The 136,699-nt window shown below is 36.9% G+C and overlaps 1 protein-coding gene and 1 long non-coding RNA gene across 2 annotated transcripts; one reads left to right on the top strand and one right to left on the bottom strand.

Moving 5' to 3' along the window:
• Positions 1 to 6,897: 6,897 nt before the first annotated feature.
• LOC143666295 (uncharacterized) lies at positions 6,898 to 10,076 on the bottom strand. The gene is made up of 3 exons (XR_013167510.1): positions 9,580 to 10,076; positions 8,209 to 8,283; positions 6,898 to 7,081 (listed from the first exon to the last, which is right to left on the bottom strand). It is a non-coding gene; the product is annotated as an uncharacterized LOC143666295 (long non-coding RNA).
• On the top strand, positions 9,814 to 105,538 carry MGAT4D (MGAT4 family member D). Its single transcript, XM_077139975.1, has 11 exons — positions 9,814 to 9,951; positions 33,110 to 33,268; positions 51,456 to 51,593; positions 53,397 to 53,530; positions 56,111 to 56,157; positions 72,901 to 73,011; positions 75,379 to 75,454; positions 83,085 to 83,199; positions 101,897 to 102,027; positions 103,823 to 103,930; positions 105,390 to 105,538. The coding sequence occupies exons 1-11, from the start codon at positions 9,858 to 9,860 to the stop codon at positions 105,402 to 105,404; spliced, it is 1,128 nt and encodes a 375-aa protein (XP_076996090.1). The 5' UTR covers positions 9,814 to 9,857; the 3' UTR covers positions 105,405 to 105,538.
• Positions 105,539 to 136,699: the final 31,161 nt, after the last annotated feature.

Raw genomic sequence — 136,699 nt, forward strand, 5'->3', positions numbered from 1 at the left:
CCTTCTTGGCCAAAATGGGGAAGAAAAATGAAGTAAGGTAAGATTTCAGTGACTAAGAGATTTCAAATAGAGTCGGAAGGTCATTCTGGAGGTTGTTCTTATGCATTATATGGATATCCCCTTTTAGTTTTTAGTGTATGAGAATAGATAGAAGGAAATTCCTGAAAATGTTGAACTTTGATTCAGTAGCTTTGCTTCTTGAAGATGATTGTATAACTATATATCTTTTATGGTGTGACCATGTGATTGTGAAAATTTTGTGACTGACACCCCCATTATCCAGTTTATGGACAGATGAGTTAGAAAATAAAGAAAAAGGGCGGGCCGCGGTGGCTCAGCGGGCAAAGTGCTTGCCTGCTATGCCGGAGGACCTCGGTTCGATTCCCGGCCCCAGCCCATGTAACAAATACGGAGAAACAGAATACAATAAAAACAAGAAAATGTTTAAAGATGTTTCCCTTTCTTCCTTCCTTCCTTCCTTCTATCCTTCCTTCCTTCTCTCTGTCTTTCCTTTAAAAAAAAAAAAAAAAAAGAAAATAAAGAAAAAATAAATAAATAATAAGGGGGGTATGGAGGTGTTCTAGTTTGCTAGCTGCCGGAATGCAATATACCAGAATCAGAATGGCTTTTAAAAAGGGGAATTTAATAAGTTGCTAGTTTACAGTTCTAAGGCCAAGAAAATGTCCCAATTACAACAAGTCTATAGAAATGTCCAATCAAAGGCATCCAGGGAAAGACACCTTGGTTCAAGAAGGCCGATGATATTCAGGGTTTCTCTCTCATCTGGAAAGGCACATGGCGAACATAGTCACAGTTTCTCTCTCAGCTGGAAGGGCACATGGCGAGCAAGGAGTCATCTGCTACTTTCTCTCCTGGCTTCCTGTTTCATGAAGCTTTCCAGGAGGCATTTTCCTTCTTCATCTCCAAAGGACACTGGCTTGTGGGCTCTCTGCTTCTCAAGGCTACATCGTCCTTCTCTGCTCTCTCTGAATCTCCTTCTTTCTCCAAAATGTTTCCTCTTTTAGGGGACTTCAGAAACTAATCAAGACCCACCCAAATGGGTGGAGACAAGTCATCATCTAATCCAATTTAACAACTATTCCCAATTACATCACATCTCCAGGGAGATGATCTAATTACAGTTTCAGACATACAATGCTGAATAGGGATTAGAAGAAAGACTGCCTTTACAAAATGGGATTAAGATTAAAACATGGCTTTTCTAGGGTCTGTATATCATTGCAAACCAGCACAGGAGGTATGGTATGTTTTGGGTGTTCTTTCTTATTTTTATTTTATTCTTATTTTAATTTTTTTTGAGTAAAGAAAACATTCAAACATTGATTGTGGTGATGAATGCACTACTATACGATGATGCTGTGAACCACTGATCATATACTTTGGATGATTATACACTGTGTGAATAATATCTCAATAAAATTGCACTAACAGGAACACCAACAAAAACTTTGGAACAAGGTGTTTTTGTTTTTGTTTTTGTTTTTAACCTTGCAAACATGGTATTGAGTGACTTTGACCAGAGAAGAAATTTTGAGTACTAAAGTAGAAGTATATGCCTGAGAAGGTAGAATGGAACCAGATTGTATGAAATAGTGGATTCTAGGCTAGCACTTCATAATTTTTAACAATCGAAGGATTCTTGAGTAAGCGGTCTGCTATAGGAAAAGTAATAATTAGAATCAGTGAGAAAAGAAGCTTTGGTTTTGTTGAGCAACAATAGAAAAGGGACCAAGATTTATTGAGTACTTACATTATGATAGGAAATATGCTAAGTGTTTTGAATGTTATTTAATATACATAGCGACTTTGGAAATGCATTATATATCCAATTTTATTGATGAGGAACCCAACACTTCACTGCCAGTTAACTGTGATGTTGTTGGCTTTCAAATACAGTGTAAAAAGTAGTTACATACTTTTTGGTGATTTAATCATGCCCCCCACAAAAGGCCTGTTCAGGTCCTAATACTGGACCTTTGGGTGTGACCCTATTTGTAAATAAGAACTTTTTCAAAATGTTATTTGTAAAAATGTGCCCAAACTGAATGAAGATGGGCCTTAATACAATATGGCTGAAGTTCTTATAAGCAAAGGAACTTGGACACAAAAGAGAAGCCACAGGGAGCAGCCAGAACTTGGAAGTCAACGGAACCCAGAAGAGAAAGGAGAAAGAAGGAGAAGCTACCACGTGCAATGCCAGATGACAGAGAAACCAAGAAACCCCAGAGATTGCCGGCCAGTCAGAAAATACCAACCACCAGAGGAAGCAAACCTTCTAGCCTCTGAATTTCTGCTATTAAATCAACCTTTGTATGGTATTTGTTTTAGCAGTTAGGAAACAGAAACAATACTTAACATGGATCTTATATGTTCCTTTCTACTAATACTGTACTACTTTTTAATTAACCTAATTTCCAGAATCCAGAGACTGATGATCCGTTTGTTTCGGGGTAGTGGATGGGGCTTTACATGTTTTGAGAAATATTATCATTTCTATTTTGCTAAGTTAACATGGCAGAGTTGAGTAGCTGACCACTGAAAAGTTTCATTCTTCTTCCATGGACAGAGATGTTGCTGGCAAGCAGCTGCCCAGCCAGGGATTAACTTTCCAGCTAGGTCTTACCAACGGAATTTGAGCAGAATTAAGGCACACCAATTTTGGTTCAAATTCAAATTCCTCTTCTGCAACTTTTCTTCAGACTCCCAGCAGAAGACAGAAGAGTTAAAACCCTAGAAGAGATGGAGCAACAGGATGGAAAGAGTCCAGCACACTGATTGATCAAATGGAAAACTGTCAGCCAATCAGAAACTCTGCTGCTGGACATTTGGACATTAACTGAGCAAGAAATAAACCTCTATAGTATTAAGCCATGGGAATTTAGGGGTTTAACATATCCCTGCAGCTGATATTATTTTCATTAATCAGGTGATATATTTAAATCAAAGTTATGAGGCAAGTAAATAGCAAATATAAAGAAAATGCATTTATTTGGATTCGTGACTTGGATTATTTAATGATAAAGGTTTGGCTTATAATGACCTATAGTTTATAGTCAAATGTCAAAAGCATAAGCTTTCCTCTTCTCCCTTTGGATCTAAAAGTTTTGATACTCTTACACAGTGTCTCTGCGTTCAAGGAGTTTGCCACTTAAAGCCTAAGTCTTATGAGTCAATTAATTATTCTCTGCACTTAGCATTGTGGTCTTTGAATTTCCCAACAGAGATGATCTATGTGGATAAATTAAAGCTCTAGCTGTTCTTTCACTAGATCTATTTACACTGAGATTTTTCTTTATATATATTTAATGGCCTTGTAAATTAGCAAAGATAATTAAGTCTACCAAGATGATGTTTGGCTCTCATTTTACTGACCCTACCCACAAGGTTTACGTGCACAAGATTGTTTAAATAATGCATTGTTATTTGGAGGAATTTGGTATTTAAGCAGCTTTTCCTCCACTGTTTTCCATGGTCCCTTCTGGAAACAGTCTCTCCAGCTTCAGCAGGGCCAGGTATAGGGGCCCGAATAAAGACATTCCATTGAGTATGAGAACACAAGAAAAGCGAGGGGCTTGCTAGGTAGGTTGCAGTAACATTTCAAGGTTCCCAAGAACATGCAGGGCGTACATTGACCATCCACACATTCTTTCCTCCCTAGAGAGGCTGGCTAAACTTTAACTGCCCAAGGTCAGTGCTCAAGATTCACAGAACGTTAGGGAAATACCAGGGCCCTGGGCTCCCACCATCCACCCCCATGCAGGCGTCTGCTGCATAGGACAGGGCACTGCAGCTGTCTGCTGCATCTGACCACAGGACAGGCATTGCATCCACAGTTCACAGCAACAGAACAAAAGGCCACAGCTGAGAACAGACCAGCACGCAAAGACAGTAGTCCTATTAATAAGTGATGCCATGGCCAGGACAGAGAATTAAACCATTTTGACAGAGGATTATCAGACAAATGTTCAGTATTTTGTATTTGATTTTGCATATGATTTAAAATTTGCAAGACTTTTTGATTTATCAGGTTTATATATACAACACTGGATATTTATTAAAGCACAAATGCTACCTTGGGCAGCGGTGAGGATATTTAGAGCCATTCTATTTTGCAAGACCACCTTTCTAAGTTGTGTAGTTTCTTCATTTAGCAGTGATATAGCTAATTTTGATTCATTAAGCCCATGAGCAGTGTGATTGGCTAAAGGAGCAGCATGTTTTTCAGTTATGATGGCAGCTTTTTCTGGAACAAATATGGCTAAAGGCTAGTGCCGCCAGACGGTCTGCTTTATTCTATATCTGTTTTTTACCATTTTTCAAATTACTAGGATTGTGTGGAGAAAGTTATAAATAGTAGTTGGCATATAAGACTGTCCCCACGTGCGTCATCCAATCCAGTTATAGGGCAAGTAGAACCAGCCATTTTGCCTAGAAGTTCAAAGCCACCCCTTCGGAGAAGGTACACTCCATTTTTACTAGTAATATTTTGCCACAGAAAGTGGCTGCCGTTCTGCAAGTGGAAGGTTAAATTGTAGAGTTCAGGGGCCAACCAAGTAAAGGCCAGGACTTATTAACTATTCCCAAACTAAATAATAGATGTATGGATATGTTACAATCTTAGAAGGCAGAGATTGGGTGATGAGGAGAAAGAGAAAGTTATTCCACATTTGTTGTTGGCTGGTGTTTTGCTACATCAGCATCACATCCCACCTCGTAGCATCACATCCCTTCTGTTTCTATTAGTAGACAGAAGGGTTCCCATAAAGGGGGTGTATTGAGTGGGTTTCAGATACCATACTTGTCTCCCCCCACTGCAATTGCAGGGAGTCAAATGTCAATTTAGGCATAATGAGTGTCCCTAAGGTTATGCACACAGTTCTGGGGTGGGGGTGGGGGGAGGGTGTTCTGGGTTGGTGATTTGAACTTTAGTATATTTACTTATTTATAAACTGTGGTCTAAATACTTAACTTTGAGTAACCCCGATACCTCAGGGGCTTAAGACTCCTAACCAGCATGGCTGCATTGGACAGGAGCACAACCAATCAACCTTATTTCCCCCAATTTTTAATGCTTGTGGTCCAAGGGTAGTTATTATCATTACCTTGCTGTGGCTGTAGGATTTTACCTGTATTCATAACTCCTGCATGGGCCCCACAGTGACTAAGTCAACAGGAGTGGGAGCAGCAACTCGGGGCCTTAAGTTGAACCTGGTGAAAGTTGGATATAACTAACAGGTCCACTGCTGCAAAGACTGTTTATCATCATTTAATTATTCTTTTAAAAGCATGTTCATTCTTTTAATTAATCCCACTGCTGTGGGGTTATAAGGTCATTGAAATGTCCATAAGATGTCATGTGCAGTGGCCTAGGCGGGGGTAACTGTCCAGGAAAGGGGGCACCTCTATTATTGCCCACATGCATGGGGACCCCAAAGAAAGCATCGAGTTTTCTAGACTATGTATCATAACTCTTTGATTCGCCTTTCCCATTGGGAAAGTTAGTGATAATTCAGTGGCTGTGTCCACAGCTATAAAGGCATATATTGCACTCTCACATAAGGGGAGGGGTCCAATATAATCTGCCTGTCACCAAAGACCAGAACTCGTCTGTGGCGAATGTGGCAGAGCTGATAGGGAGCATCTATGGGTGTCATAACAAACAGGTGGGGCTGGCATCCACAACATCTTCTAGCTGTTGTCTCATGATGGGCAGCTGGAATTGCTATGCCAGTCTCCACAGAGTCTGATATTCTTGGTGTCCTGTTTTTCTATGTAATTATTCAGCAGCTTCATGTGATTTTGGCTTTAGTCTACAAATATTTGTTAAAGTGTTTGCTTCAAGGTTACCGGGTGTTATGGGCAGAGAGGTGTACACAGTAACCTTTCACTTGTGGCAGGCTGTCCAGATGTCTTCCCATATTTTTTTCTCCATAAGGGGGAGTATACAACAGTCCATTGTCCTTGCTTCCATGTGGCCATCCATACAATCAAGCTTTAGTATACCACCTAATTATATATACAAATAGTTAATGCATCTCCTGGTTCATGAACAATGACTAATTCATACAGCCCTTAATTCAGCCCACTGGCTACTTTGCATGGTTCGTTTCTACTAGATTATGTCTGTACTAGGCTACCTAGGCTACTGCCATCAGGTGGTGGGCTGCCCATGTGCTAATCCATCAGTATATCAGGCAAATTCAAGTAAACTGCCACATTCTTCACTGGTGAGCTCAGAGACAGCTACCTCAGGAGGATCAGCAGGGAGGGACGAATGTTGTTCTTTCTCATAGGAAACTGGTCCCAGAATAACATGCATTTATGCACTTAAGGGGCTGTTACTGAAAACACTGTGTCGCAGTAGATAGGCTTTGAACTTGGTTAAAGTGCTAAGCTGAGCACTCCCTGGAGTTTAGTAGTGGCATCACTTACCCACCCCTGAATGGGGAGGGTAGTCTATAATGTTATAGGGCACTTTTGGGTTACTCCTTTAACTTGTAATAAGGCCTTATAGGCAGCACGCAGCTGTGTTTTTCTTAAGGAGCTACATCACAGTTTGGATCCATTCTAAAGTTGAGACTGAAAGCCAATGGGAACTTGCTTTGCTTCTTGCCTTTGCCACCGCCCCATCCAAAGCCAATATTGGTACTAGCCACATCTAATTCATAAGGCACATCTGGGTCCACTCCCCTTAGAGTTTGAGCCTGTGTGATAGCTCATTTAGGATTTTCAAGGCAGCCTTCTGAGGAATATCCCATTCCTATGTTTTTCCTTTCCTACTTAGAGTATACAAAGATTTCAGGATTTGTACTAGATGGCGTATAAATGGTCTCCAGTAACTCAATAAACAAAGGAAAGCCATTACTTCTATAGGAATATGTGAGATAGGGTAATTTTGCACTTTATTATCAACAGCTGAGGGAAGTAGTGTTAGTCTTATCCTACCAGACAATACCTAAAAATTTGACAGAGCATCCAGGCATTTGTAATTTGTTCCAATTTGCTGAGCATCCTTGGCTTCCAATGTGAGCCACTGTAGTTTTAGCAGTAGTTTTCAATTCTGCAAGAGAGTTAATGGTTAGCATAACATCATCAATATGATAAAAAGAGTGACTCTACTAGATGTTTTCACATTTCTTGAATCTTGGGCTACAAACCATGGCAAAGAGTGGGACTATGAAGATATCCTTGTGATAGCACAGTAGATTTCTACTGTTGTCCTTCCCACATGATGGCGAATGCATGCTGGTTGGAAGAAATTAAAGAAATACTGAAAAAGGCATTAGCAAGGTCTAACACAAAATGAAATTGACCTCATTGAGTGTATATCTTTAACAGGGTAGCTATATTTGATACAGTTGCAAACAAAGGAGGAATTACTTTGTTGAGTTCTCTGTAATCAAATAGTCATTCACCAGGTACCATCAGGTTTCTTCGCTAGCCAGATTGGGCTATCCAGATTGGGCTATTAAATGCACTGTGAGTGGGGATTAAAATGTCCACTCTTTTAAATTTTTTGATGGTGGCACTAATTTCTTGATGGTCCCCTGGTAACTTATATTGACACACTCGCACATGCATCTGGGGGGAGGGTACCTTTACCGGTGACCACTCAGCATGTCCTCTTTGGGCAGTTTTGACCACTTGGCCCAGAGACAGAATTCACTTACAGTAGTTCTCAAAGTGATACTTTGCAAAATATCAATTCTCAATATATATTCAGTAACAGTATATACTATGCACACTGTATACCTTTGCACACTGTATACCTTTGGGGTGGCAGTTGGTCAATTTGCATTAGTAGATGTTTCTGTGTTGCTTTAATACTTTGGCCTCTGTACCTGCCAATGGTTAATGCAGGCTCTTCAGCTCGTGGATATTTCCCAAATATTAGAGTCATTCCACCCAGTCTCCACGAGTGCCAAAACCTTATGCTCATTAGTCAGGGACCCAAAAATAGTTAACTTAATACTCAGTCTCCGATCCTCAGGGTCCCTTTATATAGTTCTTATTTGGGGATTTTGACCTGACCCTATGTGAGGGGGAAAAGGGCTTTCCAAGCCTCCTTAATAGGAGGCACAGAGGACTCTGTATATTGTAAGGGCTAGATTTTTTGGCCTGAATTCATCTCCCCATCCAGTGGTCTGGTTTCAAGTTTAGTGTACCTCTGTTCTTTGGGTAACTTACTTCACAATCTCATTAATACAGTGTTCTCATGTCCTCTTGGGTACTGGAGTAGTAGACAGCAACAGAAACCAAAGTCTGGAAATGAGACATTTCAAAGGAGGACTGCTAAGCTTTTAGAAATGATGCAATATAGTGAAGGAGAGTTGGGTTGATCAGAACTATGGTGCCACTGATTTAAAAAAAAAAAAGGTGGGGGGCGGTTTTGTGAAGCTACGTAGCTTATTGGGAAAGTCCAGACTTGAGTTTGATGTGGGATTTCCAAGCAGAAGGTCTCAGAAGGCAGTTGGAAAAGTGAAGTTGGAGTTCAAGTAAGAAGGTAACAAAATATTGACTTTGGAGGTATCTCTGTTTGCTGGACAGCTCTCTCCTCTGCCCTCCCTGACCTTTCCATATCATTTTCCACCATTCTTCAGGTTCCAGGAGGAACGTTTTATGACTTAGTACATTGAACTGAATTTCCTTGCATTCTGGTTTCCAATGGGGCCTAGCCAATGGGAAGTACTTTGAAGAGCCGGAAGGAAAATCTGTGAGATATTTGCCCCCCAGCAACTTCTTTTTGGGTGGAGGAGCTCTGGCTGCTTCCCACACATGAAAAATGCTTAAGGCCTATAATAAGTTTGCATCAGACTGGCATGTCTTCAAATCTCTCTCCCCTCTGAAGGATCCGGATGATTGGGCAGTGCTGGTTTGAAACAGAAACTTTATTACTAGTGATATAGAAACTTTATTGCCAAAGAGTCTGAATAAGATAAGTGAGCAGAGAAGAAGGAGCAAACAGAAAACCACCATGTAAGGAGTCCAAGGAGAACCCGGTCCAAAGGATGTTCTAATGTGTCCCTATGTTGGGTAAAGGCCTGATAATTTGTTACCTTCAAGTTGGTACAAGTCAGCTAGTGTTTCCCTTATATTGTTGCTCACTGTACACATAACTGTTTTCTTTTACAGAAAATTCCACTCCCTCTCCCTTCTCCTGAGGTGGGTGGGGAAGGAAGCCACCCAATAAAAAAATAAACTACATGAATTACGCTCAAGGCCTGGGATTGGTCACTTCCCGACACAAAAATTTAAATCGAGCTCTAAATCAATGAGGCATTTGGTGGCTACCACTTAAGGCTAATAATAAAAGATACCTATTCTCTTCAGGAACTTCTTTCATATGTACAAAGTTTGTAAAGGAACCACTTGCAGCTGCGTAACTGGCAGAGAATTCCTCATTTTCTCATGGTTCAGTTTGTTGATCCATAAAATTAATATAATAATAGCATCTACCTGATAAGGATATTGTTAAGATTTAACGAAATAATATATGCAAACTTTTTAGCTCAGAGTCTGGCATAAAGAGTTATTTCCTACACAGGAAAATAAACCTACCACGTGCCAGGCAGGAGGGCGTTTTCCCACCGTTTGCCCTTATAACCTTCCGCGGCCCCGGCAGGTGGTTCAATATTATAAGGGAATGCTGAACCGTGGGATGGGAAGCCAGGGGTGCAGAAGCTCTGTGGGGATGAACTGAACTCCCTGAGGGCGGAGTGCGAGGTGCCTGAGGGACCTGAGTGGTGGGCGGGGGCGCAGGGCACGTGCCCAGGAACCCGCGCTGCCCCGCACGCGCCCCGCCTTGGCCGCCAGCGCTTTCCCGTCCCGCCGGCAGCATGAGGCCCAAGCAAGTCAACGCGCTGCTTGCGGTCACTGCCTTCCTGCTCTTCAGCTTCTCCTGCTTCTGCATCTCCAGGATGTCCCAGACCAGTAAGCGGCAGCTGGTTTCGCCCACCTTCGGGCCGGGTCGGAGGGCAGTGGGGCGCCACGGGGACCTGGCGGCGGTCGCCGTCCCTCGTCCTAGGACCGCGGGGCCGAGGCTGTGCAGACGTAGCCCTGGTCCCGCCCGCGGGCGGTTGAGCCATAACCGCCCCTAGGACACTGCGGGGAGGCCCGGGTTCCCGCCCCGGCGCGCGCCCGCTAACGGATTTGGCCCGAGGTGCCTCCCGCATCTTGCCTTGCATCACAGGTCCTTCTTGTGCCCCTTTCCTCTCTAAAGGCTCAAGGGCACAATCTGTGTCCCGCTTTCTCTGGGTTCTTCCGCCTCATCTTTTCAGGAACGTCTGAATGTCTGACTCTAAGGACTCCTCAAACAGCCAACATCCTTCCTCTCCCGTGGTCCTGGCTGCGTATTCAGGGCACACTTCAGCATCCCTAAAGTGGTTTTGCGAAGCCAGAAGGGCGGTGGGAGGATGGAGAGAGAGGGAGACGTCATTGACAATTTAGAGCCCTGGTTTGGCACCTGAATTTTCTCACAATGGGCCATGCCACTTGAATTGCCATTTTGAAACACACCAAGGCCTTGCTTTATTTTTGACCACAGAGTTGCCACCTTAGCAAATGAAAAGACAAGTTGCCCAGTTAAATTTGAATTTTGGACAAATAGTATTATTTTTTTTTGGTATAAAAATATGGGGCATATTTATACTAAAAAATAATTAATTACTTATTTGAAATTTAAATTTAACTCGGCAACCTGTATTTTACCTGGCAACTTTAATTGTCCATAGTATGAAATTTTAGCGTTCATATAGTTGAATTTGTGAATTTAAGATTAAGGTATTCTGTAAATACATTAACACAGCCTTCCAAGAGTGTTTTTAGGTTAAGTTGAATTTTTTTTTGTTAAACATATTTATGTTTAAGGATGCATACAAACTAATCTTTATAGTTGTGTTGAGGTTCATTTTTTTTTTCCTTTTCACATGGGCAGACACCGGGAATCGAACCCTGTCTCCGGCATGGCAGACGAGAACTCTGCCACTGTGCCACCATCACCAGCCCGGAAGTGGCTTCATTTTAATACTAAGTTTTTCAGGTGCACAAAATATCCACATTCTACCCGATTTGTTTCAAAGATTAGAAAAGTATATTAATTCATGTGATTTATAAGATTTCTACTAATCTTTGATCATGTTATATACTTTCCCTTTTATTCATTTTCTAGAGGGACCATTATTCGAATATGTATTTATTTATTTTAGAATAAACTATAAGCAATATTACAACAAAAAGGGTTTCTCATAATTAAAAAGCAAAATGTAAACTTTTTAAATAGTGATTTTCGAGGGTAACTTAGAAGGGTGACCTCAAGTTTTAATACAGTTAATAAGTTATAATGAAACTGTAGACTTTGAGATAAATACAGTCGTTTGGGTCTGTTTTCTAATCATGACCAGAAGAACGTTTTGTTCCTCACAGCATTTATATTCTCATCATCCTTATGTTCTTAGTGTTCTTGAAAATGAAGCCATCTTAAAATGGCAAATAAGACAAATTTGTCATTTCCATGTGCCTATTTATGCATGTCTGTGGAACCTAGCTCTAAAATAATTAGGAAATCAGTCCTGCAGCTGAAATTCTTATCATTGAAACTTTCAGAATGTTTATTATGATAGCCACAACTCAATGCTTTATTCTTTCCCCTTATTAAAAATAATGTATTTGTTTATTTTTATGAGTAAATAACCATTTTACTTCTATAAGCTCATAATACTGACAATTCATTCAGTAAGTTGTTCAGCAAATACATATACTCCAAGAGGACACCACTTTTTTTTCTATAGTAGCCTATTTGGGTTACTGCTGTATCATCAGCACCCAGAACAAGACCTGGCACATAATAGGCATGCTGAATATTTGTTGAATGAGTGGTTGAATGAATGAGTGAATTTAACAAGTACCTATTTATGTTGTCCACATTAGATCAACAAAGTAAAAAAAAAAAAAAAAAAACCTTTCCAGGACCTTACATTCTGGTTAGGGAAGACAAACAATAAACAAATGATATAATTAATGTATGATGTCAGGGAGGAAAGGCTATTTTAGATAGGGTTATTGGAGAAGGATTCTCTCCAAAGGATGTATTTGGGAAGATTCTTGAAGAAAGTGAGGAATGATTACATGGGAATATCTAGGGGAAGGGCTTTCCAGGCAAAGGGAAAAACAAGTGCAATGACACTGAGGTGGAATGAACTTGGTATGTTTGAGAAACACCAGGAAGCTGATGTGAACAGGAGCGGGGAGGCCAAGAGGATCAATTTTATTTTGAGCAAGCTAGGAAGACATTGAAGAGTTCTGTGCAGAGGACTGCATGATCTCACATATACGTATTTAAATGATTATTGGTTATGGGGGGGTGAAAGAGAGAGAAGAATCATGGAATGCTCCAAGAGTTTTTGTTTTAAATCAACATTTCTCAACTGCTGCACTATTGACATTTTGGCCCAGATAACTCTTTGTGTGTGTCGGTCATCTTCTACATCATAGGATGTTTAGCATCCTTTAGATCTCTTCCATTGGATGCATTAGCACACTCACCTAACTTTGACAATCAAAAATGTTTCCAGATTGCCAAATGTCCCCTGGAGTCAAAAGTCCAGACAATTATTGAAATGCAGGCTGGTGGAGGAGCAGATGTGGGGAGGTAAAATCAGTATTTCAGTTAAGTATGAGGTTCCTATTAGACATCTCAGTGAAAGTGTTAACTGGGCAGTTGTATACATGAGCCTAGGTCAGGGTTGGAGATAAAGCCATAGTCTGGATGAGATCATTTAGGAAGTGGCTACAGATAGAGAAGTTTGAAGGATTGAGCCTTGGGGAATGCTGATATCTCAAAGTGAAGGAAAAACTAGGAAACTGAGAGAAAGCTAAATCAAGAGAGTGTTTTAAAGAGTGTGAGTATAACAGTGCCGCATAATGCTGATAGGTAGAGGAAAGTTCTCCAGTGCAGTAATAAAAAGCCATTCCACCCGACAATCCTTGCAGTCACCATTCCACCTTAAAATTGAATCTCAGCAGTCACTTCATCTTCATCACAGTCAACCACCGGTGATAAATTTAGATAACTTGTTTTTGCCATCGCATACCATGGACTACCAGTATTCCATTTTCCCCTGGCAGTGAGGTAGGGCAGTGCTGCTTCAAGCCCATGTGGGGCAGATAACCAATCCTAGATTCCTTTCATTAAGAGTGTGTTTCCTGAGGACTGCTGCCACTCCAGGGGCCCCTACTCATCTGTCGTCTCCCTGCCTTGAAGGAACAAGCACTTTCCTCTCACAACCACTGACAATACTGGATCACCAGCTGGGCTGATGCTGCTACTGGAACATCTGACACTCGTGCAGGAACTGGCAGTTAGGCAGGGCTCCACCCAAGGCGGGTTCTGCTTTTTATCCACCCTCTAATCTTACACAACTGCTCCCCATTTATGTTGGTTTGAAAAGATGTACGTTCCCTAGAAAAGCCATGTTTTAATCAAAATCCCATTTTGTAACAGCAGAATAATCCCTATTCAATACTGTGTTTGACTCTGTAATTAGATCATCTCCCTGGAGATGTGATTTAATCAAGAGTGATCGTTAAACTGGATTAGGTGACGACATGTCTCCACCCATTTCGGTGGGTCTTGATTAGTTTCTGGAGTCCTATAAAAGAGGAAACATTTTGGAGTATGGGAGATTCAGAGAGAGCAGAGCAGAATGACATAGCCACGAGAAGCAGAATCCACCAGCCAGTGACCTTTGGAGATGAAGAAGGAAAATGCCTCTGGGGAGCTTCATGAAACAGGAAGCCAGGAGAAGAAGCTAGCAGATGATGCCACATTCACCATGTGCCCTTCCAGATGAGAGAGGAACCCTGACTGTGTTCACCATGTGCCTTTCCAGATGAGAGAGAAACTCTGTGTTCCCTATGTGCCTTCTCACTTGAGAGAGAAACCCTGAACTTCATCGGCCTTCTTGAACCAAGGTATCTTTCCCTGGATGTCTTTGATTGGATATTTCTACAGACTTGTAATTGGGACATTTTTGTGGCCTTAGAACTGTAAACTAGCAACTTGTTAAATTCCCCTTTTTAAAAGTCATTCCGTTTCTGGTATATTGCATTCCAGCAGCTAGCAAATTAGAACACCATTGGTAAAATATAATGGGAACACTGGTGGCAAAGGAGTATGGGAAATGGAATAGATTTTTAAAAGAGAATAAAGAAGGGTATATGAAGACTGAGTGGCAACCGATACAGTTGTTAGAAAGTTCAGGAACAAGCACAATTAGAAAGCATATTATATAGGGATACATAAAAATGTGATAAAAGTTATGTATTTAAGAAAGCAAGATAAGTAATAAACAGATACTTTAGGATATTAGTTATATCAGTGATGATGGGGTAGGAAAGGAATAATGTACCAGTGGAAATAAAGGCATTAGGTAATGTTCTAGTTATTTGCTTGGGTAATGGGTTACTTGTAAAAAAGTCGTTTTACATTGTGCTGTACTGCTCCCCTATATATTACATACTGTCTTTTATATGTATGAAATTTGAAAAATTTAAAAAATTTGGACAGTGGGGATAAAGAATAGGAAAATGGAAATGACAGGAGGCATACAGTACTGAATTCAGTTGAAGCGATCCAAATGCGTTTCTATAAAACTTATAGCACTCGATTTTGTATATATATATTTTTTATTTATTAAAGAATTTTAAATTCTTTGGATATAAACATGAATACTTTTTATTTTTCCAATAATTGCCATATGTAGTCAATGAACTTCCTTTTCTGCTTAGCTGTAGAAGTTGATAGTTAAGTTGCAGACTTATTCTATATCTTTTTGGTCATTTTTGGTTATTCTAACAATCTCATTCTGGTTTTTAAAGACCCTGTACTATTCTTTAAAATTTTTCGATCTCATAAGCAAAGCTTTCTTTTCCTTTTCCTACTGGGTAGGCTGGACTTGTGGTTCTAGGGAAATGGAATGGTAGAAGGGAAAAATGGTCTGCTCTCAGACATTTCCTCCTTGCTTGTGGTAAAAGTTAACGGTTTAAAACCTCAACGGATTGCAGTGATCATTAGCTTAACTTTTGATTTAGTAATCAGGAATTGGAACCGCTCAGCTGGGCAGTTTTTCTGTGATTCTCAAGAGCGTCAGCTGGGGCAGCAGGAGCTGCAGAACCTATTTCTAAGAAATATTTTTCAATGACCTGTTTGGCATCGCTGTTTCTGCTCTCTCCATGTGTTGTCTCATTCTCCAAGGACTCTCTACATGCTTGGGCTTCTCACAGCAGGGTGGTCTTAGCAGTCGTACTTTTTACAAAACAACTACCTTCCCACAGGTAGGAAGTGGAAATTATCAGGCCAGCTAAGGGCTGCACACAACTGATACTGCTATATTTAACTATGTTAAAGAACATCCCTTCCACCAGTTATATCCTAGAGAAACTCTTGAAGATGTTTACTAGGAGACATGTACCAAAATATTCTTGGTAACAATTCTTGTAATAATTTGTTCATCAACAATAGAAGAGATAAAGCATATTATATAGGGATACATAAAAATGTGATAAAAATTATGTATTTAAGAAAGCAAGATAAATAATAAACAGATACTTTAGGATATTAGTTATATCAGTGATGATGGGGTAGGAAAGGAATAATGTACCAGTGGAAATAAAGGCATTAGGTAATGTTGGTAATTAGGTAATATATGTTGGTATATTAGGTAATATATGTTGGTATATTCAATATAGTGTTACATTTTACAGCAATAAAAATGAAAGAAACTATAACCTGACTTCATCAATATGGATGAATCTCAAGAACATAAATTGAGTTCAGCAATGTGGCAGGATACAAGAACAACATGCAAAATCACTAGTGTTTCTATACACTAGTAATGAGCAATCTGAGGAGGAAATCAAGAAAAGAATTCCATTTACAATGGCAACTAAAAGAATCAAAACTCTAGGAATAAATTTAACCAAGGATGTAAAAGTCCTGTATATAGAAAATTACAAAATATTGCCAAAAGAAGACCTAAATAAGTGGAAGGACATTACGTGTTCATGGATTGGAAGACTATATGCCATTAAGATGTCAATTCTATCCAAATTGATCTACAGATTCAATGCAATCCCAATCAAAATTCCAAACAGCCTACTTTGTAGAAATAGAAAAGCCAATTATCAAATTTATTTGGAAGGCAAAGGAACCGGATTAGCCAAAAACATCTTGAGAAGGAAGATGGAAGTTGGAAGCTGTACTTTCTGACTTTAAAGCAGTGGTCAAAACATCATGGTACTGGCATAAAGACATGTATTGATCAATGAAATTGAATTGAGAGTTCAGGAATAGACCCTCACATCTTTGGTCAATTGATTTTTGACAAGACTGCCAAATTCGCTCAACACATAGATGGGTAATACAGTTAAAGTATTCTGCCAATACTTTAGCTTCATGCCTTTTTCCTTTCTTTGTACCCGCCTGAGTAAGTTACTTGCTTTCCCCTGAGTATCCCTCACCATTTCATACTCTGTGCATTCATTTTGCTGTTTCCTCAGTCTGGAATGCCCTTCCATGCCCTTTGCTGTGTGGCAAAATTCTGTATGTTCTTCAAGTTCTCTAATAACTCCTCTTCTCTCAAATCTTTCCCACCTCCCTCCTCTGCTCCTCAGTCCTCTTAAGAATGAATTAGAGTCAGAATGTGCATTTTATCAAGATTCCCAGGTTTAAGTTTGGGGAGCTCTTCCCTAGATGATTTGGAGACCACAGCTGTATAGGATCTTGAAAAATATCTCCTTGCCTTTGTGAAGCTTGGTAGTGTGCCTTCCTGCATTTTCATGAATTCTGGTCATATTGCCATCTTTTTCCTACATGTATTCCCGTAATAGTTCCTCCACTCCCTATGATATGCAACCCCCAAGCTGTTTAAGACATTTCAACGTAACTGCTAAAATTTAGCATCTCAATTGAGATGCACCATAAGTGTAAAATACACACAGGATTACAAATATTTAATAGAAAAAAAGAGGATATAGAATACCCCATTGATTATTTTTATGTTGATTACGTTTTGCAATGATAATATTTTGGATTTATTGAATTAAATAAAATGTATTATTTAAAATTACTTTCACTTGTTTCTTTTTAGTTTTTAAAAACGTGGCTACTAGAAAAATAGAAAATTACAAACGTGGCTTGCATTTTATTTCTACTGAGAGCCTCTCCTTGGGACTCTTGGCTGTGAGTAGCAAGAGTCACTGGTACTTAGGATCTCACCTGGAGACTTTTTTATGGGTGAATATCACACTGGCCCATTGCACACATGGACTGGTATTTGTTTTCTACAATTTCACCACAGAGATGTTGCATTGACTCAAAGCATCTACTTATCCTTTATTTCAAATCTTTGTAAAATGGTTTTATATCATTTCATGCTCACAAAATACCTGAATGACTATGCAAATAATATAAATTTTAAAATAAAATATTGGTAAACTGAATTATCAGGCAAGAGTGTACAAGAAGCAGATCCAAGATTAGACATTAAGTCCTACAGCATTTCTGTATGATTGTTTCTGTAAATACCACTTCCTCTAGAGAGAACTTTTTCTACCAAATTGATTCCTTGGGGGCTTAGCTACATTGTGTAAACCCAGATACATTGCATCACCCATGATATATGAACTCTAAGCATATGATCCATTTTGCAAAGAGAGTTAAAGTGAGCTGTGTTTCCATAAGATATATCACCTTGGGAACCCTAATAACTTGGAGATATACTGGTGAAATAATGTCCACCTCTAAAATTTATAAGCATCTTCAAATAGTACTTACTGTGTGAGTGTGCAAGGTTTATCTTGGATAGTTGCAGTTCTCTGGATCAAAATATGATTCAGTTTAAGAATCACTAAAATCATTCTCTATGCTGAAAGTTCCATTAATTCATTAAACTTATTCACTGCTCATTTATTCAGTATATATTTGTATAGAAGTTGCAGGGCAGTCACTCTTTTAGACATTGGGAATTTAATAGTAAAGAAAATAAAATTCTTGCAGTCCTGAAGCTTAAATTCTAGAGTGCTCTGGAGAAAGACATAAAAACGGTAAACATACAATATCAAGCTAGGTAATAATAAGAGATCTGATTAAAAAAAAAAAAGGATGAGGGGAGAGGAAAGGGTATGTTATTTTACATAGGATGGCAGACAGGCTTCTCTGAGCAGGTGACATTTTAGGAGAAAGTTGAATGAAATTAGGAAGCTGCTAGCCACATTAGTACCTGAGGGGAGAGGATTGTGTGCTGAGAAAATCACCGGACTTTACGCCCTTAAGTGGGAGAGTGCTCAGTTTGTGTGAGGGACATCCAGGAGGCCAGTATGGACGGAGCTAGGCTCCTCTAGAATAGGTAGAAAACATAGGAAACAGGGTCAGAGAGGTAGCCATGGACCAGATCTGTAGAGCCTTGTAGGTCACAGGGAGGACTTTGGGGTTTTTCTCTAACTGTGATAGTAAATCTTTGGAGGGTTCGGGGCAGAGAAGTGGCATTATCTGATTCTTGCCACAGGCTATACGCCTATGTGCTCTTGCTCACAAAAGAGCAGATGAATGAAAAATATTGTTTCAATCCAAATATGTCACAATTACTTTGGTAGCTTTATATCTTACCTTAATTTTTAAATGTGTGTATCTGGGGTGGGCCCAGTGGCTCAGTGGCAGAGTTCTTGCCTGCCATGCCGGAGACCCAGGTTCGATTCCTGGTGCCTGCCTGTACAAAAAAAAAAAAAAGTGTTTATCTGGAATGTATTGTTTTGCAAACTGTGAATTTATCTTTTGTTCCATCCAAATGCTTAGCCAGTTTCTGTGCTTTTCCTAATTGAACTACCATTTTTTCATATTCTTCCATCTCTACTGCTTTTTAAAATGTATTTTGATATTTGACTATTTGACACACAGAGTTGTTTGGTTTTCATCATAGATTATGCCTTCTTCAGTAGTAAATGAGCTACTTTATTTGGCTTATTATTATTATTATTATTATTATTATTATTATTTGCCTGCATTGTTGTATCTGACATTTATATAGTAAAGTGGGATAGTAGAACCATGTAAAACAAACATCAAAACATTAATAGTGGCTAAGAGATTTCAAATAGAGTTGAGAGGTCATTCTGGAGGTTACTCTTATGCAAACTTAGGCCAGCTATTTCAAACTACGCCCACAATATGCCATGCTCCAACCAACAGTGTTCCTGAAAACCCTACAGAGTGCCCTGGGCTCTATCTAAATCTCTATAAAGGTTTTTCTCAGTCTGGAAAGATGGTAGAATAGAACAGGTCAAGTTCACCCCTGCTGCAAGGAACAGCTAGAGAAGGGCCAAGAAGGCAACTGAGATGGCGATTCCAGGGTGTAAGTCCTGGGAGGGTCTTCTACACCACAAAGGAAGGCCCTGGTTGCAAAGTCTGAAGAATTGAGACAGAGAAAACAGAGACCATCAGCTGGTGCAAACAGCCTAACATGCCCTTTTCCAAATGGAAGCCTGGAGCCCTCAGGAGTGCGAGGACTGGGATTTGGGGACTAAGAAGTAAGCCAAGCCACGTGCCATGAACACACTGCTCTCTCCAGCACAGCCCCAGGACCCATGACTCACGCCACGACCCATGACTCACCCCACACCACATGTACCTACCTCCCGTCATCCACCCCCCGCCGACCACGTTCCAAATGCCCCCGCCCTACCACACTTCCCCTCCGCATGTACCTGCCCCCACCCCAAGCATACCCATACCTGCCCCAGTCCAACCCACCTCTCCTGTGCAAGCGCAGTCTCTCCCGCCTCTCCCTGGGACCCCCTCCCTGCCCCCTGCAGGTGGTCACCAACACATAAAGGCTGTGGGTGCTTACCTCCATACCAAGGCTGCACCCACCCCCAGCCCATACAGTCGTGCAACCCCACATCACCCCCCTGAGCTCTGTGCACATGTACCTCAGTTTTACAGCCCCCACCCCAGATCTGCGCACGGGTATATCCCCAGTCACACCCCCTAGCACTAGGCAACCGCTGACCTGCATAGCTGAGTTACACCCACCCCCCCAGTCCACGCAGATGCAATCTGACCCATGGCCCCTGAGCTCTGTGAACAAACACACAAGGGCCCCATCCCTAGAGCAGTGCACACAAGGGTTCTGTCCCCCAGACCTGAGCACCCATACAACCACATCCTCCCACTCTGGGTGCCCACGCATTCATGCACTGACTTCTTCACCTCAACACATCACCGCACCGTTGCGCCCCACTCCATGCCCCACATCCTGCCCCTCCTCCATCCCTCAAATACAAAGCTTTTGACTACTGAAGGAAATCAACTTCCAAAGCAAACCAAGATATTTACATGTTGGAAAGACAACAGAAAAATCACTAAGCATATCATGATGCAGACAGATAGAGCCTAGCCTAATGACCAAATTAAAACACCAGAGGAGACATAGACTTCAGAATAACTAATCAAAGATGTCCATATAACTCTACTAAATAAAATAAATGGGATGGCTAATGACATAAAGGAGATCAAAAAGACATTAGAATAGCATAAAGAGGAATTTGAAAGAATAAATAGAAAAATAACAAATATCACAGAGATCAAAGATGGTGTAGACAGGTAAAAAAACAAACGCGAAACACACAACAGCAGATTTGAAGAGGCAGAAGAAAGAATAAGTGAACTAGAGGACAGGACAACTGATTTCGAACACTCAAAACAGCAAATAGCAGCAAAGATGGAAAAATTTGAATTAAATCTCAGAGAAATGATAAACAAAACAAAGCACACAAATATAAAAATCATTGGTGTCACTGAAGGAGAGGAGAAGAATAATGAGCTAGGAAGATTAGTTGAGGATATAATGGGGGGAAACTTTCCAACCCTTATAAAGGACATAAATATAAAAATCAAAGAAACCAACGAACTTCAAACAGAATAAATCCAAATAGGCTTTCCCCAAGACACATACTAATCAGTCTGTCAAATGTTGAAAAGAAGCAAAAAATCCTGAAAGCAGCAAGAACAAAACGATCTACTACATCCAAGGGTAACCACATAAGACTGAGTTCAGACTACCCAGCTGGTACTATGGAGGCAAAAAAGGCAGTGGTGTGATATATTTAAGATGCTGAAAGAGAAAGACTTCCAGCCAAGAATTCTGTACCCCGCCAATTTGTCCTTCAAAACTGAGGGAGAGATTAAAATTTTCATAGACAAACAAATCCTGAAAGAATCTGTCAACAAAAGCCTGGCCCTACAAGAAATACTAAAGCGAGTTCTGCCAGTTGAAAAATAAAGACAGGAGAGGGAGGTCTGGAGGAGGGCACAGAATTGAAGAGTATCAGTAAAGGTTACTTAAAGGATAGAAAGAGAAAGAGGGAAAATAATATATAGATCTGACAAATAAAAGTTGTTCTTAGTAAGTTTATTATTATTTTTCTTTAGAAACTTGAGGCCTCCAGATTGATCCCAGGCCAGATAAGTCCTGAAACCGAGAGGTACCAGTCTCTCCAAGAATAACAGCCAGGTTCATTCCTCTACCCTTCAGATCAACAGCACTCTCCTGCACAAAGAAGTTAGAATAGTCAGTACCCAGATATCCCTGAAGACTGAGAGAAAAATCAAATGAGAGGGAGAAGTGTAATTGAGAAATTAAGATTTAGCAAATACTGACCCATTATATAGATATTACAGAAGCATATATATATATATATATATATATATATATATATATATATATGAATACTACACTGTCTTAGTTAACCCACCTCTATTGTAAGTCTTAAAATGAGGTAGCTTGATTGCAATACTAGTGGTCAATAAGAGGGAGGGGTAAGGGGTACAGGATGTATGGGCTTTTTTTCTTTTTTCTTTTTATTTCTTTTTCTGGAGTAATGCAAATGTAGAAAACAGTCATGGTGATGAATACACAACTATGTGATGATGTTGTGATCAATTATTGTATACTTTAGATGGATTGTATGGTATGTGAAGAATCTCAAAAATACATTTAAAACATTAATAGTGGTTATCTATAAGCACTGGGATTACAAGTGATTTTTTTTTCTTTGCTGTGCCTTTTTTATTTTCTAAATTAATATATATTGCTCTATAATCAAATGTTTAAAGATTTTAAGAAAGTGAGATAGGCCAGAGAATGCTCCGTGCCTTATTTTCTCTGGGCCACATCGTAGTTCCTCTGTATCATTATACTGAAAGTTCAGATTAATTGACAGGTACCCCAAACGACAATGGCTTCAATGAAATACTGGCTGGTGTGGTGATTCTCCTCCCTAACCTCATTGGAGGTTTGGGTTCCTTCTGTCTTCTTGCTCTGCATCTCTAGGGCACTGTCTTCATTTGCGTGATGTGGGATGGGCCACCAGTGTCTACATTCCACGAGAAGGAAGGGCAAAAAGAGGAAGAGAAACACACACTCCTTTCCTGGATCCTTTAAGAACTGGCTCTACAAGGCGCACACAACAACTTCTATTCACATTGCATTGGGTGAAACTTAATGACGTGATCCAATCAAAGCAAGAGACTCTGAGAAATATCATCTTTAACCATTTGCCCACTGAAAATTCTACTCTGGGTGGTGCGATGGTGGCTCAGTAGCAGAATTCTCGCCTGCTATGCCAGAGACGTGGGTTCACTTCCTGGTACCTGCCCCCTATTAAAAAAGAAAATTCTACTGCTATTAAAAGGGAGAACAGGTATTATGGGATAACTGCAATGGTTGCTAGAGCCTTTTAGGTGTAGAGGTTTCAGTCAGGTAAGAATATTTCCTAAGTTCTGTCTTACTGTGGAAACTGCATGGAGAAGGAATGATGGAAAAAGAGAGAAGTGTAAAGACAGAAGTGAGTCACATAAAAATGATTAAAGAGAACAGTTGTCCCTCTAGCTCTCTAGTGTTATTTTTTTTTCTAATTTTTTAAACTAGAGATTGTAGGTTTACAGAAAAATCATGCAGAAAGTACAGAGTTCTCATATACCCCAATCACAGTTTTCCCTATTATAAACATTTTGCATTATTGTGGTAATTTTGTTATAATTGATGAAACAAATATTAATATAATTATACTATTAACTGTAGTCCAGAGTATGCTTTGGGATTCATTCCAAATTTCTATGGATTTTTATATTTTTATTCTGGTAAAATATATGCAACCTAAAATTTCCCATTTTTTAAACTATATTCAAATATACAATTCAGTGTTAATTCACAATGTTGTGCTGTCATCACCACCATCCATTACCAAAACTTTTCCATGACCCCGGGCTCTGTACCAATTAAGCATTAACTCCCTGTGCCAATTTGAAAGGATTATGTACCCTAGAAAAGCCATGTTTTAATTGTGATCCTACTCAGCACTGTAGGTTGGGAGCTTTATTAGTTATCTCCATAGAAACGTGACTCACCCAATTGTGGATATCAACCTTAATTAGATGGAGATGTGCCAATTCCAGGTGGGTGTTGATGAGTTTACTGGAATCCTTTAAAATAGGAAGCATTTTGAGGAGAGATACAGAATCTACCGGCCAGCAACCTTTGCAAATGAAGGAGAACGCCCCCAGAGAGCTTCATGAAACAAGAAGCCTGGAGAGAAAGTTGGCAGATATCACCATGTTCTCCATGTGACTTTCCAGTTGAGAGAGAAACCCTGAAATTCATCGGCCTTTCTCGAGTGAAGGTAACCTCTTGTTGGTGCCTTGATGTGAACATTTTTATAGACTGGCTTTAAATGAGACATTTTCTCAGCCTTAAAACTGTAAACTAGAATTTAATAAAAATAAAATAAATAAAAAATTTAATACGTTTCCTAAATTCTGCTTTTTAGAAGTCATTTCGTTTCTGATATATTGCATTCCGACAGCTAGCAAACTAGAACCACTCCCCTCACTATCCCCACCCTGACCCGTGGAAACTTGGATTCTAGTTTCTGACTCTATGAATTTGCATATTTTAGTTATTTCATATAAGTGAGATCATATCATATTTGTCCTTGTTGTGTCTGGCTTATTCAATCAATGTAATGTCCCCAAGGTCCGTCTACATTGTAGCATGTATCAGAACTTCATTTTTTTTACAGCTGAATAATATTCCATTATATGCATATACCATATTTTGTTTATCCATCTATTAATGAACATTTGGGTGGTTTCTGTCTTTTAGCAATCGTCAATAAGGCTACTATGAACACTGTAAATAAATATCTGTTCAATTCTCTGCTTTCAATTATTTTGGGTATAAGCCTAGAATTGGGATTGCTGAGTTATATGCTAATTCTTCTATACTTAACATTCTGAGAAACTGCCAAACTCTTTTCTATAGTGGCTGTACCATTTTGCATTCCACCAACTATGAGAGAGTGTTCCTGTTTTTCTGCATCTTCACCAATACTTGTTATTTTCGATTCTGTTTGTTTTTTAAATAGTAGTCATTTTAGTGAGTGTGAAATGGTCATTCTAGTGAATATGAAATGGTATCTCATTGTGGTTTTAATTTACGTTTCCCTAATGGCTAGTAACATTGAACTTTTCTTCAGGTGCTTTTGGCCATTTGTATATTTCTTTGGAGAAAGGTCTAAATTTTGGCCCATTTTTATATTGAATTGTTTATCTTTTTGTTGTTGAAATGTGTAGGATTGTTTTATATATTTTGGATTTTAAAACTTTAGTAAATTATCTTTTACTTTATCATAAAGTCCTCTGATGCATAAAAGTTTTTATTTTGATGAAAACGCATTTTTCTGCTTTTTTATTTTGCAATTGGTGCTTTTGGTGTAAAGTCTAAGAAACCGTTGCCTAACAGAAAGTCCTGAAGATGCTTCCTTATAGTTTCTTTTAGGAGTTTTAGTCCTGGTTCTTATACATAGGTCTTTGATCTGTTTTGGATTAATGTTCTTTTAGTTCTGGTTCTTATACTTAGATCTTTAATCGATTTTGAATGATGTTCGTGTAAGGTGTGCATCATAGCAGTTCCTAGGGCATCGTCTCCTCTCTTTCACATCCAAGATCCCAGATCCAATCTGTCAGCAAATCCTATTTTCTCTAGCTTCAAAAATATCCAGAATTAAATTAAATTACTTCTCATCACTTTACAACCTAAGACACAAACTTCTCTCTCCTGGTCTCTCTTTGTCTTTCTTCTACAGTCTATTCTACAGTCTGTTCTTCATAGCATCCAAATGATCTTGTTGAAATCTAAGTCAGATCATGTCACTCTGTGCTCATAATTATCCTTTGGCTCCCCATTTTGCCAAGGTAGGGCTAAATTTCCTACAAAAACTTTCTAACTTTGTCTCCTATTCCTCTTCCCCTCATTCTGGCTTCCATGCAGTTTTTGGAAATAATGAGCACGCTCCTGCCCCAGGGCCTTTGCGCTTGATGCTCTCTTTATCTGAAACATTCTTTCCCCAGTTAATTGCAATAGTCCCTTTTTCACTCTGTTCTTGTCTTTGTTCAAATGGTATCTTCTCAGAAAAGCCTTCTCTTTTAAAAATTAAGACCTCTCCTTTCCACCATTAACACTCCGTGTCATTTTGCTTTTGCATATTTTTCTTGCAATTTGCTATTTTATTTTTGTTGTCTGTCTCCATCCTGTAGAGTGTAACTTCGAAGAGGGAAGAGAATTTTGTCTGTTTTGTTTACTGTTGGATCTTCATCACCTGTAATGGTACTACACTTAATAAGCATTTGCTGAGTGAATGAATGGTGCATTTCCATGGCCATGTGTGACAGTTCTGGCTAGTGAAATGTAGGTGGAAGTGTCTGAGAAGACCATCCTTTCCCACTTGGGCTTTATTGCATTTGTATATGAAGAATGAACACTCTGGATTCACTGTGCTTCAAGGAAATATCTTTACGCTCAACTTTCTATCAAGGTCAAATGGTTGCTGATCTCTCACCCAACTTTCTATCAAGGTCAAATGGTTGCTGATCTCTCTGCTGTAGTCAGGTCCTTCCCTCTGTAGAGAATATGCAAAATTCCTGCTACTGCACTGTGAGGACAATAGTGACCACCGCAGATCGCCAGCAGTCCCTGGAAGTGCTGGTGTGCATCACTGCGGTTACTAGGTGCTTTGGTGGCTGTTTTGGCTGAGTCACTTGGCTCTGGGGCCCAAATTAGGAGGCCTTCAGGGAGCTGCTGAGAAAAAATTAAAACCCAGAGGAGTGAAGTCTCCATCTTTTTTCTAACGGGATGGATTTTCTAAATGAATGATTTGTTCATGAAGCTTCAAGTGTGGCTTGGATCTAGCAGTGCCTTTTCACTGCTGTCATTGTCTCTTCCATGTAGGTGGATTGAGAAAGGAAAACAATTCTCCTGTGCCACCTCCTCTTTCACTGGTGAGGACTACAGAGAGCGAGCACTGGGGATGTTTGTTGGACCATCGTAGGTCAGGGCTCTTGTGCATGGACATGGTTCTGCAACCGGTGCTGAAAAACAGCCTGAACTCTCCATCTCTGTGGCAATTAGCTTGTCAGTTGAGTCTTTCCCTAAACCTCCACTGCCCTGTTTCAGCAAGCCAAACTATCCATAATACCCACATTTACTTCTCCGTGTGTGGACCTTATTAGTGGAAGTGCCTGTGGGCAGCGTGAAACGTCCATTGTGACATTGTGTTGCATTTGGTGATTAAGTGGGTGACTGGGACAGTGAAGGGCCCTCGAACCCAGGGAAGGAAGAAAAAATAACTCATTAAACTATAAGAAGTGTCAGATTTAATTTTCTGCTGCTGTGTGTTGATCTGGATGGTCTGATGAAGCTTGGTAGAGAAAAGTCAGGATATTACAGTTAATTGGCTAATTCCTATATTCAGTAATTTAGCTCAGGTAAGACACAAGCTTTGTTTTGTGCTGGACTGTCTGAAAGTCAAAAGGGATCCCCAGGATGGATATATAATTCTGCCAAGACGAGTCATTTCTTCCTATGGCCAGCAATTTAACCTCTAAGAACCTGGCATTAAGGCACCATGTTGGATTTCAAAGGCTGAATTGTCTGCCCTAGGCTAAGGTTTGTATGATTCAAGGTAAGGATGAAGGAAAACTGCAAAAGAGGAGACAGGGATTAGTATTTTTATCACTACTTTGTTTCCCTCCATTTTATAATTGAATCCCAAGGCTTTTGCTCAAAAAGCCCTAATCCCAGACCTAATCTAATCATGAATTTCAGATTTATAAAGCCAAATGTCTTTATGTTGTGCAAAATAAACCAGAAACATGTCATAAGTACTTGGAATCTCAGGTAGCACATGAGATTTTGTTGGTTTGTCCAGAGTGATCCCCCGATGAATCCCAGAATGATTTGATCAGTGACTGGAAAAGTATTTGCAAGCCCCCTTCGGGGAATGGTGAGAGTGGGGAGAAATTCAACTTCCCCAAGTTGAATTCTTCATATTCTCTCAAGCAGTGTGGACAACCAAAACTATAGGCTGAGCCCCCAGTCTTGGGGTTTGTTCACATGAAACTTAACCCCACAAAGGATGGGTCAAGTCTACTTAAAATTTAGGCCTAAGAGTCACCCCCAAGAGATCCTCTTTTGTTGCTCAGATGTGGCCTCTCTCTCCAGCCAACGTGACGAGCAGTCTCACTACCCTCCCCCTCTCTGCGTGGGACATGACTCCCAGGGGTGTGGACCTTCCTGGCAACGTGGGACAAAGATCCTGGAATGAGCTGAGACTCAGCATCAAAGGACTGAGAAAACCCTAGAATGAGCTGAGAATTAATATCAAGGAATTGAGAGAAACTTCTTGACCAAAAGGGGGAAGAGTAAAATGAGACAAAGTGTCAATGGCTGAGAGATTCCAAACAGAGTCGAGAGGTTATCCTGGAGGTTATTCTTACGCATTAAGTAGATATCACCTTGTTGTTCAAGATGTAGTGAAGAGGCTGGAGGGAATCGCCTGAAAATGTAGAGCTGTGTTCCAGTAGCCGTGTTTCTTGATGATGATTGAACAATGATATAGCTTTCACAATGAGACTCTGTGAATGTGAAAACCGTATGTTTGATGCTCCTTCTAGCTACTATATCAACAGAAAAGTAGAACATATGGAATAAAAATAAATAATAGGGGGAACAAATGTTAAAATAAATTCAGTTTGAAATAGTGGTAAATGAAAGCGAGGGGTAAGGGGTATGGTACGTATAGTCTTTTTTTCTCTATTATCATTTTATTTCTTTTTCTGTTGTCCTTTTATTTCTTTTTCTAAATCAATGAAAATGTACTAAGAAATGATAAATATGCAACTATGTGATGATATTAAGAATTACTGATTGTATATGTAGAATGGAATGATATCTAAATGTTTTGTTTGTTAATTTTTTTAATTAATAAAAAATAAATCAGAAACAAAAGGACAAATACTATATGGTTTCTTTTAGAAAATACTTATAAGAAAATTCGGACCTGAATTGTAAGGTCTTATAGCAGTCACATTTATTCATGAGCTTTAAGTGTTATTTCTGGATTCTGAGCTGCTGTACTATGTATGTATTACCTGATATTTACCTGGAACTTTGGGTACCTGTGTGACACCTAAGATTCAGAGTTGGAGTTTTGTAGCTTTGCAAGTTGGCATTGCTACATACAACTGTTAAGAAACTGAAAAATAGATCAACCTTCAATTAAAGACAAAATCAAAGCTGATCTGGTTGGGACTAACGTAAATCAGAATACAGGGTAAAGAATGACAGTGTCTCTATTTTACAACTTCACCTACTGTATGAGACCAAAGGAAGAGAGCTTTATGTTGTCCAAAACCTAAAGTTTCTGTAGCACACAATCTAACTCAACCTGTCTAGATAGTTCATTTGAAAATACATGGAACCCAGAATGGGAATGAAGTCTTATAATTCTGTATAGCTTAATGTAATACCAGGATACATCCCAGAGTATGTTGGGCAGATAATTAAAAAGTATTGGCAATGTGCAACATGACAGGCAGGGATGGGTCTGGCCCTTGCACCATGAGATTGGCAATGCCTTCCTGACCAGAAGAGGGAAAATAAATGTAACAAAATAAGGTATTGGTAGCTGAGAAAGAGTTCACATGGAGTAAAGAGGCTATTTTGGAGGCTACTCTTATGCAAGCTTCAGCTAGATATTGCTAAAGAACATACAGAGCTCTGTCTGAAATCCTACAAAAGTGGAACACACTAAATTTACTTTTCAGAAACCTAAAACCTTCAGATGGATTGCTAGGCCAAATAAATCCTTGTTCTAGTTTGCAAGCTGCTGGAATGGACTGTATCAGAAACAGAACAGCTTTTATAAGGGGGAATTTATTAAGTTGTAAGTTTACAGTTCTAAGGCTGTGAAAATGTCCCAGTTAAAAAAGTCTATAGAGGGTGGGCCATGGTGGCTCAGTAGGCAAGAATGCTTGCCTGCCATGCCAGAGGACCCGGGTTCGATTCCATGTAAAAAAATTTTTTTAAAAGTCTATAGAAATGTCCAATCTAAGGCATCCAGGGAAAGAAACCTTCGTCCAAGAAGGCCGATGACACTCAGGGTCTCTCTCAACTGGAAAGGCATGTGGTGAACATGGCAGCATTTGCTAGCTTTCTCTCCAGGCTTCTTGTTTCATGAAGCTCCCCCTGAGGCATTTTCCTTCTTCATCTCCAAAGGTCTCTGGCTGCATGGGCTCTCATGGTTATTATGGTTCTATTGTTCTCAAGCTCTTTCCAAAATGTTTCCTCTTTAAAGGATTCCATAAAACTAATCAAGACCAACCTGGAATTGGTAGAGTCACCTCCCCATCTAATCAAAGGTTAATCCACAACTGGTTGAGTCACATCTCCATGGAGATAATCTAATCAAGTTTCCAACCTACAGTACTGAATAGGGTTTAAAAGAAACGTCTGCCTCCACAAGATGGATCAGGATTAAAACATGGCTTTTCTACAGTACATAATCCTTTCAAACCAGCACATTCTTGAAACCCAGAGGTGCCAGTCTCTCCAAGAATACCAACTGGTTCCATCCCCCTCTCCTATATTATCAACACTCTTTTTCAACATGACACAAGTTAGAATGGGCATAACACAAATATCCCTAAAGATTGGGAGAAGGATCAAAGGAGAATTTATAGCATAGAAATTAGGATTTAACATATGAGCATGACTGCTGAATCATTGAATTGATATTTCTTTTTAGTCTTCAGTGTCTTGCAGCAGCTACAAGAAAAAACATAAAACTGCGGAACTATAATCCATACCAAACTTTGAAGCCTGTTCTATACTAATTGTTAAACTGTATTTGAAAAAATGTACTTTGAAATGTACTGCTTTTTTTGTATATCTTATATCTCATAATAAAAAATGTTTAAAAAAAAAAGGCCAAATGTCTGCTACATATTGGGGTGTTCCATGAACACCATAGTCATGCCTGGTTTTACTCTTTCTGTGTGTTTTCCCAGTCCAGACTGGGCACCAAGGTAAAAAATCTAGTAGTCATGTAAGTATCCTATAGAGATTCTAGTCTACTTTCTCTCCATCAGATACTAATTCTGATCCAAGCATGTAAATATTTCTCAGATTCATCACCTATTTCCTAATATTTTCTGTCCTGGTTTAGTCTTTTATCATGTTTCACTAGAAAACTATTATTTTTAATAGATTCAGAAACACTAATTTCTCAGGACTTAAGGCAGTTTTGCCTTTCTCCAATAACATTCGATTCTGCCACCAGAATGGTCTTTCTGAAGCACAGCTCTGACCATGCTGTAACTAACAGTCTTCAGCTAGGTTTTACAGTCAGAATGCCTTTTCCCATGGTGGTCTACAGGGTTTTCAAAGATAGAAAGAAAGTCACTGGAAAAGCAAAATATGTTTGAAAGGGGTGGATGGATGCCATTATTTTTATATTAAAACAAATATGTACTGCGGAATGAACTATAAAATTTGCACACATTTTAAAGAAATTTCATGACCGTGTGGCTATTTCAGGTTACGCCTCTACCTGCATTCCTTTCATTCAAACTCACCACCAGAAAACATTGTTTAGCAGAAAAGTCTGGGGAGCCCCCATTCACAGGGGTAAACCTCAAACTTCTTATCATAGAGGGTCAAAAAGAGCAGTATAACCAGACTCTTCTTCTAACTTCATCTCTGATTTTTTCCCTAGGCTATACCTGAAACACAGAGCTGCTGATTTCTTGGCTCAGAGACCATATGTTTTTAATGCCTCTTTGCTTTTTCCACACTGTGTTCTAAGTAGAATGCTTTTCCTTGCTCTCCTTGACTATCTCATACCTCATGCTCCTTCAAGAGATAGCTCGGGCATCCCATGCTCCAGAATCCTCCAGTGTCCCCTCCTCTTCCCTCCCAGCCTGTCTAGGTTTCTCTCCTAGATGTATACTGTTATCGTTACAAGCCATGCGTGAAGCCTTATTCTCCCGTGCTCACATTTCCTTAAAGAGGGCATCTTCGCTTTGCTTTCCTTTAGAAGGCATTTTAGGTGAACATTTGGGGTTTCTCCCACTGCTCATTTACCTCTCTCAGAAGCAGAAAGTCATTAGCTGGTGAGATTGGTCTGTCCTGACTTCCATAGGGCCATATTAACCGTACGGACAGAACCACTTCCTTGAAAAGGCAGCTTGGGCCATCTCTGGCTCTTTCTCTTGTGCTTTGTCTCTTATGTACGCTCTGGAAAAAGGGCTCCCTCTTTACTTCTTCCTGCAGATTAGTAAATATATATGGCAAGACATCCCCTTTGTGGTTGTGGTCTCACTGCTCTCCACCTTTTCTTTCAGTAATGGGATGGGGGTAGGGGTACGTTCAACCTGAGTAAGGTGAGTGGGACATTCCACTGCACTCAGCAATATACCCACCATCAAGGAGCCCCAAATAAAGCTGACAGACAGCCCCATTTGGGGACTGGCACTACCTATGTCCATTTTTAATTAGTTAAAACCCAAGGGGAAGGGTATCTGTAACATCAGATGTATCACATTGTTTTAAGTTATCAATTAAAGTTCCTTCCATCAATTAGCCTATAAGCTTCCCAAAGGCAGGAACTGACTAATCTTTTTAACTGTTGTATTTCCATTAATGCAGAGTACTTGACAAATAAAAAGTATTTAATTTTTGTTACTTCTTTTTCTGATTACAGAAACAATGAAACATTATTTTAGAGACAAAGAAATTTTGCAAAAATAGGAAATAAAAGTCACTTAATTCCACAAACCAAAGATTATATAGTAACAAAATATAAACTTGTACATTTACTCTTTTTTGCATTTTATATATGTACTTTCTTTTGCAAAATGAAATTACTTTATACATAATTTTGTTTTAATAAATAGTTGCTTTTACAGTATTACTTATTCTTCTACAAGATGGTTCTTCATAGCTGTATAGTAGTTCAATGACAAATAAAAAGAATAGCCCTCTGATAAATAACAAATATTTATTAGACACTTGTCAAAGCATTTTCCATGTGCTTTCCCAAGTGGTTTGCATTACATCTTCACAACAACTCTTGAGGTAGGTATTCTTAATTATCCATTTATAGATGAAAAAACAGAGGCTAATAGAAATTAAATAGCTTACCGAAGGTCACATAAATATTAAGTGACAAAACTGGGATTCAGTTATATGTCATTTGAACCAAAGCCACCAGAACCGTTAAAAGGATATTCTGTCATTTATTTAGCAAATTCCCTATTGTGGACCCTTGGATTGTTTCCATTATTTATTCTTTTTAACTATCATCAATAATACTGTCTCTGTTGAAGATCCTTCAATGTGAAATTTTTGGGTCAGTGGGGTTTTCCCCTCTAATTACTTATCTATACACAAAATGGAAAATTTTGAGTATAGAGAAAAACACAAAGTAATAAAGCAAAACGCATTGACAGTCCTATCTTCCAGATACTATTATTTTAAATATTTTATTGTTTATCTTTCCAGGCTTTGTATATTTATATTCACACTGTATGTATAAAGTACTTATATATACATGTGCATATATAATACTATATGTATTTAGAAATCTTTATGATACCGTTGCCATATGTATAAACATATCTACATATATGTTTTCTTTATAGGTAATCAATTATTTAGTTGTAGAAGCCATATGTTGGAGTTTAAGGAAAATATGCTACGTTTAAAAAACAAAACTGATGAAAATCGTCAGGAGCTAATGAAAGCCTTGGATAAAATGAAGAATGAAATTACAGAGAGAGAAAATCAATCAAGAAGCTTAGGTTTGTGTTGCTTTTGTTTTTGTGTATAGTGGTTTGTTAGCTTGTTTCATATTTTGCTTTTGGAAATTCAAATTTTATGTGTTCTCATTTTAGGGCCATTTCTCCCCAATAAACATAACTACATCATTATTGGTTCTATTATTGTGAGACATGCAAAAGTGAGGAAAGAGACATCACTGATAATACTTCCTCTTATCTCTACTTAAAAATTGATCTTGTGTCAATTCTATCTCTGAGAATTTCAGCACCATCCACAGTCCATGCAATGGACACAGCCAGAATACTGAGCAGTACCTCTGACCCTCCTTCTCTCTCTTCTATACTGCTCTGTCAGTCACTGGCAATCTTGTTGCCTCGACATCCTCTCTCTTTTTAAATATATCACAAATCTGTCCATGTCTTTCTATCTCCAGTAACCTAGTCAGGTCACCTCCACACTTCCTCTTAATGACTGCTCACAGTTTCCTAATATTTCTCTCTGTCACTAACCTTGTCCCCGCCTATCTATTCTCACTGTAGCTGAAATGAAGGCTACACTATCAGTGGCTCCCATTTTTCCGGAAGCCTCTTTGTCTTCAGACATCCCCCTTAACTCTTAACTCCTGGCAACCACTCATCAGTTCTCTGTTCCTATAGTTTTACCTTTTCTGGACGCCATATAAATGGAATCAAACAGTGTGTGACCAGCTGGGACTAGCTTCCTCCACTTAGCATAATGCATTTGAGATTCAGCCAAGTTGCTGAATGACCAATTGTTCATTTTTATTGCTGAATAGTATTCCATTGTATGGAGGTACAATAGATGCAATGCGTTAAACATTCACCAGTTGAGGGACATTTGGGTTGTTCTCAGTTTGGGGTAATTAAAAATCATTTTGCTTGCCTTCCATGTGGGAGACCTGGGTTCGATTCCTGGACCATGTACCCCCCCCAAACAAAATAATTTTGCTGTAAACATCCATGTACAGATTTTTGCATGAAAAGTTTTCATTTCTGTAGAATAAAAACCTAGAAGTAGTACTTAGTATTGATGGGATGTTTAACTTTATTAAAAAAAAAACCCTGCTTAACTGTTTCCCAGAGTGCCTGGACCATTTTGCATCCTGCCAACAATGTGTCCTATTTATTTTATCCATTCTAATGTCATGGTATCTCATAGTTTTAAATTGTATTTCCCTGATCACTAATGATGTTGAACATTTTTATCTGCTTATTTGTTATCCATATATTTTCTTTGGTAAAATGTTTGTCCATATCTTTTGTTACTTTTATTTATTTTTTAGTTTGTTTCCTTGTTGTTGAGTCTTGAGAGTTCTATGAATATTCTGAATACATATTATATGAAAATGTGATTTGGAGATATTTTCTTCTATTCTGTGGCTTTGGCTTGTCTTTTTCACTTTCTTTATGAAAACTTAAACTTGGAAATCATTGAAACCTTAACTATTGTTCTAGTTTGCTGCTGCCAGAATGCAATATACCAGAAACAGAATGGAAATTAATAAGTTGCTAGTTTACAGTTCTAAGGCCGAGAAGATGTCCCAATTAAAACAAATCTATAGAAATGTCAAATTTAAGGCATCCAGGGAAAGATACCTTGGTTCAAGAAGGCCAACGACGTTCAACGTTTCTCTCTCAGCTGAAAGGGCACATTGTGAACATGGTGGCATCTGCTGGCCTTTTCGTGGCTCTACCAAAAAAGGGACTCTCTCCAAAATGTTTCTTCTTTTAAAGGATTTTAGCAAGCAACTCCACCCTCAATGAGTGGAGACACACCTCCATGGAAATCATCTAATCAAAAGTTACCACCCACAGTTGGGTGGGTCACATCTCCATGGGAACAATCAAAATGCTCCCACCCAGCAATATTGAATGAGGATTAAAGGACATGGCTTTTCTGGGGTCCACCACAGATTCAGACCAGCACAACTATATTGATTCTTTTAATCCAGGAACACCGCATGTCCCTTGTGGTATTTAGATTCAGTTGTCAACTTGGCCAGGTGAACGTACCTAGTTTTGTTGCTGCAGACATGAGCCAATGGTAAGTGAACCTCATCTGTTGCTAATTACATCTGCAGTTGGTTAGGAGGCGTGCCTGCTGCAATGAATGACATTTGACTTAATTGGCTGGTGTTTAAATGAGAGAGCACAACGTAGCACAGCTCAAGCAGCTCAGCATTCCTCATCTCAGCACTCGCAGCTCAGCCCAGGCCTTTGGAGATGCAGAAAGAAGTCACCCTGGTGAAAGTTGTTGGAACCCAGGGGCCTGGAGAGAAGGCCAGCAGAGACCATCCTGTGCCTTCCCACGTAAGAAAGAACTTCAGTGGAAAGTTAGCTGCCTTTCCTCTGAAGAACTAACAAAATAAATCCCCTTTTATTAAAAGCCAATCTGTCTCTGGTGTGTTGCATTCCAGTAGCTAGCAAACTAGAATATCCCTCCATTTATCTCTTCTTCAGTTTCTTTCAGCAGCATTTCATATTTTTTAATATACAGATCCTTCACATATATATCTTAGCTTTGTACCTAAATAGTTCATTTTGGGTGGTTATTGTAAATAGTACTACTTTTCACATGGTTTTCAGTGTTTGATTGATCGTTGCTGGTGTATTCACATGCAGTTGAATTTTATATGCTGACCTTGTACCCTACAATCTCACTAAACTAACATATTAGCTCAAAGAGCTTTTTTGTCTATTTCTTGGGATTTTCTACCTAGACAATCCTGTCATTTACAAAGAGGAAGAGTTTTATTTCTTCCTTTCCAGTATGAATGCCTTTTATTTATTTCTCTTACTTTATGTGCTTGCAAGGATTCCCAGTAAAACATTGAGTAGGGGTGGTGAGAGCAGACATTCTTTAATAGTTCTCGAAATTAAAGGGAATATTTGCAGTCTTTCATAATTCAATATAATATTAGCTGTAGGTTTTTTTTGTAAATGCTGTTTATCAGATTGAGGAAATTCAGTTTTATTTCTAGTGTGATGAGAGTTTTTAACATGAATGAATGTTGAATTTCTTTTTTTATTAATTAAAAAAAATTAACTAACACAACATTTAGAAATCATTCCATTCTACATATGCAATCAGTAATTCTTAATATCATCACATAGATGTATGATCATCATTTCTTAGTACATATGCATCGATTTAGAAAAAGAAATAGCAAGACAACAGAAAAAGAAATAAAATGATAATATAGAGAAAAAATAAAAATAAAAATAAAAAATACAAAAATATATAATAAAAATAAAAAAAAAACAAAAAACTATAGCCCAGATGCAGCTTCATTCAGTGTTTTAACATAATTACATTACAATTAGGTAGTATTGTGCTGTCCATTTTTTTTTTTTTTTTAGAAATCATACCATTCTACATATGCAATCAGTAATTCTTAACATCATCACATAGATGCATGATCATCGTTTCTTAGTACATTTGCATAGGTTTAGAAGAACTAGCAACACAGCAGAAAAAGATATAGAATGTTAATATAGAGAAAAGAAATAAAAGTAATAATAATAGTAAAAAACAAAACAAAACAAAACAAAACAAAAACCTATAACTCAGATGCAGCTTCATTCAGTGTTTTAACATGATTACTTTACAATTAGGTATTATTGTGCTGTCCATTTTTGAGTTTTTGTATCTAGTCCTGTTGCACAGTCTGTATCCCATCAGCTCCAATTACCCATTATCTTACCCTGTTTCTAACTCCTGCTGAACTCTGTTACCAATGAAATATTCCAAGTTTATTCTTGAGTGTCGATTCACATCATTGGGACCATACAGTATTTGTCTTTTAGTTTTTGGCTAGACTCACTCAGCATAATGTTCTCTAGGTCCATCCATGTTATTACATGCTTCATAAGTTTATCCTGCCTTAAAGCTGCATAATATTCCATCGTATGTATATACCACAGTTTGTTTAGCCACTTGTCTGTTGATGGACATTTTGGCTGTTTCCATCTCTTTGCAATTGTAAATAACGCTGCTATAAACATTGGTGTGCAAATGTCCGTTTGAGTTTTTGCCCTTAATTCCTTTGAGTAGATTCCCAGCAATGGTATTGCTGGGTCGTATGGCAATTCTATATTCAGCTTTTTGAGGAACCGCCAAACTGCCTTCCACAGTGGTTGCACCCTTTGACATTCCCACCAACAGTGGATAAGTGTGCCTCTTTCTCCGCATCCTCTCCAGCACTTGTCATTTTCTGTTTTGTTGATAATGGCCATTCTGGTGGGTGTGAGATGATATCTCATTGTGGTTTTGATTTGCATTTCTCTAATGGCCAGGGAAATTGAGCATCTCTTCATGTGCCTTTTGGCCATTTGTATTTCCTCCTCTGAGAGGTGTCTATTCAAGTCTTTTTCCCATTTTGTAATTGGGTTGGCTGTGTTTTTGTTGTTGAGATGAACAATCTCTTTATAAATTCTGGATACTAGACCTTTATCTGATATGTCGTTTCCAAATATTGATTCCCATTGTGTAGGCTGTTTTTCTACTTTCTTGATGAAGTTCTTTGATGCACAAAAGTGTTTAATTTTGAGGAGTTCCCATTTATTTATTTCCTTCTTCAGTGCTCTTGCTTTAGGTTTAAGGTCCATAAAACTGCCTCCAATTGTAAGATTCATAAGATATCTCCCTACATTTTCCTCTGTTTTATGGTCTTAGACCTAATGTTTAGATCTTTGATCTATTTTGAGTTAACTTTTGTGTAGGGTGTGAGATATGGGTCTTCTTTCATTCTTTTGCATATGGATATCCAGTTCTCTAGGCACCATTTATTGAAGAGACTGTTCTGTCCCAGGTGAGTTGGCTTGACTGCCTTATCAAAGATCAAATGTCCATAGATGAGAGGGTCTATATCTGAGCACTCTATTCAATACCATTGGTCGATATATCTATCTTTATGCCAATACCATGCTGTTTTGACCACTGTGGCTTCATAATATGCCTTAAAGTCAGGCAGTGCAAGACCTCCAGCTTCGTTTTTTTTCCTCAAGATGTTTTTAGCAATTCGGGGCACCCTGCCCTTCCAGATAAATTTGCTTATTGGTTTTTCTACTTCTGAAAAATAAGTTGTTGGGATTTTGATTGGTATTGCATTGAATCTGTAAATCAATTTAGGTAGGATTGACATGTTAACTGTATTTAGTCTTCCAATCCATGAACATGGTATGCCCTTCCATCTATTTAGGTCTTCTGTGATTTCTTTTAACAGTTTTTTGTAGTTTTCTTTATATAGTTTTTTTGTCTCTTTAGTTAAATTTATTCATAGGTATTTTATTCTTTTAGTTGCAATTGCAAATGGGATTCGTTTCTTGATTTCCCCCTCAGCTTGTTCATTGCTAGTGTATAGAAATGCTACAGATTTTTGAATGTTGATCTTGTAACCTGCTACTTTGCTGTACTCATTTATTAGCCCTAGTAGTTTTGTTGTGGAATTTTCCGGGTTTTCGATGTATAGTATCATATCGTCTGCAAACAGTGATAGTTTTATTTCTTCCTTTCCTATTTTGATGCCTTGTATTTCTTTTTCTTGTCTAATTGCTCTGGCTAGAACCTCCAACACAATGTTGAATAATAGTGGTGATAGTGGACATCCTTGTCTTGTTCCTGATCTTAGGGGGAAAGTTTTCAATTTTTCCCCATTGAGGATGATATTAGCTGTGCGTTTTTCATATATTCCCTCTATCATTTTAAGGAAGTTCCCTTGTATTCCTATCCTTTGAAGTGTTTTCAACAGGAAAGGATGTTGAATCTTGTCAAATGCCTTCTCTGCATCAATTGAGATGATCATGTGATTTTTCTGCTTTGATTTGTTGATATGGTGTATTACATTAATTGATTTTCTTATGTTGAACCATCCTTGCATACCTGGGATGAATCCTACTTGATCATGATGTATAATTCTTTTAATGTGTTGTTGGATACGATTTGCTAGAATTTTATTGAGGATTTTTGCATCTATATTCATTAGAGAGATTGGCCTGTAGTTTTCTTTTTTTGTAATATCTTTGCCTGGTTTTGGTATGAGGGTGATGTTGGCTTCATAGAATGAATTAGGTAGGTTTCCCTCCACTTCGATTTTTTTGAAGAGTTTGAGGAGAGTTGGTACTAATTCTTTCTGGAATGTTTGATAGAATTCAGATGTGAAGCCGTCTGGTCCTAGACTTTTCTTTTTAGGAAGCTTTTGAATGACTGATTCAATTTCTTTACTTGTGATTGGTTTGTTGAGGTCATCTATGTCTTCTTGAGTCAAAGTTGGTTGTTCATGTCTTTCCAGGAACCCGTCCATTTCCTCTAAATTGTTGTATTTATTAGCATAAAGTTGTTCATAGTATCCTGTTATTACCTCCTTTATTTCTGTGAGGTCAGTAGTTATGTCTCCTCTTCCATTTCTGATCTTATTTATTTGCATCCTCTCTCTTCTTCTTTTTGTCAATCTTGCTAAGGGCCCATCAATCTTATTGATTTTCTCATAGAACCAACTTCTGGCCTTATTGATTTTCTCTATTGTTTTCATGTTCTCAATTTCATTTATTTCTGCTCTAATCTTTGTTATTTCTTTCCTTTTGCTTGCTTTGGGATTAGTTTGCTGTTCTTTCTCCAGTTCTTCCCAATGGATAGTTAATTCCTGAATTTTTGCCTTTTCTTCTTTTCTGATATAGGCATTTAGGGCAATAAATTTCCCTCTTAACACTGCCCTTGCTGCGTCCCATAAGTTTTGATATGTTGTGTTTTCATTTTCATTCGCCTCGAGGTATTTGCTAATTTCCCTTGCAATTTCTTCTTTGACCCACTCGTTGTTTAGGAGTGTATTGTTGAGCCTCCACGTATTTGTGAATTTTCTGGCACTCCGCCTATTATTGATTTCCAACTTTATTCCTTTATGATCCGAGAAAGTGTTGTGTATGATTTCTGTCTTTTTAAATTTGTTAAGACTTGCTTTGTGACCCAGCATATGGTCTATCTTTGAGAATGATCCATGAGCACTTGAGAAAAAGGTGTATCCTGCTGTTGTGGGATGTAATGTCCTATAAATGTCTGTTAAGTCTAGCTCATTTATAGTAATATTCAGATTCTCTATTTCTTTATTGATCCTCTGTCTAGATGTTCTGTCCATTGATGAGAGTGGTGAATTGAAGTCTCCAACTATTATGGTATATGAGTCTATTTCCCTTTTCAGTGTTTGCAGTGTATTCCTCACGTATTTTGGGGCATTCTGGTTCGGTGCGTAAATATTTATGATTGTTATGTCTTCTTGTTTAATTGTTCCTTTTATTAGTATATAGTGTCCTTCTTTGTCTCTTTTAACTGCTTTACATTTGAAGTCTAATTTGTTGGATATTAGTGTAGCCACTCCTGCTCTTTTCTGGTTGTTATTTGCATGAAATATCTTTTCCCAACCTCTCACTTTCAACCTATGTTTATCTTTGGGTCTAAGATGTGTTTCCTGTAGACAGCATATAGAAGGATCCCGTTTTTTAATCCATTCTGCCAATCTATGTCTTTTGATTGGGGAATTCAGTCCATTGACATTTAGTGTTATTACTGTTTGGATAATATTTTCCTCTACCATTTTGCCTTTTGTATTATGGACATCATATCTGATTTTCCTTCTTTCTACACTCTTCTCCATACCTCTCTCTTCTGTCTTTTCATATCTGACTCTAGTGCTGCCTTTAGTATTTCTTGCAGAGCTGGTCTCTTGGTCACAAATTCTCTCAGTGACTTTTTGTCTGAGAATGTTTTAATTTCTCCCTCATTTTTGAAGGATAATTTTGCTGGATATAGGAGTCTTGGTTGACAGTTTTTCTCTTTTAGTAATTTAAATATATCATTCCACTGTCTTCTAGCTTCCATGGTTTCTGCTGAGAAATCTACACATAGTCTTATTGGGTTTCCCTTGTATGTGATGGATTGTTTTTCTCTTGCTGCTTTCAAGATCCTCTCTTTCTCTTTGACCTCTGACATTCTAACTAGTAAGTGTCTTGGAGAACGTCTATTTGGGTCTAATCTCTTTGGGGTGTACTGTACTTCTTGGATCTGTAATTTTAGGTCTTTCATAAGAGTTGGGAAATTTTCAGTGATAATTTCTTCCATTAGTTTTTCTCCTCCTTTTCCCTTCTCTTCTCCTTCTGGGACACCCACAACACGTATATTTGTGCGGTTCATATTGTCCTTGAGTTCCCTGATACCCTGTTCAAATTTTTCCATTCTTTTCCCGATAGTTTCTGTTTCTTTTTGGAATTCAGATGTTCCATCCTCCAAATCACTAATTCTATCTTCTGTCTCTTTAAATCTATCATTGTAGGTATCCATTGTTTTTTCCATCTTTTCTACTTTATCCTTCACTTCCATAAGTTCTGTGATTTGTTTTTTCAGTTTTTCTATTTCTTCTTTATGTTCAGCCCATGTCCTCTTCATGTCCTCCCTCAATTTATCGATTTCATTTTTGAAGAGGTTTTCCATTTCTGTTCGTATATTCAGCATTAGTTGTCTCAGCTCTTGTATCTCATTTGAACTATTGGTTCGTTCCTTTGACTGGGCCATATTCTCAATCTTCTGAGCGTGGACAGTTATCTTCTGCTGCTGGCATCTGGGCATTTAGTCAGATTTCCCTGGGTGTCGGACCCAACAAGGTTGTAAGATTTTTCTGTGAAATCTCTGGGTTCTGTTTTTCTTATCCTGCCCAGTAGGTGGCGCTCGTGGCACACGTTTGTCTGCGGGTCCCACCAGTAAAAGGTGCTGTGGGTCCTTTAACTTTGGAAAACTCTCGCCATCCGGGAGGTTCGCTAGCCGAAGCGGCTTGGAAGAGTGCCAGCCGGCCCGGGGTCCGAACGCGGGGAGGGTCGCTGGCTGCCGCAGCCCGGGAAAGTGCCCGTCCGAATTTCCTAGTCGGCCCGGGGCGCCAAGTGTGGCGGGAGGGCGCCAGCCGCAGCGGCTTGCCCAGGCGAGTGCACCGTTCCCGGGGAGTCACGGGTTTGGAAGGGCCCCCCCCCCGTCACCATTCTCCGCGGCCTGCAGATTTCCGATCCAATTCTCTCAGTTGGTCTGGGGGGCTGCGCGTGGTGTGGGCACCAGCCGCCGCAGTTTCAGGGGACCGCCTGTCCAATTCTCCCAGCCGGCCCGGGAAGGGGGAAGGGAGTGACTCCGGCCACTTGCCGCCCCGCCCGGTGAAGCCCGCGCCCCTCGGCGATCTCACCAGAGCGGTTTCTCTCAGCCAGCCAGCCGTGCCAGGATGGGGTACGCTGTCTTTTTTATCTCTGTCGTGGCTTTGGGAGCTATTCTGTATCGTTTCTACTACCCTAGTAGCTGTCCTGGAGGAGAAACTAAGATCCACGCGTCTTACTAAGCCGCCATCTTCTCCGGAAGTCCTGAAAGTTGAATTTTGTCAAATGCCTTTTCTGTCTCCATCAATAAAATCATGTGGGGTTTTATTTGTTCAGTCTGTTAATATAATGAATTTCCTTTTTTTATTCAGACCACATATAATTAAACATTTTAAAGTGAACAATTCATTGGCATTTAGTATATTAACATTGTTGTACAACCAATGCCTTTATCTAATTCAAAAATGTTCTCATCACACCAAAAGGAAACCCTATACCCAGTAAGTAACTGCTTCCCAGTCTTCTTTGCCCCCAGCTCTGGCATCCATCAATCTGCGTTTTGTCTCTGCAGATTTGCCTACTGTTTATTTTTCATATAAATAGAACTATACAATGCGGAACCTTCTGTCTGGCTTATTACACTTAGCAAATATTTTTGAAATTTATCCATGGTGTGGCATGTGTATTTCATTCCTTTTTATGACTGAATAATATTCTATTGGGTGGATTCACCACAATTTTTTTATCCATTCATTCATTCATGAATATTTGGGCTGTTTCCACATTTTGACTATTGTCAATTGTGCTGCTTTGAACATTTGTACACATGTATTTGCTTGAGTCCTGTTTTCAGTTCTTTGGGGTACATAACTAGGAGTAGAATTGCTGGGTCATATGGTAATTCTGTGTTTAACTTTTTGTGAAACTGCCAAACTGTTTTCCACAGTGGCTCAACCATGTTTTATTCCCACCACCAATGTGTGAGGATTCCAATGTATCTACCTCCTTGTCAACACTTATCTTCCTTTTTCTTGATAACAGCCATACAAGTGGGTATGAGATTATACCTCATTGTAGTTTAATTTGCATTTCCCTAATGGCTCATGATGTTGAGCATCTCATGTGCACATAAGTCATTTTTTATCTTCTTTGGAGAAATATCTCTTCAAGTCTGTTGCTTTGCCCATTTTTTAATTGGGTTGTTTGACTTTTGGTTGTTGAGTTTTAAGAGTTCTTTATTAGGTCTTCTATCAGATATACCATTTGCAAATATTTTCTCCCATTCTGTAGGTTGTCTTTTTAATTTCTTAGTGATATCCTTTGATACCCAAAAGTTTTAACTTTGCTGAAGACCACTTTATTTTTTGTTGCTCTTGTTGATTGACTTAATTTTTTTATATTAAGGATATTCTAGTTTTACAGAAAGATCATGCAGAAAATAATGTCTCCATACACCTGCTGCTATTTTTAGCAATTTGCATTAGTATGATACCTTTGTTAAAAGAGATGAGAGAACATTATTGTAATTTTACTATTAACTATAATTACATTAGGAGTCACTGTTTGCGTTGTACAGTCCTGCTGATTGTTGGCTTTTTTGCCATTATATATATATATATATATATATGCATAGGTGTATATGTGTATACTAGAGAAGCTGCATATTTACAGAAAAGTCATGCGTAAAGTACAGAGTTCCCATATACCACCCTATTATTAACACTTTGCATTAGGGTGGTAAATCTGTTACAACTGATGAGAGAACATTTGTGTAATTGTAATGTTTACAGTAGTACCATTGTATATATTTTTATTTTTATCTTAGTAGCATATACATGACCTAAACTCCCCCTTTAACCACATTCTGATATATAACTCAGTGGCATTGATTACACTGACAATGTTGCCTAATTATCGCCACCCTCCAGTAGAACTTTTCTATCACCCTCAACAGAAATTCTGTACCAATTAAGTTGTAACTTTCCCTTTCCCTAGCCCTCACCAGCCCCTGTAATTTATATTCTAGTTTCTGATTCTAAGAATTTGCTTATTCTTAGTTTCATATAAGTGAGATCATACAAGACTTGTCCTTTTGTGTTTAGCTTATCTCACTCAACATGAGAGCTTCAAGATTTATCCATGTTGTCGTATGCATCACAACCTCATTCCTTTTCATGGCTGCATAATATTTCATTTACGAACATGCCACATTTTTCTTTTCTGTTTTTCTGTTGATGGACACCAGGGTTACCTCCATCTTTTGGGAGTTGCATAAAAATATCGGTTCGAGTTCCTGCTTTCAATTCCTGTTGGTATATAAGTAGTAATGAGGTTGCTGTGTCATATTGTGATTCTATATTAACTTTCTGTGGACCTGCCAAAGTGTGTTCCACAGTGGCTGCACCATTTACCTTTTCATCTCCAAAAAATGATGTTCCTGTTTCTCCACATCCTCCCCAACACTTGTCAGTTTTTCTATTTTTTTATTTTTTGATAGTAGCTATTCTAGTAGGTGTAAAGTGGTATTTAATTGTGATTTTAGTTTGCATTTTCCTGATGGCTAGTGATATCGAACATCTTTTCATGTGTTTTTTGGCCATTTGTATATATTCTTTGGAGGGATGTCTGTTCAACTCTTTCAAGTACGTTTTATATTTGTATCAAATATGTAGTTTACAAATATTTCTCCCATTAGTGGGCTGCCTTTTTATTTTCTTGACAAAATCCTTTGAAGTGCAGAAGTATTCAGTTTTGAGGAAATTCCATCTATCTAGTTCTTCTTTCATTGCTTGTGCTTTGGGTGTAAGGTCTAAGAAACCACCTTGCACCGTAAGATCTTTAAGATGCTTCCCTACATTTTCTTCTCTTCTAGGAATTTTATAGTCTTTAATCCATTTTGAGTTGACTTTTGTATATGGTGTTTTTTTGCAGTCCCTCATCATTCTTTTGCATATGAACATCCAGTACTCTCAGCACCATTTGTTGATGAGACTGTTCTTTCCTAATTGAGTCGCACCCTTGTCAAAAATCAACTGGCTATAGCTGTCAAGGTGTATTTTTGAACTCTCAGTTTCATTGGTCTATATATCTATCCTTGTGCCTGCACCATTGTTTTGACCACTGTAACCTTGTAATAAGTTTTAAAGTTGAGTCATGAGAGTCCTCCAACTTCTAACTTCTTTTTCAAGATTGTTTTGGCTATTTGTGGTCCCTTACCATTCCAAAAACAAATTCAATTTCCATTTCTACAAAGTAGGCTGTTAGAATATTGATTGGGAGTGCATTAAATCTGTAAAACACTGGCTAGAATTGATCTCTCGACAATATTTAGTCTTCTATTTTGTGAGTGTAGAATGTCTTTCCTTTTATTTAGGTCTTTAAAAATTTCTTTTGCAATGTTTTATAGTTTTCGGTGTATATATCCTTTACTTCCTTGGTTAAATTTTATTCTAGATATTTGGTTCTTTTAACCAAATGGATTTTTTTCTTGATATTCTCAAGTTGTTCAATACTAGTGTGTAGAAATATTATTGATTTTTGTGTGTTGATCTTATATCCTGCAACCTTGCTGAATTCATGTATTAACTTTACTTGTACGGTTACTGATTTTTTGTGACTTTCTATGTATAGAATCATGTCATCTGCAAATAGTGAAAGTTCTACTTCTTCCTTTCTATTCTCGATGCTTTTTGTTTCTTTTTCTCACCTAATTGCTCCAGCTAGAATTTCCAGTGTAATGGTGAATGACAGTGGTGACAGTGGGCATCCTTGTCTTATTCCAGATCTTAAAGGGAAAGCTTTTAGTCTTTCACCATTGAATATGATTTAAGCTCCGGGTTTTTCATATATGCCCTTTGTCTTGTTGAGGAAGTTTCCTTCTATTTCTAGTCTTCTAAGTGTTTTCATCAAGAAAGAGTGCTGGATTTTGTCAAATGCCCTTTCTGCATCAATTCTGATGATTATATGGCGTTCCCCCCGTGCTCTTCTAATGTAATATATTGCATTAATTGATTTTCTTATGTTGAACCACCCTTACATTCCTGGGATAAATCTCACTTAATCATGGTGTATAATTCTTTTAATGTGCTGCTGTATTCATTTGCAAGTATTTTGTTGAGGAATTTTGCATCTATATTTGTAATGGATATTGGTCTGTCATTTTCTTTTCTTGTGAATGTTTGTCTAGCTTTCATACCCAGGGGATTTTTGCCTCATGGAATAAGTTAGGGAGTGTTCCTTTCGCTTCAATTTTTTGGGAGTGTTTGAGAAAAATCTGTATTAACGCTGCTTGAAATATTTGATAGAATTTCCCCGTGAAGTTTCTGGTCTTGGACTTTTCTTTGTTGGGATTAACTATGAATTTGATTTCTTCAATAGATAAAGTAGTATTCAGGTTACCTATTTCTTCTTGGATGAATTTTGGTAGTTTGTGTCTTTCAAGAATTTGTCTCATTTCATCTAAGTTGTTAAAGTTATGTGCATAAAATTATTCATATAATTTTATTATTAACCTTTTAATGTCCATGAGATTGCTGGTGATAACTCCTCCTTTGTTTTTTCATATTAATAATTTGTGTCATATTTCTTTTACTCTTGGTTAATATGGTAGGTTTTATTAATTTTATCAAACTTTTTGCCAACGACCCATTTTTGGTTTCATTTATTTTCCACATTATTTTTGTTTTCCATTTTATGGGTTTCTGCTCTTATTTCTATTTTTTTCCTTTTGCTATCTTTAGGTTTATTTTACTCCTTTTCTAATTTTTTAAGGTGGAAGCTAAAACTATTTATTAGAGACATTTCTTTTTTCTAACATAGGCATTTAATGCTAAAAATATTCCTTTAAGAAATTGTTAGTCTCCTACACATTTTTTAATGTTTTATTTTCATTTTCTATCAGTTCAAAATATTTTCTAATTTTCCTTGAGATTTCCTTTTTGACCCAATGATTATCTAGTAGTGGGCTGTTTGGTTTCCAAATATTTGGGGAATTTTTTTCCAGATATGTTTCTGTTATTGAATTCTAGCACAATTCCATTACATTCAGAGATTATAGTTTGAATAATTGTAACTCTTTAAAATTCAATGAGGCTTTGTGATCCAAAATGTGGTCTATGTTTGTGAAAAGTATGTGCATATAACTTCATACCTGAAAGTATTCAGGTCAACCTCAACTCACTAGCTAGGATTTTTATAAATGATAAAATTGCCTTAGACTTCATCCTACAGGCCAAGGTAAAAATCTGAACAATCACAAATACATTCAGTTGTACCTGGATTAATGCTTCATTGGAAGTGGAAAGAGCAACATAGAAACTTAAGGAGAAAGCAACCTAGCTTTCTAAGGTAGACTCTGTTGATTTATGAGGTATGTTCAGCTTATTGGTCCAGGATCCTCGGAGGTGTGGTTGAGGTTATTTGTTTCTTCCTGCTACTTGGAATTGTATTGATAATTGCTTAAATTAAATGGTACTGTGAAGGAAAATTGAGTGGATTTGGTCCTATCTATTTTTGGTCATATTAACCATTGGGGTCAAGGGAGTGGTATACACATGGGAAACTCTGCCTGAAGCCAAGACAGTAGAAACTAGGGGTGGATTTGTTGGGAGACAATTCTCCTTGGTTTGCTTATTTTCAGCATATCTTCAGGGGTGAGACACTCTGATTTTTGTCCTGGACTGGTTTTTTTTCCAAATACATTTTGGTAGCAAACAGCCTTGGAAGATAGAGATGAAGTTCCCTCTGGTGCAAAAGTTAGGGAAGTTTGCTTGCAGCTAATCGGGAAAGATTTGGATCCCCTAAGCTCAGGGTTCATCAGCTGCAGCACTACCCCACTGCGTGTGTAGCTTCCACATGGTTTCTTCTTCATGGCCCCTGTGGGATCTGGAGGGCAAGAACCATCACAAGCATGAAGATCATGTTACTTTCTGTGCTGTGAGTAATAAAATCGTTTGTTTCTGACCCAGGGACCTCATGTCTTCTGGCAGCATCCATAAAACTTGAAGTCTAACTTACCAGCTTGCAAGTAGGATTAAATCTTAGATTCTTCACAGTTCTTGACACCAGTTGGTATTCTGGCCTTACATAACATTCCAGTATATCCACTTCCTTCAGCCTCTTTACTTCTTCCATTCCCATTTGACAAGGCAACCCAGACATTTCTACTTCACTAAGCATTGGCTCTTGCTTTTTCTAGAGGTCTGAGAGCAACCCCTTGCAGTGAGTGTGCTATATATCCTAGGACAACTTCTTCCTGTGTCAATGAATTTGGCTTACATAATCTTTCATACAAGCCTCTTAATCAAGAAACCGCAAAATCCAATCTTAGGAATACTCCCCTGGCTCTTTCCAGTTCATGTTAGCCTAGTCTTGCAACATTTTTGTGTATAGTCCGTTTTCTTCCGTATCAGACCCAGTACTTTCTTATCCATGTTTTACTGGGATTTCACCCTAGTTATTAGTCTGGGAGCCAGGGGGGTTGTGAGGAGCAGTTCCTAATGGGGTCACCTACTGTCTTGTCTCAATGTGGACTCTGTAGCATCTTCCTTCATAGCAACCAGCTCTTACTGAGAATGGTTAGGCCATCTTTACATACCAAAAGGTTTAGGGTGGTTGGTAAAGCCTATGTCCCTGGACTAGCCATCTACATATCCCCTTCTCATTTTTCAGAATCCCTTGTTTTTGCCACCAGGGCCTTGATATTAGCATAACAAGTCTACTTTGACTAAGCATTCAAACTCTCTGGATCCTTATGACTGTAGCAATTAGATCTTGCCTGGCATTTGGCTGTGTCTGTTCTTCCACTGCAGGAGATAAGGGCTTCTTTGTACATTCCCCAAGAGACTTCTGACTTTCATATTTACCCAATGACTAATTGCTAATGGCCCTCAGACGCTCATTATCTCTTTACAGGTTGTCAATGCATTTTAGCTGTAACCAACTTTAGAGTTTGGGGCAGTCCAAAAAACCACCCTCACTGAGGTCCACCAAGACCACTCTCTAGAGTCTTCACTAGAAGGACTCACTGAAAGATGTTATGCTTGCAGATACAGTTTATTGCAATGAAAGGATACAAACTGAAATGAGTCCATGGAAAGATGCATGGGACGGAGTCCGTGAGAATTCTAAATGCAGAACTTCTAATTGTCCTCTCCCAGTGGAGACATGAAAAGTAATAATTCCTCTCAGTAACTTTGTGCGATGACATGCATAAAGCATTGGCAGTCAGGAACCCTCATGCTCACATGGATGACCTCACTCTCTTGCCCTTCCAGAGGTCGAGCTGATACTGTGTGACCCACAGACCCTACCATAAATCACATTGCTAGACCATCTGGCACAGCTCAAGGCCCCAGGTAAACAAAGACACTTTTATCAGGCAGAACATTCTAAAGCTTAGAAATTACCTCCCAGGAACCAAGGGAAAGACCAGGCCTCTCTTTGGGCAAGGTTAAGTTTTTTACTACACACCAGCAATTCCGCTCTCTTTGTAGTCTTTGTTCTCCCCATATCTTTTAAATGCCTAAAGAATCACACTTTTCACAGCCTTCCCCTATGCCAGACCACTGTCAGTGAAACCTTTAGCAATTGAGATGCCACTTTATGCCAAGGACTATTAGGACTATCTGTGCCTCACTTATGATTTGGAACAGTTTTCTCTTTGCCTGTCAGGTGGTAAAGGAGCTAGTCCCAAATTCCCAATGTATCACTTGATATTAAAATATTAGAATAAGCAAATTCATAGAGTTGGAATCTAGAATATAGGTTACCAGATAATAGCATGGAGGTAGGGAATAGGGAGTTAAGGCTTCAAATGTACAAAGTTTCTACCTGGGATGATGGAGAAGTTTTGGTAACGGATGGTGGTGATGGCAGCACAATATTGTGAATATAACCAACAATACTGAATTATATATTTGAATGTGATTAAAAGGGGAAATTTTTGGTTGTATATATGTTACTAGAATAAAAAGTAAGAAAATCCATGGAATTGAATAACACAAATAGTGAATTCTAAGTTAAACTGTGGACTATAATTTATAGTACAATTATAAAAATGTGCTTTCACCAATTATAACAACTGTACCACACCAGTGCATGGTGTTAATAATAGGATAGTATATGGGAATCTTGTATTTTATGCATGATCATTTTGTAAACCCACAATTTCTCCCACAACAGCAACAAAAATGAAGGAAAAAAAAACACACCACTAAGTAATATAAGAGGACACTGAAAAAGATACCACTGATGGGAATCATGCAGTCATACTTATTTTGCATCCCCTAGTACTTTCACATTAAATATTTTTATAGTATACTCTTCCTTCATCTGCAGCTCTATGTAATCTCCAGAGCATATCCAAAGTTTCAGTATTAATTGTTATATATTCATATAGTCCCCCCTTTTAAAACACCTGATCTAGGGTATTGAAATGTCATGACCATATCCCCCAGGCAGGTAAATGCTGGTCAGCCCTCTACTGCCATTGATATAAACCAGGAGAACACATTTATCAGAGTACAATGACTGATATTCTGAAGAGAGGAGAGAGAAAACTATTACATATGTATTCTAAGAACTGTAATTTAATTGGTATGCTTTCATGAAATGACTTACCAGCCCTTGCAAAATAATTAAACAGCAATTTCTAATTAATGGTACAAGTAGATTTATTATATGTCGAGGAGCTGTGAAATGAAGTTATGAAGACACAAACTAGTGAAATAATTTGAATCAAAATAGCAGAGCAGGCTGATTATAGCATGTTGTAGTTATACCTGCTTCATTAGGAACTTATGGTTCTATTAGCCTCTACTTTGTATAATTCTTTAGGCTAGGCTTAAATTAAATATGCATTTTTAAATAAAAGATGAATCAATAATTTTTGAGCTACATTTTGTGGCTTCTATTTTTGGTCATCACATTGACAGAGTATTTCTTTTTTATTGAATACTAAATTAATCTGTAAATTAATTAATTAACCTTAACTTTAAAAAAATTATACTAGAAGGAGAAATATCCACATAGTTGGAAACTCAAAAGCCTTATTTTTTCTTTCTTTCAGTTGAGAAGAAAGTGGATACCTTGGGTACAGATGAAACAGAATATAATACATTTGAAGAGTTAAAGTTATTTTTCCCTCATCTGAGGAAAGCAGGAAGAGTTTATCCTGATGTAATCATTGGCAAAGGGAAAACAGGAGGTCAGAAAACTTGGATTGGAAAATACAATACAGATATTTTCATCTTTGTGACATTCTTTGAAGTTTGAAAATGTAATCCATTTTTATGATGCACATGGATTTATGAACTACATATCTATCTGACATTGATATGGACTAGAAACTAGTAGGCTATTTGGCAGAAAGTAATTCAATAAATATTTGGTGAATTGAGTTCGAATTCAAGTTTAATACAGATAATAAGAAAATAAGTCAGTATAAGTCAAACATGCATTAAGCATCTGCTGAATGCTTTATAACTCTTTGTTATAAATCTATTCATATCTGATTATCCCTTATTTTCCTTGGTCACCAAAAGCTCTACAGAAGAGGTAATAACTGAGATAAGTTTTGAAGATTGAGTTAAAGTCTCCCAGTATACAAGAGGAGAAAGGCATTTTAGCTAGAAGGAGGTATCTTGGAGATGAGAGAGTGGTATTGGTCAATTTGAGCAGGCAAAAGACATTAAATACGGCTGATTTAAAGGTGGCAGTTGAATCAGAAGAGATAGCAAGGGACAAGGTTGCTAAGGGCCCTGTAGACTCTTGTAAATATATTCTTTATCCTCAGGGCAGGGGAGCCATTCCAGGGATTGCATTGTATAGTGAACGACTCTGTTTGAAACTTAATTCCTGCCTCACATCATCCATAGAAATAAAATTTTCAGGTATATTTTAGGTCTAAATATGAAAGGCAAATAATAAATGACCTAGGAGAAAATTTAGGAGATTATGTCCAGAGATAAGCTAAGATTTTTCAGCAGGACTCAAAAGCACGGACTATAAAGGAATTAACTGATTCACTGGACAACATTAAATTTAAGAATTTCTTTTCTTAAAACAGGAGGTATAAAACATTGAAAAGGGATTCTAGAGTGGGAGGTGATATTTACAGCACATATAGCTAACGTAGTAGAAAATGGGTAAGAGCTTAATCAGGGATTTCACAAAAGATATCCAAAAGGCCAATAAACATGGAAAAATGCCCAAACTCTTCTTATGAAAGTTCATTCATTTATCTTGATTGAATACTTCTTAGTTTGTTGTAGTCCAGAGCCCTGAAATATTTGTTTTTGGTAACTTTTTATAGATTTACAGAAAGAGAATTTTCTGGCTTCCTCTCACAGCCATTCTAGAAGTCTTTTATCCCCCTTTCAAAGCTGGAATAATGCAGGATGGAGAGGAGGCATATCCTGTCCAAGCTCGCACAACTAGAGGGTGGTGCAGCCACAGTTGAGTTTGGGAGACTTCATTGACTGAATTTTAATTATTATTTAAGATGACATCTTCCCAGTGCTTAAGTCATTACTAGGTAATAAAAGTCACTTAGGGGCATGGACTCATTCCATCAAATCATTTGCAAACTACTTAATACTTAGTTTTTTCACAGCTGAAAGTATTTCACAGTATTTTCCTATTTTGAGGTTCCAGCTTCTCTTTAGGAAGAAGAGTTATACAATCAGCCAATGTGTAACGTTTTGCAATTAGATGATAGCTATGGTGGAAAGTAGATAGTTTTATTTTTCACTACACTGAGATCCTCCAAAATGACCACATCTTGGAGTCTATTTAATGCACTTAGTAACACTCACCTGCAAAGTTTTCTCAAACTGAAAATGAAATGTGTGATAAAAAATTAACAGTAGCTCGGATCAATTTTGTGAGTTTCAAGCACTCTTTTGGCAATCATAGAACTAACCCAAACATAGAAATAAACGTAGGTATTAATGCTAAATGTATTTTCTCTGTGGTTTAAAATGATGACACCATATCCCTCTGTTTGCAGTTTCTTTTGCGCTGGGTATTCCCACTATGAACAGAGGAAATTATAGTTACCTGAAGCAAACACTGACCTCTGTTGTCTCCAGGATGACTCTTTCAGAAGAAAAGGACTCTGTGGTGATTGTTGCTATTGCAGATGTAAGTGTAAAAAATTAATATCCTCCCCTGCTCCCAATCTACATAGTCTCCAAATTCCATTCTTCAAGGGTAATCACTCTATTGCTTTGAAAAATATATAGCTAAAAATAGCAATTCATAAACACCTTTATTGAATAGAAGACAAAAATAAATATTTCAGTCTACAAAGAAAATATAATGATTAACTATGGAGAAATAAAATTGCCGAGTTTGATTTGCATTTAACATAGGAGTCCTGCATATTGCATGGTACAGAAATTACATTTACTGTAGAGCATTGAAATTGATAATATAGTAATAAAATTTGCTAAGCCCAATACACAGGTAGTATATAATTAAAAGATAATATATACTAAGTAATAATAACTATCATTTATTCAGGATCACCTATATCTGAGGAACTGTCAAATATATTTTATATACATTATTTAAAATTTGCATATCATCCCTGCAGCGTAGATATTATTATCCTGATTTTACAGTTGAAGAAACTGGAACTTAAAGAAAGTGAGCAACTTGCCCAATAATACATAGAACCAAATTCAAAACCAGATCATCTGGATGGTGCTAAACTATTCAATCTTGCCTTCAACACATGTAAAACTATAAAGTACTGTATAAATATCAACACCATAGAACTTTTGGGAAGAAAATTTGGCATCAGGTATCACATTTTAAATGTATGTGTCTTTTGTCTCAGATACCCTAATTCTGGGGACTCATCCTAAGGAGATAATCAGTCAAGTGTTTTGAAATAATAAAAGTATGACTGCATAGTAGGGTATTTAAAACACAGACTCTGATTCTAGACTGCCAAAGAACAGCTTCTCTGCCTTCTAGCTGGTAAACTTGAGCATGTTATTTAAATTCTGTATGCTTCACTTTTTTTTTATCTGTAAAATAGTGATGATAATATTACCTATGGCTTAGGGTTGTTTAAGGGATTAAATGAACTAAGATGTACTAGTTGCATGACCCATAGTAAGTGTTCAATAAATAATTATTTCAAGAATGTTCAGTGTAGTATTGCTTCGTTGAAGCATAATATTGGTAACAATCAAAATATCTATCAATGAGGCTGATTAAAAACATATGCATCTCTACAATGCAATACTCTGTAGTCATTGAAAGGAGAACAGTTGTCTATATTCACTAATAAAAAGTGATGTCCCTATCATTTTGCTGAGTGAGAAAAATTGCAAAGCATCACATGTAACATAAAATTACTGTATAAAATTAGAGATAGAAAAAAAGGAGGGAAGGAGAAAGGCAGGAAAAACATGTATTTAAGAAGATGAAATGTATAAAGAAAAAAGGGAGTGAGTAATCTTAGTAAGTTGGTTTCTAAAATATAAATAATTGTTATCTCTGAGTACTGGGTGTTAAAGGGGTCTTTGTTTGCCTTTCTTTATTGTTTGAATTTTCTATGGTAATTAAATATTTGAATTCAGAAAAAAACTCTCAAATAAACAAGCAATAGCAGAACCGATAAGAAAATATAAATAAAAGATTAAGCAATCATTCTCTCAAATTTTAATTTCTGAAGATTGGAAGAATACATATAACTTCCAAAATCTTCTATCACATTTCCTTATTTTATATATTGCAATCTTAAATTCTTTGTTGTTGACACAGTACACTTCTGCCTGAAATTTTTAGGTCAATAAGAAAATATTGAGCAGCAAACTTAAAAACGGAATATAGAATATTTAAGAAATATAACTTTAGTGCTATGTATAAAATACACCTTTCAACATGTGACAGATAGCTGGTGGTTAAATTTATGGCTATCTTAAGAACCATAAGAAGTACAATAGAACTATTTACATCATGATAGATATTTTTAGACAAACAACTTGACCATATACCTTTCACAGGACTCAGATTTGACGTAAAACTGTCATTGTTGAAACTATTTTCAGAATTTTATGTAGGAAATACTTATGGGCCCTGAAGCCACATCTTATAAATGTTATCAGTTATTTTACACACAAAAAAAATCATTCTGAGAGGATAGGCCATGAAGAGCTATTTACAGTGAGTCTGGCATCTATTCTACTAGAGTGTTCAATGAAGACTCGGTGCACAAAATTTGTTGATTGAAGGAACTTTGATAATCGAACTGAATAATATTGCCTGGTAAAATGTGGTGTAATTTTGAAGTAAGCTTATTGTCATATAAATACTCATAAAAGGAAGACATTATTAAAAAAGAGTGGTTCTTTGAAATAAGCCATCCCAAGATGACCATTTTTAGAAAGAAACTTTCTAAGACAAAGATTATTGTATACTAATTTTTAAAATGTACATAATTTGTAATAATACTTGATATCCTGAAAAAAAAGGAGAAGGAAGAAATACTTACTGTATTCAAGTAAGATTTTTTAAACACATGGATACTTTAAATACTTTTATGGAAACTAAAAACACTAATAATGACATTCCATATATAAATTCTATTTATATGTAGCAAAAAAATGCAGTATTAGTAAAACAATAAAGTAGTCTAAATTTCAGTAACATATTTTTTCTCATTTTTAGAGTAATGAAGATTATATTAATTATGTTTCTCATTTTTAGAGTAATGAAGATTATATTAATTATGTTGTTAACATGATTAAAAAAAAGTAAGTACCGTCTGATAACTTTTAAAGCTATCTTTTTTTGTTTTCCTATCCTAGTTTTTTCCATCTAGTTGTATTATTTCACTAGTAATCATATTCTTTTTAATGTGTGACTGTGAAAAAGAACCTTTAGTTCTTTCTAAGCTTTGATAGAGCGCAGTTTATGATTTCCCTAATTTGGCAGGTTATCTACCTGTTAGATTCCATGTTTTTCATGCCATTGTATATATATATATATAATTATCCTCCATGAAATCATTTGCGTCTGAGAGAGGTGAAATGCAGACACATATTCATAAAGCAATATGAAATTATTTATTTATCAAGATGCTGAGATACATACAGAACCCGGCCACCCAAAGCCTTATGTTCAAGATACGGAACAGACCTGTCATTCCAAATCCTTGTGTTCAAGTGAGTGACACAACTTTTTTTTTTTTAATTTTTTATTAATTAAAAAAAATTACAAGAAGCACAAACATTCCCAACACATACACTCAGCAATTCACAATATCATCACATAGTTGCGTATTCATCATCATGATCATTTCCCATACATTTGCCTCAATTCAGAAAAAGACATAAAAAGACAACAGAAAAATAAAACAAAAACAGGAAAAAAAATTTTACATACCATACCCCTTATCCCTCGCTTTCATTGATCACTAGCATTTCAAACTAAATTTATTTTAACATTTGTTCCCCCTATTATTTATTTTTATTCCATATGTTCTACTCGTTTGTTGACAAAGTAGATAAAAGAAGCATCAGACACAAGGTTTTCACAATCACACAGTCACATTGTGAAAGCTTTATCATTGTACAATCATCATCAAGAAATATGGCTACTAGAACACAGCTCTACATTTTCCAGCAGTTCCCTCCAGCCTCTCCATTACATCTTGAATAACAAGATGATGTTTACTTGATGCATAAGAATAACCTCCGGGATAACCTCTCAACTCTGTTTGGAATCTCTCAGCCATTGACACTTTGTCTCATTTCTCTCTTCCCCCTTTTGGTCGAGAAGGTTTTCTCAATCCCTTAATGCTAAGTCTCAGCTCATTCTAGGGTTTTTCTCAATCCCTTGATGCTGAATCTCCACTCATTCCAAGATCTCTGTCCCACGTTGCCAGGAAGGTCCACACCCCTGGGAGTTATGTCCCACGTAGGCAGGGGCAGGGTGGTGAGACTGCTCGTTGTGTTGGCTGGAGAGAGGGGCCACATCTGAGCAACAAAAGAGGCTCTCTTGAGGGTGACTCTTGGGCCTAAATTTTAAGTAGGCTTGACCTATCCTTTGTGGGGTTAAGTTTCATATGAACAAACCCCAAGACTGGGGGCTCTGCCTATAGCTTTGGTTGTCCACACTGCTTGTGAGAATATCAAGAATTCAACTTGGGGAAGTTGAATTTCTCCCTGTTCTCACCACTCCCCAAAGGGGGCTTTGCAGATACTTTTCCACTCACTGATCGAATCACTCTGGGATTCATCGGGGCATCACTCTGGACAAACCAACAAAATCTCATGTCCTACCTGAGATTCCAAGTACTTATGACGTTCAATCAAACTATCTACATAAGTTATATTAGGAAATGCACTAGTCAAAATATTAATTTTGTAACAGATAAACATTTTTTGCTTTAGTCTCACACAGAAGGTGACATTTTAAAGTATTAATTACCATCTATTTTCAGTACCCTGCAATAATGACATTCCTTTGTTCTTCCTCATGCAAAAACATTTTTAAAATTGTACCTTGTACATTTCACTGTTATTATACACTCTAGGCACTCCTAGATTATACCATCTCAATCTTTAACATATATCTTTCTGATCTCAATATGTCCCCAGCCCTCCTCCCTCTATCATTCTCACATGCAGCTTCATTCAGTGTTTTAACATAATTATATTACAGTTAGGTAGTATTGTGCTGTCCATTTCTGAGTTTTTGTATCCAGTCCTGTTGCACAGTCTGTATCCCTTCAGTTCCAATTACCCAATATATTACCCTATTTCTGTCTCTTGATGGTCTCTGTTATGAGCAAAATATTCCAAGTTTATTCACTAATGTCAGTTCATATCAATGAGACCATACAGTATTTGTCCTTTAGTTTTTGGCTAGTCTCACTCAGCATAATGTTCTCTAGGTCCATCCATGTTATTACATGCTTCATAAGTTTATTCTGTCTTAAAGCTGCATAATATTCCATCATATGTATATGCCACAGTTTGTTTAGCCACTCGTCTGTTGATGGACATTTTGGCTGTTTCCATCTCCTTGCAATTGTAAATAATGCTGCTATAAACATAGGTGTGCAAATGTCCGTTTGTGTCTTTGCCCTTATGTCCTCAGAGTAGATACCTAGCAATGGTATTGCTGGGTCATATGGCAATTCTATATTCAGCTTTTTGAGGAACCGCCAAACTGCCTTCCACAGTGGTTGCACCATTTGACATTCCCACCAACAGTGAATAAATGTGCCTCTTTCTCCACATCCTCTCCAGCACTTGTCATTTTCTGTTTTGTTGATAATGGCCTTTCTGGTGGGTGTGAAATGATATCTCATTGTGGTTTCGATTTGCATTTCTCTAATGGCCAGGGGCGTTGAGCATCTCTTCATGTGCCTTTTGGCCATTTGTATTTCCTCTTCTGAGAAGTGAGTGACACAACTTTTAAAAGACCAAATCACAACAAGGAGGCACTAGTATCATAGTGTTATGAGTAAAGCACTATGAAAGCATATAGAAGAGGAAGTACATAACTGCTCACAGATATCAACAAGAACTTTCTGAAGATGGTAGTATTTGAGATGAGTCTAAAATTAGAAGGAGTCATTGATCAGGGAGATCAGGATATGCTAGACAAATAGAATTGCTTGGGAACAAAGAGAGACAAAAAAAAAGGAGTGCAATTCACTGAATGGTGGCCCCCTAAAATGACATTTTAATATCCCTGGAACCCAGGAGTCTTACCATATTTGGAAAAATAATCTTTGCAGATGTAATTAAGTTAAGGATCTTGAGATGAGTAGATCATCCTGTGTTCTGGTTTGTAAGCTGCCAGAATGTAATACACCAGCAATGGAATGGCTTTATTTTCTCTTTTTTTTTTGCATGGGCAGTCACCAGGAACAGAGCCTGAGTCTGTGGCATGGCAGGTGAGAACTCTACCTGCTGAGCCACTGTGCCCTTGAATGGCTTTTAAAAAGGGAAATTTATTAAGTTGCAAATTTTCATGTTCTAAGGCTGTGAAAATGTCCAAATTAAAGCAAGGCTATTGAAATGTCCAATCTAAGGCATCCAGTGAAAGACACCTTGGTTCAAAAAGGCCAATGATGTTCAGGTTTCTCTGTCAACTGGAAAACGTATGGCGACCTCTGTTAGCTTTCTCTCCAGGCTTCTTGTTTCATGAAGCTCCCCTGGTGGCATTTTCCTTCTTCATCTCTAAAGGTGTCTGGCTGCATGGGCTCTAAAGCTTTTTCCAAAATGATTCCCTCTTAAAGGGCTCCAGTAGGCAACCCCACCTTGAATAGGTGGAGATGCATCTCCATGGAAACCATCTAATCAAAAGTTACCATTCACAATTGGTTGGGTCACATCTCCATGGACACAATCTAAAAGCTCCCATCCAACAATATTGAATGAAGATTAAAGGGCTTGGCTTTTCTGGAGTCCACCACTGATTCAAATCAGCATTTCCCGTATTATCAGGGTGGGCCGAAAGCCCAATGACAAGTCAACTTATAAGAGACACACAGGGGAGATTTGCCTGGTGGAAGAGGAGGAGGCAGTGTGACCATGGAGGCAGAAATCGGAGTGATGAATGCAGCCACAATTCAAGGAATTCTGACAATCACCAGAAGCTGGAAGGGGCAAAAGAGTGAATTCTTCTCGCAGAGCCCCCAGAAGGACATCCCTGCTGCATTTCAGGCTTCTAGCTTCCAGAACCATGTGAACATAAATTTCTGTTTTTTTTAAGCTGTCACATTCATGGTAATTTGTAATAGCAGTCTCAGAAAGCTGATACAGATTTGATGACAAGAGTGGGATGCTGCTGCAACAAATATTGAAAATACCACACAGCGGCTTAAATAATGGAGTTTATTGTCACGCAGTTTTGGCTGCCTGAAGACTTGCTTCCTCCCGGAGTTGTTAGTGGACTGGATTGTCAGTAACCCTTGGGTTCCTTGGGTTTCCCATCACGCAGTGATGACTTCTCACTTCTCATCTGAGTTCTGTTGACTTCTGGCGTTTGGTTCCTCTCTGTGGCTTTCTCAGACTGTGTCTGAATTTCTTCTGCTTATAGAGGACTCCAGTGACTGGGATTGAGCCCCACCCTCATTCATTGGGACCACGCTTAACTAAAACCACGTCTTGAAGAGGTCTGGTTTACAGAGGGTCCACACCCACACGAGTGCGGGCCAAGACCGAGAACATGTGTGAACTGAGCTACATGATCCAGTCCACCACAGGAGTGAAAACGAGGGCGGCAGTGTATGTAAAGGCAGAGGGAGTTGGCCAAGATTGAATAAAACACCATCTGTAAGTCTAGTTTCCTTAAAATCTCCTCATATGACGGGATGTCCTTTCAGCTGCTTTATTTTTTATTTTTATTTTTTTTATTATTTTTTTTATTTTTTATTTTTTTATTAACGGAAAGAAAGAAAAAAAGAAAAAATAAATAAAAATAAAAAAAAGAAATTAACACAACATTTAGAAATCATACCGTTCTACATATGCACTCAGTAATTCTTAACATCATCACATAGATGCATGATCATCGTTTCTTAGTACATTTGCATTGGTTTAGAGGAACTAGCAACACAACAGAAAAAGATATAAAATGTTAATATAGAGAAAAGAAATAAAAGTAGTAATGATAGTAAAAAACAACAACAACAAAAAACCCTATAGCTCAGATGCAGCTTCATTCAGTGTTTTAACATGATTACTTTACAATTAGGTGTTATTGTGCTGTCCATTTTTGAGTTTTTGTATTTAGTCCTGTTGCACAGTCTGTATCCCTTCCACTCCAATTACCCATTATCTTACCCTGTTTCTAACTCCTGCTGGACTCTGTTACCAATGACATATTTCAAGTTTATTCTCGAATGTCCATTCACATCAGTGGGACCATACAGTATTTGTCCTTTAGTTTTTGGCTGGACTCACTCAGCATAATATTCTCTAGGTCCATCCATGTTATTACATGCCTCATAAGTTTATCTTGTCTTAATGCTGCATAATATTCCATCGTACGTATATACCACAGTTTATTTAGCCATTCTTCTGTTGATGGACATTTTGGCTGTTTCCATCTCTTTGCAATTGTAAATAACGCTGCCATAAACATTGGTGTGCAAATGTCCGTTTGTGTCTTTGCCCTTAAGTCCTTTGAGTAGATACCTAGCAATGGTATTGCTGGGTCGTATGGCAATTCTATATTCAGCTTTTTGAGGAACCGCCAAACTGCCTTCCACAGTGGTTGCACCCTTTGACATTCCCACCAACAGTGGATAAGTGTGCCTCTTTCTCCGCATCCTCTCCAGCACTTGTCATTTTCTGTTTTGTTGATAATGGCCATTCTGGTGGGTGTGAGATGATATCTCATTGTGGTTTTGATTTGCATTTCTCTAATGGCCAGGGACATTGAGCATTTCTTCATGTGCCTCTTGGCCATCCATACACAGCTAATATCATCCTCAATGGGGAAAAATTGAAAACTTTCCCCCTAAGATCAGGAACAAGACAAGGATGTCCACTATCACCACTATTATTCAACATTGTGTTAGAAGTTCTAGCCAAAGCAATTAGACAAGAAAAAGAAATACAAGGCATCAAAATTGGAAAGGAAGAAGTAAAACTATCACTGTTTGCAGATGATATGATACTATACGTCAAAAATCCGGAAAAATCCACAACAAAACTACTAGAGCTAATAAATGAGTACAGCAAAGTAGCAGGTTACAAGATCAACATTCAAAAATCTGTAGCTTTTCTATACACTAGTAATGAACAAGCTGAGGGGGAAATCAAGAAACGAATCCCATTTACAATCGCAACTAAAAGAATAAAATACCTAGGAATAAATTTAACCAAAGAGACAAAAAACCTATATAAAGAAAACTACAAAAAACTGCTAAAAGAAATCACAGAAGACCTAAATAGATGGAAGGGCATACCGTGTTCATGGATTGGAAGACTAAATATAATTAAGATGTCAATCCTACCTAAACTGATCTACAGATTCAATGCAATACCAATCAAAATCCCAACAACTTATTTTTCAGAATTAGAAAAACCAATAAGCAAATTTATCTGGAAGGGCAGGGTGCCCCAAATTGCTAAAAACATCTTGAGGAAAAAAAACGAAGCTGGAGGTCTCACGATGCCGGACTTTAAGGCATATTATGAAGCCACAGTGGTCAAAACAGCATGGTATTGGCATAAAGATAGATATATCGACCAATGGAATCGAATAGAGTGCTCAGATATAGACCCTCTCATCTATGGACATTTGATCTTTGATAAGGCAGTCAAGCCAACTCACCTGGGACAGAGCAGTCTCTTCAATAAATGGTGCCTAGAGAACTGGATATCCATATGCAAAAGAATGAAAGAAGACCCATCTCTCACACCCTATACAAAAGTTAACTCAAAATGGATCAAAGATCTAAACATTAGGTCTAAGACCATAAAACAGTTAGAGGAAAATGTAGGGAGATATCTTATGAATCTTACAACTGGAGGTGGTTTTATGGACCTTAAACCTAAAGCAAGAGCACTGAAGAAAGAAAGAAATAAATGGGAGCTCCTCAAAATTAAACATTTTTGTGCATCAAAGAACTTCATCAAGAAAGTAGAAAGACAGCCTACACAATGGGAGATAATATTTGGAAATGACATATCAGCTGCTTTATTTTGAGTAATAAAATATTATCTGGAGAAGACGTATTAGCCTGAAATGACTGCAAACCATGCTAGTTTGAGATGCTTATAGAGGATTCATGATAGAATCATTTAAAAAAAGAAGGCAAGTTGCTTTCCAAGCAATTCCTGGGCATATGACCTCCTAATTGCAAGCCTTATAAAGATGACTTTAAAAATAATTATTTTGTATTTATTTTGGAGATGAAAAATGAAAATACGTATGCTGTGCCACAAACTTTTCAGAGACAATGTCACTGGTTTCAAAAATTGCTGTATTTTACTTAGTTGGAATTGAAGATCAATTATGGAAAGTATGTCAGATGACTCAAAAAGTGATTCTAGTAAGGTAGTAGTGTTGATGTTAGTAAAGCAGGTAAGGAGTTGAAATAAAATTGTTTCTTTATTTGTGAAAGTAGGGAAAAGCAAAAATTTAATATTAACTTTTTACCAATTATACAATTTTAAATTTGATGGTATCTACAATTATACAATTTTAAATTTGATGGTATCTATATTAATGTAGATTTATAATTTTTTCTTTTATATACCTATGTTGGTCCCAAATCCCTTTTTTTAGGTCTTCTCATTGGAATAATAAAGGGTTGCCTTATATTTGGATTGGCCCTAAATTTGAGAATACTTGTCAATTTTTAAAGGGCCCAACCAAGATTATATATACCCTTATATGAAACTGAGTATAACTATGTATTTTATATGAAACTATATAGCTATAAAGCTTCCTCTGTTATGCGATTGAAAGGTAAATTCATTCATTTAAAATGGCAACAACCCACATTTAGGTTATTTTCTCGAGTCATTGGCAAAAAGCTATTGTGGTATAATTATCTCATGAACTCTTGATGCTACCCCTAACCTAGTAAGCTAGAAAAGTTTTGCAGAGTCCTAGAAAGGTGTCGATACACAAGATTCCAAGGATCTTTCTTAAGACAGATTGAACAAAATGGAAAGTCGACTTTCTGACCATAAGTAATGGTAAATTATACCAACAAGGTAGGAATTAATTGTAACTTGAACTTTGTTTTTAGGATTTAGGAGATGAAATTTACTTAACCACTGTAATCACAACTTTTAATGGTCATATGTGTACATTGCAACTTGACGTTACTTTCACTGGCATCTGCTATCTCAAAGTGTCCCATCTGCTGCCACAGAGTCTTATGGCTTATTTTACTTTTAAAAACTTTTTTTTTTACTTTTTTACTTAATTTTAATTTTAAAAACTTGGAAATTCTGTTATTATTTTTATACCAAAACAAACAAACAAAATTCCCCATTATTCCATACCAATATTTTCTCCTCCCTGGGGAACATATTAAAATTAGGTTTTTAAATTCCATTTGATATACTTAAAACATTAGGGGGCATCCACTTTCTTTCCAGTACCCTCTGCTACCCTCATCCCATGCTCTTGATACATACTCATTAAACATTTCAAAGCCATTTAAAAAGCAGATGAAAGGAAAGTACAATTGTCCACATTCCATTGGCTCACAATCCAGCAGGTGTGTGTTTTCTTCCGTATGTTTGGGTTAGTGTGTGTGCATGAGTGTGTGTTTATACATATTTAGGCAGTTCTAGATTTGCATTGTAGTACAGAACCATGAAAATGATCATGTGAGCTGAAACCATGCAAAATGATATGAATAAATAATGGGGAAATGACGATAGTTCCATGACCATTAAACATTTTCTCAAAGTGTTGACACTCCCTTGCTACAAACGTAAAGGAAAATGTAAAATATAGTAAAACTAATATTCATGTTGTACACTGTAATTTAAAACATAAATGTTAAAAATTAACATATTTTATTTCCTCATAAAAATTGATTGAATAGTCTAAACAGTGCTTCTTCCTTCTTGTCATTTAACTTAAAATATGAAGCAATCATCTTTTCTATGCCTGGGAAAATTGTCATACACATTTCTAATTTTGGATCCACTTCCAACATTTTATCCTTTGAGTTTTCAATGTCATGAAATATCTCTAAGAATTCCTTTAATGTGAAGTTTTTTGCCAGTGTTTTTCCCTCAGGCACATCATTCTTGTCACAACCACTTTCCTGATTTGTGTTGATAAGTTCATATTCACTAATTACATGTGGCCACATATCTAGAATCTCTCAGAGGCAATGTTCTATCTCATAACCACATCTAAATCCCTTCCAGCATTTTCACTTTTTGCACTTTCACATGTTGGCCAATTACTTTTCTGAGCATCCATTTTTTTGGTAAAATACCACGTGGGTCTATCACTGGGACACAAGGAGGCAACACAACGACATGTTTTGCTGACAGTAAATGAACAGAGTAGCAGATGCACAGTAGCCAAGCAGACTTTGAAAAAAGTGAAGTGATTGGTCACTGATCATGAGGTGCACCTGTTGTTTATGTAGTGATATGTGAAATTAAAGTTGAAAGTAGGGTTTGTACCGTATGCAACTATTAACAGTTGATATACCATGAAGGCTAAAATTTGAATCATGCTGTTGGAGATTATTGGCTGAAATTCATGCATCTCAGAATCTTGCAAAGTGAGGACTGCCTGTTTTGCACATGATTGATAGTATGCACACAAAACATTATGTCCTGTGTCTTTTCACCTAATAGTATAAAATAAACATTCAGGGTTTGGACATGCCACTCAATAATTTATTTTTTTATTTTTTATTTTTTTTTTTTATTATTCAAGCAATTCTTTTTTTTTTTATTAATTAAAAAAAGAATTAACAAAACAATTAGAAATCATTCCAATCTACATGTACAATCAGTAATTCTTAATAACATCACATAGTTGCATATTCATCATTTCTTAGTACATTTGCATCGATTTAGAAAAAGAAATAAAAAGACAACAGAATAAGAATTGAAACAATAATAGAAAGAAAAAAACCAAAAAAAACAAAAACAAAAAACCTATACCTCACATGCAGCTTCATTCAGTGTTTTAACATAATTGCATTACAATTGGGTAGTATTGTGCTGTCCATTTCTGAGTTTTTATATCCAGTCCCGTTGTACAGTCTGTATCCCTTCATCTCCAATTATCCCTTCTCTTTTTTTTTTTTTAATTAACATAAAAAAAGAAATTAACCCAACATTTAGAGATCATACCATTCTACACATGCAATCATTAATTCTTAACATCATCACATAGATGCATGATCATCATTTCTTAGTACATTTGCATTGGTTTAGAAGAACTAGCAACATAACCGAAAAAGATATAGAATGTTAATATAGAGAAAAAAATAAAAGTAATAATAGTAAAATCAAAACAAAACAACACAAAACAAAACAAAAACCTATAGCTCAGATGCAGCTTCATTCAGTGTTTTAACATGATTACTTTACAATTAGGTATTATTGTGCTGTCCATTTTTGAGTTTTTGTATCTAGTCCTGTTGCACAGTCTGTATCCCTTCAGCTTCAATTACCCATTGTCTTACCCTGTTTCTAACTCCTGCTGAACTCTGTTACCAATGACATATTTCAAGTTTATTCTCGAATGTCCGTTCACATCAGTGGGACCATACAGTATTTGTCCTTTAGTTTTTGGCTGGATTCACTCAGCATAATATTCTCTAGGTCCATCCATGTTATTACATGGTTCATAAGTTTATCTTGTCTTAAAGCTGCATAATATTCCATCGTATGTATATACCACAGTTTGTTTAGCCACTCTTCTGTTGATGGAGATTTTGGCTGTTTCCATCTCTTTGCAATTGTAAATAATGCTGCTATAAACATTGGTGTGCAAATGTCCGTTTGTGTCTTTGCCCTTAAGTCCTTTGAGTAGATACCTAGCAATGGTATTGCTGGGTCATATGGCAGTTCTATATTCAGCTTTTTGAGGAACCGCCAAACTGCCTTCCACAGTGGTTGCACCCTTTGACATTCCCACCAACAGTGGATAAGTGTGCCTCTTTCTCCGCATCCTCTCCAGCACTTGTCATTTTCTGTTTTGTTGATAATGGCCATTCTGGTGGGTGTGAGATGATATCTCATTGTGGTTTTGATTTGCATTTCTCTAATGGCCAGGGACATTGAGCATCTCTTCATGTGCCTCTTGGCCATCCGTATTTCCTCTTCTGAGAGGTGTCTGTTCAAGTCTTTTTCCCATTTTGTAATTGGGTTGGCTGTCTTTTTGTTGTTGAGATGAACAATCTCTTTATAAATTCTGGATACTAGACCTTTATCTGATATATCATTTCCAAATATTGTCTCCCATTGTGAAGGCTGTCTTTCTACTTTCTTGATGAAGTTCTTTGATGCACAAAAGTGTTTAATTTTGAGGAGTTCCCATTTATTTATTTCCTTCTTCAGTGCTCTTGCTTTAGGTTTAAGGTCCATAAAACCGCCTCCAGTTGTAAGATCCATAAGATATCTCCCAACATTTTCCTCTAACTGTTTTATGGTCTTAGACCTAATGTTTAGATCTTTGATCCATTTTGAGTTAACTTTTGTATAGGGTGTGAGAGATGGGTCTTCTTTCATTCTTTTGCATATGGATATCCAGTTCTCTAGGCACCATTTATTGAAGAGACTGCTCTGTCCCAGGTGAGTTGGCTTGACTGCCTTATCAAAGATCAAATGTCCATAGATGAGAGGGTCTATATCTGAGCACTCTATTCGATTCCATTGGTCGATATATCTATCTTTATGCCAATACCATGCTGTTTTGACCACTGTGGCTTCATAATATGCCTTAAAGTCAGGCAGCGCGAGACCTCCAGCTTCGTTTTTTTTCCTCAAGATGTTTTTAGCAATTCGGGGCACCCTGCCCTTCCAGATAAATTTGCTTATTGGTTTTTCTATTTCTGAAAAATAAGTTGTTGGGATTTTGATTGGTATTGCATTGAATCTGTAAATCAATTTAGGTAGGATTGACATCTTAACTATATTTAGTCTTCCAATCCATGAACACGGTATGCCCTTCCATCTATTTAGGTCTTCTGTGATTTCTTTTAGCAGTTTTTTGTAGTTTTCTTTATATAGGTTTTTTGTCTCTTTAGTTAAATTTATTCCTAGGTATTTTATTCTTTTAGTTGCAATTGTAAATGGGATTCGTTTCTTGATTTCCCCCTCAGCTTGTTCATTACTAGTGTATAGAAATGCTACAGATTTTTTAATGTTGATCTTGTAACCTGCTACTTTGCTGTACTCATTTATTAGCTCTAGTAGTTTTGTTGTGGATTTTTCCGGGTTTTCGACGTATAGTATCATATCGTCTGCAAACAGTGATAGTTTTACTTCTTCCTTTCCAATTTTGATGCCTTGTATTTCTTTTTCTTGTCTAATTGCTCTGGCTAGAACCTCCAACACAATGTTGAATAATAGTGGTGATAGTGGACATCCTTGTCTTGTTCCTGATCTTAGGGGGAAAGTTTTCAATTTTTCCCCATTGAGGATGATATTAGCTGTGGGTTTTTCATATATTCCCTCTATCATTTTAAGGAAGTTCCCTTGTATTCCTATCTTTTGAAGTGTTTTCAACAGGAAAGGATGTTGAATCTTGTCAAATGCCTTCTCTGCATCAATTGAGATGATCATGTGATTTTTCTGCTTTGATTTGTTGATATGGTGTATTACATTAATTGATTTTCTTATGTTGAACCATCCTTGCATACCTGGGATGAATCCTACTTGGTCATGATGTATAATTCTTTTAATGTGCTGTTGGATACGATTTGCTAGAATTTTATTGAGGATTTTTGCATCTGTATTCATTAGAGAGATTGGTCTGTAGTTTTCTTTTTTTGTAATATCTTTGCCTGGTTTTGGTATGAGGGTGATGTTGGCTTCATAGAATGAATTAGGTAGTTTTCCCTCCACTTCGATTTTTTTGAAGAGTTTGAAGAGAATCGGTACTAATTCTTTCTGGAACGTTTGGTAGAATTCACATGTGAAGCCATCTGGTCCTGGACTTTTCTTTTTAGGAAGCTTTTGAATGACTAATTCAATTTCTTTACTTGTGATTCGTTTGTTGAGGTCATCTATGTCTTCTTGAGTCAAAGTTGGTTTTTCATGTCTTTCCAGGAACCCGTCCATTTCCTCTAAATTGTTGTATTTATTAGCGTAAAGTTGTTCATAGTATCCTGTTATTACCTCCTTTATTTCTGTGAGGTCAGTAGTTATGTCTCCTCTTCCATTTCTGATCTTATTTATTTGCATCCTCTCTCTTCTTCTTTTTGTCAATCTTGCTAAGGGCCCATCAATCTTATTGATTTTCTCATAGAACCAACTTCTGGCCTTATTGATTTTCTCTATTGTTTTCATGTTTTCAATTTCATTTATTTGTGCTCTAATCTTTGTTATTTCTTTCCTTTTGCTTGCTTTGGGGTTAGCTTGCTGTTCTTTCTCCAGTTCTTCCAAATGGATAGTTAATTCCTGAATTTTTGCCTTTTCTTCTTTTCTGATATAGGCATTTAGAGCAATAAATTTCCCTCTTAGCACTGCCTTTGCTGCGTCCCATAAGTTTTGATATGTTGTGTTTTCATTTTCATTCGCCTCGAGGTATTTGCTAATTTCCCTTGCAATTTCTTCTTTGACCCAGTCGTTGTTTAGGAGTGTGTTGTTGAGCCTCCACGTATTTGTGAATTTTCTGGCACTCTGCCTATTATTGATTTCCAACATCATTCCTTTATGGTCCGAGAAAGTGTTGTGTAAGATTTCAATCTTTTTAAATTTGTTAAGACTTGCTTTGTGACCCAGCATATGGTCTATCTTTGAGAATGATCCATGAGCACTTGAGAAAAAGGTGTATCCTGCTGTTGTGGGATGTAATGTCCTATAAATGTCTATTAAGTCTAGTTCATTTATAGTAATATTCAGATTCTCTATTTCTTTGTTGATCCTCTGTCTAGATGTTCTGTCCCTTGATGAGAGTGGTGAGTTGAAGTCTCCAACTATTATGGTATATGAGTCTATTTCCCTTTTCAATGTTTGCAGTATATTCCTCACGTATTTTGGGGCATTCTGATTCGGTGCGTAAATATTTATGATTGTTATGTCTTCTTGTTTAATTGTTCCTTTTATTAGTATATAGTGTCCTTCTTTGTCTCTTTTAACTGTTTTACATTTAAAGTCTAATTTGTTGGATATTAGTATAGCCACTCCTGCTCTTTTCTGGTTGTTATTTGCATGAAATATCTTTTCCCAACCTTTCACTTTCAACCTATGTTTATCTTTGGGTCTAAGATGTGTTTCCTGTAGACAGCATATAGAAGGATCCTGTTTTTTAATCCATTCTGCCAATCTATGTCTTTTGATTGGGGAATTCAGTCCATTGACATTTAGTGTTATTACTGTTTGGATAATATTTTCCTCTAACATTTTGCCTTTTGTATTATATATATCATATCTGATTTTCCTTCTTTCTACACTCTTTTCCATATCTCTCTCTTCTGTCTTTTTGTATCTGACTCTAGTGCTCCCTTTAGTATTTCTTGCAGAGCTGGTCTCTTGGTCACAAATTCTTTCAGTGACTTTTTGTCTGAGAATGTTTTAATTTCTCCCTCATTTTTGAAGGATAATTTTGCTGGATATAGGAGTCTTGGTTGGCAGTTTTTCTCTTTTAGTATTTTAAATATATCATCCCACTGTCTTCTAGCTTCCATGGTTTCTGCTGAGAAATCTACACAAAATCTTATTGGGTTTCCCTTGTATGTAATGGATTGTTTTTCTCTTGCTGCTTTCAAAATCTTCTCTTTCTCTTTGACCTCTGACATTCTAACTAGTAAGTGTCTTGGAGAACGCCTATTTGGGTCTAATCTCTTTGGGGTGCGCTGCACTTCTTGGATCTGTAATTTTAGGTCTTTCATAAGAGTTGGGAAATTTTCAGTGATAATTTCTTCCATTAGTTTTTCTCCTCCTTTTCCCTTCTCTTCTCCTTCTGGGACACCCACAACACGTATATTTGTGCGGTTCATATTGTCCTTGAGTTCCCTGATACCCTGTTCAAATTTTTCCATTCTTTTCCCTATAGTTTCTGTTTCTTTTTGGAATTCAGATGTTCCATCCTCCAAATCACTAATTCTATCTTCTGTCTCTTTAAATCTATCATTGTAGCTATCCATTATTTTTTCTATGTTTGCTACTTTATCCTTCACTTCCATAAGTTCTGCGATTTGTTTTTTCAGTTTTTCTATTTCTTCTTTATGTTCAGCCCATGTCCTCTTCATGTCCTCCCTCAATTTATCGATTTCATTTTTGAAGAGGTTTTCCATTTCTGTTCGTATATTCAGCATTAGTTGTCTCAGCTCTTGTGTCTCATTTGAGCTATTGGTTTGTTCCTTTGACTGAGCCATATTCTCAATCTTTTGAGCATGGACAGTTATCTTCTGCTGCTGGCGTCTGGGCATTTATTCAGATTTCTCTTGGTGTTGGACCCAGCAAGGTTGTAATATTTTTCTGTGAAATCTCTGGGTTCTGTTTTTCTTATCCTGCCCAGTAGGTGGCGCTCGTGGCACCCGTTTGTCTGCAGGTCCCACCAGTAAAAGGTGCTGTGGGACCTTAAACTTTGGAAAACTCTCGCCGTCCTGGGGGTTCGCTAGCCGAAACGGCTTGAGCCGGCCCGGGGTCCGAACGCAGGGGGGGTTGCTGGTCGCCGCAGCCAGGGAAAGAGCCCGTCCGAATTTCCTAGTCGGCCCTGGGCAACAAGCGTGGCGGGAGGGCGCCAGCGGCAGCGGCCCGCCCGAGAGAGTGCACGTTCCCCGGGAGTCACGGGTTTGGAAGGGGCCTCCCCCACCCGTCACCGTTCTCCGCGGCCTGGGGGTTTCCGATCCAATTCTCTCAGTTGGTCCGGGGGCTGCGCGTGGTGTGGGCGCCAGCCGTCTTTGTTTCAGGGGACCGCCTCTCCAATTCTCCCAGCCGGCCCGGGAAGGGGGAAGGGAGTAACTCCGGCCGCTTGCCACCCCGCCCGGTAAGGCCCGCGCGCCTCGGCGATCTCACCCGAGCTGCTTCTCTCAGCCAGCCAGCCGTTCCAGGATGGGGTACGCTGTCTTTTCTATCTCTGTTGTGGCTCTGGGCGCCCTCTGCATCGTTTCCACTCCCCCAGTAGGCGTCCTGGAGAAGAAACCAAGATCCGCGCGTCTTACTAAGCCGCCATCTTCCCACTCAATAATTTAATTCCTAAATTTTAAAGTTGTATTCTCTCTCTAAAGAAAAGCCAATTAAAATGCTCTACCTGGCTGGTCTCCCATGCTTTGCCTAATAATGCAGGATTTCTCTGACAGCATTTAGAGCAGTATTTCATGTATTTTAATGATGTCCCTGTTGGTCTATAAATATTAACTTTTTACACAAAAGGTGCTAAAGTATTCCTAGTCCTCCAGTGACTTGTAGAGGGGTCGGACTTAATCCTTTCTTGCTCAGGTAGCCTGGTTTAAGGAGCCACATTGCTATTCAGTCGGATTCTTATTAAATGCAAAATCATGTATTCACAAAGTGATCTAATATTCTTGTCCTTGTGCAGATACTGTATTATCATAACACATTAGCTCCATTATCTTCAATCTGTCAGAGTATATATCTTGCTGTAAACTTACAAAAACTTCAAAGTACCTATAATTTCTGGTGTGAAAGAAAATAAATTTATATTTATGTGTCAATTTGTTCATAAGCCTGTAACTAATTTATAAAAACAATGCTTTGGCTGAAAGGTATGAGTTTTATGATAGTGGTATCTAGTCTTGATAGCTGCTGTAATGTGAAATAATTCAAATCAAAATATTACATGGATTTGCTGGTATTTCAGTAAATATTCAATAACAAGCCTCCATTTATTTCAATTTATAGATTCAAAAGGCAAGTGAGTTCTGGATCCTTAGAGGTCATTTCAATACCAGCCATTTTTTATCCAAACATATTAAATGCCAAGTCAACTGAGGACTCACAAAGACAACAGAGGTATGACATGATAGAACATAGGACCCTTAAATAATGAACTTTGTCTGAGGAAATATTGGAATCAGCATTTGATTGATAGTATTTTACACACAGTAATATGCTGGAACTTGTCCACCTGGCAGAAGCTGTGTGCTCAACTCTGTGCTCAGTGACCTCGAGTTGGTAGTGTGAAATCAACCATGGTAGAAGCATTCACATCATGGAGATAGGCAAAAGAGAGAGATCAGGGTTTTTGTCTCCCCCTAGAAAGCCAGCTGTTAAACATTTACCAGCACACCAGTAATTATCTATATTCACAGTTTTGTGGAAAATAGTCTAGCAAAGGCATAATGAAGGTAAAAATGAAAAACCTGGGATTTTCAACCATTACACCCGATTTATCTGTTTGGTCATCTTAGGAAACAATTTAACCTTTTTTTCCTTAACATTCTCAGCTTTCCAGTGTGTATAATGAAATCTACATGACATATTTGGAAGCGTCAGTGTGAGAATAAAATATGATATTATTTATGAAAAAGCTTTGATAAATTAAAATCTCTATGCGCATACTAAAAGTATTATTGTTTATTTGTAGATGTGGTAGGATTATGGGAAATGTAATAATTTGGTTCCTCAAAACTTAATTCAGTGAGAAGGACATGTCAGAATTCAGAAAAAAGGTATTAAACCAGGAAATCTATTTGCTTTGTTTTGTTTTTAAATTATGAATGGTAAGTCAAGTTCTAGAAATCTTGTAAGAGTTTTGGTTTGTTTTTAAAATAGTGGTCCCTCATTATACCCAGTTTTTAGAGTCGTAAAGCAGAGAGTCATCCTAGAACCTTCTACCCTTTATGTTTCTATCGTTTCTTATGTGTGTGTATATATATATATTTCCACCTCATCCCTCTCATCTACATTCCATCTTTCGGACTAACTTCAGGCCTTCACTATTACACATCTATTTCGGCTCCCTCACTCTAGCCTAATCAAGCCTCTACACCAATCCATAGCCAGAATAATCTGTTTTCATATGGGATCAATTTCAGAGTTTCCTGCATATCATAAAAGGCCTTTCATGAGCTGATTTCTGCCAAGCTTGCCATCATCATCCCTTGCCTGTTCTCAGTCGGCACTCTGTGCTGTGACACTAAAGTGGTCATGCTCTCTCACATACTTCCTGCCTTCGCACACGGTGCCCCCTCCCCATCTCACCGTAAGATAATCATCGACGTTAACATCTGTTTTATAGCACTTATCCCATTTGTTCTAGTTTGCTAGCTGCTGGAATGCAATATACCAGAAACAGAGTGGCTTTTAAAAAGGGGAATTTAATGAGTTGCTAGTTTACAGTTCTAAGGCTGACAAAATGTCCCAATTAAAACAAGTCTATAGAAATGTCCAATCAAAGGCATCCATCCTCCTGGGAAAGATACCTTGGTTCAGGAAGGCCGACGAAAGTTCAGGGTCTCTCTCTCAAGTGAGAAGGCACATGGTGGACACAATTAGGGCTTCTCTCTCAGCTGGAAGGGCACATGGCAAACACGGCATCATCTGCTAACTTTCTCTCCTGGCTTCAGGTTTCATGAAGCTCCTAGGAGGCATTTTCCTTCTTCATCTCCAAAGGTCTCTAGCTTGTGGACTCTGCTTTGTGCTGCTGCAGCATTCTCTGCTCTTTCTGAATCTCTTTTCCTCCAAAATGTTTCCTCTTTTATAGGACTCCAATAAACCAATCAAGACTCACCCAAATGGGTGGAGACATGTCATCACCTAATCCAGTTTAACAACCACTCTTAACTAAATCAGATCATCCAGGGAGATGATCTGATTACACTTTCAAACACACGGTATTGAATAGGGATTATTCTACCTTTATGAAATGGGATTTTGATTAAAACATGGCTTTTCTAGGGGGCATGCTTCCTTTTAAACCAGCACACCATTGTTCTGATTTTATTATTGTTGTGTTTCCATATACACTCTGATGCCCAGAAGGAGAAGAAATGCATTGGGTATCGCTTTTTATGTCCTCAGGACTTGGTAATATCTAGGCTAGTATTAAATTAGAATAAAATTTCTTTATACTGTCATTTGGATAAAGCCTTAATATCAGAAAGAATATTAACTTTATTATGTAGAACAAGATTTAACTAACCAAAATGTAAAGTAAATACCAAGTGTAGCAATGGCAGACGCTGTTTGCTGTATAAAGGTGGGGAAACATTTTAGTATGACTTTTTTAGTGTAAACATATCTGATTTTACCTAATGGAGATGGTGTTCTGTATTAGTAAACTATAAAAAAAAACCTGTTAATTTCTGGTGTGCTTATAAATAAAAAAATTAAATAATAATGGTGAAAATATTAAAACACTTTATTGCTTACCTTTAGGTGGCAAGCAAAACAAATACTGGATTTTTGTTTTTTGATGCTCTATGCCCAACCTAAGGCCATGTATTATTTACAGGTAAAACTTTCACACATATAATTTGGATTGAAAGTGCTGTTTTCTCTATCTCTTCATTCATTTCTTCCTTATTGTATTTCTTTGCCTTACTTTGTACCCAGAAAATAGAAAATACTCAAAATATTAAAATGCTAAAGGAAACTTACAATTGATTATGTATTAGTCTACAAAGAAAAATCTCAAAGTAGAAAGCAAATTATACTGCCTACATTTTGCTGCCCACAAGTTTATTAGGTGCAACAAATATATTTTGAAGCACTTAAACATGTCAGACATTGTACTAAGTTCTGGGGTAACAGTGGAGAAGAAGATAGATAAGACGCTTTTTATGTTATGCTCTAGTGCAGGAGGCAGTAGAAAAATTAATAAAATAATGATAGGCTGTTATTAATGCTATGAAGAAAATAAATAAGATACTGTGGACTGCCTCCCTTCCCCCAAGATGTGCATGTCCTAGTATCAGGAACATGTTTCTATTACAGTATTTGACAAAAAAAAGACATTGCAGTTCTGATTATGTTGAGGATCTTGAGATGGGGAGTTTATCCAGGTGGGCGTGATGTAATCACAGGCAGAAGCAAGAAGGTCAAAGGGGACAAAAGAAGATGGGGCAGTGAAAACAGAGAGAGATTCAAGAAGCTACAATGGTGGCTATGAAAGTGGAGAATGAAGTCACATGCCAAGGAATGTAGCTCTAGAAGCTAGAAATTTCAGGAAAACGGATTCTCCCTAGATGCTCTGGAGGAAACATGGCCCTGCTAACAAGTTGGGTTTGGTATCCAGTTAAACCATTTGGATTTGTGACCTCCAGAACTGTAAGAAAATAAATTTGCATCGTTTTAAGCCTCTAAAGTTTTCATAATTTGTGACAGCAATGAGAGACAACTATTATAGTTTCTATGATAGAGAATAATAGGAGTAGCTTACACTGGAAAGAAGGACTTTCTCAAGAGGTAACATATAAAATGAGGCGTAAAAAACGAGAAAGAGAAAAGTTGGAAGATAGGAAAACAAGTGCAAAGATCTCAAGGCAGTAAAGAACATCTAGGAACTTAAGAAACCACAGGAAGTCAGTGTATGTAAGGGGGCAGAGAGGCAGCATTGAATTTGGAGAAGAAGAGATCAGGTCAGGTCATGCCTTGTAGACCAGAATAAGTAAGTCTGATCTTAAAACAGGTGCTACGAGATGCCATCGAAGGATTCTTAGCATAGGAATGACATGTTTCAATTCAAAAGTAACAATGGGATATAAAAAAATCTGTCTGCTACATGGAAATTAAAAAAAAAGACTCAAAATAATTTATTGAATGAAGGAAAAATAAAATGAAATGATCAATTATTGAAAAATTAATGGTATTGAGAGTACTACATATCAAAATCTATTGGACAGGGCAAGCAATAGTGGCTCAGGGGCAGAGTTCTTGCCTACCGAGCTGGAGACCTGGGTTCAATTTCCAGAGCCTGCCCATGTAAAAAAAAAAATTTACTAGACATAATTAAAATTGTGCTAAGAAAAGTTCTAGTTTGAAGTGCTTATAAAAAAAGCAGAAATTTAAAATAAATTAGCCATACAAGTCATGATGTTCAAAATATAACAAATTAAAAGTAGAAGAATCAATGAAAGCAAAATAAATTTGTAAACTATGAACCAATAAATAAATTACAGTCTAAGTAAATAAATTGAAAGTCTGAACTTTGAAACATTAACCAAATAGACCAATCCCTTGAAAGGCTGACCAAAAGAAGGGGAGAAAATGTAAAGAACATTAGAAATAAGGGGGAAACCCCATATAACAACATATAAAGGGGAATGTTTATATACTACAAAAGAATATCATGATTGCCAATAAAATTGAAAGTCTACCTGATACACACAATTTCTTGGAAAAATATGTTACCCACCTAACAATTAGAGTGAGAAAAATTAAATAAAATGAACCTAAAGTTTTAATGACCAAAGATTACCAAGGCTTTACCACTGCTTAACTTTTGATCAGTTCTGTTTGGATAGAACACAAATAGATACTTTCTACTTTACTTAAATTACTCAAGAAAAGGAAAAAGTGTAACGGTTTCCAAATCATTCTACGTGGAAAGTGTGTCTCTGATAATAAACTTTACAAGGATAACACAAAAAGTCATAGACTTATTTTACTAAAATATGGGTGCAAAAATCTGAGTAAAATTGGCAGAGTCCAGCAATTTATTAAAAATGTCGTTATTACGAGTACATATGGATGGTTAAACATTAGAAAATCTATTCATATAAAGGCTCTTTTCTGTAAAGAGCCATACATTAAATATTCAGGCTTTGTAGACCATATGATAAGTGTCACAAACATGGAACCCTGATTTTGTAGTGCAAAAGCAGAAATAGACAATACATACAATGTGCATGGCTGTGGTTCAGTAAAACTTCATTACTGAATTCAGATTGGAACTAAATTTCAACACCACCATAAAAGTAATTTATCAAAAACCAAAGGCCAACATCTTTTATATTGGTGAAATATAAGTGCCATTTCCAATTAAGTCAGTAACAGGACAAGTATTCATCGTTTTTCTGGAGGTCTCAACCTATGCAATTAAAGAGGAACAGAGCTATCTAGGAAAGAGACAAATTATTGTCATTTTTTTAGATAAAACATTATCTACTAAGAAAAATTAAGAGAATTAATATAAAAACTATTAGTCTAATAGGTTATTTCATTGATTATTTGAGATAAATATGAAAACATTAATAGCTATATACCAGCAGTAATCAGTGAGAAAATGTGTTTCTGAAAGATCCATTTATAACACAATCAAAGTTCGCAAAGCATCCAGGAATATATTCCACCAACCTGCAAGACTGTCCACAAGGACAGAACAATCACATTTTGCTCAGAACTAGTATTTTAGCTTCCTAGTTGCTCAAAAAAATGCCATGCAATGACTCAACATAAACATTGGGAATTTATTTGCTCACTGTTTTGAGGCTAGGAGAAGTCAAGGCGATGGTGTCTACCCAAAGACTTTGGCATTCTAGGGCTGGCCGCTAGGGATCTTTGGTCCTTAGTTTGTCACATGGTAAGGCACATGGTGGAGTCTCCTGTCATCTCCCTTCTCTTCCAGGTTTCATTGACGTTCAGTTTTCCAGCTGCTCTTTCTGGCCATCTTCCTTTCTGAATTTCATTCTGCTTATAAAGGACTCCAGTAACAGGAATAAGTCCCTTCCTTATTGAGGGGGGCCACACCTTATTTAACTGAAGTAGCATCATCAGATGTTCCACTTACAATGAGTCCACTCCAAGAGGAATGGATTGGGTTTAAGAATATGTCTTGCTGGGGTATATAAAGCTTCCCACCACCACAGCTAGCTACTCTGCTCTTGACCCAGGACTTAATACACAGTAGGTGCTCATTAAACATTTGAGCAGTTTAATGAAGAATGGACACAAATACTTGAATAATTGGAAGGAAAAATATTATTCAATGATGTCAAAGGGAAATTGTCGCACAACATTCCTATCACTTCTCAGAAAAGGGAGCCATTCCCAGCAAGCCAGCATAGGCAGCCAATTTGTTTTATTTAACAATGGAAATAGTGTTGCAAAACGGTCAGTTTCCCCAAAATTTATCTATTAATTTAAGGTAATTTTGCTTAAAATAGCCTCAGGCTTTTTGTTTTGTTTTGTTTTTGTTTTTTTGGACATATGGAGGAGTTGCAAACTGACTAGGTACTTCAAAACTTTATTTTGAAAAATAAAAGAGGGAGGGGGTTCAGTGGTAGAATGCTCACCTTTTATGCAGGGACCCGGGCTCATTCCTGGACCATGCACCCCCGCCAAAAATAAAATAAGATAAAGGAGGGAGAAATTGTAAAGAAGATTTTGAAATAGAATAATGTTTGGGTAATGTGGTATTGCATTACTGATTAAAACAAATAATAATAATGCAACAGAATAAAACTATCCAGGAAAATGGGCAATTCTCCCCAAGCTGATGTATAAGTCCTCATCAAACTCCCAGCAGGCTTTTTTTTTGTAGAAATTTACCAGCTGATTCTAAAATTTTTATGGAAATATAAAGGACCTAGAACAGCCAAAGCTGTTTTGATAAAAGAAGATCAAAGTTGGAGAACTTTCAGGATCCAATTTAAAAACTTTGTGTAAGCTATAGTTATCAGACAGTGTGTAATTGGCCCAAGGATAGATGTATAGATCAACAGAACATAATTGAGAGTTCAGAAATAAATCCTCATATTTACAGTTAATTGACTTTTTCCCCTTCATGTCTTTGCTTTAAAAATTGTGATGTTAGAAATTACTCAGTTAACACAATATAAGAGTTACAGTAACAGTAAAACTGCTGTTGTCAGCTTCTACAACCCACCCCACCCCCCACTCTTATTTTTGTTCATTCCTCAGTCTTGAGGTTTTAGGGATGATACCACCCAGGCTGCTTCAGGATGACAATGAAAATGTTGTGGGGCAGAGGAATAGAGTTGTTTTGCTTGTCATTGAAGATGCTCCTTGGTCTCAGGATGGAGCTGACCCATCATCGTCATTTTGTTTGTTGTCCAGGGTAGCCCTAAAGAGCTGGAGAGCTGGAACTGACCCCTACCTGCCGAGTTTCAGGGCTCAACTGATACAGGAATAATACAGAGGCTTTTAGTCTCCGAGAACAGAATAACCAACAAGTAAATTGAAAATTAGAAATTCAAATAAAAGAAGTAGAAGAATGACTAGGGGATTTATAAGTGAATATTATTTATATAGGGGAAATAGATTTTCAGAGATTTACAATAGAGCATGCTGAGGAGGTATTGATTTCATGTGGCCATGTGGCTTGCCTGTGGATTCTGGACATCCCCAGGGCCCTTAGGAACACTTGCATACCGTGGCAGTTTGTGAAATCTGCTGAGATCTGTATCAGAGTAAGCTCCAGAATGACCTCCGAACTCTATCTGAAGTCTTTTAGGCATAAAAGGTTTATTTTATTTATTTTTTCTCCTGTTGATCAAGGTTTTTCTCTGAATGCATTCTGGATTAATATTTGGTAATCCCTCAGCACTGTGAAAGCTCATTCATCGGAGTCATGTTCCACGTAGAGGGGAAGGTACTAAGTTTATTTTCAGAATTCGGCTTAGAGAGGCCACACCTAAGCAACAAGGAGGTTTTCAGGGTGTGACCCTGAGGCATAAATTATAATTAGAAAGTTTCATTATTGCAGAAATAAGGTTCTTAGGTATAATCTTTAAGATCAAGGGCTTGGCTTCTTAGAATATCTTTGATTAGGCAAGGCTATCTATTCCCTAGCTTTTGGCCATATTATTTGTGCATATTATTTGTGCAAGTACCATGATATTCCCAGATGGGGAGGTTTAATAGGGTTTTACCTACCATGAGGGCAGGATGCTTGTGATAAGGAAAGCTTCTATCTATCCAGCAAACAAACTTATGACAAGAACACACTTGTATCCTATAGAAGTAAGTAGCTATAAAGTTCAAGATGTTCAAAAGGGCCCTATTGGTCAAGACACCTGACCTTGTCCCACATTTACATTCTTACCAGGGTTGTGTTAATTGACAGGTAGAATATAATTTATATACTTGCCTTGTTTCTCATGTAAAGTTCTTTCTTTTCTTTTTTTGCCAAAGATGATACTTTGATGGTCAATTTATTTTTGACAAAAAGCATGATCTTTTTAACAAATGGTGCTAAGAATTGGATCGCTGTATGCAAAACACAAAATAAAATATCACAAACAGCAAAGAGAACTTAGGCCCTTACCTCACATGATACACAAGCATTAACTGAAAATAAGTAGATCCTGGACCTAAATATAAGAACTAAAATCATAAGTCTTCTAGAAGAAAACAAAAAGAAACTTTTTGTGACCTTGGAAGAAAATTGTCACCAGTAATTTTATACCCAGACATCATTGTGAATAAAAACTACAGAATACAGTTTCGAAATGTAAGAACTCAGGTATTATGTTTCCCCTGAACTCCTCTTGAAGAAGCTTCATTTAGAAGGTGAATTTCTGATTACAAGAGATGAATGAAGAGACTAAAAAGACAGTAGTGGGCTTTTAATTTATTTAACTATAAGACTAAGACTCAGACAAATGTGGGGATTATGCTTACAGGTTGGGATGAAAGTTAGAAATAATGTAACTAAGGAACACTGAGAGAGGAGAGGGGAGAAGAGATAGTATATATATGATTTCTTCATTTCTACAACCAACGAATCAATAGGTATTTAAAATAGACAAATAATGTAAAATAAATGCATATTTAAGAGTAAAAATGAGCCTCTAAGAAAAACTATGCAATTAACTAAAATTGGGTGGTGAAGGGGAGAAAGAAAGAGATGAAAAATATTACTTTTATTGTTCATTTTTGGGAATAAATAGATGTCTTCTATAGAAATAGATGATTATGTGTCTTAAATAACAGTAAAGTTAAAAAAATAACCTCTAGAATAAAATTACTAATCTCCCAAATTTTTAAGAAGAGAAATGAACAAACAAAAAGCATGCGCTATATCAGGAAAGATTTTTTAAATTATGAAAACAGAAAGAATAAATTGAATATAAATATAGAACTAAGACCAAATTTACCTTTCATATCAATTCTCATAAATACTGAAGTAAGGCATGATTTATTGATACTGAAATTCGTGGAATGAAGTGGTCGAGGTCTATTCTGGTGAAACCAAGAACATACATGTAAATTTGCATAAAATTTACAATGTGAATTCATTTGCTCAGCAAATTTTTATTAAATACTAAATTCATTTCCCAGGGGGGCACAATTCATCCTGCTACAAGTGCCAACTCTATGTCGTGGACTGTGTAGGCAGAGACAAAACAAGATGTCGCTACTGCTTTCAAGAAACCTTTAGTTTAATAGAATATTTAGATAAGTAAATAATGCAATATGTTAAGTACCAGGAAGCTGTGGAGTACATAGCTCTCTAGCCTCGCTTTTCTTGGGTCTACTGTACACCTACCATTTATTGAGCCCGTGGAACACTTGAGGCACAATACTATGATAGGCATTATTATCTATTATGATCTCCATTTTGAATATGAAGACACTGAAACTTAGAATGATAAAATAACTTCCAGGGATACACATGCAAGAAAGGGCCAGAACTATGGTTCAAACTTAAGTCCGACTATAGCGAATCCACTTACCACTGCTAACCTACATTGCTTCACACTCTATGAGTAACACAATTTTACATGTAATTCTTTACATAATGTGTCAGATGAGTCCACTCTTAACTATATTTGTAAAGTAAAAGCTATTTGGTCCTAAATTAGAAACTGAAGTACTTATGCAGGTGAGAATAAATTCAGATCAAGAGACTCTTCCAAAGAGGATTCAGATTGAATGTTACATAGTATTATTTAGAAAAGAAACTGATAATTTCTGGTTCGGCTAATCTCAGAGTCAGAAAATGAAAATCGACTAACAGCAAATGCCCTCAGTAAATTGCACTAAAAATAAAATTATTACCTAATAAAATTTTCTACCAATATATTCTGTTGAAAGTATTTTCAAAGTTCAAGCTTATATAACTTATTCATTGGGCGCAATGAAGGTGATAATCACTTTTTGTTTTTTTATTTTTCCAGCTTGAAGATGATATTGTAGCTAAAAAGATGTACTTTACAAAAATAGTAGATTTTGTACATAATATCACTTCAAATAATTGGTCTTATATTGAGTTTTCAGTTCTTGGATTCATAGGTAAGCAATTGAACTCTTTAATTGCATTGATCTTTTTAGCACTCTATAATCTTAAAATTTCTTAAGAATTTATCAGAGCTTGTTATTAAATGGAAAAGTATGATGCGATTTCTATAAACATACTATTATTTTAATAGTAAAATCAGATTCAAATATCTGAATTTCAAATAATACATTTTTATTAATTTTATTGTGGTAACATGCAACATAAAAACAACCATTTTTAAGTGTACAATTAAGTGGCATTAATTACTTTCACAGTGTTGTGCAACCATCACCACTGTCTATTGCCAAAACTTTTTCATCACCCTAATCGAAAACTTTGTACCCCTCCAGCAAGAACTCCTCATTTTCCCCTTCTCCCCAGCCCATGGTAACCTCTAATCTACTTTCTGTCTGTATGGATTTGCATATTTTAGATATTATGTAAATTAGATAATCAGATAATGTTTTTAATTTTTTTATTTTTTAAATTGATTTCATTTACAAACAGTTTATATCCACAAAGCATACCTTCCCCCTTCCCCCACCACCTCCTTCCCCTGGTAACTTCTAATCTACTTCCTTCCTCTTTGAATTTATTTCTAGGCATCTCTTAAAAGTGACATAATACAATATTTGTCCTTATGTGTCTTGCTTATTTAAGTGACCATAATGTTTTCAAAGTTTTTCTGTATTATGTCACTGAACTTCATTGTTTCCTTTGGTTAGACAATATTCCAGTGTGTGTATGTACTTCATGTTGTTTACCCATTCACTTGTTGATAGACTCTTGGGTTGTCACCAAATTTTGGCTGTTGTGAATAATGCTTCTTTAAATGCTGGTGTACAAGTATCTGTTTGAGACCCCGTTTTCACTTTCTTTAGATATATATCTAAGAGTGGAATTGCTGAGTCATGTGGTAATTCTATATTTAACTTTTTGAGGAACTGCCAACGATGCAGTTTTGCTTTCTCCAAATCCTACCTATCTAAAACTTTTATTTTCCTTTTTTTTTTTTATTTATAGCCATCCTGTGTATGTGAAGTGGTATTTCATTGTAGTTTTGATTTGCATTTCCCTAATGGCTAATGGTGTGATGTTGAGCATCTTTTCATATTATTATTGGCCATTGGTATATCTTTGGAAAAAGGTCTATTCATATCCTTTGCCCACTTTTGAATTTGGGTCCTTTGTCTTTTTGTGGTTGTATTTATATATTCTGCATATTAAGCCCTTATCCAATATATGGTTTTCAACTATTTTCTCCCGTTCTGTAGATTGTTTTCTCCCCTTTTTATAATATTCCTTGATGCACAAAAGGTTTTATTTTGATGAAATTGAATTCATCCGTAGTTTCTTCTGTTGCTCCTGCTTTTGGTGTCGTATCTGTGAATCCATTGCTGAATCCCAGGTCATGAAGAATTGCCCCTGATGTTATCCTCCAAGAGTTTTACAGCTTTAGTTCTTATACTTAAGTTCTTGACCCATTTTTAGTTAACTTTTGATATGATATGAGGTAGGGGTACAGCTCCATTCTAATTTGTATAAATATCCAATTTTCCCAACACCATTTGTGGAAGAAACTATTTGTCTCCAGTGCATGCACTTAGCACCCTAGGCAAAAAACAACGGACAAAAAAAAATGTGTAGATCTATTCCTGGACCTTCAGTTCTGTTCTTTTGTCTGTATGTCTATCTTTATTCCAGTACCACACTGTTTTGATTGTTGTACAAGGTGAAATCGGGAAGTATGAATATTCCAACTTTGTACTTTCTCAAAAATTTTTTGGCCATTCAGGGTCCCTTGTAGTTCCACATGAATTTGAAGATCAGCTTTTCTATTACTGCAAAAAAATGGCTACTGGAATTTTGATAGGGACTACACTGAATTTGTAGATCACTTTGGGTAAATTCACATCTTAAAAAATCAAGTTTTCCATTCCATAAACATGGAATATCTTGCCATTTATTTAGGGCTTTAATTTTTTTAAGGAATGTTTTGTAATTTTCAGTGTATACGTTTTTTGTGTTTTGTTTTTGTGTTTTTTTTTTGCATGGTCAGGTACCAGGAATCAAACGCGGGGCTCCTGCATGGCAGACGAGAATTCTGCCTGCTGAGCCACTGTGGCCCACCTACATAAGTCTTTTATATCCTTGGTTTAATTTATTCTTTCAGGTGCTATTGTACATGTAATAGTTTTCTTAATCTCTTCTTCTGATTGTTCATTGCAAGAGTATAGAAATATGACTGATTTTTGTGTGTTGATCTTGTACTTTGAAACTTTGTTATAATTGCATATTAGTTCTAGTAGTTTCCTTGTGGAATCTTTTGGATTTTCTATATAATATCATGTTTTCTGCAAATAGGGATAGTTGTAGTTCTTCCTTTGCTATTCAGATACCCTTTATTTATTTTATTTTCCTAGTTATTTTAGCTAGAACTTCTACTACAATATTGGATACAGTGGTAAAATCAGGCATCCTTTTCTTGTTCCTGATTTTAAGTGGAAGGCTTTAAGTCTTTCACCAATGAGTATGATGTTAGCTGTGAGTTTTTCATACATGTCCTTTATCATGTTGAGAAAATTTCTTTCTAGTTTCAATTTTCTGAGTGTTTTTTAAACCAAGAAAGGATGCTGGATTTTGTTAAATGCCTTTTCTGCCTCTACTCAGATAATCCTGTGATTTTTTTCCTTCATTTTATTTATATGGTATATTACATTGATTGATTTTCATATATTGAACCACCTTTGCATTCCTGAAATAAATCCCACTTTGGTCATAGTGAATAACATTTTCGATATGCTGTTGAATTTTGTTTGCTAGTATTTTGTTAAGGAATTTTGCATCATGTTCCTAAAGGAGATACTATATTTTTAAAACAAAAAAATTCTAGATATACAATATTATAGATTGATGTAGCTACACATATATTATAAAAATATAAACTAGCTCCTATTTATTAAATGCTTGGTATAAGTCTGATACACTTGTTGACTCAGTGACTAATATGTACTTTTCTCAGTTTTGTATAGAATACTGAGACTTGGAAGATTGAAGTTGTAGAAAAAGAAATTTAACTGAAGACCCTTTCTATTAGTCAGGATCTCCATGGAAACAGAACCAACTATTTTCCTTTCCTTCCTTTTTCCCCTCCTTTTTTCTTATACTCTTTGAACCTCAAGGCAGCCAACTGAATTAGTATACTCCTCATTTCATAGTGCAAAGCATAGTTAGTCATGCAAGAGTTCTCTCTCATTCTATTTTTTTCTTTTAGGTGCAATTCCTACCCCAATTCCTTCCTCATCTTCCATAGTTTTTCCCTCTAAAACACCCAAAATTTCTCTAAATATACATATATCTATGTCAAATAATTGTTGTTTCTCATTTTTGTACATATTTTAAATTTATACAAATTATAATTTGATAGGGCTATTACTTTTTCTTACCTTTCCCCCTAAAATATATATTTAGCACTCAACATGTTGCTTTATGTGCATTCAGTTAACTATTTCTTACTCCTGCATGTTATTCCAAAGTACTGCATAATAATTAATTTTGCTTATCAATTCCTTGAGTGGCAGATGGTAGATTACTTCCAACTTTCAACTATATATGTCCCCTGGCATGAGACTGTGGAAGACAAATATTGTGTTCTCTATTTCTGTACTCATGGATATTTTTCCAGATTACCTATACAATTTATGCTACCATAAGCAGTGTATATAAGTTTCTCCCTCTCCATATTCTTGACAACATTTGTTTTTATCCATTTGTATTTTTTTTTTTGCCATGCTGAAGAGTGGAAAGCAATTGTGATTGCTATCAAGTCTAGTCTTCATTTACTTGTCAACCTTTCAGGATTCTCTAGCACTGAGATGCCTATTCATATCCTTTGCTCAATATGCCATTTTGAAAGTATTATCTACCCCAGAAAAGCCATATTTACTGATTCAGTATTGTGGGGGTAGTCATTGCTTTTAATCCTGACTCAATACTGTAGGGTGGAAACTTTTGATTAGATTATCTCTACAGAGATGTGACACTCCCAGTTTGGGGTATGACCTTTTAATTAGACAAGATGGTCTCCACACATTCAAGGTGGGTCTTGATTAGTTTACTGGAATCCTTTAAAAACAGAAACATTTTGGAGAAATCTCAGAGCTGACAGAGATGTTTGGAGAACAATTGCTTCAGAGCCGACAGAGACCCTTGGAGATGTAAATGCATGGAGACTAGTTGCTTCATAGCTAACAGAGACATGGATGTTTGGAGATGCTTGAAGTGCTGACAGTGAGAACAGATGCTTAGACAAGGTCAGAGCCCAGCAGACATCACTATGTGCCTCCCATGAGATGCTGAGGAAGCCAAAACCTAGGGTTTTGTCCCAGAGGAGTTAAGTGAAGGCCCACAGATGCTTAGAGAGGAAAGCACAGGAAAAAGAGGCTGAAAACAATGGAGCCCAGGAAGAAGCCAGCCACATGCCTTCCCAACTGACAGAAGTATTCCAGATGGCATCAGCCCTTCTGAATGAAGGCAATCTCTTGTTGGTGCCTTAATGTGGAGACTTTCATGGCCTTAGAACTGTAAACTTGTAACTTATTAAATTGCTTTTTAAAAAACTATTCCATTTCTGTATATTACTTTCTGGCACCATTAGCAAACAAATACAGATTTTGGTACCAGAGAAGTGGGGTGCTACTGTGATTTACAAATACCAAACATGTTGGAATAGCTTTTTAAATGAATAAAGGGAAGATTATGGGGGAGTTGTGAGGAGATTGATAGAGAAGGCCTAGAATGCTTTGAAAAGACTGTTGGCATAAATGTGGACTCTAAGGGTACTTTTGATAAGGCTTTAGACAGAAATGATGAACATGTTCTTGCAAACTGGAAGGAAGGCATTCTTTTTAGATGGAAGGTGGAATTTAAAAGTGATTAACTTGGATATTTAGCAGAAGAAATTTCTAAACTAAATGTGGAAAATGCAGTTTGGATGCTCCTTGAAGCTTATAGAAAAATGTGAGAGGAAAAAAAGATAAGTTGAGAACTGAAATCTTGGGCACAAAGAAAGCAGAAAATGATGGTCTGGGAAATTCTGGGCTTCCAGAAAGTGAGACCCTAGTGAATAGGGCCCCACATGAGGATTTAACCAAACATAGAAACAGCCAGCCATTAGAGGACAAGCAAGGATTAGAGATGGCGTCATCCAGAAAGGACTTGTGGAAAGTTCTATTGGATGATGACTTTAATCCTTGTACACTACATGAAAAATCAACACATTTTTGTGAGATCTGTATGAATGGACCCACTGTGATTTACACTTAAAAGGACGGAAAAGGGACAAATTGCAGGAAAAATAGCTTCAGAGGCATAACCATGGAAGCTGAGGTCTGAAGCTAGGAAATCTTGGGCCAAGAGAGTGGACCCATCCATACACATGGAGAGGGTGAGTTTGCCCCAGAAGCAGAGAGCAGACTTTCAGCTTTACTATTCAGGAAGTTGTGCCCCCCGCCCCCCAGGCATCAGAGAGGGTGGACTGCATAAACCAGGGATTGGGGGGAGTCTGGCTGCCACCCCCTTGTTTTGGTGGTGTTGAGCCCCGAAGATAGCAAAGATCCTGGATGCTGCCCCAAAGCTTGGAGAGGGTGGAGCCAAGAGAAAGATGGTCCCCCCAGTGCATCCCAGTGTTGCAATTAACCCCAGCATTTGGAGAGAGAACAAAACTGCTGCATAGGCCTTTGGAAAGGATGGGACCTCTGCTTTTTAAAGCCCTGAAGATAAATGAGTCTCAAACTTCAAAATCCAATGGAGTTTGCCCTGCAAATTTTCAGAACTGTTTACCTTTTGATTTCTCCCTAAACATGGCAATGGAAACATATATCCTATGACTGTCTCTCCTTTGTATATTGGCAGCATATAACTTGTTCTGAGTTTCACAGGTCCATAACCGTAGAGAATTTTTTGCCTTAGGCAGACCATGCCTATAACTATGTCTGTGATAAGATTCTGTACTATTTTTGCCTTTGGGTGGTATTTGTATTGTTACTGAAGTTGTTTAAGGCTTTTGTGATATTGTGGTGGAGTGAATGCATTTTGCATATGGAAAGAACATGTCTCTTTGGGGTCCAGAAGGTGGAATATGCTGGTTTGAAAGTATTATGTACCCCAGAAAAGCCATGTTTACAGACTCAGTCTTGTGGGGGGCATCCATTTCTTTTAATCTTGATTCAGTATTGCAGGGTGGAAACTTTTGATTAGATTATCTTCATGGAGATGTGATGTGCCCAATTGTGGGTGTGACTTTTTAATTAGATGAGCTGTAACTCCACCCATTCCAGGTAGGTCTTGATTAGTTTACTGGAATCCTTTAAAAGCAGAAACATTTTGGAGAAAGATCAAAGACAACAGAGATGCATGGAGAGCAGTTGCTTCATAGGCGACAGAGACATTTGGAGAACAATTGCTTCAGAGCCAACAGAGACATGGATGTTTGGAGATGCTTGAAATGCTGACAGTGAGATCAGTTGCCTAGACATGGGCAAAACCCAGCAGATATTGCCATGTGCCTTTCCATGAGATGCTAAGGAAGACAGAACCCAGAGTTATGTCCCAGAGGAGCTAAGTAAAGGCCACCAGATGCTTCGAGAGGAAACCACAGGAAATAGGCTGAAAGCAATGGAGCCCAGGAGCAAGGGGCCAGCAATTGCCAGCCACATGCCCTCCCAGCTGATGGAGGTGTTCTGGAAGGTACTAGCTCTTCTCCAATGAAGGTAACCTCTTGTTGATGCCTTAATTTGGAGATTTTCATGGCCTTAGAACTGTTAAATCATAACTAATTAAATTCCTTTTTTAAAAGCTGTTCTATTTCTGGCATATTGCTTTCTCACACCACTAGCAAATTAATACACTCACTATTTTTTATTTTTTATTTGTAGAATGTTTTTGCACCCTAGATGTCTTTGAAATCTCTTGTCATTTTTGGACATTACATGAATCTTTTCCCAGTGAGTCACTTGCTAATGCTTTTCCACTGAATTTTCTTAATACATCTAGAGATATGCCCCTCAAGAAAAATTCTTGGGTTAAAAATTCTTGAGTTAGGATAATTGATTCAGATATAGTATATTTCTTCAAGAAGCTACTTTTTTTTTTTTTTTTTAAACATTTTCTTGTATTTTGTTTGTTTGTTTGTTTTTTTTACATGGGCTGGGGCCGGGAATCGAACCGAGGTCCTCCGGCATGGCAGGCAAGCACTTTGCCCGCTGAGCCACCGCGGCCCGCCCAAGAAGCTACTTTTAAAGTCAATTTAATTTAGTTTTTTAAGCTATTAAAAATAACATGACCACTCTAAAAGAGCAATTTCCTATTGTGTTTGGCTATGAATCTGCTAGAGGTACTCTTTATCTTAAGCATTCTGAAAGGCAGAAGCCAGATTCATAATCTGGAGTTTCAGCATCACAAAGGTAATTATATGACATAAATAGTGGTGGGTGGCATTATTTCAAGGTGAATGCTCACACTAGCCCAAAGGTTAGCAAACTTTTGTGTAAAGGGGCAGATAATAACTCATTTAGGCTTTATAAGCCACATGGCCTTGGTCACAACTACTCAACCCTGCCTTAGTAGCAGGAAAGCAGCCATAGAAAATTTATAAATGAATGGGTAAGTTTCCCCCCACCTTGGTCTATATTTAGTGTTTAATTACAAGGAATCCACTCATTTTATTTAAAGGATAAATGATAAACTAAGACACTCCTACATTGAGTACAGACATAGAGTTTATCACGTGTAATTTATCTGGTTTGTTAATCAGTTAGGGTGTGCTCTAGTTTGCAAGCTGCCAGAATGCAATATACCAGAAACAGAATGGCTTTCAAAAAGGGGAATTTATTAACTTACTACTTTCCAGTTCTAAGACTGCGAAAATGTCCAAATTAAAGCTAGGCTATAAAAATGTCCAATTTAAGGCATTCAGGGAAAGATACATTGTTTCAAAATGGCAGATAGCATTCAGTGTTTCTCTCAACTGAAAAGGCACATGGTGAATATGGCAACATCTGATAGCTTTCTCTCCAGACAGATTGTTTCTTGAAGCTCTCCCAGGGACGTTTTCCTTTTTCATCTCCAAAGGTCTCTGGCTGTGCGGGCTCTTGTGGTTCTTGTGGCTGTCTCGTGGCTCTCCCGTCATTCTAAAACTTTCTCCAAAATGCTTCTCCTTTTAAAGGACTCCAGTAAATAAATCAAGACCCACCCAGAATGGGTGGAGTCACATTTCCCTCTAATAAAAAGTTAATATCCACTATTGGGTGAGTTAAATCTCCTTGGAGATAATCTAATCAAGTTTCCAAACTACAGCACCAAATAGGGATTGAAAGAAACAGCTGCCTCGATGAAATGGATCAGGATTTAAACATGGCTTTTCTAGGCTACATAATCCTTTCAGACCAGCACAAGGTGATGAAGACTCTCCACTTTTACTAGATTTATAATGTGGATATTCATACGGCCTACTGCAAGACCATCTACTATGGGCCTTGATGCATAGATGGCATTCAGATGGATTCTCTCCAATATGAATTTCCTTAGATTAACTGAAATAGTACAGATGACTGAAGGCATTACCATATTGATTACAAGCAGAGTGTTTCTTCAGTATGTGAGTGCTCTGCTGTGTGTTAAGGTTAAATCTATGGCTGAAATCTTTTCATTTTTCCAAACATTTTTAGTGTGAATTCTCGTTCCATCTCAGGTAAGACTATTGACTGAACACCTTTTCACATTGATGGCTTTCATAGGGTTTCTCTCAAGTTTGAAATCATTTCATGTTGTCTCAATTTATAAAAATTAATATTTTCCTATATAAATGGCATTCGTATGGCTTCTGTCCACTGTGCATTCTCTGATATTGTGAATACTTTCCTAGACAGATGACATCCATAGGTTTCTAACCAATGTGAGTACCCTCATGTTGATAAGATAAGAATATAGACTGAAAGCTTTCCCATATAGGGACATTCATGTGGTTTCGATCCTATGTGAGTTCTCTCATGTCGTTTAATATTAGAGGGAGGAACGAAGGCTTTCTCACATAGACAGCATTCATAGTGTTTCTGTCCAGTGTGAATTCTCTCATGTTGTCTAATGTCATCTGAAGGCAGAACAATGAGTGAAGCTTTCCCACATACATGGTATTCATAGGAATGAATCCTTTGAATTCTCTAGTGTGAGTTCTCTCACGTTTTTTGAGGGTTGATCACTGACTGAAAGCATTCCCACATACATTGCACTCTCCAGTGTAAGTTCTCTCATGTTTTCTAAGATAAAATTATCAACTGAAGACTTTCCCACACAGATAACATGTATAGGGTTTCTTTCCAAATGTGTGGTGTGATCTCTCATGTTGTCTAAGCTGAGAATATTGACTAAAAGATTTCCCACATGCTATGACATTTGTAGGGTTTCTTTCCAAGGTGAGATCTCCCATGTTTAAGCTGAGAATATCAACTGAAGCTTTCCCACATAGAGGACATTCATAGGGTTTCTCCCCACTGTGTATTGTCATGTGTTGTCTAAGGTGAGAATATCAAATGAAAGCTTTCCCACACAGATGACATCATAGGATTTTTCTCCAGTATGAGTTTTCTCATGTCTTATAAGATTACAAGATTGACCAAAGGCTTTTCCACATAAATCACATTCATACGGCTTCTCTCCAGTGTGAATTCTCTCATGTTGTCTAAGCTGAGAAATTTTTATGAACACTTTCGCACATACATATGGTTTATCTCCAATATGAATACCAGTGTATTGACTATGGCCAGAGCTCTTATTAGCACTTGGGTGACATTAGTAAGATCTAGTTGTAGTATGAATCTGCTTGTGTTGATTAAAAGATGACTGGCCACTGAGGACTTCTTCGTGTGGTTCCCAGAAATACAGTTTCTTTGTCATGTGAATTAATGCATGTTGAGTCACTGTGGGTCTGTGATAAGAATCTTCTTGCAAATAATTGTATTTAAGGGAATTCTTTTGAATGTGAGATATTAATGATGTGATGTTAAATGTGTCTTTCCTGCAGGTAGGTTGCACGAATAGCCTTTCTTGTTTTTTAAAAGCACTTTTCCTGCCTGGACTCTGCTTTTGGAGAAATCCTATTCCTTCCTCTCCACACTTCCTCTCCCTGTATCGACTGTGAAAGCACATCTGATTTGAAGGCTTGACATTCCACTAAGACCAGAAACTTGATATTCTCCTACATCACTTCTTTGAACACCTTTCTCTGGGATGTGTCTAGCAGAGCCCACCCTTCCTGGGTGAAGTCCACAGTTACATCTTTGAAGATCATTAACTTCTGTGGTTGCATTGTCAATAGCTCCACTGACAACTGTCTTCCTCTAGATTTTCATTCACAACCAAACAAACAGTAGGTAAGGAAAGAAAAACCCAGACTGGAAAAGCAAGGATCCAACTTTAAATGAGACTGCTTTCACCACACTATGGAATTCAGAGGTTTTTTTCTCTCTAGAAAAAGCACCATTTTGATAGGAGACTCTCTTTATGCAGTTGATGATATCATCAGTCATTTAGGTTGGTGATCCTTTTTCGGTTATTTTATAATTTAAAATTTTTTATATTTATAATATTTTATAAATTATTTATAATATTTTATACATTATATTTTTATAAATATAATTTATAATTATTTATAATGTGAGGTAGTAGTCCAAATTCATTCCTTTGCATGTGGATATCCAGTTATCCCAGCACCAGTTGTTGAGGAGACTCTTCTTTCCCCATTCAGTGGTATTGGCATCTGGCATCTTGAAGAAGGTCAACTGGCCATGGATCTATGAGTTTACTTTTGCATTCTCAATTTTATTACATTAGTCTATATGTGTATACTTACGCCAGAACCATTAGTCATTATAACATTCTAAAAATATTTGATATTGTTAAGTGTCAGTCCTCTATCTTCTTTTTCAAGATTGTTTTGGCTATTTAGGATGTCTTAGAATTCCATATGAATTCGAAGATTGGGTTTTCCATTTTTATGATAGCTAGGGTCATGCCATCACCATCTTGTGTTACTCTTGGCCACTTCAGACACCCAGACTCATGAATGGATAAACTTTGTATGACTTTATTTATACAAATGATTTGTTGGGCTGGATTCAGCCTGAGGGCTATATGTCAGTCTTGAATTCTAGTTCATGGTTCTTTTGTTTTATGGTTTGTTTTTTGTTCTTAGAAAAATTGTGGTTTTACAGAAAAATCATGCATAAAATACATAAAATCATGCGTTAAAATGATGCAAAAATATATGCATAAAATATCACCCTATTATCAACCCCTTACATTAGTCTAGTACATTTGTTACAATTGATGAATAGGCATTTCTATAATTGTACTATAATTAATAGTTCATGACTCATCGTAAGTTTATTTACTGCTTAAGTTGTCAAGTTCAATTTCCTTTAACAGTCTCTAGATTAAGTGAACAAATTCAATTATCTGTTAACAGATTCTTTACAAGCTTGGCTGAAAGTAATGTTACATTCCTGGGAATTAAATAGCAGCAAGTTTCTTTGTAATAAAGTAGGTATGTTCTTGCAACTTTTCACTAAATACTATCAGAACTATTATTTTTTATAACAAAAACAAAGCCTTCATAAATTGAAGGTTAAAAAATTCTTTGGCCTCACATATACAGTGCCCCTTATTCAACGGGCTCTTGTGATGATTGGAATTTTAATATTTTCTATCTTTATTTGACTGCTGAGAAAGATAATAACCAACATAGTACTTTAAATTCTCAAAATACAATTATCAACAAGATTATTTCCTCTCAAAGCTTTTTTCTCAGATATGACTGTTATCTATATTTTTTCCTCTGATTTTAACAAATACTAAGCAAAACCCTTAAAATAGTGTCACACCACTTTACAAAGAGTTGGAGGAAGAAAAATGAAACACAATTGCATTTTCATATATAATCACCTCTGTAATTTAATTGCCTTAATGCCTAGACTTTTTTTACATATTTTATGTAGTTGTAAGTGTATGTTATGAGTACTGTGTGCCAAGCACTCTTTTATTTATTTATTTTTTCAAAAAAATCTCTTTGGCTTCCTTTATTGGAGCAAGATTCCTGACCAATATACAGAAAGGTATTTACTAAACAGAGATCTGTGCAGGAAAGTTACATACTGTTCATTTAAACAGATTTTGATACACTTTGCTTCTTGATGGAATAGTTCCACTTATAAAGTTTTAAACATCAAAAGCTTTGAATGTGACCAGGCCAGTCATTAATTCATCTCTGCAAACGTTAAGTGGCATTGAATTTTAGCTACTATATTTTACAGCATTAAAAGCTTAGGCGGGATTGAGGGCAGTGCGGTGGTGGCTTAGTGGCAGAGTTCTCGCCTGCCATGCCAGAAACCGGGATCGATTCCCAGTGCTGCCCATGCAAAAAAAAAAAAAAGCGTGTGCAGGAAGGAACTGATGTTTCTTTTGGTCTCCAGTGACTCAGAGCGGCTGGGGGTAGAGGCCTGGAATTGTGGAGTTGTAGCCCATGTCAGGTTCTGGAGTCTTCTATGGCTGGTTCTTGTTGTGCTTTGAAATTTATTGCCTTTGTGTGTGTGTGTTGTTTTTTCAAGGAATTGAAGGAGCGAGTCAATTGTGATGGTAGAAAGGTATCTGTTCCTTCTGACCTCCTATATCCTGTAGCAGCTGGAGCAGGGGTCTGGGATGGTGATGTGGTGGCCCGCGGTGGACTCTCAAATCTATCCTGTGATTGCTTGTTGGGGAGTGCTTAGAAGGCTGTTACTTTTTTCTTTCTTTGCTTTGTATGCATGTTGTATTGTACAGTAGGAAAAGTTAAAAAGAAAAAAAAGTTCATGCAGGGAGTGCAAGGATAGTTCAGTGATAGAATTCTCACCTGCCATATAGGAGACCTGGGTTTGATTCCTGGCTATTACCACCCCCCCCCCCCAAAAAAAATTCAACAGATGGTGCTGCAATAACAGAATAGTCACACGGAAAAACAATGAAATGTGATCCCCCACCATTCAGCATACAAAAAAAAAAGCTTATGCATTAGGTAGCTTCTCAAAATGTTTTATGTACAGTGGCATTTAGTAGACAAGCTAAATCCTGCCTAGTCCGTATAGCACCTAGATTCACATAGATGAGTCTCATTGGAGTTAGAGCTGTTAGATAGCTGGTTCTTGAGACAAAAGTAATCCAAACCTGAGTTTCTCATCAGCAGTCTTCCTACAGTGACAGTCGTAGGACTCGCATTTTAGTGTCAGTGAAGACATGCCAGCAACTGCCCCACATGTAACGTGGCTTTAGAGCACCAGATCTAGCTGATGGTGGTGGAAGGAGCTATTTTCATTATTATGTCCAGGTAAATAAGAGCCCATTTTTTAAAAAGCCAATTAGAAATTTTAAAAACAAGGGTACAAACCTTCAAAGAACTGAGTTTTTAGCAATTTGATTTCCCCAGTGATATGAATATTTTCAGAAACCGACAGCAAATTGTACCCACAATGTTTCCCAGCTGTAGAGACATTAATAAGTGGACTCAAATCCCTTTACTCAATCCACATATTCCTGAGGTTATCTTGCAGAGTGTGTATCAAAAAATTTGGAGACAGGGTGACAAAGTTTGACAATGGTGTGTTAAACAAGTCAAACTTGGAACTTCTTAAAGTTATATCTGTTCTGAGAGAAAAGCATCAAATCCTTTGTGTACACATTTAGTTTTATTGTAACAAAGCAACTTGTATGCTTTTAACGTTTAAAACTAGTATCATCTTTCCTTCCCAGTGAAACAGAAAGAAAATTTAAAAATAAATAGTAACAAAATTACAATGGAAAATACCAATTCCAAATAAGATCCTGCAAGTTCTGCTGAGTCTCCCATCAAGTGGCAGGGCTCAAATCACCATTAGGAGAGAATTTTATTTTAAAAGTGTCATCTTAAACTGCAGGGATGTCTGTTAAACATCGCAAACATGCCAAGCGCTCCTTTAGATACTGATGGTAGAATAGAGTGTGTGCCCTCACAAAGCTTATATTCTAATGGGGGATTGCTGTAGTATCAAACCAAATAAGATCTGTTGGGAGTTTAGATCTCTATGGTAAAAGTAGATAGTGGTGAGAAGGGGATGGATTCAAGATATATTGTAATTTAGAACCAATAGGGTTTGTTAATTGACTGGCAGTGGGGAGTGAGGGAAAAAGAGGAATCCAGGATAACTCTTAGGTCATGTATATAATTTTGTATTTTTCAGAATTTATTTCAAGCTCCAGGAAGTTTTTCCTGGACACTTCTCCAACTTTCTTGTATTATACTCCACTTCCATACACTTCCAGAATACCTTGCGCTTATTTCTAGCATAGCACTCTTCACCTCTAGATTGCAATTATCCATTTTTTGTGTGTCTCAAATACTAGGTTGTGAATCTTTTTTGCACGGAGACTTCGTCTTAATTTTTTTTTTTTTAATCCCAGAGCTTTGTGGAGTGGCTGGAATAAAATAGGCATTAATTTGCCGAATGACTGACCAACTGACTGACTAAGTTCTACTTGCTTCACACATTGTAAAATTTCTCCTTATTTTTACAAAGATTGGATGGCTATAGTTTTAATGGCTGCATGATATTCTACAGAATGTGAGTCCCATAATTACTTAACCATTCTGCTATTTTTAGACATTTAAGTTCAAGCTTCTTCCATATTTTAGATGACGTCTTCAGGATATATTCTGAGAAGAAATATTACTACCAAATTTATTTCAATAAATATTGTGCCAATTTTACATTGCTAACAGCAATGAGCAAAGGGAACCACTTCCCACAACACTAAGATTAGCATTAGCTGTTACAACATTTCAAAGCGTCGCTGATCAGTAGGCCCCAAATCTACCCTAGTTTTAATATATTTTACTGATTATTGCTAAAGTTAAACATCTTGCTGAATGTACGTTTTTTAGTTATGAAACCTTTGTTTATTTTATGTGAATGGTGGAAATTTTATTCATTTTACATTCATTTTCAAAATTTCGTATAAAAATGAGTACATTAATTTTTATCTGCCTTATTGGGAACTCATCCTTTGTTTGCCTATTTTGGTTACATAATTGTGTTAGTTAGATTCAGTTGTCAGCTTGGCCAGGTGAGCATACCTAGTTCTGTTGCTGCGGACATATAAGCCAATGGTACCTGAACCTCATCTGCGGCTAATTACATCTGCAGTCAGCTAGGAGGCGTGTCTGCTGCAATGAGTGATGTTTGACTTAATTGGCTGGTGCTTAAATGAGAGAACGCAACGTAGCACAGCCTAGCAGCTCGGCATTCCTCATCTCAGCACCAGCAGCTCAGCCCAGGCCTTTGGAGATGCAGAAAGAAGTCACCCCGGGGAAAGTTGTTGGAACCCAGGGGCCTGGAGAAAAGACCAGCAGAGACCATCCTGTGCCTTCCACGTAAGAAAGAACCTCAGTGGAAAGTTAGCTGCCTTTCCTCTGAAGAATTAACAAAATAAATCCCCTTTTATTAAAAGCCAATCTGTCTCTGCTGTGTTGCATTCCAGTAGCTAGCAAACTAGAACAATAATACTATTGTATTTCTACCATATGTTTTAGATTTTTACATAGTCAAATATGTTGATCGTTTTCTTGGTGATACCTTCCATCACATGAAGTTTAGAATGTCACTTAAGAGATGTGAAAAATATTCAATAACATTGCCTTTAGCTTTTATTTGGTTTACATTTATAATACTTAACTGTTGAAATTGTCTGAGGGTTCTTTGTGTCTAATTTAGAATTCATATTGATAAAGTAAACTAGAGGTGGAAGAAATGAAGCAATTAGAGCATACTAATTGGAAGCAGGAGTTCTCTCCCTATCCGTCTGACCTCTACTACTTTACGAACTATATGACTAAGTCCCAATAACCCAACGTCAAAATAGGGATAGTAATCTGCTGCCATGGTACAGCTAGCTCCTCATGTTATTTTTTATTTTCTGTTGCTCCCAGCAATGGAGGGAAGAGGGGAGGAAGCATCAAAATGTTATCGGAAGCAGAAAAAGGAAAAGAGATGGCATCGTACAGCCATGGTGATGGGCGATTCATACCAGTACTCCACACTGAGTACTATATCCTTCCTCCTTCTGTTATTATGGCTGTATAACAAACCACCCCCAAAATCTAGCTGCATAAAATCACAATTCACAATTTTATCTCATGGGCCTGTGATTTTACTGAGCTCTGCTGGGCAGTTCTCACTTGGGGTCTCTCAGGCAGTTGCAATGAGATAGCAGCCAGGCTGAAGCCACTTGAAGTTTCCCCGGGCTGAGTGTCCTTGAGGCTCACTCACGTGCTGCGATGATGCTGACCCTCGGCCAGGAGCTTAGCTGTGGCTGTCAGCCTTGTGCTTACATGTGTTTCTTGGGTCCATATTTGCCTGGTGTCCTCAAATCATGGCAGCTCAGGGCTCTAAGAGCAAGTTTTCTAAGATGCCCAAGCAGAAACTAGAATGTTTTTGTAACCTAGCCTCTGACGTCCCAGTCCTTTTATCTGCTGTTGGTCACGTAAGCTAGCAGGAGCAGCCCAAATGCAAAGAGGGAATTGGATTCCACCTCTCAATGGGAGGAGTAGTAAAGAATTTGTAACTGTCTTTAATCTACCAAACTGCCTTTATCTCTGCTGCAATCCCCATTTAATATTACCCAAATACCTAATTCTTTCTGGATCCAGAAAGAAGAATAAAGAGCAAAAGAAGGGCTGTTTTTTTTAAGAAGACGTTGCAGAAGTTCTAACAAATGTTCCACTTACATTTCACTGGCCAAGCTTAGACATGTGGCACATCTAGCAGCAACAGAGACTGGGATAATCTTTTAGCCAAGTAGCCATGTCCCAGCTGATAACTGGGATCCTATTTATTTAAAAAAAAAAAAAAACGAGAAAGAAAAAAATAGAAACTAGGAGACATGTAGCAGTTTCTGACACATTTCTCCAAACTCTCATTAATTTCTCAAACAATTTTTTGCTGTTTCTTTGGTATCATAACCTCATTGATATCATCCCCAAAACAACCCGGTTTCAGGTCCTCTTCAGAACTAAACCATCTACTCTCAAGGTGATCTCCATCACTAATGAGCTTCTTGGGGAAACATCATAGAATGACCATCATAGAAAAAATACCTTAAGATGTATTTCAGTATTTTGTGATGGCAATAGGTACTTCACTCATATCATTGACATGTTAAATAGACAAAGCAAATGCCAGCACAGTAGTTCTCATTTTTAAATACTTGCAGCAATGTATTTGGTACCTTGTTACGATTTTCCCAAACAGCCTTTGACCTAAATGCTCAGCAATTCCAGCTGGAGGTGAATAGAAAACTTCTGAGTTCAGGCAGACACAATGGGAGCTTTCATCTGATGTAAGCTCTGATGAAAGGTCTGTGTCCCTGAAAAGGGACACACAAAAAAAAGGGATTTGGGAGGAAATTTCTACTCACATGCAAACCTAAGTCACTACTTTTTAAAATGACTTTTCTTTTCTACACTTTTCTACGCACAGTATGTGTGTCAGTGAGAAGTACCTAGAAACATTCCCGATCAACGTCAGCCTCCCTGGGAATTGTTAAGAATCCTGGTTCCCAGGCACCACCCTGACTTCCTGAATCAGAAACCCCGGGCTGGGAAGCTCCCAATTCAACATTAGATTTTAACTTGTCATTAATAATATGTAATTAATCTGAAAGATGGTTCTTTGAGCTATTACCGTTTGTTAAATATGAATCATGCAGACAGAAGATTAGGGAAACATAAGTACTGAATCAACTATGAAATCATTTCCTTTGGTTACACACAAATGGGTGCCAAAAAAATTCGTATACATCTATACATATGATTAACTGACCCCTTGTGAACTAAATTTCTAGTGAACAATTACACTGAATTTTTTTATTTCTTTACATGGGCAGGCACCGGAATCAAACCCGGGTCTCAGGCATGGCAGGTGAGAACTCTGCCTGCTGAGCCACCATGGCCTGCCCTATATTGAATTTTATCATCCCTTCAACTTAACTTTAAATATAAAGATGTAGTATAATAGAAAAAAATGGACCTAATGAAAAATTATGCTTTAAAATCCAGTAAATCTTAAAAATCATAAACATAGAAGAAAAATACTGTGATAAAAATTCAAATACTAAAAATACTATATTTTAACCAATTTAAATAGTACAAGTAAAAATAGAGTAGTTTGATAAAGTCCTGCAAGCGTGAGGTTGAAAATCACAGTTTTTACAAAATTACCGAAGATTACAACTTGTATAGTTTCCATTTCATTTACTTACCTCTCACTTAATTAGGATAGTTAGTCCTCATTAGTTACCAAAAATTTGATTTCCTGAGAGGATCCATTATCTTAAACCTGCTTTGCACTCTCCCCCACCCCCAGAATTGGTAATCCTTAATACTTCAACAGATATATTGTTGTCTTTTTCATCCTCCAATTTCATTAATGCTTTAAACCTTATTTTGGAGGTATAGGATTTCGAAATCTTTACAAATTCTTTGCACTTTCCCAATGTAGTGTAATGTACAACAAAATTGAGGCTTATGTTTTATTATATATATATGTGTGTATAAACACTCAAGGGTTATTTGGATTTATTTACTTTTTCTCCAAGGAAAGCTGTTTAGATCTGAGGACTTAACTGACTTGGTACGTTTTTTCTTATTGTTCTACAAAGAAAGACCCATAGACATCCTCTTGGATGCCATTCTTCATGTGAAGACGTGTGGCATGAACGATACGCTTGTGAGTATTTACTTTATGATTGCCAAATATATTGGGGAGATGATACATATGGAATGTGATTATCTAAAATTTGCTTACTAACTCAAAGCTAATGGATACGTGGAAGTTTCTGAACCCCTATATCTTACATATCTTACATTGTTATTGACAGCTCTATCTATTAAATGAGGAGACCAAAAATGCAAGGAGTTACTATGAGGTAATTGGTCTATAATTAAGCTACTCATTCTAGAAGACTCTTTTTCTTTCAAGAGAGAAGCATGCCTTCAAAAATGGGAAAATAAATGTGTACTAAGGGAAAATGAGAATGGAATCATATATAAAATATACCTTTCCTGGGAGATGTCATCAATTTCCATAGCTTCATATGCCATAGTATATGCTGAAGAATTCCAAATATACATCTCCAGCCCAGATGTCTCTCCTGAGGTCTCCACACTTGCATGAACACACATAAGTCCCTCACAGATATTTCTGTTTACTCAGAGGCACCCAAATTCAGCATGTCCAAAACTGAATACAAATGCTTTCTTCCCACCCATACCCAAAACTCATGTGTCTTGTCTGTCTCCATAGGCCAAGTCAAAACCTTGAGTGTACGCCTTAATTCTGTGTGCCTCCCACCATTCCATTCAAACACCAGTTCCCATCAAATTCTACAACTGCAATTGCTCTTATGTCCATCCACATCTCTCCACCCTCCCTGCCATCACTGCAGTGTAAATCACCCTTTACTTTCCTAGGTTGCTGCTTTCCGTCTTGCGCCTTTCCAATCCATTGTCCTTACTGCAGCCAGAGTAATCTGACCAAAACCCAGATCTGCTCATATCACTCTCCTGTTTTGTTTTGTTTTTTCCTTGAAAAGCTTTAATGGCTCTTCATTATCCTCAGGATAAACACCTAACACCTGTTTATCATTCTTGGGTGAGTCTTCCATCTTCTTCTTAGAATGCATTCCTCCTTTTTCCCTGATTTGCCTAATAGGGTCCTTTTCTCCAACACCATAGTTTGCTTGAACAAGTCCTATTGGCTCATTGGGTCTCAAATTGAACAATATTTCCTCTAAGAAACCTTCCATGAACCCTGCCTTCTCCCATCCCTCACCCCCATCCATTTTCCAACTCTGGGATACTTGGTTTCCTGAGCATAGGTTCTGTACGTACCCTGTAAATCTGTAATGATTCCTATTGATTTCAAGTTCCTTTTTGGTACAACTGAAAACTGTTCAATCCTGAATCCCTAACCCCTAGTATAAAACTGAGTATATATACCCTATACTCAACAAATATTTATTAAATTAATGAATAAATGAAAAGTGGAGAGTTTAGTAAATTTACAATTTTATTATGTCATTGATATTACTCATATATTTTTTCCATTCTGTTTTATCTCTTTAAAAATCGCCTCTATTACTTACCTCAAGAAAAGAAAGGAGTTAATTAATGAATCAGGGAAGAGAAAGACAAGAAAATATTAAAAACTACACTTAAGTTATTGGAATAAAGAGAAAGGAGAGGAAAACTATGGGTGATAAAACAGTAGGCTGTGTTTCTAAATAGAGTTCATGAAAATACAATCTTTAACCAAGACCGTCTTTTATATCCTCACTCTTTTAATGCTATTTTTCTTAAGAATGAAAAGCTAAGAAATAAATGTTTGTATATAAATTTTTAAATATTAATATAGATTGTAGCAAAAACTAATGTAATAGAAATTCTGCCATTAACTAATGCAATAAAAATGGAGTATTTGTTTTTTCTTACAGAAGATTGTTTTTCCTTACTTTTTTCCCCAGAAAAACTGTACACAAAAAAAGCAGCAAGTTCGTATTCAGTATCAACCTTCTCTTTTTCAGCATGTGGGTGTACATTCATCATTCCTTGGAAAAGAACAATATTTCAAAGTAAGATCTTTGAAATGTAACTTCAATAGCATATAATATACAATATAATATATAATGTTTCAAAACCATATTTTTAGTAAGAGTGATGAGAACATAAGAAAGCTATAAAATATGATTGTTTAAACTCAGTTCATCTCATATGTTATAGAACCATAGTTATAAAGATCTTTTATAAATTGGGCAATGACTTTTTAAAGACCCAAGATATCTATTATGGTTAGAAAAATCCAGCTCAGTAAATTTTGACATATTGGTCCTGGCTGTGCAATTCAAATATTGAGAGTTGAAAATCATCACAGTCATTATTTAGTCTAAAATTCGAAATTATACAAGAATATTAATTCAAAAATTCAGTTTTCCTAATATCTATTTGAAATGTAGCAATATGTTTGTTTCATTTTCTGTTTAACACAAGAATGATAATTCAGCTTCGTTTGATTTTTAATGATCCTTAATTTTACATTATTTTTGGGAATAATATTACTTGTGATTGGCTTAGCACCTTGGTGGCATGGAAGAAACAAAGAATTCAGAGTCCAAACATGCATTTTTAAATTATAGTGGCCTAGGGAGAGCCCATGATATTGGGCAAGCTTTACCACTTCCCTGTGCCTTCTTCATCTGTAAATTGAGGAGTTTAAGTTAAATGATCATTAAGATTTCTTCCACCTCTAAAATACTATTGACTTTCTACCCTTCCTACTTTCTTCACACAATAAGGCAAATGAATGCTTCAGTCCTTTGTTAATTGTAATGAGAGAAATGTGCATATCCATCCTATCAATTCATCCATCTTTCATAATCTGCCCTCTTTCCACCTTTTCTGCTCTGTGTATTCTAGTGCACACAAGGGAACAGTGTCTAAAACATGGTCTGAACATAGAAGTATTGACATGTGAATAATCTAACATATAAATGTATATAAACACACACAGTTGCACACACGCACAACACACCTACATACCCCACCCACAAATTCAATTGAATTCGTGAAATAGCAAGGGCTACCCCATGGCACAACTCAAGGGGGTCACCATTCACACTTGAAGCTGTGAGAATATTGATGCATTCATTCATTCAATAAATATGAATTTAGCATCCATTATGTTTTAAACACTGGGGTTACAATACTGAACACAACACATAAACACCCTTACCTTGATAGATCCTGTGTTCTAATTTCAATAATGACTCATTGCCTTTTGAGCATTTGTTCTGTAGCCAATTTTATTTCTGCATAGGTATCTCTCCAACCATTTTAAGGATTATTTATTTCCAATCGGGTTTTCTTGATAGTGATCTACAGTTTTTTTTCAATGTATATGTAATTATTTATATTTTGATGGTATAATCTTGGCCTTCCTCCTTTTTCTACTTCACACCACAAAAAAAATAGAAAAATATTTTAGTATTGTAACAAATGTGCTTATATTTTAATTATTTTCTTAATTTCTAACAGGATTTCCTTTATTAGAGGTTTCATAGTTCTAACAGCTTTTTAAGAAATTATCAGAATCATTCTTTGGGAGAAAAAAAAGCTTAACCAAGACTTGAATGTTTCTCAAATTTCTTCATAGTGAATAAGAGAGTGCATCATATTTTTTAAAAGTAAGTCTTCAATAATAAAGTGGTAAGTATAAAATTGATGTAGACATATAGGTAACTATCATAAAATTATTAATGTTATATTATTTTAAATCCTTATATTTCTGTGTATTCTTTTAGTTGTATATTATAGCTTTCTGATTTAGAAGAACCTGCAAGACTTACCCCAATCATTTCCTTTTCTCTTCTTACCATATTCTGTTCAAGTACAGTGAATTTCAAGACAATAGATCTGAGTATGAAGCCTTATTCTTGTCAATAGCTGCAAAGATATAGACGGATCTCTAAAATATTACACTAAGTGTAAGAAGTCAGATGCAAAAGACCACATACTATATGATTTTATTTATGCAAAATTTAAGAAAAAGCAAAACTATAGTGTTAAACTGATATTCATTAATGCCCAATGATGTTGAATATTTTTTTTACTTTGCCTGAGGTATACATATATTTTGTGAATATATATATGTGTCAGTTTAAATGTTTGCCACTTGTAAAACTGGGTTGTCTTTTTATTATTGAATTGTAATACTTCTGTATATGTACTGGACATCAGTCCCAGCCGATGGCTTGCATTTTCATTTTCTGAACAATGTCTTTTGATGAACCAAAAAAGATTTTAATTTTGTTGGAGTACAGTTTATCAACTTTTCTTTCATGATTTGTGGTTTTTGCATTGTAAAAAAGGAACTTTTGTGTAACCCAGTGTCTCAAAGATTTTCTCCTACTTTTATTCTAGAAATGTTATGATTTTAGCTTGTATATTGAGGTCTGTGTTCCATTTTTAGTTAATGTTTTGTATGTTTTGAGTAAAATGTGGTCTCATTTTTTTTTTCCAATAAGGATATCCAGTTATTCTAGGACAATTCATTGACAAGATTATCCTTTCCCCAATGACCTAACTTGGCACCTTTGTTGAAAACCAATTGACCACAAAACTGTGGGGGGGTCTGTTTCTGGAATCTCAATGTTGTTCCTTTGTTCTATGTAGCTACGTCATACCAATATTATACTATGTTGATGATTGCAATTATATAGTAAATCTCAAAATCAGATAATATATGTCCACTGACTTTGTACATTGTAAAAACCAAATTGTTTTATTTATTCTAAGTCCTATGAATTTGCATATACATTTTAGAATTAGCTTATCAATATCTTTGAAGATGCTTGATAGATTTCATAAGGATTAAGTAAAATCTAGAGCTCAATTTGGTGAGAATTGTCATCTTAATATTGACTCTTCTTATCTATGAGCATGTTTTATCTTCTCATTTATTTAGATTTTCTCTAATTTCTTCTAGCAATTCTTTGTAGTTTTCATTGTTTATTTCTGGAACATCTTTTCTTAAATTTATTTCTAAATATATTTTCATGCTATTGTAAATGGAATTGCTTTTAAATTTCATGTTCAGATTTTAAATTTCTCATATATACATATAAATAAAATTTATGTTTGTGTATTTATTTTGCATCTTGAAACCTTGCTAAATTCACCAATTAGTTCTAATCACTTTTTTTCTTCCTTCTATTTTGGGTTCAATAAATTTTATATTTTATAGATTCTTAAGGTGGAAGCTTAGATCCAAGATTTTAGACCTTTCTTCTACTATTTGCAATTAAATCTATAAAATTTACTGTAAGCACTGTATTAGCTGTACCCCACAAATTTTGGGGTGCTTTTCATTTTCATTCAGTCTGTAATATTTTTTAATTCATCTGTGATTTTTTTTCACCTGTGCATCACTTAGAAATATGTAGTTTAATTTCCACATATTTGGGAATTTCCCAGGTTTCTTTCCATTGTTGATTTCTAATTAACTTATTTATTTTAAACCCATACTCTATGAATTCAATCTTTTAAAACATATTGAGGTTTCTTGCTGACTGAGATGGTGGAAGAAGACACTCCAGGGTGCTAGTTCTCCAAAGAATCTTGGAACAACCAGCAAAAACTTGTAAAGCTATCTTTCTCAGAACTCTGGAAAAGAGTAAAGGGGTTGAAGTAACTGAGTGAGTGCCAAATCAGGGAAATGAAACTAGGAGTAGAAGTTGATGGCGCACTTGCAGGACCCTCCCTCAACCACTCCCCAGCGTGGTGTGAAGCCAGCCTGGACTTTCCTTGTGGGTGTCTAGCCCTGTTCCAGAAGGAGCAGCGTGACCCCTATGGGGTGCCTATATGTCAGTGCCAATCTATTGGGCTCAGAGGGGTGGAGGTCAGCATGAAAGACTGAACCAGGAAATTCATCTCTGGCTTGCCCTTCTACAACTTGCCCTATAGGCAGACACAATCTGTAGACAGCTAAAGCAATGTAAGAAACAATGAAGTCAAATTAGCCTGTGGCAAAGGATTACCTGCTGGAAGCCATACGATAGAGCACTCAGGAGAGGGGAAAGTCCATTTCAGGGGAATAGAGGGAGCATTACAATTCTTGTAAATGAGTACATTCCTAAAACCATGAGCAAATACAAGTCCAGGACAAGACTCAGGCTCAGAAAGGACCCTGCACTTCAAACTCACCTTGGCTGATCTCCTTAACTGGAGGACTAAATTCTGAATGAGAAAACTAGCCAATGCACAGCCAATAATCAAGGACTGTAAGAGGTAGTATTTGCATTTTTTTTCTTTGTTTGTTAGGTCCTGGCGTTCAGGGAAATCTCTGTCTTACCACTAGTTCAAAACAAACTTAAGGAACAGACAGCTCAGGAACTAAACCCCAGAATTAACACTTAAAATATTACCATGTTCAATGTGCGACAAAAGATTAGAAGACAAAGAAACAGGAGATGTTGGTCTGTTGATCTAGAAACTATCAACGAAGAGGACCACACTTTGGACATACCCGACAAAGATTTCTAAACAACAAACCTCAATATGTTCAAGGAGAGACTGGAAAACAAAGAAAAAGAACTGAAGGATATCAGGGAAACAAAAATGAAAAATATTAGAATTTCAATAAAGAAATGGAGAATGTTTTAAATAAGCCAAACAAAAATATTGGAGTTGAAGAACACAATAACTGAAATGAAAAAGTCCCTAGAGGGGTTTCAAATGCCATTGGAGGTGGCATTCACCACCGCAGTTTATATGAGAACATTCCCATTTCTTCCAAAAAGAAAGAAAAATCCCATTCCCCTCCCTTATGTCCCCCTATTATGGGCATTTAGCCTTGGTATAGTGCCTTTGTTACAATTAATGAAAGAATATTACAATGTTACTATTAACTATAGGTCTTAGTTTGCATTAATTTCTTTTTTCCCATTTACCACCCCATTATTAACACCTTGTAATAGTGACATTTGTCATAGTTCATGTAAAATTTTTCTAACATTTGTTCAATTAACTACTCTCATCCTCCACTATAGGTTTTGCTAAATTATATAGTCCCAGTTTTTATCCTCTAGCTTTCCTTCTGGTGACATAAATGGCCTTAATTTTCCTCTTTCAGTCATACTCACACTCAGCTTTGTTAACTACAGTTAAAATATTGTGCTATTCATTTCTGAACTTTTACAATCAACCTTATTAAACATTCTGTACTTCTTAAGCATCAATTGCCTAATCTCAGCCCCCTATCTCCTGATAACCTATGTTCTCGAATTTAAATCTCAGAGTTTGCTCATTATAGTTAGTTCATACTAGTGAGATCTTATAATATTTATCCTTTTGTTTCTGGCTTATTTCACTCAACATAATGTCCTTAAGGTTCATTCACATCATTGCATGCATCACAACTTCATTCCTTCCTGTAGCCACACAGTATTCCATCGTATGTATGTACCACAGTTCGCCCCTCCACTCTTCAGTTGATGAACCCTTGGGTCACCTCCATTCATTGGCAGTCATGCATAATGCTGCCATAAACATCAGTGTGCAAATGTCTATTCATGTTCCTGCTTACAGTTCTTCGAGTATACACCAAGTAACTTGGCTGCCACGTCATATGACAGTTCTATACTTAGCTTCCTGAGGAACCACCACATTCCCCACCAGAGAAGCTGCACAATTCTACTTCCCCATCAACAGTGAATAGATACACCTCTTTCTCTACATCTTCTCCAGCACTCGTAATTTCCTGTTTATTTTTTAAAAACTGTTTTATTCAACACCATACAATCCATCCTAAGTACAATCCATGGCTCCTGGTATGACCACATAGTTATGCATAGTTACACATTAACCATCACACTATATATGAGAACATTCCCATTTCTTCCAAAAAGAAAGAAGAGAATTAAAATCCCATGTCCCTCCCTTATATCCCCCTATTAATGACATTTAGCTTTGCCATAGTGTCTTTGCTACAATGAATGAAAGAATATTACAACATTACTGTTTACTATAGACCTTAGTTTGCATTAATTGCGTTTTCCCCATATGCCATCCTATTTTTAACACCTAGTAATAGTGACATTCATATAAAACTTTTATATTTGCACAATTGGCTACATCGTCATCTACTCTAGGACCCCAGTTTTTATGCCCTAGCTTTACTTCCGGTGTCATACATGTCCCTGGTTTTCCTCCTTCAACCATACTCACACTCTGCTGTATGTGAAATATTGTGCTACCATCACACTGTGTTGTGATTTCATTTTAAGGGATCTTAAATCTTTTCTAAATGTATTTATATTTAAATTATAAAAATAAATGGGGGTATAAGGGTAGTTCAGTGGTGGAATTCTCACCTACCATGTGGGAGGCCCGGGTTCGAGTCCTGGCCCATGCACTTCCCAAAAACAAACAAACAAGCAAAGAAAGAAAGAAAAAACAAACAAACAAAGGAATTCAACAAATGGTGTTGTGATAACGGGATACTCACATGGAAAAAGAATGAAATGTGACCCCGGGCATATGGCATATGAAAAAAAAGCATTATAAATAATTAAGAAATTAAACAAAATGAATGTTTTCAAATAATTTGCACATTACCTACAATATTGGTTGACTGTAATGACAGTCTGGCTACAGATTTCCCAGGAATCCTAGGAAAGTAGAGCTACTTTCAATCATTTAACACTATGACTATATTAAAATTGATACTATGTGATATAATTTATGAATTATGTCCTTTGCCAATATAAAATTATCTTCATTGCTTAAAAGGGAGAGTCAAAAGGAATACAAGAAGGAAAGAATATTCTTAAGAAATTGCCAAGGAAATAAATACATCCTTATGGGGTAATATGTTATTTCTAGATGTTACCACATTGTTTTCTTTTTCAGAAAAACAAATATGAAGATAAGTATAACATGAAGAAATTTCTCTACACATTGGAGCCTCAGATAAACTTTCTAATGGCATCTTTCAGATATTATAGTAATGTTAATGCATAATTATCTAGAAGAAGAGAAAACAATGAAGAAAAAAGGAAATGCTTATGATATTTATACCCTTAATATTATGATTTTATTTTTAAAAAGTAAAGCAGGGAAGTTTTTAAAAATTAAGAAATATATTTTATTGTCTTAGATAGTGGTGCTGTAACATATCTCAATAAATAGCTAACAGATCAGAAACTTACTATTGTCATGGACAGATTCTGTGTGAATTGGTATATGCTTTATCCATTTAGTTAAGACACCTAAAGAAATAGAAACGACAATTTAAACAAGCTTGGGTCTGACAGTGCCAGTTTTCTTCTTGCTTTTAAATAAATGCATTTACAACTATAAACTTACCCCAGGTTGCACGTAAGCTGATTACCAAACATCTTGTTATGTATGTATTCTAATAGTCATGCAGTTCTGAAGAGTTAATAATTTTCCTTAACCAATAGATAATTTAGGAGTATGTATTTTTCCAAATGCTTGTTTTTTGCCATTGTTATTTTTGACTTCTAATATAATTATATTATTGTTAAAGAACTTTACCGTGATAAAATTTGAGAATTGTTGAGAATTCTTTTGCTCCATATGAATTTGAAAAGAATATATAGTCTCTGTATGCTCACTTTAAGATTTGTGCATTCATTTGTTTTTATAAACTATGCTTTTGTGCCTTAAAAAGGTCTAGTCCTATTCATTGGTTTAGTGTTCTACATATGCATTATATCAGGTTCTTTATTTTGGTTTCTCAAATCTTCTAATCTACTAATTTGTGTCGGTTTGATCCATCAGTTTCATAGAGAATTGTCAAGCAGGGTTCTCCAGTAAAATAGAACCAACAGGATTTGTGTGCATGTATGTGTGTTGTGTGTACGTGTGTTTTATAAAGAGATTATAAGGAACTGGCTCATGCAGTTGTAGGTGCTGGCAAGTGCAAATCAGAGGATGGAAATTCTGGGTGGAGTGATGCTGAAGTTTTTAGTCTGTCTGTAGGAATACTTTGGAGAAATGGAGGTTGTCATCTGATCACAGAATTCCTTCTGAACCTTCAAACCCTTAATTCTCCCATTTAAGACCTCCAGTTCATTGAATGAAGGCCCCCCTCACTCCACCCCATATTGCTGAAGGTAATTTCCTTCACTAAAAGTCAGCAGATTATAGATGCTTATCCCATCTATAAAATACCTCCACGATAACAACTAGGTCAGTGTTTGGTTAAACAACTTCACACCATAACCTAGCCACATTGACATCTAAAATTAAACATCAAAAAGGGTAAATTAAAATCCTCTACTAATACTCTTCCTGTTATTCTGCATTTTACCTATATATTTTAAACAATAAAAATGTTAACCAGAGATACCGTTCATTCTTCAATCAAATATTATGAAAACCTTAATTTCATACTGCTGCATTCTTCATGTGCCAAAATCTTCATACATTTACTTCAGTATGGACTGTATCACCTACCAGTGTATAAAGAGAAGATAAATAGATTAACTGTTCATGTGTGACAATTTCACTCTTTTGTTTTAGAAGAAAAGACATTATATGTATGTTGCAAAGATCTAGAATTTGAACTTTTAAAATTAAATCTGCCAGAGCATATTATAGGTTACTGTGAAGAATTTAAACTAAGTCCAGGTAAAGCATTTCTTAAAAAGATGGCAACATTCCTTGAAAAGGCACTTCACTTGGGCATCTTAGCCCACCGTCAAAGATCATAGCAAAATCATGGAAAAATTGGGGCCATAAACTAGAGTGGATATTGAAAAAGGCTGTCCAACATATTGCTGAATGTTACTGAAAACCCAAGATGATTCCATGGGAATGCTGCTTTGGCACTCATAAAGTGGCATTGAACCCTGTCTGAAAAACTGTGAGAGTGGCATGTAGTAGAAGGAAAAAAGGGAAGGAAGGTGAAAGACAGCCTTAAGGACCCAACCCAGTTATCACTGTCTTTAAAGAGATGATGCCTGAACACAGAGCTCAGGTAGTTAACACAGGAAGCAGCCAGGAGACACACCACCAGCTTCAACCCCATGGCTTCTGCTCCCCCATGGTGGCTGTCTGAAGGGGCTCACTGACTACTCATGGCCTCTGATCTGAGTTGTATGAAGAAGGGGAGATTTGGAGGCTCCCAACTGGGGCATAGCAAGACAAATGGTGCTTCCTTGGCTGATTTTGACAGTTGTTTTGTAACATTAAAATCAGTATAAACTTATTTAGTAAAATCACTTCTTCAAACAGGCATATGAATGCAAATTGGGTGTCCTGTATGTTAATTTACTAAATCTGGCAGCTCTAGATAAAATGTGTGTATCTCAGTTTTAAAGTCAGCATCTTATTTAGTGGGGAAATAAGTATTAAAGGCATTTCCACTAAGGACAGGACATGGTAAATGATTCCCGCTATCTTCACTACTGTTACATTGTTCTGACAATATTAACCAATGAAAATAGATAAAGCAATTATCAAATATCAAAGTTACCAAAGAAGAGATCAAAGTTAAAAAAGAAGAGATGAATCTCTATTTGACACAATACTTTAAGTGAACCCCCTAGGAGTCAGACATAAAATTAACTCAATAAAACAATTAAATTAGGTATCAGGATACAAATTTAGAGTTGAAAATTAGACAACATTTTAAAATTATAAACTGAATCTATCATGGATGAAAAATCCTCATTTATAATAGCAATAAAAAGATAACATATTTAGGCCAGCCATGGTGGCTCAGCAGGCAGAGTTCTTGCCTGCCATGCTGGAGATCCAGGTTTGATTCCCAGTGCCTGCCCATGTGAAAAAAAAAGATAACATATTTAGAAACAAATCTAAGAAGTAATGGGCAAAAATAAAAAACAAAAAACTTAGAAGTGATGCAAATGTTCTATGGTTTTAGAGGTGTATAAATCTGTCAAAACTCACTGAATTGTAAAATTTAAATGAATATTTACCATGTGTAAATCTCAAGTTGATTTAAAGATAAATATACAAAGCAACTTGAGATTTACAAGAAAAGAACAAAATACTCCTAAAGATGCAAAAATAGACTTAAGCAAATCGAAAAATTTGCCTATTCCTGGATAGGACATCTCAACATCATCAAAATGTTAGTTTTTTGTGTTAATTTATAATTTTTACGTGATCTCATTAAATACACCAACCGCCATTTTTCTGGAGATAGAAAATTGATATTAAAGTTCATATGGAAAAATAAGTAAGATTAACCAGGAAAAAAAAAACACTGAAAAGGAAGAGTTATGAGGTGGGCCTAGAATAACCAGATATTACAAAGCCTCTTCGATTAAAACTGTTTGGTACAAGTGCTTGAATAGGCAAGCCAATGAAAGAGAGAAGAAGTCCCAGAAATAGATCCACATCCATGTGGAAATTAAGTAAATGATAAATGTGATCTCTTAAATCACTGTGCAAAAATGGACAATTCAATAGATGATCTTGGGACAACCAGATAGCCAGCTGGAGAAATGTAAAAAATCACACAATACACAAGAATAAACTCCCAAAGAATCAAAAGAAAAATGAAATTTCCCAAGTAATGAAATAAAACATAGATGAATCCTCCAAGATCTGGGAGTAAGATAAGTCTTTCTAATTATGACTCAAAATTTGATGGAATGAAAAAGATACCTCAGATTACAAAAATTTTAAAAATAAATCCTTGCATGGCAAAAGAGAAAGCCAGCTTAAGAAAGATTAAAGAGCAAATGAAAATTGGGAAAAAATATTTGCAACAGCACACAGATGGAGAGCTAACATCTCTATTACATAAAGAACTTTATTATTTTGGGAAAATTGCATAGAAAATGAGTAAAAGTCATGAACAGATAATTCACAAATGTAAAAATGGCCCTTATATATAAAAGTATCTTCAGTCTACCTAATAAAATAAGTGCAAATAAAACTTCACTAAGATATCAATAGCAATTCCAGTGACATTGGGAAAAGTACAAAAGCTTGACAATGCAGTCTTTTGATGAACCTACGTGGAAATAAATAATGCATTGCTGTGTGAATGCAAAATTCTACACATTGTATGAGGGGGGTTGGTAACATATTCCAAAACACAGCATTTAAAACCACAGATATCAATGCTTGCCTACTATTAACGCTAAATTTAAAGACTGACCGCACCAAATGACAATGAAAATGTGGAGCAACTAGAACTCTCATACATTGCTGGTGGGAACATAAAATAATATAGCTACTTTGGAAAACAGTTCAGTATTTTCTTTAAAAGTTTAACATATATCTTCTATACATCCCAGCCGTTCCATTCCTACTTATTCAAGAGAGATGAAAGCATATGTCCACCCAAAACCTTGTACATGAAAGTCCATAGAATCTTTATTTGTAATAGTGCAAAAACTGTAAACTATCCAAATGCCCATTGACAAGTGAATGGATAAACAGTTTTATATCCATAAAGTGAAATACTACTCAGCAATAAAAAGAAGCAAGGTGTTGATACACCCAAACACATGGATGGATCTCAAAATAATTATCCTAACTGAAAGAAATCAGACAAAAAAGTATATATTGTATGATTTCATTTACACAAAATTCTAGAAAAAGCAAGCTAACCAACAGTGACAGAAAGACAAATTCATGATTGCTTGGAAAAGCAGGGACAAGGAAACTTTTTGAGGTGATTGTTATATTCATTAACTTACACATTGTGGTGATTCTTGGATGTATTTTTATGACAAAAGTCATCAAATTGTATGCCAAATATATTTCAATAAGCTATAAAAATGGTCAGGCCATATCAAATTGACATGGGGTATCTTGAAGAGATTCCCACTAGCCAAGTCTGGTACTGCAACATCTAAAAATGATAATGGATTATAATTCATGAAATAAAATACAGAGTAAATACTGAAAATGGACAAATGGACAGATGAACAGACAGATGGATGGATGGATAGATAAAGTAAATGCCCGATTAATACAGAAGAAAGATGGCATTAGGAAGTAACCATATTACAGTCATCATAGTAAAATTGATTCAGGCACAAATAATCAGTGGATGCTAAATCTTGAATTGGGGAAGGCAAAAGAAGTCTGAGGAAGGAAAGGAAATTTACATATTCTCCACACTTCTTCACATTTATTACTTATTAGTTACAAGTGGAACAATAATAACTATAAAGTAGAGAAAACAGGCAACACCTTAAACAAGTGTTCAAAATGAGTATCACTAATAAGGGGCAAATGGAAATCAATTGTCTTGGGTTTAGTACCCTAGGAAGGCTACAACATCACTTGTAAGCTATTGTAGCCAAAAATGGATAAGTTGCATATACTTATAAGAAAATGTCTGACAAATCCATGTTGAGAGACATTCTACAAAATACTTGGCTTGTGTTCTTCAAAAATTCCAATGTCATAAGAAACAAATGTGGAGGAAAAATTTCAGATCAAAGGAAACTGAAGAGACATAACAACAACAGCCAGTATTTCACTCCACATTGTCTCCTACACAGGAAAAATGCTGTAGAGAATAATATTGAGAAAATGGAAACTTAGAATATTGTCTGTAGATTAAAGTATTATATAAATGTTACATTTCCTGAATTGTGAGAGATTATCCTTGATCTTAGGAAATATATACTGAAATATTAAGTACTTAAAAGACATGAATTATGCAATGTATTCTCAACTGGTTCAGAAAAAAAATGAGAAAAATAGAGTGAGAAGAGAATAAGAGAAAAGAAAAAGATGTATCAAACTGAGCAATGTCTTATTTGGTGAGGCAAAATAATCCAAAAGCAAAAGAGCGAATATGGTATGGTCTCATTTATAAAATACTTATGAGAAAACTGGAGCCTAGATTGTAAACTCTTACAGCAATCACATTTAATTCAGAGTGGTAATTTGCTATTTATGGATTTTGAGGGGCTGTTTTATGTATGTATAATCCAGTATAGAAACATAAGAACAAAGCTAACCAGGTTGGGATGAAGATAATTCAGCATACAGGGAAATATTGTCTATTTCAGAATTCCACCTAGTGCTTGAGACCAAAGGAAGAAAGGTTCATTTTGTCCAAAACCTAAATTTTCTGTAGCACATAATCTAACTCAACCTGTCTGGGTAGACCATTTAAACAGTCCAAAGACAGGGAGCCCAGAATAAGAATGATGGCCTCTAATCCTGTATAGCTTAATGTAATGCCTGAACACATCCCAGAGTATATTAAGCAGATAATCAAAAAGTGTTGGCAGGGGTGCACGGGTGGTTAAGTGGTAGAATGCTTACCTTTCATGCAGAAGACCCAGGTTTGATTCCCAGACTATGCACCCCCCCAAAAAAGAAAAAAAAAATGTGTTGGCAAAGTCCCTGGAGGGATGGGAGAAAAAATATGGAACTATTAGACTTTACCACCGGGGAAACCCCTGATACTATGTCAAACATTAAGGATACCCAAATCAATAGGCCAAGCCCTTGATCTTGAGGCTTGCTCTTGTGAAGCTTATGTATGTAATGGAGAAGGCTAGCCTACTTATAGGTATGCCTAAATTACTTCCAGAGGACCTGTTTTGTTGCTTAGATGTGATCTCACTCTCTCTAAGCCCAACTCTGCAAAAGAAACCATTGCCTTCCCCTCTACATGGGACATGACATTCAGGGGTAAAGATGACTCAGGGATGAGTCTGGTCCCAGCACCATGGGATAAACAACGCTATCCTGATGAAAAGGAGGAAAAGAAGTGTAACAAACTATCAGTGGCTGGGAGAGTTCAAATAGAGTCAGGAGGCTACTCTGAAGGTCACTCTTATGCAATCTTCCGTTGGACATTGCTACCTGTCATAGCTTGCCAAACCGCAACCAAAATCATTCCAACCAACCCAAAAATAACACCTGGGGTAATATTTAGGATTCTACAAAGGTTCCATGTATTTTCCAGAAACTTACAACCTCCAGGTGGGCTCCTGGACCAGATAAGTTCTGAAGCCTAGAGGGTCCAGCCTCTCCAGAACATACAGTTCCATCTCCCTACCCCATATCATCGACAGCCCCTTCCAACAGAAAAAGGTTAGAATGGCCATAGCCCAACAGCCCTAAAGAGAGGGATATAAAGATCAGAGGTGATGCTGGAGTCATACAGAGAAGGTGGGGCTTAACAAATGAATATGATTGCTGAATCATTAAATTTGTATTTCTTTTAGTCTCCAATATCTTAGAGTAGCTAGAAGTAAAAATCTAAAATTGTGGAAAAATCCATGCCAAACTCTGAAATCTATTCTACAACTAATTGTTGCACTGTGCTTTGATATTTATTGCTTTTTTTGTAGACGTTATTTTTCACCAAAGAAAAAAAAGCCTATTGGAATGATAAAAAAAATGTTTCTTCTTTCTAGCCTCCCATATTCTGGAGCAGCTAGCCTCCTATATTCTTTCTATCCTCCTATATTCTGGAGCAGCTAGAAGGAAAAATCTGAGATGATGGTATGGTAGCCCATGGCAAAATCTAGGCTCTGTTCTGTAACTACTTGTTGAAGAGTGCTTTGAAAACCATTTTTCTCTTTGCTTTGAATATATATTATACAATAAAAAAGTTATAAAAAACAAAAACAACTTAGGGTGTTATACAAGATTCTACAAAGATTCCATGCACTAAGGTAACCTTTAGGAAACCTGTAACCTCCGGATGGGCCCCTGAACCAGATAGGTCCTCAAATGTAGAGGGGCCAGCATCTCCAGAACATGACCTAATTCCATCCCCCATCCCATATTATCAACAGCCCCTTCAAACATGAAAAATTTAGAATGGGCATAGTTCAAATACACCAAAAGAGCGGGAGAAAGATCAAAGTTGATGGTGGAGTTAAACAGAGAAGGTAGGGTTTAACAAATGAGTAAGACTGTTGAATCATTATATTGATAATATCTTTTAGTCTGTAGGTACCTTAGAGCAGCTAGAAATAAAAACCTAAAATTGTGGAATTGTAACCCATTCTGTTCTAGTTTGCTAGCTGCCGGAATGCAATATACCAGAGATGGAATGGCTTTTAAAAGGGGGAATTTAATAAGTTGCTAGTTTACCATTCTAAGGCCGAGAAAATGTCCCAATCACAACAAGTCTATAGAAATGTCCAATCAAAGGCATCCAGGGAAAGATACCTTGGTTCAAGAAGGCCAATGAAGTTCAGGATTTCTCTCTCAAGTGGAAGGCACATGGTGAACACAGTCAGGGCTTCTCTCTCAGCTGGAAGGGCACATGGCGAACATGGTGTCATCATCTGCTAGTTTTCTCTCCTGGCTTCTGGTTTCATGAAGCTCCCCGGGAGGCGTTTTCCTTCTTCATCTCCAAAGGTTGCTGGCTCGTGGACTCTGCTTCGTGGTGCTGCAGCATTCTCTGCTCTCTCTGAATCTCTCATTCTCCAAAATGTTTCCTCTTTTATAGGACTCCAATAAACCAAGACCCACCCGAATGGGTGGAGACATGTCGTCCCTTAATCCAGTTTAACAACCACTCTTGACTAAATCACATCATCCAGGGAGATGATCTCATTACAGTTTCAAACACACAGTATTGAACAGAGATTATTCTACCTTTATGAAATGGGATTTATATTAAAACATGTCTTTTCTAGGGGCATACTTCCTTTCAAACCAGCACACACGCCGAACTCTGAAATCTGTTCTACAAAAAATTGTTGCAATACTTTGAAATTTATTGTTTTTTTGTATATATGTTATTTTTCATAGAAAAAAAAGGAGTATAATGGAAAAGATAGGATTTAACAAATGAGTATGACTACCAAATCATTATATTTATATTTCTTTTTGTCTCCAGTGTCTTGGAGCAGTTAGAGGGAAAAAAAATCATGGAATTGTAACCTATACCAAGCTTTAAAATCTGTTCTATAACTACTTGTTAAAATGTAATTGGAAATTTATTGCTTTTTTGTATATATGTTATATGTCACAATTTAAAAAAAAACATTAAAAATGTAGCAATGTCTTAAAAATTAAAAAATTCTTTGGATAAAAGATATATACTTTCTTTGTACTGTCTTGATTTTTCTGCATGTTTGAAAGCTTTCATGATCAAAAGGTTAAAAAAGTCTGGGGCATAACTGAAGAATCCTATTGCCATTACTGTGTCCATTTTTTACTATCTGTAAGGTCTGGACCTAAATCCCTTTAATTTCACAGTTATCTTTCACTTTGTCAAATATGGGTGAAATTGTTAGGAAAAGTAGTCTTCTAGAAAAGGTAAATGAGTTTTACAGGATATGCTACTTTATGCTTTGGGGTAAGTTTGCTGTTCTTTCTCAAGTTCCTCCAGGTGGGCAATTCTCAATTTCTGCTCTTCCTTTTTTCTCAATATAGGCATTAAGGGCAATTTCCCTTTTAGCACAGCCTTTGCCACATTCCATAAGTTCTGATATGTTGTATTCTCATTTTTATTTGTCTCTATTTAGCTACCAATTTCTCTAGCAATTTATTCTTTGACACTCTGGTTGTTTAAGAGTGTTATTTAATCTCCATGTATTTGTGAAAGTTCTCATTCTTTGGTGATCATTGATTTCTGACTTCATTCCATTGTGATCAGAGTAAATGCTTTGAGTAATTTCAATCTTTTTACATTTATAAAGACCAGGCTTGTGCCCAGAATATGATTTATACTGGAGAATGTTCCATGAGCACTAGAGAAGAATGTAGATCCTGGTGTTTTATGGTTTAACAATCTGTATATATGTCTGTTGTATCTAATTCATTTATCAAATTGTTTAAGTTCTCTATTTCCTTGCTAATCCTCTGTCTGGTTGTTCTATCTATAGAGGAGAGTGGTGCATTGAAATCTCCTACTATTAGTGTTGAAACATCTATTGCTCCCTTCGGTTTTGCCAATGTTTGTCTCATGTCCTTTGGAGTTCCTTGATTGGAAGCATAAACATTTATGATTGTTATTTATTCTTAGTGACTTGTCCCTTTTATTAAGATATAGTGTCCTTCTTTGTCTCTTATAATGTCTTTACATTTAAAAGTCTATTTTGTCTGTTATTAGTATAGCTACTCCTGCTTTCTTTTGGTTTCAGCGTTTGTGGAACATCTTTTTCCATCCTTTCACTTTCAATCTCTTTGTATCCTTGTTTCTAAAATGAGTCTTTTATAAACAGCATATAGCTGGATTATATTGTATTAATGGATTAAAAACCCATTAACATTTAAAGTTATTACTATAAAGGCATTTCTTGAATTCACCATCTTATTCTTTGATTTTTATTTTTTATTTTTTTATTTTTTTACATAGGCAGGCACCGGGAATTGAACCCGGGTCCTCTGGCATGGCAGGTGAGCATTCTTGCCTGCTGAGCCACCGTGGCCCGCCCTTATTCTTTGATTTTTAAAAAAAAATTATTAATAAAACCAATCAACGTACAATATGAACATTCTTTTTCTTTTCATCACATAGTTGTATATTCATCATCATGATCATTTCTTAGAACATTTGCATCAATTCAGAAAAAAGAAAACAGAAAAAAAATACGTATCATACCCCTTACCCCTCCCTTTCATTGATCACTAGCATTTCAATCTACTAAATTTATTTTAACATTTATTTCCCTTATTATTTATTTTTAATCCATATGTTTTACTAATCTGTCCATAAAGTAGACAAAAGAAGCATCAGACACAAGGTTTTCACAATCACACTGTCACATTGCGAAAGCTATATCATTATACAATCATCTTCAAGAAACATGGCTACTGGAACACAGCTCTACCTTTTCAGGCAGTTCCCTCCAGCCTCTCTGTTATGCCTTAACTAAGCAGGTAATGTCTATTTAATGTGTAAGAATAACTTCCAGGATAACCTCTTGACTGTTTGGAATCTCTCAGCCATTGACACTTTATTTTGTCTCATTTCTCTCCTCCCCCTTTTGGTTGGGAAGGTTTTCTCAATCCCTTGGTGCTGAGTCCCAGCTCATTCTAGGATTTCTGTTCCATGTTGCCAGAAAAGTCCACACCCCTGGGAGTCAGGTCCCACGTAGAGAGGGGGAGGGCAGTGAGTTTGCTTGTCGTGTTGGCTGAGAGAGAGAGGACACATCTGAGCAATGAAAGAGATTCTCCTGCAGGTGACTCTTAGGCCTAATTTTAAGTAGGCTTAGCCTATCCTTTGCGGGGTTAAGTTTCATATGAATAAACCCCAAGATTGGGGGCTCAGCCTATTGCTTTGGTTGTCTCCACTGCTTGTGAGAGTATCAAGAATTCGCCACTTGGGGAACTTGAATTTTCCCTCTTTCTTACCATTCCCCCAGTGGACTTTGCAAATACTTTTTTATTCACTATTCAAATCCTTCTGGGGTTTATTGAGGCATCACTCTAGATAAACCTACAATATCTCATGCACTACTCAAGGTTGCATGTACTTATGGTGTTCAATTAAGCTGTCCATACAAGTAATATTAGGAAATGCACTAGTCAAAATATAAATTTTGTACCAAATAAACATTTTTTGCTTTAGTCTCACACATAAGTTAAGGTTTTAAAATATTAATTACCATCTATTTTCAACACCCTGCATTATTGACATTCCTTTATTCTTCCTCATGCAAAACATTTTTAAATTTGTACATTTAGTCACTATCATTATACACTCTAGGCATTCCTAGATTATGCCATCTCAGTCTTTATTGTACATCTTTCCTTCTGATTTCCTTTGTGCCCCTAGGCCCCCTCCCTTTATCATTCTCACATTCATCATCACTAACTGTTCTAACATTATTGTATTACAGTTAGGTAGTATGGTGATATCCATTTCTGAATTTTTACAATCAGTCCCATTGCACAATCTGTATCCCTTCAGTTCCAATTACCCAATATCTACCCTATTTCTATCTCCTGATGATGTCTGTTCTTAACTGAAATTATCCAAGTTCATTCATTAATGTTAGTTCATGTCAGTGAGACTATATAGCATTTGTCCTTTCTCTCTCGCTAATCTCACTCAGCATAATGTCCTTAAGGTCCATCCATGTTGTTACATATTTCTTTATTCTGTCTTACAGCTGGATAATATGCCATCATATTTATATACCACAGCCTGTTTAGCCATTCTTCTGTTAATAGACATTTGGGCTGTTTCCATCTCTTGGCAATTGTAAATATTGCTGCTATAAACATTGGTGTGCAAATGTCCATTTGTGTCTTTACCCTCATGTCCTCTGAATAGATACCTAGCAATGGTATTTCCGTGTCATATGACAATTCTATACTTAGCTTCCTGAAGAAGTGCCAAACTGCCTTCCACAGTGGTTGTACTATTTGGCATTCCTACCAACAGTGGATAAGTGTGCCTCTTTCTCCACATCCTCTCCAGCACTTGTCATTTCCTGCTTTATTGATAATGGCCATTCTGGTGGGTGTGAGATGATATCTCTTTGTAGTTTTGATTTGCATTTCCCTAATAGCCAGGGAAGTTGAGCATCTTTTATGTGCCTTTTGGTTATTTGTATTTCCTCTTCTGAGAAGTGTCTGTTCAAGTCTTCTGCACATTTTGTAATTGTATTGTCTGTCTTTTTTGTTGTTGAGTTGAACAATCTTTTTATATATTCTGGACACTAGACATTTATCTGACACATCATTTCCAAATATTGTCTCCCATTGTGCAGGCTGTCTTTTTACTTTTTGATGAAGTTCTTTGATGCACAAAAGTGCTGAATTTTGAGGAGTTCCCATTTCATTCTTTCTTCAATGTTCATGCTTTGGGTGTAAGGTCTAGGAAATGGCCTCTTAATATAACATTTATAAGATATTTCCCTACATTTTCTTCTAACCGTTTTATGGTCTTAGATCTAATGTTTAGGTCTTTGATCGATTTTTGAGTTAATTTTTGTATAAGGTATGAGATATGGATCCTCTTTCATTCTTTTGCATGTGGATATCCAGTTCTCTAGGCACTATTTATTGAAGAGACTGCCTGTCCCAGGTGAGTTGGCTCGACTGCCTTATCAAAGATCAGTTGTGCATAGATGAGACGGTCTATATCTGAACACTCTATTTATGCCAGTACCATGCTGTTTTGACCACTGTAGCTTCGTAATACACCTTAAAGTTAGGTAGTGGGAGACGTCCAACTTCATTTTTCTTTCTCAGTATACTTTTAGCTATTTGGGGCTTCCTGCCCTTCCAGATAAATTTGATTATTGGTTTTTCTATTTCTGAAAAGTAAGTTTTTGGGATTTTAATTGGTATTGCATTGAATCTGTAAATCAATTTAGGTAGAATTGACATCTTAACTATACTTAGTCTTCCAAACCATGAATACGATATGTCCCTCCATTTATTTAGGTCTCCTGTGATTTCTTTTAACAATTTCTTATATTTTTCTCTGTATAGATCTTTTGTCTCTTTTGTTAAATTTATTCCTAAATATTTTAGTCCTTTGGTTGCAATTGTAAATGATTTTTTTCATGATTTCCCCCTCAGATTGTTCATTACTAGTGATAGAAACACTACAGATTTTTGAGTGTTGATCTTGTAGTCTGCCACTTTGCTGACTCATTTATTAGCTCTAGTAATTTTGCTGTGGAGTTTTCAGGATTTTCGACAGATAGTATCATATCATATGCAAACAGTGAGAGTTTTACTTCTTCCTTTCCAATTTTGATGCCTTGTATTTCTTTTTCTTGTCTAATTGCTCTGGCTAGAATTTCCAACACAATGTTGAATAATAGTGGTGATAGTGGACATCCTTTTCTTGTTCCTGATCTTAGGGGGAAAGTTTTCAGTTTTTCCCCATTGAGGATGATGTTAGCTGTGGGTTTTTCATATATTCCCTTTATCATGTTGAGGAAGTTCCCTTCTACTCCTATCCTTTGAAGTGTTTTCAACAAGAAAGAATGTTAAATTTTGTCAAATGCCTTTTCTGCATCAGTCAAGATGATCATGTGGTTTTTCTGCTTTGATTTGTTGATATGGTGTATTACATTAATCGATTTTTTTATGCTGAACCATCCTTGCATACCTGGGATGAATCCTACTTGGTCATGGTGTATAATTCTTTTAATATGCTGCTGGATTTGATTTGCAAGAATTTTGTTGAGGATTTTTGCATCTATATTAACAAGAGAGATTGGTCTGTAGTTTTCTTTTTTGTAATATCTTTGTCCAGCTTTGGAATGAGGGTGATGTGGACTTCGTAGAATGAGTTAGGTAGCTTTCCCTTCTCTTCAATTTTTTTGAAGAGTTTGAGCAGGATTGGTACTAATGCATTCTTGAATGTTTGGTAGAATTTGCTTGTGAAGACATCTGGTCCTGGACTTTTCTTTTTGGGAACCTTCTTAATGACTGATTCAATTTCTTTACTTGTGATTGTTTTGTTGAGGTCATCTATTTCTTCTCAAGTCAATGTTGGTTGTTCATGCCTTCCCAGGAAGTTGTCCATTTCATTTACATTGTGAAGTATATTAGCATAAAGTTGTTCATAGTATCCTCTCATTACTTCTTTTATTTCTGTGGGGTCAGTGGTTATGTCTCCTCTTCCGTTTCTGATTTTATTTATTTGCATCCTCACTCTTCTTCTTTTTCTCAACCTTGCTGAGGGTCCATAAATCTTACAGATTTTCTCATAGAACCAACCACTGGTTTTGCTGATTTTCTCGATTGTTTTCATGTTCTCAATTTCATTTATTTGTGCTTTAATCTTCATTATTTCTTTCCTTTTACTTGCTTGGGGTTAGTTTGCTGTTCCTTCTCTAGTTCTTCTAAGTGGACAGTTAATTCCTCAACTTTTGCTCTTTCTTTTTTTTTTGATATAGGAATTTGTGCTGGCTTGAAATGATGTATGTACCCTAAAAGCAGTATTTTATCCTAATCCCATTTTGTAAAGGCAGCTGTTTCTTCTAACTCCTATTCAGTAGTGTATGTTTTAAACTGCAATTAGATCATCTCCCTGAAGATGTGATTTAATCAAGAGTGGTTTTAAACTGGATTAGCTGGAGGCATGTCTCCACCCAATTGGGTGGTTTTGATTAGTATCTGAAGCCCTGTAAAAGAGGAAACATTTTAGAAAATGAGGGAGATTCAGAGAGAGCAGAAAAGAATGACATAGCTACGAGAAGCAGAGTCTACCAGCCAGTGACCTTTGGAGATGAAGAAGGAAAATGTCTCCCAGGGAGCTTCATGAAACTTGAAGCCAGGAGAAGAAGCTAGCAGATAATGCTGTGTTTGCCATGTGCCCTTTCAGCTGAGAGAGGAATTCTGACCATGTTCATTATGCGCCTTTCCAGATGAGAGAGAAACTCTGACTGTGTTCACCATGTGCCTTCTCACTTGAGAGAAAAAAGGAGAAGAAGCTAGCAGATGATGCCGTCTTCACTATGTGCCCTTCTAGCTGAGAGTGGAACACTGACCGTGTTCACCATGGGCCTTTCCAGATGAGATAGAAACTCTGACAGTGTTTGCCATGTGCATTCTCACTTGAGAGAGAAACCCTGAACTTTATTGGCCTTCTTGAACCAAGGTATCTTTCCCTGGATGCCTTTGATTGGACATTTTTATAGACTTGTTGTAATTGGGACATTTTCTCAGCCTTAGAACTGTAAACTAGCAACTTATTAAATTCCCCTTTTTGAAAGCCATTCTGTTTCTGGTATATTGCATTCCGGCAGCTAGCAAACTAGAACAGCATTTAAGGCAATAAATTTCATTCTTAGCACTGCCTTTGGTGCATCCCATAAATTTTGATATGTCGTGTTTGCATTTTCATTTGCCTTGATATTTACTGAATTCTCTTGTAATTTCTTCCTTGACCCACTGGTTGTTTAAGAGTGTGTTGTTGAGCCTCCATATATTTGTGGATTTTCTGGCACTCTGCCTATTATTGATTTCCAACTTTATTCCTTTATGATCTGAGAAAGTGTTTTGTATGATTTCAATCTTTTAAAATGTATTAAGACTTGCTTTGTGACCCAGCATATGGTCTATCCTTGAGAATAATCCATGAGCACTTGAGAAAAAGATGTAACCTGCTATTGTGGGGTGTAATGTTCTATAAATGTCTGTTAAGTCTAGCTCATTTATTGTATTATTCAAATTCTCTGTTTCTTTATTGATCCTCTGTCTATATGTTCTGTCCATTGATGAGAGTGGGGAATTGAAGTCTCCAATTATTATGGTAAGTGTGTCTATTTCTTTTTTCAGTGTTTGCCTCTTGTATTTTGGAGCATTGTGGCTCGGTGCATAAATATTTATGATTGTTATGTCTTCTTGCTGAATTTTTCCTTTTATTTATACATAGTGTCCTTCTTTGTCTCTTTTAACTCTTTTACATTTGAAGTCTAATTTGTTGGATATTAGTATAGCTACTCCTGCTCTTTTCTTGATTGTTATTTGCATGAAATATCTTTTCCAAACCTTTCAATTTCAACCTATGCTTATCCTTGGGTCTAAGATGCATTTCCTGTAGACAGCATATAGATGGGTCCTATTTTTTAATCCATTCTGCCAGTCTATGTCTTTTGATTGGGGAGTTTAATCCATTAACATTTAGTGTTATTACTGTATGGGCAGTACTTTCTTCTACCATGTTGCCTTTTGGATTTTATATGTCACATATAATTTTCCTTCTCTTTACCTTTACTCACAGTCTTAATTTCTACACTCTTCTCCACACCTCTCTCCTGTTTTTTTGTATCTGTCTCTAGTGCTCCCTTTAGTATTTCTAGCAGAGCCAGTCTCTTGGTCAAAAATTCTCTCAGTGATTTTTGTCTGAAAATGTTTTAATCTCTCCCTCATTTTTGAGGACAATTTTGCTGGGTATAGAATTCTTGGTTGGCAATTTTTCTTTTTTAGTAATTAAAATATATCATCCCACTGTCTTCTCGCCTCCATGGTTTCTGCTGAGAAATCTTCACAGTCTTATTGGGCTTCCCTTGTATGTGGTGGATTGCTTTTCTCTTGCTGCTTTCAAGATTCTCTTTCTCTTTGACATCTGACATTCTGATTAGTAAGTGTCTTGGAGTATGTCTATTTGGATCAATTCTGCTTGGGGTATGCTGCACTTCTCGGATCTGTAATTTTAAGTCTTTCATAAGAGTTGGGAAATTTTCAGTGATAATTTCCTCCATTAGTTTTTCTCCTCCTTTTCCATTCTCTTCTCCTTCTGGAACCCCCACAGCATTTATATTTGTGTACTTCATGTTGTTATTCAATTTCCTGAGTCCCTGCTCATATTTTTTCCCTTCTTTTCTCTATATTTTCTTTTTCTTGTTGGATTTCAGATGTTCCATCCTCCAGTTCACTAATCCTATCTTCTGCCTCTTGAAATCTGACATTGTAGATTTCCATTTTTTTTTTTCATCTCTTTACTGTGCCTTTCATTCCCATAAGTTCTGTGGTTTGTTTTTTCAGACTTTCAATTTCTTTTTGTTCATTCCTTGTCTTCTTTGTATCCTCCCTCAATTCACTGATCTTATTTCTTTTGTGATGTTTCCATGTCTGTCCAAACAAAGCAATTGTTTCAACTCCTGTATTTCATGTGAATTGTTGGTTTGTTCCTTTGGCTGGGCCATATCTTCAATTTTCCTAGTATGAATCGGTTTTTTTTGCTCGCATCTAGGCATTTAATTACCTTAATTAGTTTATTCTGGAGATTGTTTTCACTTTTTTTTTTTTACCTAGGATTGTCTTGCTGGATGACTTCATTTGTGTTCTTTGACATTCAGCTCAGCTTATTCTGGACCTCTAGCTTAGGTTTTGTTTAACAGATCAGAATTTTTCAGTTCTTGTTTCTTGCTCTGCCTGTATGGTGCCTTTTTTCCCCTCTTAGCAGGGTCTACTTAGGTATTATAGACCCCAGCCAGATCTTCCCAGACCAAACTGGCCTCCTGTCAGGAGGAAAGAGTCACCTGCATCAGTTTTCCCTGAGGGTGAGACCCAGCAGGTTGAAAGACTTTCCTGTGAAGTCTCTGGATTCTCTGTTTTTCCTATCCTGCCCAGTATGTGGCTCTTGTCTGCCTGCAAGTTCCACCAGCATAAGGTGATGTGGTACCTTTAACTTCAGCAGACTCCCCCTGCTGGGGGCATGGTGGAGACAGAGGAGAGGTTGTAGTCTGATTTTAATTGCTTCATTTTTCCAGACCCTGGAGTCTGAACTCCTTGAGGGAGGGATTTCACCTGAGCTGGACCCCACCCCTCTCCTGGGGAAGGCACAGGCTCCAGACAAACACTCAAACAAGCTTAATTCTGCCTATGCCTGGGGCAGTGGAGCCCAAGAAGCCTTGCAGCTGTATCCAAAGAGCAGTCAAGCCATAGAAACACAGCCACCAAACTGAAAAAGAAAAATCATTTTCAGAGCAGGACCCCCATTATTCAGGTTTGCCAATCAAGAGCTTAAGTTGGTACATTGCTCTGTGTGTCTCCAGGTGCTATGCACCCCCTCTTTTCCTTCAGTGCCCAGCCCTTTTCAAATCCAAAAAAATTCCATTTTTGTTGTTGTTGTTGTTGTTGTTTTACTTTTTCCTTCAGCCCTGCCCCCTCTGTGCTGGGGCAAAAACCAGTGACCTCTGCTTTTACTCAAGGTTCAGCTGAGCTGTGGGTCTATTTTTAGTAGTCAGAACTTGTTAATTAATTCCACAATTGGAGTTTGGTTGCACTTAGCCCCTGCTGCTGGTAAACTTTCTTTCCTTTCTCCTCTGGGAAGCAGCCTGTTGGGGAGGGGCACCAGCTGCCACAGTTTGGGGAACTCACGGTTCTAGGTGGGCTCACAGCCTGTCCAGCTGGTCCAGACTGGGGTACACTGTGTGTCCAGTCACTGACATGGCCACAGCAGTTGTTCATCCTGTTCCTGGCTATTTATTAGCTGCTTTGGAGGACGAACTGAGTCCCACACCTTGCTAAGTCGCCATTGTGGCCCCTATTATACTTTGATTTTATTTGCTAGATGTATACATTCTTTTCCCCCTTTCCTTTTTTTTTCATTTATTTATTTAAAACTTCTTTATTGTATAACATATATACAAAGCAAAGAAAAGAAACAGCAATAATTTCCAAAGCACTCTTTCAACTAGTAGTTACAGAACAGAGCCCAAAGTTCATCATTGGCTACCATTCTGTTATCTCAGAACACTGGAGGCTAGAAGGAATATATATATATTTTAGTCATCAAAATTAACTTTTTTTTCTTTTTTGTGAAAAATAACATTTATACAAAAAAGCAATATATTTTCTGTTTAGAGATTAAATACAGTTTAAGGTGATGTGTATCACTGCCAAGTTGACATGGGGTGGACTGTGATGGGCAGATTCATGTGTCAACTCGGTCAGGTGGTGGTGCTCAGTTGTCTGGTCAGGCAAGTGCTGGCCTATCCGTTGCTGTGAGGACATTTCATGGACTTAAATCATGATCACATTGGCTGCACCCACAGCTGAGGGCAGTGTCTCCTGCAATGAGTGATGCTTAACCTAATCACTGGAAGGCTTTTAAGGAGGACTCAGAAGAGACAATCACTCTTTCTGATTCAGCCAGCCAGCCTCTCCTGAGAGTTTGTTGAGGACCTTCTTTGGAGCTGCCAGCTCGTGGCCTGCCCTACATATCTTGGACTCTTACATCCCCACTGCTGCAACAGACATTATTATGAATTTTATATTTACAGATATCTCCTGCTGATTCTGTTTCTCTAGAGAATCCTAGCTAATACAGAGATTATTTATTTTTTCCTTGATTTTTTTTATTTGAAGCATAAATATTTCTTTCCAATCTTTTATATTTCCTAAAAACTGCATTTAAGGTCCTAATGTAATGGCAGGCTTTAATATGTAGCATTGTAACTGATAAATTAGGATTTAAGGGATGAGTTTGATTACTGAGTTATTAAATAGATGTTCCTTTTCACTTTCTGGTATATTGGAGTAGACTGAGAGAAATACCTGAAATCTCTAAATTGCAATCCAGCTGCTTTGATCTCTGATAATGATTATATAGCCTTTATCTTCTGCCCCTATGATTTAAAAAATTTTGTGACTAATCTTCACTTGTACCTATTTATCCAGTTTTTCCATTTTAGAGTCTTGTAATCAGTAAAGACAGTTCGAATGTTTATTAATGAAGGGTTTTGGGTCAGCCACAACTCATCCACCCCAAGTCCAAAGTTAGATCAAAGACTGAATCTCACCAAAGTGGGCCTGACACATGCAATGGCTTAGTCTTAGACTAACCTACAAGTCACCTATACCTCATTCTGCCATTTTCTTACATATGGTCTCTAAGCATGTAATCAGTGTATGCTCAATAATTAGATCACCTCTAGTTACATCATCTGGGGCCACTGAGCTCATTACCCTAAACCCTGCCCATCTTTTTCTCTAATAAAATTATCAGAATTACTGCAGTTCAAGGAGATGCATTTTGGAACAGTAGGCCATCTGCTTTCCTACCACACTCTAGTAATAAACTTTTTCTCTCTTTGATACCCTGGTGTCTCAGGAGTTGGTCATATGAGTGTACCCAGCAAAAGAATCCACCACTTTGTCCAGAACAGTATCTCATTGTCATTTATTTCTAATTATTATGTAATTTTTATTTGTATTTAAATCTCCACTTATATGCTTTGTATGGAGGCCTATCTTAATTTTCTTAATTTATACAAGTATTACATTATGGTCAGTGAATATAATTTATTTATAATCAAATCATCTTTGAGAATTAAGAGTTTTGAAGTCCACCATTAATATTCCATTTGCATTTTTTAAAAGGATGAAATTTCTCTGCTGATGAAATAGCAAAGTTCTATATACAACCATTAAGTTTCTTAGCTGTGTTACTCAAATCCTACATATCCTCAGTTTTAAAATACCTTTATATTTATTTCTATTGATGATAATTAAAAATATCTATTTAATAATTATTATGTGTCAGACACTGTTTTAAACACTTAACATTAATTTACTCAATCCTCTAAAGTATGCTAAATCCAATATGGGTCCGGAATAGTAAAAAAAAATCAGATTTGTTCTGAAAAAGTTAAAACCAACACTGCCATTAATCAGGCTATCATATTAAGTATGGAAAAAGCCAGAAGCACAATCAACAGAAATCAATATTTCACCAAGGTCATACTGCTGCTGTATGTCTGAAGGTACCCTTTCTAACCAATGATACCCCTCGTCTCACCTTGGTAATCCCACCTGTTTAACAAAGATTACTGTGGTACTGATTGTCAAGCAACCCCTGCCTAAGGCCAGTTGCCAACTTAAAGTTGACTATACTTCTTCCAGACCTGTGTCAGGATCATTCATGGTCAACCTGAACCTTACAGCAAAACCTCTCTTACTTCCCCTTAGTGAGGCTCTTTTCCTATAGTCAGTCAATTAACCCAAACTTGTTGGGCTACAGGTTGTCCCTGGTGGTCTTTATCAGCTGGACTTTATTTCCTCACAATAACTCTATATGCATACTATTATTTTCCTCATTTTAAACATGGGGAACTGAGGCACAGGAGTAAGCAACCAGACCAACGTCATGTAGCTAAAAAAATGGATTTAAACCCAGGGAGTCTGGCACCAGAACCCAAGCACTTAATCTCTAATGCACATTATATTTTTATATAGATTTAGAATTAGAATACATCTGAAGATGCTAATGAATTTATCACATGCTGCTACTTCATTTTTTTTATTTCTCTGCCTTGAACTTTTAAAGACCAAGGACCCTACATGTCCTATACTTTTTTAAAATCAGTAAATGTTAATGTATGAATGAATGAGCTTTCCAATTTACACAGGTATTTTTGTTATTCACAAACAATGAAAGCAATAATGATAGGTTCCTATTATTTTTGCATACCAGTGCTATTCCAGTTATTGGCTGAGGTGGTTTGTTATGAGATATGTTGTGACTTTTAAAAATCTTGAAATTTAAAACTTCATTTACTGAGGGATAAAAAGGGGAGGGATCTCTTTTATTCTGTCAATTAAAAACTTGTTACCCAAGATTTTTACAGTAGCTTGCTTAAAGAATTCTAGTCAAATTCTGCTTTTTGTTTAAGTCTCCCTGCTAAGTGTTATGTTCAAAGCTTCACTCTTGCATCCAGTATTCACATCCTGTATACTGGAGATGGTTGCTCTGACATCCCCTTTTCTGCATTTTATTGGAATTTTCTTGTTCCTTCCTCTACCCCCATGAGGGTTTGAAAATTACACATTCTATTTCTCTTCTTCCAGAAACTCCTAAAATAATACTTAAACCATTTTAAGAGCATACTTAAGTTCAATTTCTTTCACACACTACCAAAGCAAATCAATATTTAATAATATATATCAGCTAAACAAGGCAAAAAACTTGGTACACTTCTGGGAACGTTCGATCTTGGCAACCCCCAACACTTCCCTTACTGCAACCACATTGAATTTTCATCTCAGATTGTTATTAATTTTTTATATAGGCATACCTCATTTTGTTGTGCTTCACTTTATTGCACCTTGCATATATGTTCTATTTTTTACAAATTGAAGGTTTGTTGCAATCCTGTGTCAGGCAAGTCTATTAGTGCCATTTTTCCAAAATGTGCTTACTTCATGTCTCTGTGTCACATTTTGGTAATTTTCACAACATTTCAAACTTTTTCATTGTTATGTCTGTCATGATGATCTGTGTTCAGTGATATGATGCCACTATTGTAATTGTTTTGGGGTGCCAGGACCACACCCATATAAGACAGTGAACATAATCAAATGTTGTGCTTGGCTACTCCATCAATAGGCATTTCTCTCATCTCTCTCCCTCTTTTCTGTCCTCCATATTGCCTAAGACACAACAATATTGAAATTAGGCCAGTTAAACATAAAATGGCCTCTAAGTGTTCAAGTGAAAGGAAAAGTTGCAGGTCTCTCACATTAAATCAAAAGCTAGAAATGATTAAGCTTAGTAAGAAAAGACATGTTGAAAACTGAGATAGGCTGAAATCTCAGCCTCTTGTGCCTAAGAGTTAGCCAAGTTGTGAATGCAAAGGAAAGTTCTTGAAGGAAAGAACTACTACTACTACTATTACTACTACTACTACTACTGCTACTACTCCAAGTGAACACATAAATGATAAGAAAGTGATCAGCCTTATCACGGATGTGGAGAAAGTTTTAGTGGTCTGGAGAGAGGATCAGCCTAGCTACAAGATTTCCTTAAGTCAAAGCCTATGAGTGTTAAAGACATGGAAGACAAATATTTTAGCAGGCAATATACGCTACAAAGAGGAGTACACAAACTAGAGGGGTGGGGCATGCTGCTGAAATTGTATACCACCTGTTTGCAGGGGAGGGCGTTTGAGGATGTGCTGGGTAGGTGGAGTGCCTTCAGGGCAGAGCTAATCTTGTGGGTGGGAGACAGACACTCACCCAGGTCAAGGCTCTCTAACCTGACATCTCACAATCCACACTCCTACACCTGGAGGCAGGTTTCCCTGTTGCTGCTCCTTGGCTGAAATGGGTGAGGAACAGGATTTTGAGGGGTGGATCTCCTTATGTTTCCCCTTGGCCCTTTCTGAACCATTATTTGTCACCACTGGCATACATCACGTCTAAGCATTCTTTGCCTTTTCCATGTTCAAGAAAATATTTTCTTCTCACATTTTAGGCTATCCTCTTCATTAATCTAATCCTTCTTAATTCCTTCCTCTTGTACCCTTTTGGTTTTTGAACAAATTTTTGTGCTTATTCCATCATTTTACTATCTTTTCAGAAATGTCTTCGGGGTTCACAAAATAGAAACTTCCGCATGGGTTCATTCTGCCAGTCATATACTTTAACCTGAAGAATTCTGATTAACACTAGCAGAAAAACAACAACAGCAACCATTATTACAAGTATTATTATTGTTTTGTATTTTTGACAAATCAATAAGGAAAAATCACAGAAAATAAGAAGTATAAATATTAGACAGGGATAGATAAAATTATTTGCCAAAGATAAATATATCTTGAAACAAAAATTAACCAATTGGAAAATGGGGTGATTGTTTCCTTTCCCCATTCTTTTCTACACCATAATTTTTATTACATTTATAAATATATATGACTTCAGGGCGGGCCACGGTAGCTCAGCAGGTACAGTTCTCGCCCGCCATGCCGGAGACCTGGGTTGGATTCCCGGCCTGCCCAGGCAAAAAAAAAAAGTGACTACAAAAATAGGTTTTAACAAAATATTTTTTTTAATTGTCTAGCTCTGGGTCCACTCATTATATCTGGGTTAAAACTTCACCGAGTTCTATAAAACCTGGCTCAGAGACACTCTATTTTAGGAGGCAAAGTGTTCTGGACAAAGCATAGGCTTTTTCGATCTGTGGGAGCTTGAACGAATTGCATAACTTCTCTTGGCCTGTTTTTTCATAAATAAAGTAAAGATAATATCTGTGTATCCATTATATACAGCACCTTACACATAAAAGGCCATCCAATAAAACAAAGCCATTATTTTGATTACAAAATAGGCTTCCAAAAGAACATTGTTCTTTTCCTGCTTCTAATGTTTTTCCAGCTCTGTGATGAACCCAGCCTCTCCATTCTTGCTTAGGTCAACCTGGACTCTTCCCAAATCTATCTATAGCTGTGTATGCCAAGGCACTTCCCAGCTCTCCTGTTTGGTATTACCTTCAAGGACTCCTCACCTTATATGTCTAAATACCATATCATTCTCTTAAGAGTCAAAACTCTGGTCTCATTTTCAGGTCATGCTTCTCTTAAATTATCAGAAGAATAGCACACTTTATTAAACTGATGAAAGTTATCTTTTTAAAATAAAATTAGAAAAATCATATTCAACCTTCCTTTCAATAAGTGGCAAAAAAAAAAAAATTGGAGCTGTAGGTAGGGTATTGCATTCCAGGTTAAGGAATTAAACTTGATTCTGTAGGTAATGAGCAGTCCTTGGAAGCTGTTGAATGAACTCTCTGAGTATTACACTATAAAGTGTAAATGGGAATCTTGAAGCAGGGGTAACCGGTTAGGCAACTGTTGGCAACAATATCTAAAGCAATGAGAGTCTTAATTAAAGACTGGCAGCAGTACTGAAAAGTGGGGACCACCTTAGAGATTTTAAAGAAAATTTATACAGGCACTGGGTGTAGAAGCCAAAGATATTTAAAAATGTGATTTGGAACTGTGTGTATCCCCAAAATTCTGTTCTTAAATCTCAACCACTCCTATGGTTGTAAACCTATTGCAAGTAGGACCTTTTTGATGAGATTATTCCAGTTAAGGTGTGGCCTCTTACTGGAGTCCTTTAAAAGGGGATGGCTACACGAGAGAGAAAGCTACAAAGCAAGAGGCTGAAACCACTGACACATGGAAAAGAAGGGAGAGACCAGCAGCCATTGCCATGTGCCCTGCCATATGCCGGAAGAACTGAGATTCCAGGGCAGCCAGTCTTCGGGAAGAAAGCATCACCTGATGATGCCTTGATTCGCACACTTTTCTCAGCCTCAAAACTTTAAGCTAGTAAACTAATAAATTCCCGTTGTTACCAGTCAACCCATTTTATGATACCTGCTTCCAGCAGCCTAGCAAATGAAAACAGATGTTCCAAGGTTTTGAATGCTGAGTAACCAATATGATGCTAAATCTAGCAAAAACTCCCCTACTTTTAAATTTTTGGTTTTCAGCTTCTTCACTACAACTATTTTTAAATAAATCTTTCAAAAGCCCTTGAGCAAATCTAGTGTATTTGTTTGGAGCTACAGAACCATTGTTGACTAATAGACCTTGGAGAGTCTGAATAAAGAAAATGTAAGGTATAATATTGTTACAAAGTACCTCAAATAAAATTTGTCTTTTTTAGCAATAAGTTAAACACTATCCAAACACTTTGCA

This window comes from Tamandua tetradactyla, chromosome 22, assembly GCF_023851605.1.
Source record: "Tamandua tetradactyla isolate mTamTet1 chromosome 22, mTamTet1.pri, whole genome shotgun sequence".
NCBI lineage: Eukaryota > Metazoa > Chordata > Mammalia > Pilosa > Myrmecophagidae > Tamandua > Tamandua tetradactyla.

Bases quoted from the DNA above. Each gene is read 5' to 3' on its own strand.
- MGAT4D (XM_077139975.1), top strand. From the start codon at position 9,858: ATGAGGCCCAAGCAAGTCAACGCGCTGCTTGCGGTCACTGCCTTCCTG. The intron at 75,455-83,084 runs GTAAAACTTTCA...TTATTTTTCCAG, and splicing joins AGGCCATGTATTATTTACAG to CTTGAAGATGATATTGTAGC. The intron at 102,028-103,822 runs GTGAGTATTTAC...TTTTTTCCCCAG, and splicing joins GTGGCATGAACGATACGCTT to AAAAACTGTACACAAAAAAA.